Source organism: Argopecten irradians, chromosome 14 (genome assembly GCF_041381155.1).
Source record: "Argopecten irradians isolate NY chromosome 14, Ai_NY, whole genome shotgun sequence".
NCBI classification, from domain to species: Eukaryota; Metazoa; Mollusca; class Bivalvia; order Pectinida; family Pectinidae; genus Argopecten; species Argopecten irradians.
This window is the reverse complement of record NC_091147.1, coordinates 21,414,454-21,547,929: the sequence shown is the minus strand read 5'-3', so window position 1 is coordinate 21,547,929 and position 133,476 is coordinate 21,414,454. Positions and strand designations below refer to the sequence as shown.

The 133,476-nt window shown below is 33.9% G+C and overlaps 5 protein-coding genes and 1 long non-coding RNA gene across 9 annotated transcripts; 3 read left to right on the top strand and 3 right to left on the bottom strand.

Moving 5' to 3' along the window:
• Positions 1-2,153: 2,153 nt before the first annotated feature.
• Positions 2,154-33,754, bottom strand: LOC138308169 (collagen alpha-4(VI) chain-like). Of its 3 annotated transcripts, none has more exons than XM_069249112.1 (10): positions 33,691-33,754; positions 22,919-23,121; positions 21,820-22,024; positions 13,026-13,043; positions 12,654-12,757; positions 12,309-12,382; positions 11,479-11,678; positions 10,765-11,094; positions 10,159-10,482; positions 9,681-9,916 (listed from the first exon to the last, which is right to left on the bottom strand). In XM_069249112.1, exons 1-10 carry the CDS (start codon positions 33,737-33,739, stop codon positions 9,831-9,833), a joined length of 1,593 nt encoding a protein of 530 aa, XP_069105213.1. In that variant the 5' UTR covers positions 33,740-33,754; the 3' UTR covers positions 9,681-9,830. The 3 variants fall into 3 exon arrangements, with proteins under 3 accessions (XP_069105215.1, XP_069105213.1, XP_069105214.1); XM_069249113.1 differs by lacking the exon at positions 33,691-33,754 and adding an exon at positions 25,417-25,563; XM_069249114.1 differs by lacking the exons at positions 10,765-11,094; positions 11,479-11,678; positions 12,309-12,382; ... (3 more) ...; positions 22,919-23,121; positions 33,691-33,754 and adding exons at positions 2,154-5,518; positions 6,783-6,800; positions 7,238-7,443; positions 7,826-7,893; positions 8,053-8,156 and having other exon boundaries at positions 9,598-9,916; positions 10,159-10,299.
• A 546-nt stretch (positions 33,755-34,300) lies between these two features.
• On the top strand, positions 34,301-61,233 carry LOC138307737 (probable methyltransferase-like protein 24). The gene is made up of 7 exons (XM_069248593.1): positions 34,301-35,097; positions 50,131-50,341; positions 51,946-52,109; positions 52,877-53,005; positions 54,881-54,955; positions 55,284-55,428; positions 55,983-61,233. The coding sequence occupies exons 2-7, from the start codon at positions 50,138-50,140 to the stop codon at positions 56,274-56,276; spliced, it is 1,011 nt and encodes a 336-aa protein (XP_069104694.1). The 5' UTR covers positions 34,301-35,097; positions 50,131-50,137; the 3' UTR covers positions 56,277-61,233.
• LOC138308155 (uncharacterized) lies at positions 42,824-44,594 on the bottom strand. Its single transcript, XR_011206083.1, has 3 exons — positions 44,067-44,594; positions 43,347-43,431; positions 42,824-43,028 (listed from the first exon to the last, which is right to left on the bottom strand). It is a non-coding gene; the product is annotated as an uncharacterized lncRNA (long non-coding RNA).
• Positions 61,234-65,133: 3,900 nt separating the features above from the next.
• On the top strand, positions 65,134-87,081 carry LOC138307508 (uncharacterized). Its single transcript, XM_069248295.1, has 17 exons — positions 65,134-65,268; positions 74,194-74,408; positions 75,784-75,991; positions 76,457-76,474; positions 77,236-77,339; positions 77,628-77,701; positions 78,239-78,606; positions 80,182-80,511; positions 80,733-81,071; positions 81,747-82,076; positions 82,288-82,626; positions 83,294-83,623; positions 83,833-84,171; positions 84,831-85,160; positions 85,369-85,707; positions 86,371-86,699; positions 86,907-87,081. Exons 1-17 carry the CDS (start codon positions 65,244-65,246, stop codon positions 86,928-86,930), a joined length of 4,041 nt encoding a protein of 1,346 aa, XP_069104396.1. The 5' UTR covers positions 65,134-65,243; the 3' UTR covers positions 86,931-87,081.
• Positions 87,041-128,623, top strand: LOC138307096 (uncharacterized). Its single transcript, XM_069247726.1, is given in 28 exon segments — positions 87,041-87,245; positions 87,916-88,245; positions 88,650-88,790; positions 89,456-89,785; positions 90,008-90,346; positions 91,001-91,330; positions 91,552-91,890; positions 92,542-92,768; positions 92,770-92,872; positions 93,095-93,433; positions 94,099-94,428; positions 94,639-94,977; positions 95,632-95,789; positions 95,791-95,962; positions 96,175-96,513; positions 97,165-97,322; positions 97,324-97,495; positions 97,718-98,056; positions 98,708-99,037; positions 99,292-99,618; positions 100,004-100,330; positions 100,688-101,020; positions 101,629-101,706; positions 116,946-116,971; positions 117,073-117,140; positions 122,491-122,690; positions 123,475-123,492; positions 125,173-128,623. Coding segments are annotated over 28 exon segments (6,975 nt in total). The 3' UTR covers positions 125,751-128,623.
• LOC138307481 (uncharacterized) lies at positions 110,403-116,860 on the bottom strand. 2 transcript variants are annotated; one of them, XM_069248254.1, is made up of 6 exons: positions 116,358-116,855; positions 115,017-115,319; positions 114,448-114,512; positions 114,152-114,226; positions 113,848-113,922; positions 110,403-110,849 (listed from the first exon to the last, which is right to left on the bottom strand). In XM_069248254.1, the coding sequence occupies exons 1-6, from the start codon at positions 116,528-116,530 to the stop codon at positions 110,770-110,772; spliced, it is 771 nt and encodes a 256-aa protein (XP_069104355.1). In that variant the 5' UTR covers positions 116,531-116,855; the 3' UTR covers positions 110,403-110,769. The 2 variants fall into 2 exon arrangements, with proteins under 2 accessions (XP_069104355.1, XP_069104356.1); XM_069248255.1 differs by lacking the exon at positions 114,152-114,226 and having other exon boundaries at positions 116,358-116,860.
• Positions 128,624-133,476: the final 4,853 nt, after the last annotated feature.

The following is a 133,476-nucleotide window of genomic DNA, read 5'->3' as shown; positions in this document are numbered from 1 at the left end:
AGGCAGTAATTGTCTATATTTCTGTTTTACATCCTTTTAATGTTCTGAAACCTACCAGGCAGCAAGAAGAAAAAAACACAAACTTTTCCGAATGGTTTAAGTTTTTCAGACGTTCAAATTGGTACCTGTAATATATATTTCTTAATATATACACTAAAATCTGCTTTAGCAACCACCCTTGTGTAAAGATAACACAACTTTTTAGGTCACCTAGCTGTGAGATGACTATTCTAATTGCCTTTTGTCCGTCATCCTCTATTGTATATCATGTGTCCGTAAACAATTTACATTTTCGACCTCTCCTAAACTGCTGAAGCATACACAATGAAATTTTGCACAAACATTCTAAGGCCAATGAAAATTGTGAATTATATTGGCCTCCACCCCTCAGAGGGGTGTGGGAGGGGCCAAAAGGGGTAATTAAAAGTTTCAAATTGAAATGTCAAAAATCATCTCGGCTCACAAATTTGGCAGGATAAAATACTCATTAAAGATAGAAGGGCCTTAATACACTTTACAAACAATGTCAATTTCATGACCCTGGTGTCTCAGAGTTTCCCTCGTGAAAAATTGCAATAGTTTATGTAGGGAAAACTATTTTTGAGCATTATTCGTTCAATTTACATAGGAAATGAATCAAACTTATAGAATTATAAGCCTGGGATTGTATGTTAACATCATAATTATCCAAATTGGTCCTGGCTGACCTCCCAGGGGTATGAGAGGGGCAGGGCGAAAAGGGTTCAAAGAGACTAAAATTTTAAAAACCGTCTTCTAAATGTTCTAGATGTTATGGAATCAAATACTCTTCATAGATTAATGTGGTCATATTGATAAAATCACTGTCTTACTCTGACTTAAAAATTCTTATTAGTGTAACAGGCCAATACATACCACTAGTGTTTATATATCTATGTCTGATCAGGTGACCGTTAAGGCCCATGGGCCTCTATCTTGTTTAGGCATATTGGAATTGGGAACCGATCGGTCAACAAGATGGCCGACAGGCCGCCATCTTGAATTTTGATAGTTAAAATTTGTTACGGATACAATTGTATTTCGCAGAAAGTACTGAATGCATCTGTACAAAGTTCACTATTTCCACCATATTGATGATGCCATAACCGGAAGATAATCACACTTCATGCAATGTTACAGTACCTATTTATTTCGTAATAAGTTGTTCAGAAATGTAAGGTTTCATTGAAATAAAATCCAAGCAAACAAACATTAGATTATTTTAAGATGGAATTAGTGTCACATAGTCTCCTTATGGCTCCTGGACATCCACATTATGAAATAAACAACAAACAGACTCATGAATGTGTAAACATTTATTTTATTTGTTAATTAAACATGTATATTAATATTTATACTTGTAAATCCTGCCGTACTGTCCGTGGTTGTACCACATTTTTAACCCCCATCTCTTGACCATCATAATGGACCATAAATTTGATCCTTATACGCCATTTCTTTTGAATAAAAAGGAACTTCCATAATCTAGGCCAATAGATCATAAAACCAATTTTAAAACAATATTGTTCCTTTGATAGATTATAGAATATACATGTAATTATTGTTTCCATTACAAAACATATTTTTTAAAGAACGTAAGTATCACGATAAATCACCGAAGTAACAGTTCTGAAAGATTATCTCCCAAATTCTATATCCTGTTTTCTACGTGAAATACTACATGTAACTTCTAAATGTGTACATACAGGACCAGTCAGCTTAACACAGCTTAACAAAAATATAGTAAACAACGTATACATATACGTCATCAGAATGTAATTATAATTATTATAAGGAGTGTCGCGGTGTTTGAATTCACTGTGTACATAAAATATATTATATTAGGTCTTAAAACTACATGCACTGTGTATTGTCTGAATTTACATGTCCCTGTGTCATATAATGTCCTGTACATGTAAATATGTTTGTATGTAAGTTGTTGTGATGACGTATGAGAGGTGAGTGAATGGATTGGTCGAGTGTGTCACATTGACCCTCCATGACCCTGTCCTTGCACGTGCACGCCCACCCTGGGGGAAGCGTGTCCACACATTACATGGAAAATAGGCACCGGACAGATACCACCTATAGCTGGAAGCCTGTGTGCTTTTTTACAATAAAGTAATTAAACTTATTCTTCATTATGCAATATAATTAATACACTCAATAGTTTTCTGTTATAACTTCTTTAGATAAATTGTCCATAAAACTTTATAATATGTGTATGTATAACAAAGGATCGCACGTGGTCCGTCAGGTTCAGGTAGTGTATAGGGTAAAGTGATTGTAAACTAAATGTAATAACCATGAAATTATAATAGAATTTACTATAGATATATAATAAATAAATACATGTATATTATATTTATTACTTTACAGTATAAATATACCAAGTATATCATATTATAGCCGATACATTTATGTGTCCCTATGTATTATCAGGTATTGTTCTTTTTATTTCAGGTTATCTGTCTCCGTTTTGCGTATAATAAAACTATCAGCTATTTACAGTTGTCGGAGTAGTTTATTTACGAAGAGAACATATCCACATAATATCACTTTCGTGATAGGAGTAAAGAAAACAGTATGGTGACCTGTTTTTTATGCTGGAAATCACTGGGGAAAAAGTGAGATGATCTAAAATTTGTATGCTGGAAAGACGTGAGTGATTCCAAATCTAACTATATTGCAATCATGCTTATAGCAATTGTGATACCATTGCACCAATACAAATCGGTATACTGTTTAATATATCAAGTAAGCTGAGTATTTGAAAACCATACAATATTAATATACATAGAGAGAGAGAATGCATGGCCATGTTTCTTTAAAACATAAGCTGTGTATTGGCGAGAGTTAAGATTTCCTTCGGAACCAAGTTAAACATGCAACTTATATTTAAAGACACTGGCGATGTATAGTTTTATCATAAATGTCCAACGAAAGGGGGAAAAAACAACTTATAACTGTTTTCCGTAAGTGCCGGAAAAAATGGTACAATGTACAATGTTAATGAATGTAGTCCGACAATGCGGCGTTGGAGGATAAAACGTTATACATCCAGAAGGTTTACCACTGTTGTCTTTCGTAACCCTCGCTAAAATGCAGCTTATATTTTATGTCACTGACATGCATTCTCAATATACATGTACATCAAAACTAAAAATTGTATCTCCGTGATAATTCAAGAAAGACGTCATATTCAATGTTATACATGTATAATAATAATTGTAAATTATATTATGCTTCACATTTTTATCAAGGTGCACTTTTTACTAAAAGAATGCAAATAGAACTATAATAATATATTTGACGAGTAAAGCACTTTACAATGTTCATAGAGCAGTTACATTAATTGTTAGATAAGAAAGGGTAGTTTATCAAGAGGCATCTATACAAGCCAAGATAGGGTTCCTTTTGATGCAGATTTCATCCAAATATTCAGCCAAATAGTAACCATCAAGATCAATAAAAAAAGTATTTTTATGTAATGTAGGTGAGCGTTCCCAAAAACACATCCAAATTATGGCGGATAGATAAATGGGTACGATTTACTTATTTAAAGAAAGAAAAAAAGAATCTTGATAAAATCTAGAACCATTTTCTTATGAAAAACGATTTCATTGAACAATGGAAATCTTAGTGTTAATATTTGTGATATCTTGGTACCACTGGAAAATTCCTCCATGATAAATTAACGTGATGTTTTTTTTTTGCTTACACGTATGAATATTTTAAATATTCTTTAGGATACATGTATGTATGTTCCGCTGTTACAACATCGTGTTTTAGGATCCACTATACGTTGATAGTACTTGTCGAAACACGTCTCGATGAATTTAGACAAATCACCCGAGTTTACACGGAGCTACATGGCAACACTAATACTATCTAATAATCTTAGATTAGAACATATAATCAAAGTAGTATTATCTAATCTTAACTGTTTTTCTGAGTAATAGTGTGACAAAAAGGGATTTAAAAATATATATTAAACTCTAGCGGCTATTAATGAACAAACTATGACCAATTTCTCAACAAATCTCTGGTTTTGTATAGTTGAAAAGTAAACACCATTTTTCTGTACCCAATCCCTGCAGCCTTTCATTTCCCCTACCAAACCACTTAATAATCAGCACTGGTAACTCTTAGAAATACTAAGTACTGTCCTATTGCTTATAAGTTATATACCGGTATATGGAGACGGATTATGTAAGTACATTGTACTTGTATCGGAATCCAACCTGTTATTACATGTATATTGTACTGTACCGTTACTGAATAAAATATTGTTTAAACCAAACTTCGCGTGGTATTACTATTGTAGTTATAAGAGGCATATTCAAGCTTAGGCCTGCAAAGTTAAATGTAAAAAAAAAATCTGATTATGTTAATCAAAGTGCTACCTGTAGTAACAGCTGGTCCAGCTAATCTTACACGCATCTGGTACTGAAACTGTATCCTACAGTATCGATAGGTTACAAAAGTCAAAAAGTTATTTAACAAAGTTATTAATTTAATCTTTAACAAAACATCTGTAATCTTTGATTCATAACCAGACTTTTTCAAATTAGTTTTGTATGTCGGTGGATTAGTATGTTGGTCAATTTGTCTTACCAAAAACAAGGGCCACACACCATCAAATCGAACACATTCAAGCAAAGACCAACCCTCACCAGAAAATTTTTTTCTATTATTATAAGGAGTAAAGTAACTTTTGTAATGATTTTCCATGGGATTTTTTGTTGTAATGGTTTTCTTTAAGAACGTTTATAATGATTTTGTAATGATAATCTATGAAAACTTTAGAACAATTATTTTTCATTAGAACTTTTGTAATAAATATCTATGGGAACTTTTGAAGTTTTTCTAGAAGAACTTTTGTAATGCTTTTCTATGGGGTCTTGTTTAATAGAAATGTTTTACGTCTCGTTACTTATCTCACATGATGACCCTTTCACAGTTGTCGCGATTCCCGCTAGAACATTAAAATCGGTTGCGTTGAATATGTACGTGTCATTGTACGCGATACTTTGTAATTGGTCATATTTAATGCCGTTCCCTATCGCCACACAAGCAATAAGGACTCCCTCTCTCTTCAGTACATCGGCGGCCGTTGCCGGATTATCATGAGCGATTCCATCAGTCATTAAAATTATCACTTTTGAGGCATCATCTCTGGCTCCATTCGTAGCGATCAGGGAATTATTCATCACAAAGTTTAACCCTCTTTCTATATACGTTCCCCCACCGGTGTATTGTATATCGTTGATTGCTTTACCAATACTTTGATTACCCGTTACACCATGGTACTCGTTAAGCCAGAATTCATTATTGGGATAATTCGAATACTTCGCAACGCTAACTTGAATGGTGTCCGGACCTAACCACAGCCCAGCTGTGTAATTTTGAATAAAATATTTCATAAGTATGAAGTTCTCAAATCCAATACTCCCGGAAGCATCCAGTAGAAAGACAACATCAGTCTTTGTGACGCAGTCTGGAAAAAGATAAATAAAATAAAATCATGCAGCCTGAAAGTAAAAAAAATAAATAAATAAAAGAAAATCAATGTTTCAATATATTGATTTAAAGTTCTAAATCACAAGTTATGATTTCATCAAAAGACTATTTTGATCATATATTTTCACTGTGCGTTAAAGTTTTATGATCTTGTAAGCACATTTTATGTAAAATCGAGTAACGAAGTCTTTCGAACTAGGATATATTGGAACATGTAATGAAATATTTCCATATGAATATAAACTCAACAAAAGCTACTTTACATTATGGTGTTCTTTTAAATGCTGTAGTATACATTCTCACTATATGATATTGGCTTGATCAGTTTAGTAGGCTAACACAGTAAAGTTATAACTTGTCCTAATTATGTGGTTGTGGTACATGTACATAATACACGGTTGTAAAATATGTAAAAACTCATAGAAGTTCACTTTATAATACAAATTCCAAATTGGTACTTTTAATAATTTGATCGTTATATTTACGGAAATCGTTTGGTGTTCTTGTTATACAACGTATTCTTCTTACACAAAGTATTTTTGAATCCTTATTTAGATATTATATCTAGACAACTCTCTAAAACATGTGTTACGACAGTGATTGTATAAATTATACTGGGAACATAACCGCATTGATTTCCTATCGGATGAAAACGGTTATTAACAGGTGAAAAAACATTTATGAAAGAATACATGTATATAACGTCTCACATTTTAAAAAATCTGCGTTTAACGCGCTCCAACCATGTCACAGTCGGGTATGTATACAATGTTATTTATAAATTCTCCGACAACAACAGGTAAATTAATTTAACTTATTGGAAATTTTGTTTATAACTCAGCGCAAAGATTCTTCATTTTCGATAGATTGTATGAAACGAATTTTACATTTACATTACTTTGGATGATATACGTGTATACAAAACACTCTTACGTTAGGTGATACAAACTAGGAATATTTTCTAACTCGTATATGCCTTTGTTGTCATTGCTCGTTTTTGGTAATAAATCATTATACAGACTTTAATCATAATCAACAATAAACCATTTACTTGCGAATAATCTATGGAGTAATTGAAATCCAGAGATCATATCAGTAACCTTGCACTTCTAGATTGCCATCCACCGTCTGGTGGGAGAGGGGGGGCTGCAGTAATTCAACGGGCCATTTAATAAAATGATGTTTTGTTCACACAATTTCTTTCCTTTGATAACTATCGTCATACAGAGATACATACTTACCATAAACGGTTTCTGGACCTGGAATAGATAATAAAAATAGTGAAAAATTGTGAATTTGTTATAAATCATCCAGCATGTTATTAAGGGTCAAATTATCCAACAGTCGGAACTCATAGTTTTGCTTGATGAAATGTCATAAAGTGATTGTCAAAATGCAATATGTGTAAATAATTTTGCCTATTGCTTTATCATCTCAAATGAAATATATCTATACCCGTTAAATATTTGTCGATTATTGTGCAGAATTCACAGGGGTTAAGTCATATAAAACATTGAAGTTTATTCCGAAAGAATCATGCGGTGTGTTTGTATATGTAAATTAAAAACAAATACATTTAGCTGTGAATAAATTTATAACAACCAGGTAACAACCAGGTAATTATATGATGTCAAACGTATTTAAAAAAAACCCAAAAAAACCTAAAACCAAAATGAGATTGGAATACATATCTTACCGGGGATGATTGTTATAGTGGCAGAATTCAGTGAAGAAAGTGGACTATTATCAGTGAGATTCCCGGCCACTTTGGGGAGGGTGTCTGTGAATGCCGTCAGGATGTCAGTGGGGGTCAATATCGTAGTGATCTGGTTGTCTAAGCCGTCATTGATCGTTAGTTCTACATCTATAAACATGGCGATGATGACGATGACACTTCCTGGCCTGGAGAATTAATAAATCAGAATTGTTTCAGTTAGAGGTAGTATTAATATTAATTTATATAGTAATTGTTATCTCTAATCTTCAGAAAAATAAAAGATCCAAAAACATCTCAAAGTATTAGTATATAATATAGTTATTGCCAATATGTTTTGTCGTTATTTATTTATTTATTTTTGGAATTCACATTAATATTTTCCTCAGGTGAATTTCACGTAGAATACATACTTATATTATGTATGTATATGGAGTTTATTTTCGGAGTGTTACATTTTTGGCTATATGCACTTTATCAATATTTTTTTTAATCTTGTGACCTATTTTTCTGAATTAAAATAGTGTATTGCAAAACTACCGGTTATATATGTGTTGCATGGATACTCACTCGAGTCCTGTAACTTTGCTCTTCTTGTAATTGTCCTTTAAAATACTTTGACTATACACGAAGTCTGTCTGAAATGATACGAGGATTTCAATTACAACATTAGCATACCGGTACATTTTTGTTCAAACGACGGACGTAAAGTATTAAAGATAAATAAATTAATTAATAAATAGAAATACATTGTATCTAAAATACTAATACACATGTACATGTACGTATAAACTTACTTCATCTTGGATTTTGTCAGTGAAACTCTTGAATTCAGGACTCGTTTTGTCTGCGAATGCAGGATTCCAAGTGGTGTTTTGTAAGTGAAAATTTGTGTTAAATTCTGAAACAACATAAACAAGTATTGTGCAAGTGCGATGACGTAAATTTTCTTTTCGATAGAATAATATACATGTATATTGGCATTGAACAAAAATATTAACCGGAAACACATCAATTAAGTTATCCTGTCAAAGTAAAATTGCTGATTGAATTTGCGACCCGTATTTTGGTTCTATACTTACTGCAAATTTTGTTAAATAATTTTCCATCATGCATAATGAGAAGATATTCAGTAAAATGTGCAGTAGAAATAGAACCAAAATGCGGATCGCAAATTTACAACATGTGTTCCCGCAAGCCTCTTCCCTATTTTGCATTAGATAAATCTAATATTGTCTTTAGGTTTTTTCTTATTAGTTTGCAAGTTGTTTCATCAAATCATTTCTTCATGAAATTTAATGGTGTTCACTGTCTACATGTATCATATCGAGGTTTATTTTAAGAGACTGAAAGGGTGTTATTTTCTTCTTGTTTATTTTCGTTGTTGTCTCCAAGAGTTTCAATAAAGAGGCAAACCATTTAAAAGATAGAGGATCTGTCATGAGCTCCCCCCATATCAGATATATGATACGAGTTTAGAATTGTTCATTTTTTGCGAGCTGATGGCGAGCTAAAAATAAAAAAGTACGAGTATCTTAATATATTCCCAAAGAAACCTAATGACAGATTATATTATCATATGACTAATATTTGTCTTGCATTCTTCTGCTGCCAGATGAACAATCGGTTGGTCAATTGAGATAAGAACCGTATCACTACATCCGTAAAGTCGGTCAAGTATTAATCTAGTTTTATTTTGTACTTCATTATCAAACCTTTTCATGTAATTGATTTATAATTGAAGCGACGAATTATTCAGCGCAAGAAAAATGTTGAAATCTATCAATTTTATAGAGCGTAATTAAAGCGACTACAAAAGCGACATTTTATATTGTGACGTTTTCGTGACGTCATAGATTGACGTTTGGCGCGAAAACACATTGCCCAACATTCATTCACTATCAGACGCCGTATTTACACCGCTTTGAACTTCAACTGATTGATTAAGGTGATTTGAAAGATGTTTTCAGTGATTATTATATTGAAATCGATACGAGAAGGTGATAATTGATACTAATTTTACGCACCGTGATGTCGTCGTTCAATTCATTGTTTCGTAGTTAAATGTCGTAGTAAATAAGAAGGTCGTCCCCCACGCGTAGAATTACGTACCACTAATCGGAATCAACCAATCACAATGGATAAATTATATTAAATCAAATTAATGAAATAGCTATATGATGAAATAAAATATGAAATAAGATATATATCTTTTTCTCAATTTGAACGTTTGAATTTGAATTTGGTTTGAATTATAAACTTTAAGAAACTAAAAATGTGTCTGTAAAGAGGTACCGGCTGTTAAAAATCCATATATGTATATGCTATATATGTACACGTACGTGCGAAGTCCACCACCATATCAATGGATCTGCTGCTCTGGTTAGACGTCAGCTTGTCATTAGTGGCCACACATTGGAATTCTGTTCCATTTAGGTCCGAATCGGCAAGAAAATCGTAAGTCTGAGTGATATATCTATAACAGGAATCGTCAATGTCACCAACTAATGTTGTCGGAACCTCAACAGACCTGACGAAATCGGACGAATTTTTCGTTCTTGCATACAGGTGGAGATTACCTCCCTCCCTCGCCAGTCTTCCAGAAACGTTCACCTTCCTCAACTGTATTGTTTCCGTCAAGGATAAGCCCACTGGCATGATCTACAGTGAAGAGATTGAGCTTGTTAACATTATTTTGTTCTGATTCAAATAATTTCACAAATAATAAACATCAATATGGTAAATTAAGTTTTTCTATAGACATATAAATGCACAGGAAGAGATGGACAGACTTAATCATTAACCAAATATTATTTTATTTGCTTAAGAAAAATTAAATAAAAAAAAAAAATTAAAAAAATCACAACATTATTCCCCAAAAACAAATGCATATGGAAATCTACCTGAAATTATGACAGAAGATGATTGTTCGATGACACTTCCCGTAAACGAAAACATGCACAAATAGCTCCCTCTTGCGGTACAGTGTGTTGTGGTGTTTGGAAAGATGACACTGAGTGTCATGTTCTCACTGTTCTGTTGTAATTCTACCGTATAGGAACTGTTGCCCCCGACGACCGTTCCGTTTGGATAAGCTCTACCATGTATTACTGTACTATTTACGGAAACAATATTGAACTGTTCCCATATTGATGGAGGGTACCGGACGTTACAGCTGATGGTGATTGCCTCCCCTGGTGCTGTGATTGAATCATTTATCGCCATATCTGTAAAAAAAACATCCATAGTAGTTTTGTGATTCATCAAGTTAGATGGTTACTGCTAAAGTACATATCACGTTCACGTTACATCCGAAATATTTTGATTCTTGATTATTTTGAATTTCAAAATATTTTAAATGTTGGTATGACAATTATATGAACCTGGCAACAGGAGGGAATTATGAAAATAACAATAAAAATAATAAATGAATAATAGAGATAATCTCATGTCGCAAAGAAATATTCGAATTTAAGAAATACAATGTTTTACAAAATAACGTCAATTACCTGGTATTGTAACATATTCTGTTGCCTCTGCAACGATATTCCCAGTTCGTAACATTTGGCATGTGTAGTTGCTTCTGATGGAACTATAATTGGTCGTGTTGGGGAATACGAGGCCTATCGATACGTTACTATCGACAGCTACCAAAGATAATTCATACGTGCTGTTGTCTGAATGTATTGTTCCATTTTCATATCCTGTGGCTACAACTCCGACATTTGCATCGGTTGACATCATTCTGATCTCATTCCAGTCACTAGGCGAATTCTCAACATTACAGTCAATACGTAGGTGACCACTTGGTGACAAGAGGAAACTGATGTGTGATGTTGCTGAAATGTTTTGAAATTGTATTTAACTTTTGTTTCTTTTCACTCAGAAGTGGAAAATTCCTTATGCCGAAAGAAAAAGAGTCTTCTTTACGTCATTGTTTCTTTCACTTTCCACATTCTTTTGTTACCGCATAAATATGAGAAACCTTGAATTTTACAAGTAAATTTAAAGTAAAGAGTGCATATCACCCATATCACACAATTATGGAGATTTAAAACATTATTTACTATATTCAATTTTTAGCACGCACAATAAGATCAAACAAAATATGAAAGAAAGCAGCTTCAGTGCCACTGTACGCAACAATTTAGTATAACTGTATTAGATAAATTCAATTTTATAGCTTGCATGTGAGTACTCCTACGACCTAATTAGTTACTTACTGGGCGTGGTCGTTGATGTTACACGAGTCTCCACCCCGTCCCTTGTGTAGATTGCCGATAAAACTACTACGGACCCAGGTATCACTGTAAACGACCCAAGTGTACTATGCGATTCAATGGCCTGGACGTAATGCTCATTGTCTGGTATGGCGTAGGAACCAGTTACGTTTACCTGGAGAGTAGCTATGATACTGCCACTTCTGAAACAGAACACAAACACGTGACAATAATAAGAAGTCATAGTCGGTGCATGACACTTTAATATGCAGTTTCAATGTACAGATGTAATCGTAATAATATAAGACTCTTTCATACATGTATGTTGATACATGTATACATGATTGGGATATTCTACCCAGGGTTAAAAAAATGTAGTAAAAACTCGATATTTGTCCGAATTTTTACAACATTTTACTTTCTTAATATCTTTATCCTTCATATCTGCATATTTTTTTTTTTTTTTTTCGATACGATTTTTTTTCTCTCTTAACTCGACGTTTATTACAAATTACAACGCAATTATAACGCATTTTGAGATATATTTGTTCGAAGAAAACCACTTCTGCAATTCACCACACAAAAGTGCATGAGAGAAAAAACTGTCATTTTATTTCAAGTTTTCCACCTGGATAAAATTTATCATTTTGCATTGTTGATATCTTCATTTTACGCCTATGATTCAACTATTAAAAACAAAGGTTTTATAATTGATGAAAATAGTAGTTCATGCTGTAAATGTACTTATGTTGCTTTCGTTTTAGAAAGGCGACTGTAAAAATGCAATAGGGTTAATTGATAGGAATTATATTTAAATTATAGGAATATTTTACCTGAGCGAGTCTACCTTGCAATCAATGGTGGTGTGATAAGGAAAGGTGCTGCCTGATCGCATTGCCTCTTCTGCCTTTTGCATATCAAGAATAGAATACTGTTAACCGATTTTCTTTCGCGTACATTCACAGCAAATTTGCAAATGTTTATATATCCGAGAATGCATATGAAGCTCGCTATATTGATATTTATTTGCATTTAATTGTCAAATTCGCGAATTTTAGTAACCGCGAATGAAAGTTTGTTTAAGAGTACTAAGATGTCGGATTATCAATTTTACATGTCTCATTTTTTCAACAAGCAAACAAACAGTGAATCACAAATAAATGAAATGGAAAATATACCCCTGAGCACAGTTGATTCTCTGTCGATTTGAAAATAGATGTCGTAGAATCCACCATGCCATTATAGAACTGTCCTGCAAGTCTTAACTCCAAATTCAAGGTTCCTGTGATAACCATATTAAATGAAGTTAACATCAACATCAAACACTCTTTGCAAGAAGCATTAATTGACACTTAAATACATTCCAATAATGTTTTAGATTATATAATCAGTGTATAATGAAATAAGTGTAGCCGTTCGAAAATACAATTTTGGAAGAAAACAAAACGTTAAAATGATAACTGTTTTGTATGTCTGTATAAAGAGTGTGAATTAATTATGTTTATTCCTAATGTCATTATAACATTTTGTGATACTTCATGTGTACTCACCTTTTGTTGTCGCATTGCCTAGAAGATAACAACAACAACACAACGTATACATTATGATATATATATGATCTTACATAAGTGTTCATTTCTACGATGACCCATATCAGCCGACATGGCAACTGCTTTACTAAACTGTAGTTGTACACACATTTGTGGTGGTTGTCATGGCAACTGCTTTAATAAAAAGCACTTGTCAACTTGTCGTTTTACTCGTTTGGCAACTACTTTACTAGAGTAACTGTTTTGTCATCCTTTTGAGACAACTCATATTCCACACTGTCAACTTGTCTGGCTTTTGAGACAACTCATATTCCACACCGATATCAAGCCGAGGTTGACACCGTACAGATGACCTTTGAAACCAAAATGATATTTTACGACACTTTACCAAGACAAAGGCGATTAAAGTTATATACAAATAGCATAGCCATAGGTGGTAACAAGTGATTGTATGGTAAGTAACGGTAAACTAATTTTGAGAGCCTGATGGGGAGAGATTATAGCCATAGGAGGGGGGACAACCAGATGATAGCTATCACTGGTAGCCCTGTTCTGTTAATTTTCGTTCTTAAACTGTTATTTTAACCATATTCGTGATTTTCTAACTATTTATCCGTGTTTTTATTTCAAACTTCTGCCATAACGATGCAAACACGGCACAGTTTTTAGTAAAAATAAAATGTGGTCGGTTATCAGTTATGTGATATTGGAGTAACAGTTACCGAACTTATACTGAAAATTATATGTATATCTATATTGTTGCCTTTGAAACTTTATCCATAACGTTTACTAAAAAGCAGAAATACATCAATGGTATTTCTGATATATGTTCCTAAATTACAGTTTAAATGTAGATTTTATAAATTTATTATTTCAAAATTATACTAAATCCTTAAAATAGTATATTCATTGTCGACCGTTTTGTATATCATACCGAGATTTAATAGTATGATATATGAACATTTATCGTATCATCCAAAAAGTAACCACATAAAGTGTTCAAATGAAAATTGAAATTACCTGTATACAGGGATTATAAATAGATATAATATCTTGTACCTTTTTAAAAATATACTAAGTGATATTTAGATAAGTATATTTAGTGTGATAATGTTGTAACCCTTCTTGTATGACTATGCATGTACATTTAGATTCGAAACTGTGAAAATACATTCTTAGAATTTTTACTAATACCTTAGAAATTACGGAAGATTGCTATATGCGACGATTCCGTAATTACAGTACTAGACTGGAATAATTTAAGGTTAAACCTTTAGTTGAAATAGTTCTTAGATCCATTTTTGTTTCTGAATAAGTGACTTTCCAATACATGTATTATTTTACCTGTGTATGACATATATATATGTGTATGTAATATATGTTCCTAGGCATGATCCGGTATATTTTATTTCCATTTGCTTTTACATCTTCATTTTAAAAATGGAGGTGACAATAAAAAACCTAGAGCATAGATGTACGGGGTTTCCATAATTCAAATCACAATCCAATTAACGGATGTCCTAACCTGATTGACAGTAAGACAATAGCAAATACCCGATATAGTCCACCGAATAGCAAATTGCCCGCGGCCAGGTAATTGCAGGTGAGTTCGATGAATGGCGGCGTGTACAGGTAAACAACATCCTGGTCAAGGTATTACATAACCATCAAACCAAAGGCATGGCTAATTATATATCTATAATATCGGTGTATCTACTCGTATATCGATTAAAAATTGAAAGCGACCGCACGGTCTGAAAAAAATAGTTTGTTTTGCTTAATATCTCAATTATATGATCTTTTATAATATCAAAAGTAAATTCTTTCTACCACATGTTGAAACGTTTTACGGTATTGCAATAAATGTATCTCGATTTATTCGGTTAGCAACACACAACACAATGTTTGTAATGATCAAACATCGGTGTGTACGTATGTCAAGCATCATATCCTTGATGCTCTAATCAAGGATTTCTTAAATCGTAACGTAAAATTTCATTTTACAGTCACAAACTTTGCAATTCACCTTGTATCAAATATTAAAGCTAATTCGTTGCTGAACTCCTCGACAAAAAATCTGAAACTTTTATTTCTGTGTGGATTTTCTTTCATAATTACACGAAGATACCTGCTATTAGAGCATAAAATAGAGTATTTGAAACATCGAATTTCACTCTTTTAGTTATTTATATTAGAGCCAACGTTATTGTACGATTAACTTCACTCAAAAGTAATCATAAAAAAATCTTTGATCGGCTGATATTTAAATCTCTGATGTAAGTGAAAGCACATCAGTTATAGTACAGCTATAAGCCACGGACTATCATGACGTCACACGGTTTAGAGCTAGAAAATATGCATGATCGGGTGGTCAGAAAATTTGACCTCGATATCGGCGGTTTACAGGTTATTCCGGTCGCGCGCGGCACGGATAGATTTCTACACGGTCTGATCAAGGACGTATATGAGACTCACTTATAAATCCTTGGTCTGATAAAGCCATTTCCAGCATAAACTTAAATTATTATTTTTGACTGCACAAATCCTTTAAGTCTCTGGTTTAAATACTTGTAGATGACTTGTGTGCACATTCTGAAGATTACTATACATAACGTAACCACCCGCCCAGCTAATCCCGTACTTCGCTAAGATTTCAACCGATTTGCAACTCTTAAAGAGAATATTTTTACGTCTACTAGCAACTTTCAATTTTAATGTTCCCTTTCAATATCTTTGTCTATAAAGTGTATACAATTATTGTCGGCCATTTTCTCGCTTCGTGCTCCTACTAGTGCCGCCTAAATACAATGAAATGTAAGCGCCCCGTAAGTCGAGCCTCGTAAGTCAGGGCGCATCACGATTCCGTTCACCTTCTCCACCGTGTATAGGTCTAGTGTGAATTCCTGTCTAAACAGGATAATCACACTAGCAGACATGGCGAGAACCTGTAAGTGCTGTGACCTGTCACTCAGAGAGGGAGGGAGAGAAAGAAAGAGAAAGGGAGAATTAAATATGTAGAAAAATGTTAATCGCTAAGATGAATACAAGTATGTGTAACTTTTTACTACAGTCTTTAGAAAGAATGCATAAATCATTGAAAAAAGTAAGAAATCTACACGAAAGTTTTACCCTCATTAAATATACATAATTATCCACCAGCCTCCGCATCCAGGTGAAATTGTACAGGGTTACGTTGTTCATCGCGGTTCTCACAATTACGCTTTCGTCCCGCATTGCTTAACATTTTATAAGAAAACGAAAGTTAATGACAATGCTATTTAATAATTAAAAAAGCAGAGAAACGTAGCAACAATCCCCAATCCCTGAAAATACGTTTTTGAATATCACAGGTAGGTGTGTCGAGCGCCGTATGCAAGCATTGATAGTAATGAGCTGCGCTGCCTCGCATAGGGTCGATTACGTCACGCACCAAATAAGTCTCGTTACCACAATACATGTCCTGACACCGAAATGCGGATATCTAGGTGTCCGGCAACTAATGACTCCGAGTGTCTTGAAAGGAGAACACACCTCATTTTATCGTGACACAAATTCTTTGATAGTAGAGTATAGTTTTCCTTTAGCTAGATGACTCTATGTCATGGTACCATTTTTCAATAATCTTTGTTGAAGTTAAAGGTTAATGGCTTAAGTTAACAAGCCGATTCCAAACAGTACATACAAATTAATGGTAACGGCCTTCTAGCGTAGATAATAATACTTGACGAAAATAAAAGATCCACGACTGCTTGACCCGCGGGCAATTTTCACGGGTCGCTGCGCATGTTACATGTCCCTGCGCGGTAGCAAGTCGGATACAATGGAGTTTGTTTTGACAGTGATTTTAGCATGAACTTGAATATATATTTCACTTTTCATAACGTAGACAAAACGTACAATACAGTGTATTTAATTAAATAAATGCATGTCAGTTTGCATCATGCGTATTGTAACTGTATTCAAGGGACGTGCATTTGATATTTATTTGTGTCTTCCCTGTACGATACGACATATCATATAGAATTACCGTCGGTATAGTAGATTTTGTAATGTTCATTTTGAATATATAGCACTTGTTCCAAAATATGCCTCAAATAATGTTGTGATATATATAAATCAGCCATTCAAGAAATGTACACAATTTCGTTAATCAAAACAGATTACGTACGTTATCAGAAACATATCTATATATTATATTTATAACGTAATAATCAATAAACTTGAAATACACAATATGTTAAAAAACATCAAATCTTTGTACAGTGTAGTTAAACTATGACCGATTCCAAGGATTTAAACGTCCTTGCCGATTCCATCACAACCCTAATATGTAAGGAATTTTCAATAAAGTTATACAGTGAATGCAAACTTTGGAGAAAAAGAACTGTAAATATAGTAACTGAAAACTATATATATTCCATGCTCAGTTGCACAGCACATGCGATACGGTAGCGATACAGTGACAGCGATACCGCCAGTCGACTATATCTTGGGAGCCGTGCTCTCGTTATGGGTGAGTGGTCAACACATTAGCGAAGCTCGCCCGCCGGCTCACTGCGCTGTCGCCGTAGGGGGTCAATGAGAACAATAGGCAGTGGTATTTCCACGACAAAAATAACGCTTTCAAAAAAAATAACGTTTCCAACGATACTCGTAACGTGGTCACGTAAATAATCACATGTTCTGTTGATGATGTAGAACGAATAATCATACCCTGCCTCCACTCCGGTTCCCGGCAGGGTATGAATTCCACCCCGTTGCCGCTAGTGTTGCAAGCCCCGATGTGATCCACATCGGGCACTTTGAGACTGATAAAAATATATTTTTCGGGTATTATCCTTATGTAACTGTATTGTTCTGACAACTATGATCAATATTCAATTCACAAACCTTTCGATTATAATCTGTCTTCAACTATTAGTGGTAAAATCCAAGGCAAACACAACACATGTTTTCTGTTCAAATACGCCGCCATGTTTGATTTACCGGAAACCGTGACGAAATGAAACACTCAACAGGTAAAATATGTTTAAAAGTTTTGAAAAGCCAACAAACTAAGAATAAATATAGTGAAACTGAACAAATGTAAGTATTATTAAGAATTAAGCAAAAAAGATTTTTTAAAGTTCATGTTAAAAACTTTGTAACATTTATTTCTTCCGTAGTGAAAATTTGTAGGTCATTCCATATATGGTACTAGGTGCCATATTTGGAGCGCGAGACTTTCTAACGAGAAGCATCATGGCGGCCAAGTGAGCCGTGTCGGAGATGTGAGCAATTCAAAAGTGTTTCAAAACATAATTTAGACATGGAGGTGGGTAAATAAATAATCATTTTATGTTAAAAATGTTTGATATTGTTGAATTTAATTAAACAATTACATGACACACATGAAATGCAACATTTTCACCGCTGGATGTTTTGCAACACTACGGGCAATGGGACGGAATCGTAGCTCTGACGACGACCATCTGTCAGAAATCTTCCGTCCGTCGTTCAGAGCTACGTCATCGCAGCTAGTTCTGTTGATGCTAACAAAGTTTCACATAAAAATCACGTAACATTCTGGCAATAACATGGGAAACAAAATCATTAACAATCATTGCTGACACTAACACGTGAAATGAAATGAATAACAATGCAAAATAAATAATAACATCAGCCACTAAATCTAACATCATTTAGAAAAGACAAACGCATGCAAAGATAGAGATAACACAGCAGCAAAAGTATAACGTGTGCTAGAAAATAATAACATGCTTTTAGTTTAAGATAACTAAAATTTTGATAATAACAGTAAAACAGATATAACCAACATAAATAGTTAGAAAATCACGAATATGGTTAAAATAACAGTTTAAGAACGAAAATTAACAGAACAGGGCTACCAGTGTATATTATCTCCTCTTAGTTTGAAACTTAATCAGACATGTAGAAGGGACAAAAAAAATCGAACCACATTTCAGTGATTTTTTTTCAATATATACAAGGGACTGGTAGCCAGTCTAGGAGGGAGGTAACTTAATGCGGGCATTCAACTCACCGAAATATCTAAAAACGTAAATTTTCACATAATACCTGATATTATTAAAGATGAATAACATGAGTATTAAATTTTATTTAACGTATACTGAGTTACTTCACTGAAAGTCTATTTTCATTCAACGTCAACATTAGCCACAAATTGCGTCACCTTTTTCAAAGGTCATTTAATCAGTACACGTGTACAGCGGCAAACTCAGATAAATATGAGCGTGGAATGTTAATTGTCTCAAAAGCCAAACATTCGCCAATACGGCTGATATAGACCACGTGTAAGAATGAAAAATAGTTACTTTAGTAAAGCAGTTGCCAAACGAGTAAAATGACAAAACATGTTGGCAAGTGCTTTTAACTAAAGCAGTTGCCATGACAATCAGCACAAATGTGTGTATAACTACAGTTTAGTGAAGCAGTTGCCATGTCGGCTGATATGGGACATCGTACATTTATATGAGAATTTATGAAACGAGACTAAGAAGTTTTTATTTTTTCAGCCAATGAAAATCGCTCCAGGTCTTATTATACTAGTGACATATGCAAAAATATTACATGTATAATACCATATGTTTAGAATGTTGATCCCAAGAGTATTAATCATCAACTTGAATATATTTTTTATGTTATGGAGATATAACACAAAAATCTGAGTGTACTCTAAATAAACCGCGAAGCGGTTTATGATGAGAGTACACTCAGATTTTTGTGTTATATCTAAATAACATAAAAAATCTATTCAAATTAATCCTTATAATTCAATTTACTAAAGATAATCTCTTCAACATTTAAAATTCATTTTGGGACTCTTTTGTCTATGAAATTATTACGCCGTCATCTCAGCCAATCAGAAGCGACGTTACAAACGGCAACGCCATTTTTTCCTTTATGGGCTGATAAAGTAAATTTTTAAGCCAATGGAAATGCTCGTAACAAGCAACATTTTAGAATGTTGATCCCAAGAGTATTAATCATCAATATCAAATGCAAGATGTCATTGTTTATGCAAATGTCTATGTACACGAATTTAATACAGCTTCTCTCATATAGATTATTTGAATATGAAATGAAAACACAATACATTTGTATATGGAATCCCTTGAAAGACATTATTATTTTCTACAACTTTACAGCCCCTCTTATATGGGTTTATCATTGAAGTCGAAAGTCCAGATGTTACTATCATTGTGGTATGGAATACCCTAAAAACCCACCTTGAAAAGAAGCCTTATTCGAAAATCAGCCTGTTTAAAGTAACGGACGAAAATGGTATATCTATATGTAGTCGAATTCCATTAATGATGTCATCGGTTTGTTGACAATGTATATATTTGTTCTTCAATCTTTTAGATAAATTTACAAAATGAAACTTATAATACTTGTAATTAATAGTTAAACATGTAAGTGAATGCACTCGACAACGTATAGTAATTATAACGCATATTATTATTTAGTGTAATTTGATATATGTTCAAGAAAGAGTACATGCACCCTTATAATTAATTGATATACATAGACATTAGCAGAGACACAAATTGCATATATTTATGTACACAGTATATTGGTATATAAGTTTACGTACAATACATGGTCAGTTAAGATACATCTTGTACATTTGTTTTAAATATTACGTATTACAATTGCAAGGGTCAAGGAAGTAATATCAACAGGATTTTCCAGATAACACTGAATCCAATCAAACGTAAGTTGGATACGAATTACTTCAAATGGTAAATATGGGACAAGGAAGTAATCTCAACGGTTGGGATTACTTCCTTGTCCCGTATTACAATTGCAGCTACAGTATATAATTTCTACATCTGCTTGAAAATTGCAAACAATCAAAAGTTAAGATGTTGTTATAGAGTGAATATTAACCCTCTAAACAATAGAACACTGCCTATTGCAATTGTTTGATTTGATCATGAATATCACATTCACGCCTCACCGCGCGCACCTACAGATAAACGGAGCGATAGGCTTGGTTACATGTACCTCACCTGTAAACTGACTAACTGGGATGGAATATTACGTTTTAATTCAAATTTATACATAACTGTATATAAAAATATAATTGAAAATAATTTACTATGAAGTAAAGAATATGTTAAATTGTTTGCATAATCTTTGCCATAAGTGTTATAAAAATAATGACATTTTACTGTAACAAAAAGGAAAAGTAAGGGAGTTAACTCAAATAAATAACTAAAAACCTCGTAAATATGTCCAATCTAATTAAAATTAGACTTGTAATTCCGCTCCACTACGATACTCTACGTTACGCTCCAAAAGAGTATCGTAGTGGAGCAGAATTACAAGTCTAATTTTAATTAGATTGTAAATATGTCATACCATATTTGACTACCGCTAAACTACTCTCGAAAGTTAGCCCATTCGAAAAAAAGCCTGTAATATCTTTCATTAAAGAAATTAAGCCGCATCATATTTTCAGGTTTTTAGAGTATGTCATAGCTTAAAACTGAAGGCCGTTTAGGAGACAACAACTGACCTATCACAGGCCTGCATATACTTCCTCTGAAGATCTATGAAGACCAACGCTCAGCTTCAAATCTATACAATGTAACGTTATAAGTTTCTTTCGACATACATCAAAGGATTAAATTATGAGTTCATCTGTTGTCGCTCACAGAATCCTCAATGTTAGAACGACATAATCCAGAAATGGCTATAAAGACAGAAAGTCACTTGAGTATCGAGGTTGAGTGATATGATAAACATCTATAATATTATAGATTACCTTGTCTGGAGAGGAAAATGACGAGGAGGACCACAGTTAGCGTTAGTGCCAGTATAATAGCAGTAATAGGATACAGTAGAATTTTTGATTGTTTGCTCCGTTTCCTGGGTAACTGGTGGGGACGACTGCGCTTGGAGGGAGGGTGTCTAGGTATATATTCATCAAGGGGTACATCGCGGGGTAAATCGATAGATCTCGAATGACTCTGGAACAAATCGTTATCGCTTAGTACATGTACAATATATATGTAATTGTAATTTATAATAATCGTTTAGCAGAGATGATAAATACATAAAATCAAAAGTGACTTCGATTGGCATTTGACCCGTATAACCTTTTATTTCGTGGGTCAAAACAGAAAAAAGATTTCTTTGTAAATTTGAATTACCCATCCATTAACCCTCACACACATATTACCGGCTATTCTAAATGCTATATTAAGGCGGTGTATATTATGTCAAATGTTTGAATACTAATTAATTATTTACTTCTTCCTACAAGTTGTGGTCATCAAAACAATAAACGATAATTGCGATAGTTTGACTAGATTGGTCTTCAAATTACGACCGCGAGGTCATCCTCTATACCAAAGGGGTTTGTATTACTGACGTTACATCTACCATTGGAGTATCTAATAGTAAAACTAAAGGCAATTCAAGAGAACAAATCTGACCAGTCACAGGCCTGCAAAGACTTCCTTTGAATACTACAGAGACAGTGACGCCCAACTTCAAAGTCACACAGTCAACTACTGTGACCGTTATACGATTCTTCTGATGAACATCAAAAGATTGAAGTACCTGTTCTGTTCTTTTGCCTTAAGTTTAACTATAGTCCAGGAGTGGATATAACGACAGCAATGATAACCCCTGGAGTTTCGAAGATACCTAGAGGTAGGGAGTGGAAGTAAAATATTAGCTTCATCATCCAGACATACAGTCAAGGCTTCTGATTACGTTGCGCTCCGTGAATTGTGGTGTTTAACGTAATCGGAAGCTTTAGGTAACGAAGATGATAAAAAGTTTGCAATAAAACACCTTTGTTTGTTCTTAATGGTAGTTATAACGTAATTAACTGCGATAATGTGTATAAATTATACCCCTGGTCGGTTTGACTCGGTCCATTTTGGTATGCCCGATATCATGTTCCTGTCATGCACATGAGTGTAGCTTGTATCATCATGGAAAGTTTGATTGTCGTAAGATAATCTCGCCCAGACCTCCTCATCCGTATAATACTTGTGGTAACCGGGTGTAGGTTGCCCTCTTTTCTTTGTCCGTCCAAGATAATCTACGTTAGGATCTGAATGCAAAATATTTAAGTGACCTCTTAATGTTAAGTATATCCAAATAAAAGGTAGTCTGTCATAACATTGATCATTGATTGCTATGTTAGAATTTTATTTAAATTCATATTATATATAGGTGTTGTCTCCATTTACGGTAAGATAATAATTATCTATATTTTCCGAAGACGTTGTTAAATATTTCTAGTGTCATAGTGACTGCGATGTACTAAATAATACCAAGTCTGCTGCATGTGATAGCTGTCATTCCGTAAATGAAACTAAAAATATTTTAAAGGCGCAGGAAAACATCACTTCACTAATCAAATCTTATATTCGATTCTTTAAAAAAACTTTAATCATTTACCGCAATCTTGCCTTAAATGATGCATGAAAATGATAAAAATGCAGCCACCTGATCCATTTGGGTATCCGATATGACATATAGTTTGTATAACACATGTGAAAGTTGAAGTGAGTATTTACTAAAACTCTTAATTTATTGTATATACTTCGTCAAATTTGTTGTACCTTTGAATTGGACATAATTTAGAAAAAATGCATAAATATAGACTGTGCAAAGATATGCTGTAACAAGATCAGACGAAAACCATTTGTAATTGTAGTTGTGAAAATTCATGCCGGTAGTCTTATGATATGGCTTTTGACATTATTACGTTTTTCTTCACTCGATACGGCTGCATTGTCCGATTCAGATTAACGCTTAGTGCGAAACCCCTCCACCGGATTACACCGGGACTGGGACAGGTTAAACCGCTGTATAGTTACTACTATACATATGTATGATCAATTTCACATGCTACTGTGAATAAATACGATATTTTTTGTCAAATTACTAAGGTAAAGTGACTGTAATGCAAACATTGCAACATAACACAGAGAACTGGTGACGGCAGAAAGTTATCAGTTACACAGCGGAGAGTCACTGAGGTAATTCATATAGTGAAATCCGAATCACGCGAATTTCCTTCCTTGTACATTTTCGTCATCTGCATATTTTAAATACACACGCATCTGTATTAACAGATAATGTTAAGGCTTATAAAACGTGTAGATATGGCATTATTATTATCCAGTGACAAGTGAACAAGACGAAAAGCGGATGAAAGACGACCTGGTGTATTCTTCAAAGTGGTATTAGTTACATTACTCTGTTTCAGTGACGCAGAATTATTATTAAAATTCAGAATCAGTAATCTTCTACTGTACTGGTATATTTTACGGTGTGGTCTTTTTATCAACTACAAAGTTGTTGGTCAATGAAAAAGATATCCCTTTTTTGCTTCGAAATCCCGTCAACCGCAGTTGTATATGTATATAAAGTTGGTAGCTTTGAGGATGTGCTTTTGTTTCACATATATTACGACTAGCCTATGGATAAGATAAGTTTGGAAATGGAGCATACACCATGCACGATTTTGTATAAATGGATATACTTAATCGTATGTATTCGTTAAATCACACACATTTCAATTGATTATACTAACAATTTGAAGTATGGTTTTCGTGTAATGTCTGCAATTAAAACTACACCAAAATGGATTCATTCTTGATTTTCTTAGTTGTTTATTTTTTAAAGATTAGAAAATGACGAACCATGTTCTATTTGTTGATGAAATCAAATCGGCGATTTTACAATGCAAACAACCGTTGTCATAATACACGAATTTACTCAATATTTATTTTTTTTAACATTGTGACATTTCACGATTGTATATTCGACAAATCTAATATCGTGAGAAATATCTTAAATGTGCTTTTGATGTAATTTACCTTGCAAATTTCATAAACGCATGAACGATCAATTTAATCAATAGTAATCTGCATATAATAAAATATTTGAATAAAAATGAACACATGTACATTGATTCACATCGAATATCACTAAACAGTAATTAAATAAATCATATTTAGTTCTGAATCCAGATTCATTCCATTTTTAATGTTTGACTTTCAAAATATATACTTAACAGTAAGCAAATATCCCTGCCCTTCTGTTAATCAAGTTACAAGCAGATTAAAGTATCTGCTTATCATATTCTTGGATAGTCCAAATTCTCTAACGAATCACTAATAAATATACCTGGCGAATTCGCCCCATTCTCTAAATGAGCAATTTAAGCAATCTATTTCAAAGTGTTTGGGCAATAATTTACCCCATTATATTCAAACTAGAATCGAAGCAATATATATTGAACAATAAGATGATAAACTTTAAGCTTTTCTTCCATCGGCAATGGGGTGATAAAGAATAAAGATACATATTTAAGCAGAGCGTGAGGTAAACGTACCTGTATAGTCCATGTCCATGCTACCTTTGTTCCTGATTGTCTAACCAGGAAGTAGTGCACGGGTTACAATACTGTTGTATAATACGATATAAAATTGTCTAGGTGTCTCTCCTCACAATGGATAGCTAAGATACAGACGACGGGTCTAATGATTATAAAGAATGAGAATGGATATTAAAAAGTTGAACAAGTACACATCGTTTTATTTTGTTTTCAGAACCCCTTATACGGTATAATATCGCCTTCATCTGCATTACGCCAATGGTTTACGTACTAGTCGCTTAAAAGTATGCAGTTTGTGACGATGTCGTACAAAGGACGGTTACTCCTTCAAGGTGGTCTTATACACTTGTTAATTAATGAAATCCCTTTGTGAAAAACAAATTTGTATCAAATTATTATTATATAATGTGTTCATAAGGCTTGCTTCAATGGTTTAAAACATGTCGCAACCTTTACTTCAGATTCTAAGAAATGAATTCGCGAACAAGCTTTACGTGTAAATGTAACTCATTCGTGTCTAACTTTATGGATCTCTATATTCACTTCCACGCCCTTCCAAATCCCACAACATAATCGGTGTCCCATCTACTCCACAGTTTAGAGAATGTCAGTTCTAATCCTATGCTGCCAGTAAATTAAGCATTTAATAATTACTACTTCGATGTACGGGGTGCCTAAATTTGTAATCAAAACTCAATTTTGTGTACACAGATATAATTTGTTACAAAAACTGAATTTGGTATTAATTTTTACATTTCTCTTAAAAAAACTCAAAAGAATATCCGTTGGCTTCAGGAAAAAAATGTATTCTACACCGCTGACAAATGGTATTTGTTTCCCTATCAAAACCAGGAGCAGACGAATTTGTATTTTTCTCTAGTTACAAACATTACTTATTTTACACTATTTCCAGCATTGAAAAGTTTGAGCCTCACACGTTACTTCTATGCATAAATATTAAAAAAATAATTAATTGCGTCCCAAAAAAACTCCAGGGCACTATGCCCTATATTGAATAAAGTACTGATTGCGCATAAACTAAAAACATAATGAATTAATTTATATGTGAATTAATTCATATGTAATTGTATGTTAATTTGACACAGATGTATATACACGATAAAAATCAATCAGTTATAGTTCAAATGATGAATATCATTGATGCTCTATCGGTGGTAGAGCATCTTAATGAAATTTGTGTTCGAAAATAAATGTTATCATGACAAAACTGACGTTTCCCTACTTAATTTTTTTTTTGTCCACTGAAAGTTAATTCTATAAATCAAGACAGAATCGGTCGTAACAGAATTAAGAAAAAAAAACTTTTGTAAACACAAAGTTGATTTCAATTACAAAAGAGTTGTATCAATTTGAGCCCCGTACATCGGATTTTATGTTGAAAAGGAATTCAAGTGGCGATTTTGCGTATATAGTATAGTTGTAGTCAGCTAATAATATGTTGTTGAATGTATTAAACTTGTGATTTGAAACACGATTCCTTCTTAGGCTTGCTTTGTAAGTGATATATTAAAACATTTCTACAAGTCATCTTCTCCTTTATCTTTCCATAGTAATGCACATTGTACTTTTGCACCGAATCAACATTTGGAGACAGGTGATATGTCATGTTTATTGTATTAGAATATTTTTATTTGATTCATATTCACCTAATTTCAGACACATTTACAAGCTACTTGCGTCAATATATACTTATTTTTCATTCACAAATGTTATCTCTTAAAGTAATGCATTGATGCAGATAACCATTAAACATGCTCCAGCGCCGACAGGGAATACATGATATTGATCACTTAAACAGTAATTGGTATTTAATCGTGTATATATATGTATAATTAGCACAAAAAATGTAATAAAATAATTTATTTTACCTTTGGTACATAAGCAATCAGTATTTCATTCCATATAGGATATAGTGACATGGTTTTTTTTCGGGATGCAATTAATTTTTTTTTATATTTTTAACTTGAAGTAAAATTAGAAGCTCAAACTTTTCAATGGTGGTAATGGTGTAAAGTAAGTAACTTTTTTAACTGAAGAAAAATATTAAATCGCCTGCTCATGTTTTTGATAGTGGAAAAATAACGTTTGTCAGCGGTGGAGCATCTTTGACTATGTAAACAATATAAAGAAGATACAAGTAGTGTAATCATGTTTTAGTGCAACGTTTATGGCTCGATAAGCGCTATAAAAGTATACGTTTACAGAACTATATAACTCGTTATGCTATAAAATGAAGCATATTTAGAGACTGCAATTTCATTACTTTAAAAATAATATCTTACCGGATTGAAAAGGATATAAAATCTAACAACGATTCGGATTATTGTATAACCTTTTTTTTCGATGTTACTTTTTATGGAATGCAATTACCCAGTTTCGATTTCAAGCGTTGCAACATAAAAAAGATCTGAATAAAGAAATTTTAAACGAGCTCGAATATTTAAAAGATCACTTGCATTTTTGCTTGACTTTTTTCATATATTGATAATTTAAAAGGAATGCATTGGATTTCTCGGACAGAATGAGAGCGGAAAGTCACACTGAGCTAATCTGACTTGTGAATAATATGTTACTCGAAAAACATAACACGTTTTCAATGCTAAAGTAACATACCGGTCTATACCGCATCTGATATACTATGCGGATGACTTCAATGTATTGTTTTAATTTTTATACAGCGTAACATGTCCTTTCAAAGACTGCGACTGATCAATATTAAAAATATCATTACAGTGGGTTACACACATCTAATTATGTCTTTATTGTCGTCTGCCAATGGAAAGTAAATTTAACCATATCTACACTTTAATCACACGAACATCACTGTGATTTGGTTGACAATAGGGAAGGCAGAGTTGTTCCCCTTGAATTATCATTCAACTCATCTTTCTAATTATATAAGTAGTCAGTGTTCGTGTATTGTATGACAAAAACGAATGGGGCATTACTAGTATTAGAATTGATGATAGCAAATCTCAAATATATCTATACATGTATATTGATCCAGCAGGTATTGCGTGACTATGGCATGATGAAACGGGCGATTAAATATGTGAAATGTCGATGTCGTTTTTGTTTTCCAGTTATCATTCACCAGTCCGTTAGTGTCAACTGAAAGGAGTTATATTAATGTTTCTTATGCTTATGACTCAAATTATTTTAGATCATTAATGCATATGGATGTGAAATAACTTTTCAACAAGCTAATACTGTTTTACTAGAGTGTGATCAAGGGACACAACTGTGTTGTCATTATCGCAAAGAAGGAATACGTTTCCAAGGTAACGTGGCAGATTAGGTAAATTTTGCCTTTGCCTTGTTTGAATTTGCATATTACACCTCAATGATGTTCGCTCTTAATTTATAGTAATGATATGATTGGCGAAGGACTAATCGGTGGCCTGAACAGTTGTGGCCTCATTATCAATTTTTAATAGGTAGTTCTGAGTTTGAAGTGACTTGAATGATTTTAAACTGTCAATGGTACTATTTAACGCTATTGGATGATAGGTTTGGGTTTTATTAGTTTAACGTCATATTAACAGCAAGGATCATGTAAGGACGTGCCACGTTTGTTGGTGCAGGAAAGTCTGAGTATCCGGATAAAAACCACCGACCAGTGGTCATTACCTGACAACTACCCCACATGGGATTCGAACTCGCAACCAAGAATTGGAGAGCCTGTAGTATATGTCATATGTCGAGACAATATACCACAGGCCCTCCACCTCTTGGTGGCGATGATAAAATAAAATAATTTAAACATATGCAAAAAGTTTATATAAGCAAACAGGATTATCAGAAAATCAATCTCAGGTGTGGTTTTAGTGGAGTCGAAGTCTCTTTCAATGTTGATCAGGATTTTTTTTTTTGTGATTGTCCAAACAAATGGTAGTAGTAAGTGACTAATATAAAAACTAAGGTGCCAAACTATGACCTCTGATGATGGAATACAAATTTGGAGGCCATTTTGAATTTAAGTGTTTCCCACTTGTAATCGAGAGTAGATATGTCGCATTTTTACCACAAATTAGTCACTCAAATAACCAGTACGACGCCAGTTTAGCTTTATCAATTTTATTTCTATTATGAATCTTTTTGTGTTACAGATTTCTTTTTCTTTTAAGAATATAATTGTTTGACAATTTTGCAAACAGCTATGCTTATCATCAAAAACAGTTTGGAAGATAGTGTAAACATTTTATCAAATGGCTATCTTTGATTCACATTAACAGAAGGACACCACTTTATGATTTTTCTTTCATTTACAGTATTTGTATGAACTCTTCATTGCAAAATTCTATAGTAATACAAGTTTAATATAGGAAAAATTGACCGAAAAAGATACTTAATGCACAAAATAATGACATCGTTTTAATAGCGTTTATAGACAAGATTGACGTCCAATCTGGAATGATAATACCATTATAGTTAATAAAGTCATTAGCCTCATCCTAACTATCCTGATACCTTTTCTTGAGTCCTTTTTTGCGATGCAGTAAAGATTGATGTAATTGTCCTCTTAAACACACTATATTTTTGATTCACATGAACTAGAATGTTTGAAGTAATATTTTGATTGTATTCATCCACCAACAATATTAATATTGATTTCCCGTAAATTCATATAATAATGATTTAATACAAAGCAATACGATTCACAAAGTTATGAAACCCGATACTCCTTTTTGTGACCTATACACAATAGTCCAGTAAAAATACGAAAAATAGAGGCCTAACCTCCAAATTATTGCAACAGAATTTGTTTTCTGCTTTTTGGGTTGGAGGATCTTAGTATTTTACCATGAAAAAGTCGCCAAAAATCATATGCTCGGAAAGTCGTTTTTTCAACACCCGAAAAATAAGAAAATATAAAGAAATCACACTTTTGACCACTTTAAAAGTATAATATCTGCTAATTTTGCAATATTTGAAATATGAAATCGGGTATATAGTAAGACAAACTCTAGGTAAGTACAAATAAGTTGAAATGATACAATAATTTCAGTCAATCTAAGAAATAAAGAACGATGAAAACGGCTTAAAACCTTTTGAATTTAGCTAGCATTACCATTTTTGTTCTTTTTAGATGCAAACATTTATAAAATGATACCCTGAACAATATTAGTTTATGTTTTATGTCTTAGAGGATTACTTTTTCTTTGATATTAATGCATGATCGATAAAACATTAGCTAGAAAAAAACTAAATATTAACCTGTCAAGTTGACTGATCGTGCCAATTTGAAGTGTTTTTATACTTAGATTTTTGGCAAAACACCTATTTGGGTAGCTAATATTTCGGAAAATAAAAAAGCAAATGCTTCTAAATATGTTATATCCTTTTTTGTATATTTTGTACTTGTTATTTTGATAATTTGTTGTAAAAACGGTATAGATATGGACATCTTATGTAGTTCTAAAAACTTCCTATCACGTTAATTTGGCTGAATACCAAAATATGTCTAAGTCCATAAATCTGCAATACAAAAATCTTAATTTTTCGAATATGCTTTATTCGTTTGTCAATAAATTTTGCCAGTAAATAAATCGGAACTGTGATGATTTTCAGCTATAAAATTGAAACTGAGCTCTTATTTTATTCCTTTATCTCATTGAAAATTGTGTAACCCCTATCCGGTTCCATTATGGATATTTGTTCAATAGAAACTTCAATCTCACTTTATGAAGAACGCTCCATTATGGTGGTAATTTCTGCCAAAGGATTTTGCAGTCTGATAACTCACAAAAGAGATATTCACATTTTTGATATTTCAACTTAAGGACTTAACCAATTTCAGAAGTTTACTCAAATTGACACTAAATGAGGATTTGATCGGCCTCACGTCTTTTATATTTGTGGATATCTTGATATAGTTGTCTCTTTTAGGTGAGAATAGCCTACATAAAATCTGAATTAATAACTATCTAAACACTTGAGACGGTACTTACTGAATAATTCTTGAATAAAAAAGACATATTATTCAATTTGGACTTAAATACATCATTGGAAAAGGCCAAATACCAACTTTGGGCATCCATGTTATCTCAGGTAGTGAAAGTAAAACGTTTTACTTTTAAATCCTTTAATCAACAAGTTTTATTTTAAAAGATTCCACGAAAATGAGTATCAATGGTATTGTTGATAATAACAATTTTTTATCCTAACAATCCAACAAAAGCATGTTTGGCTGTTACAAGGACATAATTGTGCAATTTTCTTGTTGTCATACTTTTTCCCTGTGTTGATTTCAACTTATGTTTTTGGCATTCTGTGCTATCCTAATATCGTTCTTGCCATACAGTAGATTTTTTAGTATCTCATGATATCCATGTAAGTTTATATTTGGCTTCAAAGTTCGCAAATTATGCAAATAACCCTATTTTTCTGATTTTTTTTGGGGTCAAGAAAAACACTTTCCCAAACTTTGTGGCGACTTTTTTCTTGTATAAAACAAAGTCAGATATGTATAAAAAAATTTTGGGTAACACCCTATCTTTACTGGACTACAAGTCACATCTACAGTACAGTGCACATTGGTTGTCTGTGTTCAGTCAGCTCCGGTTTAGTATTGTCTTTTCAGCGTGGGACCAGTACAATGCAATGACGTCACGCAAAGCTATATTCAGGTGCTCAAACAATTAAAGATACATATTCCGCATGTCTGCACGTAGTGGGGAATTCAGTCACTTGGTTGTTTAAGTCTTAAATATGACTAATTCACATCAATCAGAGATCTGTCACGTTATTCTGATTTCAAAAAGAAATATATGTAACGATACAATATATATACGATCATCTATTTTGTTTATACTTCACATAAGCCATTGTATTTACAACAAAACAACCTTTCTGTTATTTTTCTTAAATTGTGCTAAGTGAAAATGATCGTATCTGCATGGGCCTGCAATAACACAATAACAGAAAAACGCTACCTTGACTGAGCGATTAAATACATTAAAGGGTATATTATTAATCAATTTACGCTACTTAATTATGATGACTATGCACAAATGTACAGAATCGTATCATTTTCTTTAACAAAACATACGGTTTTACTTATGATTTTGTATAAAGATGTGTGTCTTTATGAAAGCATTTACATATCCACTAAATGAACCACTGCTTAGTACATTTGATGTAGAGAACTATGTATGATTTGTGCACTTTTTAGCCTTCAAGTCCGTCCTGAATTTTTAACCAGCTACTTAGTGATTGATTTGGTAAATTTCAAATATTGTGTATATTCCTGATATATTTACAGTTAAACTTCACTATTACAAATCCCATGGGACCAGGAAAAATAACTCGTTATAACAGGATTCGCTTTAGAGTTTCTGAAACTATAAGTAATTAATGCCAAAGGATGATTGCATCCCGAATTGATATAGTTACTAAGATCAATTTACCAATTCCAATGTCGACAAAAATATCTTCTTTGGCAGATTTTCCATTATCTAAAATTAGTTGTATATTTGTTTAATCTTGTTTGATTTTCTAACAATCATTTCATTTTTTGACCCCAGTTTTCACTTTTAAGCAATGCTACATCCAACACTTCCAGAACAAAATTCCGGATAAAATGTTAAACAGCAAATATTTGCTTGACCGGACCACGAAATCACTTCGTATCAAAAGATAATTCATTCCTCCAAGTAATGTAAATAAAGAGGCGCCAAAACTGGGGATTTTGATTTACTTCGTAATTGGAGATATTGGGATTTACTAGTAATATATCTGTGCAATGTAAATGGGACAAAGAAATAATGTCCAGTAGTTGTATTAACACTAAATTCTTATAAACTAATGTCTGCAGGATACTGATTGCTTGAAGTAGTAACTATGGGACAATTAAGTGACCTCAACTATGTGGACAAAACATTGTCATATTTTCAAGGCGATATGCCCCTTAATCAAGACACAGAAAGAAACAAATTTACAATTGATACCTTCCTCCAAGGGAGGTAACCCTTCAATTGTAATCAGTAGAGATTAATTCATATGTTGATAATGGACATTATGTATGAATGGATATAACAAAGTCAGTGTTATCACATCAATCCACACAATCTGCATTGTGTAATGTGTCTACCTTATTAGTTATGCCTCCATTGCTACGATATTTGTCTAGCGGAAAATACATTGTTAAATGACCAAACACCTGTGAGATGGACGCCATACAGCATACTTTGGGCATAGATTGGGTTTCTGAATGGAAGTTGTAAAACTTTTACTTTTACCAATACTTACGGCGAGGATGGTGTTCTGTGACCAAACCTTGTGGTAAGTGTTTGATCATTTCTCCGTCTATGGTCACAAGTCTTACAATGATATCCACTAATGAATATGGTAGAAGGATAATCTAAAAACAGACAATGAGAAAGTATGCAAGTTTTAGATGATTGTTTTTTTGTATTTGACTCATAGATATACACATTTTGCATTGGTCGAGGGACTGAGTGGTTAACATGTTTCGACATATAATTACAAGCCCTCTACTTCCGAGTCGCGAGTTCGAATCCTATATGAGGCAGATGCCAGGTACTGATTACTGGTCCGTGTTTTCTCTGGGTACTCCAGCATTCCTCCAACAACAAACTTGACACACCCTTACATGACTCTGGCTATAAATAGGTCGTTAAAATAAAAAAAACTAAACCCGCATTAGGCGAGAAGCAGAATTTGCTGATTTGATTTACCTTAATTAAAATGAATAACATTTATTTATGTCGGTTAACGGTTTTAAAGTCATCCTTGCGTTGGCAAAGATTGATCTTAAACATTTTGTACGCCGACTGCTCCTTTTATTTACCAAACATTGAAATACGAAAGTAGTCCACATAATTTTATGGAAATGGGAATGGCTCGAAAGAAGTTAATAGCTTTCGTGGATGTAAGGACACGTCGTGGTAGCATACTTGTATTTTTAAGTACTGTCAAAGAAAACGGTATTATGATGATGATATAAAAGTCTAGTCAATAAGATGCATTGACGGAGGGGAATGAAGCGAAGTAAATCTGATAGATCAGAATAGGAAAGCAGCGTGTACTATAATGTTCATGACTCCATATGTGGACGATAAATAACACCAAATTGATTTTTTAAAAGGCAAACATACAGTGAGATCCTGTCAGTTATTCCTTCATCACTGTATAAGATTTTGCACGGAACAGATTCACAACTTCGAAGTAACATTAAAATTAAGGCTATACAGTAGCTGCATGATGTTTATCGATTCCAGTGTGCATTAAATGACTCGTCTATCTCGTAGGATAATCTATTTTGGAAAATAAGAGTGATATGTAGTAGTATTCATTGTACGTCTGACAACTATCAATACCAAATTTTCATAATCTAAACAGTTTTGATAATTATTTGATAAACCTGGGACAGAAATACGCATGTCATAGTTTTTTATTTAGACATCAACTGACTCACAGCGAATCACTCTGCGTGACGGCTACACACACTCAACAAAAGACTATTCACATTAAAATCAGAGCTCGTCCAGCCTTGTTCGTTGAATGCCTATCGTCCGTGAGGTCCGCGGAATAGAGAAACTTAAATGGTTGTCATGTTCAAGTAGTTAGTAATAATCTCGTGGATTAACAAGGATAAAAGTCAAAGATAGGAGGAATATATAAGACACTAGACAGGTAAGGAATGTTTATTGACATTCTAGTCCAACAGAACTCACATATTTAACAGAAACTGTACGCATATTCGTTTTAATATATGGAAAACAAAATGGGAATTTGTTTCATTCGCTGTTTGAATTGACTGATTGACTCGTATTATTTAGATAATTTTATATTAAAGACGATGTGACTACTTTCAATTTTATTAATAATATTGCATATATAAGACATGCATATTACAGGAAAATTCTGTTGATACCCCTTAAGATGAAAAATGCTCGAAGGCACATTTGCCAGTTGAAACTTGTTGTAGGTATTCGACCAATGCTAAACGTTCATGTATAAAAAATGTATGCGAAAAAACAATGGTTTAATATTCTCACAAACCCAACATTCCTATGCAACGAAATCATATTTATTTTTCATGATGAAAGGACTTAAAGACATGCTTAGCATGATGCTCATATCATTTAGTATAAATTCAAGACTGTCAGAGAAATGATGCACAATACCATAGCGGCTATCACGGTGTTAACTGTATCTGGCAATTCAGTATTATGTAGACTGGGTTTTACCTGTGTTCTCCCACATTACCTGGCCCCCGATCTCTCGAAACAAACTTAAGTCAAAAATGACTTAAGCCATAGATTGTCATATAAGTTACATAGGGAGTCTGCATTTTTGTTTCGAGAAATCGAGGCCAGTGGCCTCAGGATCATAAAACAATCTTAAGTCCAAAACTGTCTTAAGTTTGGACTTAGCCAATCAAAGATGACGTTAAAAAAAGTGCACCATTAATGATTGGCTAAGTCGAAATTTAAGTCTAAGATTCTTTCATGATCCTGGTGCCTGGACTTTACCTGTGCTTTCCAACGTTGCCCGGATGTCACCTGTCTTCAATGTAAATGATGTATGAATTAAATCTAATATATATTTCCAGCGGTTTCCATGCAGATTTTGATGAATATGAATAGTCCTCCTTTATTTGTAAATTTCCATCAAAAGAGTTTTAGATGTATTTGACATTATCAAAATAATCAATAAAGTAAGAATTATTACTTCTCGTTTGTACATTCACTTATGTTAAATCTTAATCAACATTTTCTCATCAATGTCCATAGGACTAATCTTTGTATGTTGTAGGACTATGCATATTTTTGAATGTAAGCAGTATTTTCATGTATGTTTGTTTAATTTAGATCATATTTTTAGATATCTAATAAACATTTCTATCTTGAATGAGATAATTAAACACAATTTTGCACTTGTATTCAGATAGGGGAATGAAGAGCAGATGCATTTGTAGATGTAGATATGAAGATGTGTTTGACGAATATCGACCCTCCTCTGATAGTGACGAGATTAACAGCTGGAAAGCAACCGAAATGTTTTTTAATTCCCCCTATTAAGTATGGGAGAAAAATTTTCCACTGTCAGGTGGACAGAATATCTGAATCCAAGTGAAAAGTTCGGCTGTTAACCCAATACTGATATTACTAGTTTCTTAAAAAATGGTTTTGTCAATAAAACGAATATCCATACTTTACTTATTACACAGCCAATTTAAAAAAAAATTGCATGAGTTTGGCGTGTATATGGTCAAAACAATGCAATTCCAGTAAAATCACAATTTGCGTCAAACTCCAATCAATGAACCAAAAAAGCTCAAAATCAAACACACTACCGCCATATTATCTCATTCTATTTTTCAAATTTGATATGAACTCCTCTTTTCAAAAATCTTTATTAGAAAAAAGGCTAATCATAGAAATGTTTTGACTTTACGCTAGAAAAGATTCTTTGTGATGTTGTGTGAAGATATGAACTGCCGCCTGTGGCTTATTTAGCTAGCTGCAGAACCGGCCTAGCGTGACTAAGGTTGTTTTATATGTTCGACGGTGCATGCCTTAACCACAATAACGACTTGCTTTTTAAGGAACGTATCTAGTGGTTACTACATTTAAAACTGGTTGAAGTATCTATTTTCAACAGAGAACATAGGGGTTTTTTTATCTAAAAAAAATCAATTTATAGCGGTTTGTCATACAAAAAGTGTCAAAGTATTAGAATTCTATAGATTCTTTTTTATAAGAATTATAAAATGACCCATGTGGCGACATTTTGAAAAATGTGTGGGTTTGTCAGTCATCGGCCGTTGTACTGAATAGGTCCGTAAACAATTATTTTCGAATTTTTCTTATATTATTCTGAAGGAAAGTCACCGAAATTTTGCACAAACCTTCTTAAGGCTAAAGAACAATTGTGACTTATATGTCCCCAAGAAGCTGTTGAAGGGGCCAAAATCGTTAGAATTGATTAAATTTTTATTTTTTAATAAGTCTACCTTTCCTGCCAGTTTGGAATGGCAGATAAGGTAGAATCATAGATAGAAGGGTCCTAAGGACACATCTCTGAGGTTTAAGTATTTTCAAATAAAAAATTTCAATATCTGTAGCAAGTTGTCAGTTGGAAATTCTGTCAAAAAGTAACATTTTTATTCTTATTTTATTTTTTTTGATAAGAATTGAAAAGGAAATGAACCATTTGGTGGCCATTTTGAAAATATGCCTCTTCTTGCTTGAATAGAGCCAAAGTTTTACCTTTTTCACTTCTACAAAACGACAAAATTCCCAAAAATTCCAATATTTTTTCAATAAGGTATCTTTGAGTAACAACTGATCAAAAAAGAACACACACACACATATGTTTCTTCCATTTTATTTTATGGTTATGCTTTATGAGAAAAAAACGTTTGATAAAAGAAAATTTTGGCTTCTAAGAGGTGAACATTTTTACGGCACAACACAATCAGGGAATTTCATGGCTCTGGAGTCTCAGAATTATTCCTTGAAGGGGGCCAAATACTACATGCTCTAGAGGGGAGTGTTCTTTTACCAAAGTTTGTATAGAGAAAACGCATTTATAAGCAGTATTTGCTAAATGTTTATAGGAAAGGTATCAAAATAAAAACTACCAGTCGGAGATAGCATTTTAAAACCATATCCATTTTTTGTGGCTGATCCCTAAAGATCAGTTGCGCAAGGTCAAAGGGGTCAAAATGACTAGAATTTCCAAAATCTTGCTGGAACCAAATACACTATATAAATTAAAGGTTTCATTAAAAATTGGCGTCGCCGTTTGTAGTGTCGCTTCTTAATGGGTGAGACACCAGCGGAATAATTTCACAAAAAAGAGTCCCAAAATCAATTCGTAATTTTGCACAGTTTATTTTCAGTAGATTGAATTATGGGGATTTATTTGAATATATCTTTTATGTTAAGGAGTAATAACCTACACACCTGAGTGTAGTCTCAACATAAAGCGCTTCGTGGGTTATTTAGAGTACACCAAAAGTTTTGTGTTATATCTCCATCATATCAAACATCTAGTTAAGTTAATTATTAAATAGTGCAATTAAGTATTTTAACTCATTAACCACTGATGTGACCTAGTTATTTGTTGTTCGACCATACAACAGATGCATCAATACACAATGGATATTGTAAGTTCGGGGACAAGTCTTGGCGTAATTTGGTATAAATTCATCGTCGGCCTTTATAACGACTATTGAACCAATATGGTAAATACTATCCCGTAACCTCACATCACACATAATATTGCCTTGCATTTTAACGCAATGTTATTGAGTTTAATTACATTTAATTATATCAACATCATTTAATGCCATATTTGTTGATTGACGATATTTTTTTTATTTTCTTATCACATATTACATACTAACTCCTTTTTCATTCCTTGAATACGGTATGGATATGGGTTGCGTTAATTGAAATATTGATTAATAACACATATCTTTTGAGTGTGTGTCAAGGGGGCCCCTTATATCCACCTTTGAACCATTTTTTTTAATTTTTTTAATAATTTTTGCTAATAAAAGAGGCTCAATTCTTTATTTTGTACCATATATAATGGTATTTACGAATACGTTTGACTGTAAATTTATTTTTCTAGTAAAAATAAACAGGATAAAAACAAAGGTTTTGGATTTGCTCCGAATATCTGACATGTTATCGATTTAGTCCACAATTTTAATTAATCATTTTAAAATCATGCCATACCTATATCTTTAAGCAATTACTTTAAGAAAAAGCAATCCGGAAAACAGCTCAAATGTAGCCAGTGAGATGTTTCCTAAAAGTCAACATTTGCTATAGGTGATTAAAATTGATCATAGATACCATAAAAACATTCTTGCATTCTTCCTAACAGTACACAAAACTTAACAATTAGATAATATATTATCCTCTTAGGTGAAATATTATTTTTCAAATCTTTTGTAAAGCTATTTAAAAATCAATTAAAGAACGAAATGAGATTACTTTTGTCTTTCAAATAAAACATTTTATTACCATAAAACGAAGGCTGTAATCTTAATTTTGATCACTCAGGGGCATTGTTTTTGTTACTATGACAGCAAAGCATTTCAAAAATATTATTATTTGCATACCTCATAAAATTTGTACCAATTTTCACTTACTTAAAAATCATTTATTTCAACTATTCGGAATCGCACGTTTCGTTACCATGGAAACTAAGCATTATAGGGTGTGCTTGTGTTATCAAGTTACAAATTTTTACTTAAATCTGACAATATCCAAATTTCAACCAATGAGCTGCCTCCATTTTATTACCATAGTAACCAATCTTTTTGAATGTGAAACATGATATTCACCATACATCATAACCTATATACACCAATTTTCACGTCAATCTGACCTTATCCAAATTTTAGCAAATTAGAGGCCTCCATTTTGTTTCTATGATAACCAATATTTTCCATAGTGTAATTATCACTTAAATCGGACTTGCACTTGCTATTTCAATATCATCCCTAAACTGTTTTCTCGGATTTTAACAAGGTGAAAATGAGACGACAAAGAGCAATATTTGGTTTTGCTTTTTTTCCAAAAGTGTTTATATGTTTATATTTTATTAAAAAATGTTATTTCTAAAGAGTTTTCTGTTAAAAATCTAAATCAAAAGGCTGAGATATATGATCTATGCAAATGATTAATGAATAGATATATAAATATGTAACATCTTTACGTATTTTATGTTGTTCATTAACTAAACTTCAAAATGTTTATCTTTATTTTGTACTTGACGGACATTACAATGTGTACTATATGAATAACATATTCGTTTTATATATATATATATATATGAGACAAGGAAGTAATTCCAACCGTGTGGACATAACTAGTAAATGCTCCGTATGGACATTTTATAATTCCACGTGTAGTAATTTGAGTTATAGTCCATACATCCCAATGTATACCTCTCTCATACATGTAGACAGAAAATTCTTTACATAGTTAATGAACCAGCAGTTTAAATTTCAGGTCACAAAAGGCAGTAACAATCACCCAATCTATACCGACCTATAACATTGGCCAGGCCTTTGCCCCAGCTAATTATAGGGAACAAATTAAGTGACCTAAAAAAGCCTATTTACAACCACATGTGAGTTCCTAATACAAAATAAGTTTATTGTATGTTTATCAGTGAAGCTTGTAAGATAATCAGAAATAGTTATTCGACAGACGCAATTTACTCCCGAGACAACAACTTTCGAGTTTTCATGGATTTACGAAAACAAATCTCCTTCTTCCGTTGATAATCATTTCAAAATTAAGGTTTTAAATTCAATTTAAATTTTACAGAAATTCAACGACATGAAAACCAATCCATCGACAGAGTACATAATCGACAAAGAAAGATAAAAAACGGTACTAAAACGGCATTTCGACTCACCGAGTTTTGACTATAGTTATAGTATACATAATTAGTTTGCATGTTTTAAAGATAATCAAATGCATTTTTTAAAATTTGTTCCCACGACAAGATCTTTCTAGATGCCTGCATATTATATAGGGTGTTTCATGTGGGCTTGTCCAAAGTCGACATTTTTGTCAATCAGAAATACGTACGTTGAATTAGTAACTTTACAATTATATAGTTCTATCTTTATTTTTACCGTTGGTTCCAGTTAAATGAAAGCTTACCTTTACAATCTAGTGCACTTGAAGTGCACAGTGCACTTGAAGTGCACTACATTTAAACCAGTAGTGCACAACATTTAAATTACAATTAAACTATTAGTGTAAAACGTCCATTCCGGTGTGATCACTAAAACCCCAATACGGGTAATGCGCATTGCCATTGGACACTGTTGTAGTATTTACCTACTGATAAACCATGTCTCACCGTATAGTAACAGTTTTTATTTAGTCTCACATCAAATTTGTCTGATATTATTTTCATTCGTTTAGTTAAGATTTATAAGTGTAATATTGATATCTAGAAGTGGTAGTTCAGTTATAACTTGATATACAAATGTATAATAATTAGTATAATTACTCTAATCAAGGTGTATAAGTCACTTATAAATCATTGCTCTAATGAAATTGAATGATTTAAACTCATTAAACATAAATAGCATTTAACAGCATACTATAAAAAAGTAAGTTACAATCTTTATGAATAAATGTTGACGACCATTTTAGTGATATTCAAACCAGAGACTTAATCGATATTTTAACATTCATCACATCAATTTCATCGCCGATTTCTGTTTAATTCACCCTTGTGTGAATAACATAATAAAGTTTACAAACTGTGACTTTACATATAACAAGTCCAAGAAATTCTTAACACAAAATTATTTCGGGTTTTCCAAAATGTTAAAGTTGTATGGTCTATAACTTTCGCTCTTTTTGTCATAGCGAAAACTGTTTAAGTGCTATACATACTTTTCTCCGTCTGTCTGAGTTTTAAACTTTCTAATTTCAACACATTTTATAAAGCACTGGAAGTATTTTTAATTATAAAAGTAAAAAATCTTTTTAAAGTGTACACGTGAAAATAGGCTCGAAAGATGCCGAATCATTCCGAACTCTTCCGAACATCGTCGCGACAATCTCGAAGTAAAACGAGAGTTGTGAAACCAAGAGAAAACATCAACAATTTTTCATAAACAAAACATGTGGTCGACCTCATCAGACTCTATCTACAAAGAAAATAATGCTCGCACATTACTATATTTGATACACACAATATTTTACGGTAATGTGTAAATTGGATGTTTCAAATACTCTATCTGTGGACATATACCAGCATGATTTGCTCATATAAGCCAGAAGGAAAACGTAAACAAACACATGTGCGCTTACGCTAGTTATCTGGCTCACCACGTGCAGGTCGTGTCAGTCACGTGATACGATTCGGAATCCGAAGTCACTGAACATGGCGGTGATTGAAGGCGCTTTATTCAAAACCAGGAATATATGATTACTAGATTTCGGCTCTCTTATAGAGAGCAACCAACTAAATGATTTTACATAGACCACAGTGTTAAACTTTGTTAAAGTTTTGTACTGTATTATTAAAACAAAGAAATATTAGTTAGGTATTGTGTTCTATAATTAAAGTCTAGGTTCTCATATAACACTAGATAGAAAAAAAAGTTTGGGTCCTTCTGCTCAAACTCCAACCAGGGTAGCTTTATTGAAATCAGGCGCATTTTGCACTAAAAAATCCGGAAATTCTAATGTTTTTACCTATTCATTATCAAAATTGATATTTTGAACCTAAATCTCAATATGAATTTCCAAATTGATATTATGGTTATCAAGGAATAATTACCTGTCAGAAAACATTTTTACTTTTGAAATTCATAATTAGCCAGCCAATCAGCGGCCGGGGGTTAAAATTCTATCCTGGGCTCAATCTTGTATACACAGGGGCCATTTCGAAGGTCTTTTTTTATTTAGTTGGTTGATCCCTATAGCAGAAATTAAAAATCTAATACTCACCTATGATGTAAAGTGTATTTCGGCTGTATGTCAAATCTGTAATATTAACTTAATCGGTCAAGTGGTTTGTCCAGGACAGGGCTTCACCTTCGGACAGTCACCCGCGGAGTAATTCTGAAAACATGAAATGTTGAACTTACACACTGTGTTGATTAATTGCAAATTATGTATTAAATATTGAAATAGTATTAATGTTGTTTAAGTTAATTATTAGTTACATCATTAAACTTTCTGAATATAATGAAAAAATAGGAAAAGTCCCCAGCCAAGGGGAGATAATCCATTACATAATCAGGTACCCCTATAATATAGAAAATGTCAAGATTTTGGAAGAAAACCAGATATACCAAACCTTTTACATATTCAAATTTACCAGGAACATGGTTCCAGAGCCTTTCTGTTTAAAATAAACAAATTAAACAAAGATCAAACCTGTAATGAGCACAAAAGATGCATGTCTTTGTCCATGACTGGAATCTGTGCAACCAACACATATTTCCGGAAATCTTGAATGACCCTGAAACACCATTAATATGTTTCATTAAAGGAAAAAATATTCACAAAATGGTATTTTTCATCATTATAACATAAAATGCATACTTTTAATAAACTAATTAGCCCTAATATTACAATTAATCAGTACAATTAGTTAAATTAGCTTACCTGAGATGACTCCCCCCCCACCCCCCACCCCACACCCCCCCCCCCCCCTCCCACCAATGATACCTGGCAGGTCTAAATACCACACCCCAAACTAGACATTATGTAATACAATGTAATTGTCTCCCCTTAATGTTACCAATTTCAAATGTATAAGCTGTAACTTATGTTTTATACCTTTATGGCTCCCGGCACTCCAATATGGCAGAGATGACTGACCCCCCAATTTATTGATTTGACTGCTCATTCCTGGTTCACCTAAACTGGAACATGCATACAGTTCTGTGAACTAAATTCTGACAACTGCGGAGACCATGCACCGCGCACCCATGTGATCGTACCCATCTGATGTTAAACGCACATGTCACACGTTTACAGCCGTGCTAATTACCTGAATCTACGTTATATGTACCATTAACTTACTGGCCAATTCTAAATAAACTGCATGCATAGTCACAGTGACACATATTATTCTAAAACTTGGCGACTTACCTTTGTATCCATGGACTCACTCGGCTCCAGTGACTGACTCTTATACTTCCGGTTGCGTTCGCTATAGAGAGCAACCAACTAAATGATTTTACATAGACCACAGTGTTAAACTTTGTTAAAGTTTTGTACTGTATTATTAAAACAAAGAAATATTAGTTAGGTATTGTGTTCTATAATTAAAGTCTAGGTTCTCATATAACACTAGATAGAAAAAAAAGTTTGGGTCCTTCTGCTCAAACTCCAACCAGGGTAGCTTTATTGAAATCAGGCGCATTTTGCACTAAAATATCCGGAAATTCTAATGTTTTTACCTATTCATTATCAAAATTGATATTTTGAACCTAAATCTCAATATGAATTTCCAAATTGATATTATGGTTATCTAGGAATAATTACCTGTCAGAAAACATTTTTACTTTTGAAATTCATAATTAGCCAGCCAATCAGCGGCCGGGTTAAAATTCTATCCTGGGCTCAATCTTGTATACACAGGGGCCATTTCGAAGGTCTTTTTTTTATTTAGTTGGTTGATCCCTATAGGCCGACATATGCTTTTGGGGAGCTAAATCATCAAGTTACATTTCAATGTTTAAATATCAAATGTTTAAGTTACATATCGTTACAGTGAAATTAGCAGCAATACAACTTTAAAAAGAAGGGCCACAAGCTTAAGACGGCCTTGGATAACGGTGGTATTTTGCAGGTTCCCAGTAAGTTTCCACAACAAACGTGATATTCCAGGATTCCGGTCATCTTCATTCATTATAGCAAATCTGAACGATTTGACCGGCAAATGAACCATTCAAAAATGAGTTCACAAATTCTTACGACTATTTCAGTTCATTTTATATTATAATTACTTCAATTCATATAATGTTGTGTAGATTATGCGATGATTCACAGATATTTGTGAGGGATTGCAGTATATCATTCTACAAATTTGGTTTAAAATAGAGTTTCTACAGAAAACATAACAACCAAAAGCTAGCGCTTGGATTTTGTCTCATAATTGATCCAGTAATCGTAATTTCCAGAAGCAATATATTATACTATTAAAATTTACATTTCCAAGGTATTTGCCATCTTGATTAATAAGTTCTATTAATTTTTCATTATTATATGACTGAGTTTTGTCGTTTTCTGTTTGGTCTAGACCGCCCACACAGGTCTTGACAAAATGCAATGTCACCCTGAGACCGATGGATACCTGTTCAGAAGTTGACATTGTAAATTCAGAAAGTTTAAAAAGTCACAGGGAATTCCCTGTCTTTTATTCATTTTTGCCCAATCACAATAGAGCATTGTCGATCATCGGGCAATGCCCGTAATATAAGCAAACATGGCTGACAACGTTGCCAGGTAGGATAAGGGAAACTATTTCACACATGTTAAATGTAGCCATATGTTCGAAGATTACGTATATTGTGAAGATGCCTCTCAGAATTAGTAAAAATACCTACTTATGACACGTGGATGAAGACTTTTCGTGAGTGTTTGTTCAATGTATGGTCATTTTGTTTGAAAGTCCTTCGGCATCGAGGAATATTAACTATATCTCAGGTTTAACAATTCCCCATGTTAATCTACAAAAAGTCAATATTTGTATAATGTCTCGATTCTGCTATGATATGATGCATGTATACATTAAATGGTTGAAAACTGACAACTGACTTAGGACGGGTGAGCTTTGAATTAAATATGTATTTTTACATGTTCACATCAAGTTTTTATTGGATAAAGGGGTGTAATTTGCTTACTTACTTATTCATTTGCATATGTTAAGTATATTTTCAAGTATAATGCTAAATACTGTTTTATAATTACCAAACCGATAATGCTAAATACTGTTTTATAATTACCAAACCGATATTCTATATTATTGTCATATTCTTAATTATATTAGGAAAGCAGTTTCTTTATGTCAAAAGGGAAGTAGCGGAGACATTTACACAATTATTATAAATGACATTTTATAGATCATTATTTAGATATAAGAAAAGTTTTATCTTTTGCAGAGCTACACTGTATGTAGGATTTCAACCATATTTTGTAATGTAATTGAGTATTTACATTCTGGTGATGTCACCTCATGATCAAATTTATCAGACACTATTTGAAATTTGTTGGTGTGGTTTCGTGTTAGGGAATCTAGTGTTCTGTTTGCATTTGAGGTGATGTTGTTAATGTGTTTGTCCCATTGAAGATTGTTTTATGAGGCCTAGGTATTTACTGTATTTAACGTGTTGAAGTGAGTGGTTATGGATGATATAGTTTTGTTGTAGTGGAGATAATGTCGCACTTGTCAGGATGGAATTGCACGCGCCAGTCATGTCCCCCTCGTCCTGCGTTGTCAAAGTCATTGTCATTGTGTGAAATATGAAACAGAATACTGGTCTGGATACTAGTCAGTTGTTAACAGTTAGAATCAACTGAAAATTATTTGCAGCAATAACACATTTAGCAAGCAGCAGATAACCACACCTCGTGGTATGCAACCCCATTGCACCTGTCAATGCTTATAAGGAGTCCATCAACACTGCCGGCGTAGTGAAGGTAAAAAAAATCAATTGTACATTGTATAAATATGGTTTAAATAAAAATCCTTGTGATTCAGATCAAGTTCTAGAAATAGTCTCTTATACATGTTATTAATATTTAAATCATTATATTAATTAATTATAATATTAATTATATTAATATGATGCTATAACTGATGATGATATTGATGATTGATGCAAATGTATGTCAGAATGTTTTAATGGAACAATTGAAACTGTGAAAAAAACATAAATCAAAACCATGTATGTCATTTCACGTGGTAACTTGATTGGAAAAATGTGAAAATAAAACCCTAAAATACACTGTAAAAGTATAATTTGTGTGCCTCTTGAAATCCTTTGTTTGGTCATTTAATTAGTCACAAGATGGTATTGCAATTTAATAGAACAACAATTAACATAACTTACGCTTTTTGATGTATCAGCTAGGTATAATGAAGTAATCTTTCCCTACGTAAAAAAAAAAAAAAAAAAAAATGTCTGTTGCATTATACATACAAGTTGGCCTATACAAAACATAAAAACCCATGTCTGTTAAATTATTCATACATGTAGGCCTATACAAAACATAAAAACACATGTCTGTTGCATTATACATACATGTAGGCCTATACAAAACATATAAAACCCCTGGCTGTTGCATTATACATACAAGTAGGCCTATTAGGCCTATACAAAACATGAAAACACATGTCTGTTGCATTATACATGTATAAACAGATAGGCCTATACAAAGCATAAAACCCCATGTCTGTTGCATTATACACACATGTAGGCCTATCCAAGTTTATCAAGTTTAGGTTTTTTTTGCAAATTTCTGCCCCAAAATATTAACATGTGGTATTTATACAGGCCTTAGAATTCGCTTTTACATGTACCTGTATCATCTGCACTTCAACTGAATATTACCTGAAATTTAACTATCATATGTACAGGGTGTCCCATAAATCAGGTTACACTTTCAAGATTTTATTACTTTTGACATACATGAGCAACAAAAATCATATTTTGGTATATGAAAACATGAATCAAACATTTTATTGTGTGCATCATATAAATGCATGCATGGTTCATGTATTGTGAATTTGAGATTATACTACAGTTACAGCAACATAGATCTTACATTAGTATTTTCTTTTCCAGTATTGGAAGAAGACAAATGAACAGCATTCTGATGGCACTGAATGTACGACCTATAATTGAGCTGTCAGAAATAAATTTGACCTGCAAATGATCTGGTAGCAACAAATAAAAAGCTGATGATAGTGGCACAGCCTACTTATTTGTTGCGAAGACATTTAAGAAAAAGAATTCTGACTGTTGTTGTCTGGTCAGGAAAAAATCACAGCACATCTGTATAAAAAGGAAATAGTAATAAAATGGAAGTAACACTCGAACGATAAAGTAGGCTTTATTCAGATGAGGAGGGGGTAGAGGGGCTTGGGTTACTTAAAATTGAAATATTAATTATTATTTTTTGTATGTTTTTGTCTAGGTTTAGCATGTTTAAAAACAAAATATTAATTCTTTTCCGATAGCCTCCGGCTGATCTCCAAGAATCCTCCTCATCCGTCACTAAAGCTAGGATGAGGGGGGGATTTTCCATAAGCAGTGAATGAAAGGATAAATAATGACAAATTATTTTTATGAAAACGTATATATCCCATTAATAAACTAGAAATTGGTAAAAGATGACGAGAATAAATGAAAATTTTAACACCTATGGTAGTTTGTTTTAATTTTATTGCCATTTCATTAAAACATGCGTTTTGCATTGGATACAGTTTTGAAAAGGGGGATGCACTACATGTCATTTTCAATGAACTTTAGTGAGAAAAACAAGTTCAGCCACATACCGTTTTCTTTCCAGCATTAAATCTAGCAGTATCTCTTATTTTGAAATAATCATATTTGAACAAAAGTTAAAATCGACCTCCCCTGACCTTTATACTTCCTTAAGTTAGCAATAAGACAATGCACACTAGGTACATTTTCATAGAAGTTGCCAGTTTCAAATATTTTTCAAAATAGTGATCTCGAAAAACTTTATTCAAGTAAATAAATTTTAAAATTTCTGGAACGCTATGTATACCCATCATTTGAGTTATTTAAACCTTTCACAGATTGGGGAATTGCATGAAAATATTTATAAATCAATTCTCTATTTGATCTCAAAAGTAGGGAAACCCTTTATCCCAGCAAATACTACAAGGCGCCTCGGTTATTTTAGTTAATTCGACTCTCGTTAGTGTGAATTATGGTCAAGGTATTCCTATGAGAAATGCACACACTTTTTTAGGCCTTCAGACATGAATACATCAGGTCAGGCCAAACACCTGGTTTCTAGGCCTTTTAATTATTGAGAAGGAGTGGTTTGGATGAAAAGTGAAAACGCCCTTTTAAATATGTTTAATTTCTTCGATGATCGATATCAGCCGTCACATTTCTTTAAATGATGGTACGTCAACACCATGAACAAGGGTTTTGCTTCAACATATTTGCCGGAGAATAGGATGTTAATACATATAGATCTTATAGTTTAAATATGTATATGCAGAAATCGGGCAAATTAAAAAAATATATGTTTATGTATATAAATATTAAAAATGTACATTTATTTACAAGTCGCCCAATTATTATAAACTATTATGACGGTCGCTGCCGGCCATTATAAATTTCAAGTAAACTTTGCAATCAAAATGCAGTACAGAAAATTAGAACGTTTAAAGAAATTGAACATTATGGATTATTACAATAAGTGGTATACGTACCTGTAAACACATCCAATGCGTGTACGGAAACGTATTGGAAGGGAAACGACTAATATCTATAAAATATTTAATACATTTTGAATTTGCTTGAAAGTAGTATTTGAAGCGAACAAACACTATCATGATGTGTCTGATTGAACAAAGGATAAAAACTTTAGATATCTGCATGACTGTACATGTTGTGTACTAGTGTAAACTTGTATACTGAAGTAAAATATTGTCATTGTACGGGAATGTTATACGTAGCGTAGTTCAGTATACTGCGAACGGTTAATTGAATAGTCAAGTAGGACAATGTGTAATTTAACATACATATAAAACACACGAGTTAGACTTTGTATTTCCTTAACTTTCAGAGCTTATGGTCACGTTTCATAACTATATACAATAAAACGATGGATATTAATTTCTGTAGCTCTCATCAATAATGATTTACTCTATTCGACTCATGAAAGAGTAATATCTGTGGTGGAGTCTCAAGTTTCGAGTCAACGTTTTCGAGTTTCGAGTCAACGTTTTCGAGTTTCGAGTTATCATTTGCGTAGCATGTACCAGTCGCGCAGAGCATTATTAAAACCGAGATTAATAATATATAATTATATACATTCTTATTATATTCCCTAACTATAAATATTCAAGACTAATAGCATTTTGTCTGTTTTCAATTGAAAATCCAACTGAAAAAATGTTGTGTATGTAATACTCAATTGTGTCTATTTTTTTCTATTTCAACAGTTTCAGTATGAATTACCTAAGACGTATCCTAATGCGCAATCGTCCTCTGTATCGACCACGAGTCTGGCTGTTATTGTTGGCTGTGTTAATATCAGCGATGTTTTTGCTTAGGCGAACTGGCAGTGAACACACGGTCAATATAGTTATCCCACTACTAAACCCACTGGCGACTCCATTCAACCGCACATGGTGGGACGCCAAGTCCTACCCGGTAAGTGTATGGACAAGCAACGGCCTATGACTCTTTTATGTGTTTCCATGATCAGTAACAAAACGTATGGTTGGCTGTCATGGCGTGTCGTATGGGATTTAATGTATTAATTGATTTTTAGCATTTTTCCAACAGGATAATGTTGTGCAAAATATTAATATCTTAATCACATGACTAATTAATGAATCACTTGCTGCAAAAGATGCTACACAATCCTTTGTAAATGGGCAAAAGAGAGTGTAGTCCTTCACAATACATATTTTTTAGGTTGAACGTAATTTTACAAATAATATTTTTGATTTAAAAACGGTACACATTATGATTAAACTAACAATCCTTAAAAAGTTATATGTGCTGTAACTGGGCAAAACATTTGACATGTTATTTTGTCTTCAGTAAGATATTTTAAAGCCATATGGTTTAATGAAATAAACTGTGAAAATCATTCAAATGCTCATACAAACATGTATAATGCCTTATAAACTTTAGTTACAGCACAGCCATTATGCACTGTAAAATTATTGTTTTAATGTCTTTTATATGTTTAGATTGAAACGTAATACAACCTCACAATTACTAACAACACTGTAAAAATGTGAAATGTAAATATTGACGACAATTGGGCTCTGACGGTATGTACTCATTTCACTGCACAGTAAATATTATGTTTTGGGGCAGTACTGCCAAAAATTATTTTGAGCTCGTATTTGTACTTGCAAAATTAAAACCTATGTATTGAAAGTACTGTAATTCTAAAAATATTGGCAACTTTTGGTGGTTTGTAACATATCTAAAGCTGTTCTTGATTCATGATTATGACAATTATGTTAAACAACCGGGCATGGACTCATCTGTTCAAAACATAATACTGTTAATAACGGGTTAACAAAGATTTTAAAATGAATGTCCTGAAATACTTGCTAGATGGAATTAAATAGAAGCGATGCCGAAGTTTTATGTTCTTCATTATTTTTTTATGCAATCGTTATCAATAACAAAAACAATTTTATTTTCCATTGATTTAATCCAATGACTTTTTGAACAACTGAGTCTATGTGTTGTTCATATTTATTGTTTTAAAATGACGTAATGTTAGTTTGTCGATATCACGGAAACCTTTCCTTTCTTGTTCTTAGAGATAACTGGTTTGGTGGCATATTAAAGGAAATCTTAACTATTTAAAGAAAACAAACATTTAAATTAGTTTTGGATAGATAATCAACATTCATCAGTTTAATTCGAGTCTGAATCTAAAGTTTTGAAAAAATTGGATCAAAATAGAAATGTAAAGTGTCATCTTTACATTGTTTTACTTGTCGGGATCTTGTTTTCGTTTCTTCCATGAATTTTTTGCAGAAATGTGTGACGAACGAGAACGTTACAAGTACTGGTATATTTCAATCAAAATCAAGTTTTAAGACATCCATACAGTCGAAAGGAATTGTTTTAAAAATAAGTTTTGTGAAACCAAAAATATTTCTAGACTTGAAGAGAAAACTCTTGACTGTAGCGTGTTTATGTCACATATTACGTCATTCCAGATAATAATCGTTACATTTAATTTTGTTTTTCGAAACTCTTGGATGTTGCTCTTACATTTGCAGGATGGAATTCATTTACCTAGGTGCCATGGTCAAGTTCCGCAGAAACATAACGTTAGTCTCATTGCGAGTCTTAAGAAATCGTTGGGCGTTCCGGACGGACCTCCACCAGATAAGGATGAGCTTTGTAGTATGTCGTTCGGGGAAGTGGAGATGTATTATCACACGTACGTTACATCTTGCTTCGTAAATGCTACACAATTATAGTACCTGTAATGTTATGAATTACAAAGCAAATTCAGAAATTGTTTCACTTGAAAGTGAGAAATCCTTGTCATCTATATAATTTTTCTTGAAATCATTATTAAGATAAAAAAAACTAAAAAAAAAAGAAAAAAAAAAAAAAAACTGTGACCTTGTTTTCACTTTTTGCGAGGGAATCCGATCCTCGATACCTAGATGGTCATACTCTTTTTGATAATGTCAATGCTATAAAGAAATTATGTTATTCTTATTGCATATATCAAATTTTATTGTAAATTTCATCCGTCACACATCTTTTACAGAAAATTTACATCTTCAAATTTAATTGTTTTTATGATTAGGATATATAGTTCGGACTTTTGAATCAACAAAGTTGACATTAATTTAAGTCTATTGGTGAAGTTAATACTGGTCAGTAGAAAGAAGGCATCGTTTAAATGCTATAACGGTCCACATTAATAGCTTGGGTCATATAAGTACGCGCCACGTTTTTTTGGAAGAAAAAAAAACCCAATCAGTGTCTGAACTGTCTCACCTGGGATTCAAGCTCTCGACCCATAGATGGAGAGTATGAGGTATTATACCTTGATATCTTAACAAGTTAAAAGGAAGATCATAACGTTCTGGCTTTGATAGCTAATGCATTTACTGTTAAAGGGAAGACACTATCCAACACACAGCATACTAGTCGGGTAATAGATTGACATTTTATGTTATGTTCTTGAGGCAGGTACCTGAGCGCAATTCAAAACGTATGTAGGAGGTCTATACGGATGGGGAACACTAAAGACGGAGGATGGGATGTGTGCTCAACAGAGATTAAACAACCTGATGATAGCTGTCTTGTTTATTCTTTTGGGTGAGGTATTTACAGTATTCTATTTCTCTGATCAGTTGGTAGGGATATTTTTACTACGGAGTAAATCCTGGGGTTATATTATGTTTTGGAATTCATTAGTAAAGTAATACAGATATATTACTAATAAAAAAATAATGAAGTACATGTACGTCAGATTAGTTAAATGGTTTCAAATTACCGCATATGACTATTTGCATAATATATACTATTAATTATACATATATATTTTATACGATCCACGCTAAACACTCAAATTTGGCATTTTTTAAAATTAAATTAATAGTTATTAAGGGATTATCAGATTTCATTTATTGGAGATATAAATGCGATCTGGGTGGCATATAAATATTCAACGCGTCCGCGTTTTCAATTACTTTTCAATTTCCTTTCAATAATATGAATATCTTTTTATAGTGTTATGACCGAGAATAACAGAAATGAGAAACAAGCACCTAAATTCAAAACACAATTTAATCATATATACAATATTATACAGAGATGGTTTACAATATCTAAAGTAATTGGTGATGGCACAAGAGTAATACGATGATTTAAAGTGTTACTTCTCTGTATGCGAATGTCCTGGTATAATCCTTGATCCTTCCAGGTTTCAAATTAACAATAATCACAAATCCACGAGGAAAATGAATGTCCACAGATGATTTGTAAAGTTCCAGGCAATATGAATAAATCCACACAAAGTGTTGTAATAATCCACAGATAAAGTCACAATAGCTCTCCCGATAGAATCGTATATTGCGCTGTGCAATTCTTGATATGTCTAATTACAGGTCTCATTACAGTTCTAATTAGCCTTGGTCAGCTGGAGTATATATAGCTAAACCCTAATTCAAGAATATTGTAGAACCTTCTACTTCTAGAAAAACAGTAAACAAATAAACACACAGAACTTTCTGGAAATAGATTATTCTGATCTCTACTTATAATCAACATGTTTACAAACATATTTGTTTATACATGGTGATATTCTAGAAAGTTCTATAACCTAAATTAATGATATGACCTTTATAGGATGTATTGATAATAAAGCTATAGGAGTTATCTCCCTTATCTAATAAAAACATGTATTTATTGTCATACATAACAATAGTTTCATAAGTAATCTGGTTCGTTCAACTACAATGTCAATTGTACCCGCGCGGGCTAACTTTATGCCAGTAACGAGGACCCCATTCATGTATATAGAAATTACTACATCAAGTCTAGACTGCATTTATGCACTCATAACGCAGATAATGATTATCACTAGTCTAAGAGTAATGAGAGTCTCAGTGGCAAAATGTATTCAGTCTTAAGTCGACGACAAATGAAATAGCATACAATAGCAGGGAAGCCCTACTAACTGTTGCTTTTGTTTGTTTGTTGGTTGTTTATAGTACCACCTACTCCAGTCTATGCCCCTCTCACTTCTAAACATGGACTTACGACTACGGCGAAGATACTGTTGCTTAAAGCCGAAGGCCGCTTTCAACAGGTTCTTCTGGCTACCCTTCTACCGATGGCCAATTATCAATTTATTACAGGACTCTCTCTTTGAATAATGTTGGAAAGAAATGCAAGAACATCAAATTATGAATGCAGGCAAAACAAATGTTTATTAATACATTCAGAGATTAAACTGAGGCCTCAGTGAAGAAGATCACTGCGTAGGTTCCTGGTGTATGCAGGAATACATTATACTATGCAACCATGTCAACCGTGTAATTTGCATGAAAACAGATCAAACATGCGTTATTATTAAAGAATGAGTCGGGTACTAAAAAAGAACTTACTTGTACAATTTGCTGTTGTAATAGAATTATTCTGGGCAATTTTGCCAAAACCAAAACTTTTTAATCTCACTTTTACTTTCAGAATACAGTTTGACTTTTCTTTTGATGATGCGATTTCGACTGTGTTTGGATGCGAAGTTCACTCGTTTGATCCGAGGTAGGTAAATGCAATGGTACTAATTATAACGTTTCAAGTGTCTGAAACTAAGGATTTTATGATGATAAACGCACTAGTTGTAAATCACAATTTAATTGGTGTCCTTGTGTAATTTATTTTACTTGAGGGTTTCATCCCCAGAGGCCCCAATGAAAAGAAAATAAAATGATGGTATCCTTGTGTGGGTAATTGGTTTTGTTTTTTTTGTTTTTTTTTTGTTTAGTTTTTTTTGTTTTTTTTGTTTTTTTTTTTTTTGGGGGGGGGTGTCAATATCTATAGATTTAGTCATTATCTTTACTATTTAATTACATTGCATTTGAAATTACAGCATGCACCAGAAAGACCATTTACACAAGGCAAATGTTCATTTCCACGCCACTGGTCTATCGGACTATAACGGCGTGAGCAATGATATGGCCAGCTGGAAAATGAGAACTCTGGTAGAGATTCGTAAGGAGCTGAATCACGTCGATGTAAGTCTGTGTTTGTGTCGTCAGCTTAATCAGTGTTATATGTTATATCACAGTCCAAACTTTTACAATATAAAGCCGGATAGTGTTGTTGTGTAGATATCAACATGCAAACTTAGTGTGCAGACCCTCGGATACTATAGGTAATCTAGCCTAATAGTGCAAAGGTCACTAATAGGTAATTCGCAATTGTTAATAGAACAAATAATTCCGTTAAAGAATATATATGATGTGAAAATGATACAAATATTCATTTCTATGCCACTGGTCTATCGGACTATATTGCCGTGAGCAATGATATGGACAGCTTTCATATTAGTTGAACTAAAGAATTACAGTCAACCCCGCCGAAGTAAACCACCTCAGGGTAAAGAGCACCTGTTTACTAAAACCACATTCTTATGGCCTCAAATAGCAATATACAATTCGACCTGTGCATAAAGACCAGCTGTCTATAATGATCAGTTATAATGAGTGGTTTTATAGACTGATGTAACTGCAGTTATTTTATGTAACATAACCACGAAAATAACTCCATGCATATAATTATTTTCCAGAGAAACATTGATGTCATAAAGATGGACATTGAAAGCTGGGAGTGGAATGTCATACCCGATATATTGAAAACGTCACAACTTGCAGGTGTGAAGCAGTTTCTTGTGGAGTTCCATGCCAATACAGACGTATTATGGAAGGAATATTGGATCCACAAACTTTTAATTTTACGTGATTTGTATCTAGAAGGATATCGTGTGTTTTGGATTGGACGAAATAACATGTGCACCTACAAATCTCCAGTATTCAACCGTGTATTATATGCGTGTTATGAGGTTTCTTTTGTAAAGATATAATCCATGGTACGTACACATAGAAATATAAATTGTACTGATTCCGGACACATAGGGCAGCATAAGAAGACACGATTGTATATTTCAGATGATTTACTAACTACGAACTAATGGTCCTATAATCCTCAGAGGATTGTATTCAAATAGAGATTGAACAGTGTTTTGATTGTGTTAAAAGTAGTATATGTATCAACGCCATAGAATACAACCATATTCAAAGTAGCGGGTAAGGATATCATATGGCTGTATGTAGAAATGAAATATTTAATTGCGTTAAAGACATATGTTGAATATGTCTGTATTTTATTGCGTTTAAATCATTTTAACGCAATTAAAACACTGTTCAATCGATATATTTACATAAATAAGTCTCAGTTTACAAGTTTGGCGTCAAATTTAAAACGGTGTTTTAAGCTAGGTTAGGTAACTACGGTAGTCATTACGGTATGGCCGAAGATATAGTGTCGATTGTTGAACGTTATAGCTCCAGTTTGTTTTGAAATATAACAATGACACCTTTCAATTATTTCAAAAATATATTTTTTAATTTAAAATTTGACCATATACGAATAGTGTCCATTTCGAAAAGAAATGGAAATGACTGAGGCAGAACGACTATATATATATCGTTGTCCGAGTAGTGATGAGGTCCGAAGTGCAGCGAGCCGCCATACTTGAATTTCAACCAAGGAAAGTAACTGTGATGTTTCACTGCTGATTGTATGTCATCGATATATCGGTCTACAAAAATGATACAGATCCGAACTACCGAAAACTAAATTCTTCATGTATAATCATAACTTTCATTTTCCTGTACAGAGAATAGATAAGTGTTTTCGCTGTGTGTAGGCCTAGGTATATTTCGAATGCGAAAACGCAGGATAAAATAATGGTTTTTTTTTCTGGAAACCTGTGCCTGCTCTGGTAACCAATTGTTCGGACAGAAGCTTCCAGAGTTGTTCTCCAATCAGATGTGCTTTTTATTTAGGTGAGAGCACCGGAGTGACCGTACACGCATAGGCCTGAAAGGTAAAATGTAAACTAAGTAATAAAAATTTATTTAGATTATGATATGACGCAATCCCTTATCTTTCTAGTGTGAACTAGAAGTATTATGATCCTGCACTGGGTTTGCATCCATACGTCATTGCGATTACGCTAATTTGAACGTAACGCTCCTCCCATTGACTATAAACGGGCATATGGCATAAGACCATTGAATAATGCACGTTATGACTAATTTGTATGAAATCCTCGGAGGATTATAGGACCATAAATCCCGTTAAAAGTCAGTGAAATGCTTATATTTCCGTTTCTGTTATATCTAATCCAACTAGTAATTACAGTTTTACCGTTATTGCCCAAAATCGAAATCACCGCCGTCCCTTGTCAGTGGAGCCTCTTCTTGTAACGCCATAATAAGTAACCATGACGATATTCGCAGCAAGAGAGATAAGCCCATGAAAATACACATGAAATCATAAGTAAACTTTCAAAGTTTTATCAAAATGCACTATATCAATTTTGCACTAAACTACGCATACAAAAGTGCAATGTTGAATAGCGCACTTATGCCGTGATTTGGTAATGCTATTGAAATTGAAATTGCAGCCGGAAAATATTCCGTGTGTGAAGAATCCGGGAGTAACTGTGTTTGAAGAGTGGGGATTTACTTATGTGGATGTTTTATTGCATTTAACGGAATCGCTGCTTCATCTAACGATGCTAGCAAAGTGTTCTCATGCAATATTCGTCATTTCCTAGCAGACGCCAGACGGCAATTTTCCTATGAAGTTATTACGTCATTATATTATAATGATGGTATGATGGTAAGAACGACGTCACGTAACATGTTCTACATATCATAACGCCATCTCATGAATTCCATTTTGATTGTAAGGTTACATGAATATGTAGAGTCAGTCCTGAGAAAATGGAACTATTTTCTGTTCTTCCTTTAACTGAAATGCAAGTGCATTGATTGATGAAGTGTGATATTGCCTAGCTGGTTTGTTACCATTACGTAGTTGTGGTGTTAACAAGTTTAATCTATCTTTTTATATTTTGTCTCGATTGTGGTCTGATGTTTTTTTTTTATATATTATATATACATAGTGGGGAAGATAGTTTCAATGTCTTTTTGGCGGTTTTTACTTTGTAAACCCCACATTGGCTTTTTGGTGTATTAATTCTTGAAGCAAATATTGTTTTATATATCTTTCACATAAGTTTTGTCATGACTTATATTGGTTTATCATTTGCTGTTGATTTGATACCGTGTCACCCTCTGTGAGAGGGTGGCCTTATTCATTCAATATGGCTGTTCTATCAGACTATCTATGTTATTACACTAGTATGGATTTTCCGGCCGAGCTGTATTTTGCCAAACTCGGCCAATATTGAAACAAAATTGACGCAACTCGTCTAATATGATATTGGCCGACTTTTTCTCGTATTGTCCGACTTTGAACTCGGCTAATATTGAAAAACACGCCAAATCGAACGCGCCTCGTCATTCGGAAGTTCTCGGTGTTATTAAGTTATTTGACTTAGCATCTAGAGGGTTTACGAGATTAGTCAACAAACAACATGGAGATTGACGAGTCGTCTGTCAAAAGGGCCAGGGACAAATATGCAAAAAACGGCGAAGATATGCTTGGTGTTTTGATGGATGACATCACTAGGTATGAAATTTTATCTAGGACTCGGGATGCGCACGTAGATTTATCACTGACTGTGCAGTTAGTAATATACTTAGACTAAGTTATAAATCAGATATCTAGACCTACAAATTACAATGTTAAATGTATGCAGACATAGATAGTTAATTAATAAAAGTGTCATAAATCAGCTGTTATGATATTGGCCCAGTTATAAGGCCTTGGTCTGTCACATTGGCCCTCGGTCTTCGGCCTCGGTCCAATATCACAGACCTCGGCCCAATAGCTTGGCCAATATCATAACAGCTGATTAATAACACTATAATATTATAATGATGGTAAGAACGACGTCACGTAATGTGTTCTACATATCATAACGCCATATCATGAATTCCATTTTTGGTTGTAAGGTAACATGACTATGTAGAGACTGTCCTGAGAAAATGGAACTATTTTCTGTTCTTCCTTTAACTGAAATGCAAGTGCATTGATTGATGAAGTGTGATATTGCCTAGCTGGTTTGTTACCATTACGTAGTTGTGGTGTTAACAAGTTTAATCTATCTTTTTATATTTTGTCTCGATTGTGGTCTGATGTTTTTTTTATATATATTATATATACATAGTGGGGAAGATAGTTTCAATGTCTTTTTGGCGGTTTTTACTTTGTAAACCCCACATTGGCTTTTTGGTGTATTAATTCTTGAAGCAAATATTGTTTTATATATCTTTCACATAAGTTTTGTCATGACTTATATTGGTTTATCATTTGCTGTTGATTTGATACCGTGTCACCCTCTGTGAGAGGGTGGCCTTATTCATTCAATATGGCTGTTCTATCAGACTATCTATGTTATTACACTAGTATGGATTTTCCGGCCGAGCTGTATTTTGCCAAACTCGGCCAATATTGAAACAAAATTGACGCGACTCGTCTAATATGATATTGGCCGACTTTTTCTCGTATTGTCCGACTTTGAACTCGGCTAATATTGAAAAACGCGCCAAATCGAACGCGCCTCTTCATTCGGAAGATCACGGTGTTATTAAGTTATTTGACCTAGCATCTAGAGAGTTTACGAGATTAGTCAACAAACAACATGGAGATTGACGAGTCGTCTGTCAAAAGGGCCAGGGACAAATATGCAAAAAACGGCGAAGATATCCTTGGTGTTTTGATGGATGACATCACTAGTTATGAAATTTTATCTAGGACTCGGGATGCGCACGTAGATTTATCACTGACTGTGCAGTTAGTAATATACTTAGACTAAGTTATAAATCAGATATCTAGACCTACAAATTACAATCATGTTTAATGTATGCAGACATAGATAGTTAATTGATAAAAGTGTCATAAATCAGCTGTTATGATATTGGCCCAGTTATAAGGCCTTGGTCTGTCACATTGGCTCTCGGCCTTCGGCCTCGGTCCAATATCACAGACCTCTGCCTAATAACTTGGCCAATATCATAACAGCTGATTAATAACACTATAATATTATAATGATGGTAAGAACGACGTCACGTAATATGTTCTACATATCATAACGCCATCTCATGAATTCCATCGTTGGTTGTAAGGTTACATTGATATGTAGAGTCAGTCCTGAGAAAATGGAACTATATTCTGTCCTTCCTTTAACTGAAATGCAAGTGCATTTATTGATGAAGTGTGATATTGCCTAGCTGGTTTGTTACCATTACGTAGTTGTGGTGTTAACAAGTTTAATCTATCTTTTTTATATTTTGTCTCGATTGTGGTCTGATGGGTTTTTTATATATTATATATACATAGTGGGGAAAATATTTTCAATGTCTTTTTGGCGGTTTTTACTTTGTAAACCCCACATTGGCTTTTTGGTTTATTGATTCTTGAAGCAAATATTGTTTTATATATATTTCACATAATGTTTGTCATGAATTATATTGGTTTATCATTTGCTTTTGATTTAACACCTCAGTGAGAGGGTGGCCTTATTCATTCAATATGGTTGTTGCGTTGTTACTTGTAAGTTTGTAGATGCATAAATATCACTTTGCATTGATGACATGTAAGCTCATACTCCACTATATTTTGGATGAATGACGATTGCTGAGTGCTCACGACGATGAACTAATGTGTGTTACAAAAAATCTGTCGTATTTCGTAATTGCACTTCATTATTTAGCTTGAATGCATGAAATGCATATACTAATTTTCATCACATATCAGCAAATTGATACCGGTTTAACACTGATTAGCACAAAGATGTAAATATTACATCAATTATTTACTAAGTTATTGCATTTTATGTTGGAATATGATATTGTAGATCTGCGTTCCTTTTCTAATAAAACAATCGAATTGAGTTCGACTTTTGTCATTTTTGAACTGCTGTATACCAAGGAATGAATGATAAGACGTTAGTTTATTATATTGCTATATTATTTAGAAAGACGTCTGCAATGAATCTCCTCCAATCAAAGATCTACCAGATGTTCACTATGCAAAAAACACTAAGATACACCTTTTATAATACCTGGAAAGGAGTTTAGCAGTACTACCGAAAATCATTACATTTACATATATAGTGAAGTGAAATAATTACATACGGTCAGATCATGAAGTCAAATTGTGGTCTACAATTTCATTTCGCATTTTTGCAGTGCTATTAGTAATTTTAAAGTGATTTCTACTGGAATGTTTCCGCCAAAATACATACTAGGCATAAAAAAACCATCAAGTTTAAAGTAAATATTTCTGCGTTTTGTAACTAAAATTTATAAAACATTTGAGGCCATTTCAATAATTTCACGGCTTAATTCATTAAACCTGATGGTTTTCAATAGATTTATGCATAAAACATAAGTTTAAATGTTCGTCCAGTCGCGGCAAATATAACTTTCATGAAATGTGTTACATTTAGTAATCTATGAACCTGACAATATAGGTTTTTGATGGTAGTAATTCTTTAACACCTGCATACGATTTGAAAAATCCGAACCACAAATAAAAGTAATCACGAATAAGTCGTGTTACAGAGAATACCGTTTATGCATACATAATTACGGATGCTTATGTAAAACATATTCCGAATCCAAAATAGGACATTTGGACATCTTCTCGATCAAATACAAAATACATACACATGTATATAGAATACAACTGGTGGTAAAACTAAGTACTATTACATGCTCTAACTCTTACCTTTTATAGAATTATTGTTTCGATGTAAGACACATCGGTGTCCGTCATTGCTCGCACTTTACAGTCATTTGAAACTGATATATCAACTGATATATGCATATGTAAGAAAGATGTAATGTTGTCTCCTTCACACCTCAGCGCATTTCAGTGTCATAGTTGACTGGTTACACATAAAACGTCTCTTTAGTACACCAGTTAACGATAGGGTACCCAACCCTAACTATCTTATTCGCCAAAGTATTAATATTCCTCATGACTGACAAATTATATATAAACAGTCTGCTCAGGTTTGAAATATCAGTGAGGGTACATTTCGTTCTACAAAAAGTTATCTTCCTGATAGCTGACACGTTACATTAAGCATACCACTCAGGTTTGAGATAATTGGTAAAGATAGGATACAACAGTGTTAGTATATTCAAGGATAAACGTTTTATTCACTTGACAAGTATGTGTATGATCGCATATCATGCGAGAAATAAAGTGGCAAGCTTTCTAAAAAAAATTCTAGGATTATTGTGCAATCATTGTATAGAAAGAGGTAAACGACTGGTTATTTTATACGTTCAATCTGTATTTACTTTTCGAACATAAAGTATGATGATCTATGTAACAATAACGTTTTTGAAGAATCGATGGAAAACATCTGAAAAACAACAACATAGCTGTAGACAGATAGAAAAAAATGGGGAAACCCTGTTTACGGAGTAATTTTTTTTATCTCGTATTAATGGCATATTTAATTATCCACGGCTGCACATACGTTTTATATAAACGCCGCATACATTTGACACATCAAACCTGTTGTATACATAAATAATTGCAGCAATATTGGTAGAGTGTATATGTTTTGTATAGAAATTAACTTTGATGGATGCTCTTGTGGTACTAATGTCGCACACTACTAACTTATTTCTAAATAAGTACCAAGGTAATACATGTAATAAAAAAATAAAAATACATGTCATTTTCGCTTGTTGTTACAGGTATGGATATGCTATTCTTTTGATTAGTCATGAGTAACATTGTCAGCGTCAAAGTTACTGCTGAACTACATGATTTTCCGAGAAATACCAACTACATTGTGTGTGGCATTTATAGACTATGAACCAATAAAATCACACATTAAAAACTTCAATTCAACAAACTTTATCATATTCAATGACATTCTCTATTATATCCAATTGTACTGTAACTTAAATCAATCATAAATCCATCGGAGTTCCCATTAATATTGCCCTTCATACACAACGTCTTCAATAAATATTTGAATTGGATATCAACATGGATCATGTATAAAGTTACTGGTGGGACTTCGAGAAATTCAAAAGATACATTACACGGATCATATAAGTACAAAATTGATAATCAACTACTCAATATTGTGATCAAGCTTTTCGAATACTGATCTTCTCTCTACAGAGTATGCATTATAGACAGAACTTTACCCACCGGAACGTGGAAAATGAAAGTTAAAAAGAATGCTGTAAACATGGACGTTTCCATGGGGTTCAATTTACAATTCTCTGTGGTAAAATATACGCGTTGGGGGTTCGCGATTTGTTTACCTCCGCGTCAATTACGAAAGTACTTCGGAGTTTTCTCCCTTGATTGCTGCTTAATCGATATTTTTACGATCGATGTCAGGTTATACAATTCTAATTGTTGGGATTGCAGTGCAGGCATGCATTTATACAAACGTGCCGTGCTTCTTCCAGTGAACAACTGGGCTCGGGACCGCGGTTGGTATTTTGTTTCCTTTCATCAAATTAAAAGATTTCAGCTTAGCTGGGAAAGTGTAATTATCAGTCAATTTTTCCAATCAATGTATTACCAATTTAAATTGGTTGTTTGTTTGTCAGTGTAAGTTTTCAACAAACTGTCATTATTGCATTCTTGTTCGTATGCCAGATTGAAATAACCCTTTATCGGCCAATATAAATTCTTGATTACAAAACATATGTTTTGACACATTTGTACACAAAATGGTCAGTTGGCTCGTTCAACTTCCTACGTACCTGTTAATTTGTTGTTAGATAAGTGCTTGTTTGAGGAACGTAGACGTCTTATAGTTTATTTTTCGTGAAGTTTACGCACGTTACAAACCATGACGCTTGATGGGTAGAAGATAACCATACCTCTTTCCACGTGTACAACATATGTGGGATCGAAAAAAAATTATATTGAGGATCATGTCCAAGTAGTCATATCTAAGACACACCCCCTGGGAATGTACAGTTTTCAGATACTTTGTTTTTCCGATATATTAATTTTGTGTTTTGCAACCTGCAGAATGTTTAATCTTACAACAACAGAACGTTTAGAAACATTATCGATTCGAGTAACCGCATTCATATATATGCATTATAGTACATATATATACCAACCGCTGTCGTAATTGACATGAATCGATGACAATCTACATGAGAAGATAGATTTCTGAAAATGTAACTGTTATGTTATGAAGTTTTATATTGATTATCTTTACTATAACATTTTGTTTATTGATTGTGTTTTCGTTGTACTTGAGTACTGTCACATTAATTTGATATAAAGGTATGTTTTTGTCCTTTGTATCTGAAGGAAAATATTGTTAACTAGACGTAGTTCTAAATATGTGACTCCGTATCTATAAAATAATAATTAGTTAATATTCATATTATATTTGTTAAAGATGCTCCACCGCTGACTAATGGTATTTTCACAATAAAAACAGGATCAGACGAATTAGTATTTTACCTCATCTACAAATTTACTTACTATACACGATTACCACCATTGGAGCGCTTTTGTTGCCTCCAAAATGAAAATATTGACAATAATTAATTGCGCAGCGAAAAAAAATGAAGTACGGATTGTGTCTATAACAGAAGCTAAATGAATCATTTTATGTTAAGTTATCTAGCGTAGCGTTTTAATGAAAGCATTTTGTAAGACACAAGTTTTGCTTTCTTTGTATCATGTATAACTTCCGCATTCATTCCACTGAACTATCTTTTCAACGGTGTTTCATGTGGCTTTTTAAAGATTGCGTGAAAAGGCTTAGAATATGCATACAGGTCACTCACTGGAAACTGCACTTCCTGGTTATGCTTAGTGTCTCTAATCGTCACCAGCTGAAATGGACGGGCAGGACTTTTATAAAGGTAAGTCAACGCCATAACTAACATTTCAAAGGTGATCGTGTCAAAACATGCAGTCCATAATCACAGGTATTTATACTCATACCCGAATATTATATATACAATGCACAGTCAAACATGATTTAAAAGACACCCTATAGAAATAGAACCTTTCAATAAAGACCCATCAACCATTCCCTTTACTATTTACCAATATATCAAGGAAACCTGTCAGAAAACATATTTGCTATGCTCCTTAATGTAGTATATTTTCTTTATGATTATCGTGGCTTTAAATTACTATAACTTAAACATAATTGCTTTGAAGGATTTTAATGTTAAATTTGCCTTAATTCATAATCCATATCCAGATTTTTCAAAAAGACCGATTCGACATCAGATTTTCATTTGCGACTACGAATGGGAAATATTTCTGAAAAAAAAAGAAAAGAAAAATCCCTTTCAGTGATTTATTGAATAAAAGAAAACGTAACTTTTCGTAGTTAATAATAAAAGTCTTTGATCGTTAAAAAAAGTAATACACCTTTCCACAGAGTATAGCTCCATTGTAAACAAAACGAAGTTACTATAAATAAAGCCAACTGCGCAGTTTGATTCCTACTCATACAAGACAATGATGCAATTCAGAACATAATTACACTGCTCGAAAGGCCTAATTAACTCAAGGTTTTGTTACTGATATGAATATGGTTAATTAATTTAAACTTTGTTTTATTCTTGATAATAAAAGGGAAAATAGTCTTAAAGAACAAAATGCCTGTTGATATAAATAGATCGCTTCTCTACCTTTGGATAATTGATTGTCGTGTTTACGATGAATCGGTCCATGTTTGTGTTAAACGACACCCATTGCCAAGACGAATACGACACTCAATGTATATAACAAGGTAATGATGATAAAATTACTATTATTACCACATTATCATTATATAACTTATGATTTGTATTTAAAAGTGGACATCATGGGTGGTGTTGTATTTTTTAACTAATTTTATATCCAGTCATTGTGTCTAAATCGTTTTTTTACGAGAATGAAAGTAAGAACACTGATTATGAAGTAAGCCTAGATCGGTATTTTATCTCTGCATATTATTGCCGCCAGCCTTCGTGAACAAATTTTTGACACATTTTCCAGGGCAATAATTTGTTGAATTGTATGGGTCTAATGATGCCTATGTAACAAGACAACCAACCACTTAAGTAATCGCAATAATCCGTATCTTTCAGGGTCCGTAAATCAACAAAAGAAAATTAGGGTACATATATTATAAAAAGTTATCAGCTTTCCCCTAATTACACACCCAAAAAGTCCCGAGTTCAAAAGAAATTAATGATTAAAAACTTGATATCCAGAGTGTTTGAATATGCATTTTCAATGCGTAGACGATCACGTGACTTTCCAGACCAAACGAAATGGCGTGCCCAGTCAAAAGTGTGTCGTTCATGTTAGCAGGAACTTCTACGGAAGAACTTGTTACTTATCATGAACAAGTGAATGTTTTGTTATGTGATGAAGTTAAAGAGTTCCCCAGAACAATATATATACATTATCGTCGTGTACACAATACTTCCATTCGGTCATTTTGAGTGTTTACAATACGGCGATCGGTTGACTATGCTTTGACTAATTTCCGGGGGCCACCGGAGGAATTTTTGTGGGAACGGTATATTAAATACATGTTGCGATACAATACATCGTACTAGACTAGATAATAAATTGTACAAAAATGTACCAAATATATAAATAATGGTATTGATAAATAATGAAATAGACAAGACATATCGTACTATATAGAGACGAAAATGGTTATCTTCATGTACAATGTAAATCTCTGGTGATACTTTTTAAAATAAATATCTCAAACGATATTTGACTTGCCTTGGATAACCATTTGTTTTATAAAGGTCCAAATGAAATATAATAATAAATCAAGTATAATAAGCTCGGAGAGCAAACTTGACATAATGTGCATTTTTGTTCAATGTCATGTGTATACATGTATACATATCTATTAGTTAAAAATCGCCATGTACCGCCATAAACGAGTATAAAACTTAACACATGTATATATATTTCTGATATTTATGTTGGAAAAGCTCCATGTTCGTTAAAAACATGATGATAAATTTCTGGTGAAACTATAAACATTTGGTTATATGATTTCAAGGATTACAGAAAATTAAAAAAAAAAAAAACAGATAAAAGAAAGAATGGAGTTGAGGTTGAAATAAGGCGGTTTAATGTGTGTTAAAAGTTCTGAATGTCTAACATGCAATTATGTATATATTTTCTGTGTAGATAACGAAGGCAGCTCCCTTGGTTAAATTTGTGATGTACATGTACATTATAGCTTGCCAATGAACCATATAGCTACCATATAATATGATGTCCAGCCGTGAATTTGCCTCTGAATCAAATGAATCAGAAACATGTATAATGAAAGACCTAGGTGTTTCTTCTACAATCATAGTCATGCACAAATAGCACATTCATTAACATTGTATAGTGTACATGTACACATATTATGCATTGAATTTTAAGTCAATAAAATGACTTGAGTTCAAAATAGCATCCAGTAGTAAATAAGCTGACCATATAATGTAGTTCTCATGTCATCAGAGTAATTGCAGTAAAAAATCATTTTTAGTATGTATATAGTCTACCCTGGTGGAAAATCTAACTTAATAGATGTATTTTGTTAGTTTATTTTTATATATTCAAGCAATCCTAATTCCTTTAGTGTGGTCTTGCTCCAAACACTAAGTGAAGTTGCTATAAGAGCTTGTACATGTAGACCTTGATTGACCTGGACTAATTAGAAGCTATTGTCAGTCTGTTCATTTCTAAATCAATCAAAACTTTACAACTTAAAATAGTCAATAATGAATAATGCAATTCAACAACATGCATCACAGGCTATTGTCTCTACAGATATATGGAGATTCTTATATATATGCAATTTGTGTATTACACAACAACAAGATTTTTTTTTATTACACATGGGGATATCTGTATATCTATAGAGCCAAAATCTTGAGATTTGACACTGACTCTTGACCCAAATAACCTTTGATCTAGCTCCAGTCTTGTTTGCTATTTTTTTTCTGTAGTTGAACATTTCTAAAATGAACACTACATAATTAAACAACTCAGACAAATGACATATGTTATTTTATTTGGTTTATTGTTCATAAATTTTTCAAAAGTTATACATACTAGGTATGTAAACATGCAATAGTCATTATTATTCCTTTTTTTTCATTCGTGTGAAGAAGAAATAAATGATTTCAAAATATCCTGGTGATAATAGTAAAGAATTATGCTAGGTTTGTACTTCAAGTCTGAAACTGTCCTTCTTTCTTGAAAATCATTTCTTTCTGCAGGTTCATAATGGGTACATTACAAACAGACATTTTTTTACTGTCAGTTTTGATCTAAAGAGATACATGTAGTTGTTTTTTCCCTTTTATTTTTGGGCGAGCTGCCATCACATCTTGCACTTGTGTCATCTGGTTGAAGGTCCCATACATTCTATAAAGAAAATATGGAGTAAATGTCAGTTATGTACAGAGATAAATACTGTATACATGCATGTACATAATCTTTCAGTGAAAGCCTACCTGTAAAACTAACCACATGTAGTTCCAATTGTTTTCTGTCAAACACAAGTTTATAACAATTACACATCTTTTGAACACAAGTTTATCAAAATCAAACCTCACTAGATAGTAAGTTAGTCATTTCTTGAATTACAGGGGTCTAGGCATTTTCATGTGAGGAATAATGGTACTAATTAATGCCAGAATTTATGTAGCCTAAATGTATTGGACATAATATATAATACATATTGTAAAAAGTCATTCACTATTCTTTACTTACACCACTTTGACTTATGATGTATTGGTGTGAATTTTATATAATTAAGACCAGCAGATATGATAACGAGTACGTGGCTAAGTAACTATAAGTCTAAAAAAAACAATCTTACACGGGCACTGATGAAGTAAGTTTGAAAGCGGCTTCTTTAATACAGTAATATCCATAGCATACAGTAAAAGGATATAAGTAAGTTTGAAAGCGGCTTCTTTAATACAGTAATATCCATAGCATACAGTAAAAGGATATATTTCACTGCATATGCATAAAATTATAAATACACAAATAGATATCGGAATAGATATCACACTCCTGACGTTGTAATAGTAGCTACGTATACATGTATATCGTACATGTATAACACTGCAGAATGCGATCATCTTTTAAGGAAACGCGTATAATACGACTCTATGTATGCTTCTGTTGTAATCCAAGATTAAATCTGTTATATGTTCCCCTATTTATCAACACTTTTCCTGATTTCTAATCTCTATTTTACTATGTTATCAATTCCAAAAAGTGACCAAACACTTATATAATATAACTGTTACCCCTTCGGGGCCCCACTCACCTTATAGAGACGAAGATAAGTCAGTTTATGTAGTTTTGGGTAGATCATTCACAAATCATAGTTGTTGTCATAGCTCGAATTCGTTTCCATATAATATTCTCAGCAATTCACACCACCATTTTTAAGTTTAAATAATCTCCGTATTCACTTCGAATCCGCAGTTGATTCTAAGCCGGTAAGCTTTCACTGCAAAGCTCGCTCCATTGCGGTAAACAACTTTTATTTCCGGACATGCGCAAAGTAGCATTTCTAAGCTTTGGGGGCGTTAACTTTTGACTTTCTGTCGGACCGCGCATAAGTCTAAAATAAAATTTTGTACATTTATAACTTTGGACCTCTTAACTTTCTAGACTTGTAATTAGGGGAAAGTTCATAACTTTTTAGGGCTATTACACCATATCTTGTCATTGTTTTGTTTTACGGACCCTGAAAGATACGGATTATGCGGCTTTAAGTAATCGCAACGACGTATGAATACAAACCCAGTACAGCAAAGGACTACTTCTAGTTCACGCTTCGGTAACGCGCTGCGTTGAATATGTCTGTATCCAACTGAGGTCATGCCACCTTTGACGCAATCAACTGTACAATCTCTTTATGACAGCTTTTATTTGAGTTACAATTAATGTTTCACTCTGATCAGCAAACATAGACAAAAATATTATCATAGGGTTTAAGTGTATTGTCTATCAACTCACGTTTTTATCCAAAACCAATAGAAACATTGGTTTTTTTACACACGAAAGGTTATCAAATAAATCGATCAAGTTATAGAATGATTTTAGATACATTATCAATAAATATAGCAAATTATACAAAAAGGATTAAGATAATTTAACTAAGCATTTCCATCAATTATACCATATTTAAAAAAGGCAATAAAAACAACACAAAAAACAACAAAAAACAACGATATTGCAAATTTAAGTTACAAGACAATGTTTTTGTGATAATATGTGTTAACTACATGTATAAGCCAGGACACTATACAACGTCATACATAAATGTACATGTATGTCTTAATTTTACTTCCGGGTTGATAAACATTGGTCGTGGGTACATATCATATGGATTTGAGTAGGAAAACAAATGTTTAAAAAGGTGCTAGGTCGCATAATCGCTGAAATTGTTTATTTGTTTTGGAAGCAGCAGAATATGGAAAATGCTAAGTCGCTATCCTTTGTTATTAAATGACAAATAATTACGAAGAAATATACATCATCGTGACTTGTTAATCAATACTAATTCAGCGGTAAAATTGCGCTCCTATATCAGTAAATTGTCATTTGCACATTAAAACAGAGTTCATGTCTAGGCACCGCGCAAGTAGAATTCTGCTGATTCATTGAGAAAATTCATCTTCGAACCAAGAATTGGGAATGTTTGTTATGAATATGATATTCAGAAAAAAACTGTACTGTTAGACATAGTTAATCAAGTAAACATCTGGTGTTTATATTAACCATCCTTGTCACGTTCCAGCCTAGATAGTTCTATTCATCAGATGATGTACGTTTTGCGTTATTTTACATTGATTTGGTCGAAATTATGTCTAAAAAAATAAAAGATGCGTCGCCTGTTTATCTCATCAAATATTTCGGCTTTATTCAAGCGTGGTATCATCTATCTTCCCATGGGTATTTTTCAATTACATATATTATATGACATTTACGGCCAAATGTTGTTGGTGAATCTAAACCCGGAAGATGCATGTCATTAACAAAACAACTAGAATCGAGTATCGTGTTGTATGTGTCAGGCAGAAAACATCACACTACATTAGCAAATATGATAACATAAGATAACGATGAAATCCGATCATTTTAACCAGCATTGCTTTATATCATATATCAGCCCAAGCGATACGCTTTAAAACATTTACCAGCAGCGTTACATACTGATTTGCATTCATAACAAAAGGTTTGGTTTATCAGACAATAGCCTACACTGGGAGACAGGTTTAGAATGCGACCGAAAGTTTATTACGCGGTAGTTCATCAGCAGTGAACATTAAACCATCATATTTTAATTACTGATAAACACTAACAGATTACATGTAAAACGAAAGTGCACTGTTATACACATTATTTGGATTGCTATACATGTATATCACTTGTTTGAAACAGCTTCTTATTTCTTGTAAAGGGTTTCTAATTTGTAAAATGTTACACGACTTTTTATCTTAACATTCTTTTATCAAATAGCAACGGCATCATATGTTGAAAATAATTCAACCTATTGGTTTAAGTTTATAGATAAAAATATCTGTAAACAGTTTGGATAAAGTGATTATTTTTTGTCTGGAAATTATATCATTTTTCATTTTACTTTCGGTTACGCAATATCCATTTATATCCTTTAAATATTCTTAATTACTCCCTCTTCACAGTGTCCAGTTTTAAGATACATGTACTTTTATATTGATTTTAGACAATAGCTTAAGTTTTCTTTGTATAAATAAAGAAAACGAATTTGTATTATCATCATCGATATAGCGGATTACACTCCAAGAGATAGTACAAAATAAAGATGACTAAATTATGGTTTATACCTATATCTAAACACAGGCGCCTACATATTATGATAAAAAGTCACCGTAAAAAGTGTAACGGAATAGGTCTACAGGTTAACTAATTATATAGCCAGCCGTATGAACTCTCAACCCCGTATGCAAATTGGTTTTTGGACACCAACTCGCAGTAATTTAGGAAATCAACTGAACTTGACGGTGTTTTCTCGGATTACTCCGTGTGGGTGAAAGCGTTAGGAATGAGTGATGCATGACACACATGGGATGTACTTTCGACGAATTGATGATATCGAAAAATATATTCATTTTATTTTAATCAAATCGTTACTATAAGTTTTAATGGTGCGCTGACATACATCGGTTTACCTATATATCAAATGAAATACTAAAACAAAGTGGTCTACTTAATATATTATCAATGGTGCACTGACACGCAATTGTCTATATGTATGCTTATTTTCTAAACTAAAATACAGTGAGTTACTTGACATGTATATTTTATGGTGCTTCGACTCCCATTTGGGCTACCTATATATTTAATGGCGCTCCGATACACATTTTGGGCTACCAGTATATTTAATGGTGCGCTGCCGCACATACGGCTACCTGAATATTCAATGTTAAATGTGTAGGTACATGTAGAACAATGCAGTTTACTCCCCAGTACATGTTAAAAATGTCAAACAATGCTTTAGGGATGAACAATAAAATGTATTTAGATAACAAAATTATGATATATCCGTACACTATTTTACGTCAGTCAGATAACATCGATCAGCTGGGAATAGAGAAATGTTACTTTAAAAGTTATGCCTGGCTAAATGTATTGAATGATAACATAAACTGTATGTATTCTTAATGTTACTTTAGAAATCAATGACGTGCACGTTTATGACCACTGCTTGCAGTATATTTCAATTCTTACTGAAGTAAGACTCAATGAAACTACTTAAAACATCCTGTTCCATTTGCTCATGAACTTTGGTATCTTTTAACACCGTCTTCGCACAAGACAATATTCTTACTTTTGCTTCAGAAGGCGTAGCTTCCTAACTAGTCTAGGCCTACTAGGCAATGTATCTGTAGGCCTATATCTAAATAGTGTTGTTTCAAAAAAGTGAAAAGATTGCAGATTTCTACCATTTAAATTTTTAAGAAAATTTTTATGGACTCTCATTTTGTAGTTTTCACATTAGTTGTTCACGTTGTCAGCAAAGAAGGAGTCCTGTGAGACATCCTTATGCTTACATTTTTTGTGGAACGGGGGTTGGTTGTATGCCTAATTAATCAGGCATAATTTACACATTTTAAGGTTTAGTTATGATATGATTAGGTTTATTGGATCAATTTCTGGCATTTTATCGTTTAATGGGCCATATCTATTATTTGATAATAGATAACATTGCGTTATCGAAGACGAATAACATGTCCCATGTCCCTGTGTGACGTGTGTAAAAACTAAGAGCGTCTATGTACCAAGCAAGTGATGAAGGCGAAACGACGATAAGAAAAGTTATATGGAATTCAATGAATATTGATTTACCTTTAATCAGTTGTTTAACTTGTACCAAGGCTAAAGGGTACATAAACAGCTTATGCCGGTCCCATCACGTTACGGTGACTCTCCTCTTTGAATCGAAGCGGGATACAACCGTATCACACAGTCTAGACGCTCTCCTTCCGCTACTTTGGTGAACGATCTTTAAAAAATGTTCTAAATCTATTTTAAATTATTGTTTTTGTTTTTCATCTTGATTACACGGATAAGTTAATTATTTCTAAATATATGTATGACAAATTGCAATATTTGTACTTTTTATATTAATCAGTTGTATTCAAATCATGAACTACTTTCTTATGTTTCACGTTGTAGACTTGCACGAGGCTAGAGACTCGCAAAACTTTTATCTCGGTTTATATCAATATATATTTTGCATCTCTTGTAAACAGATCCCGAGGTGGATTACCTTGGACGGACGTCAAGAAAAAAGAACAGGGGATCACATATACCTGTCCTTAACAAACGAAACATGGAGAGAGATTCCTGGTCTGGAGGTCCCTATGATAACTATGCCCTCAATGACGATTATTCAGTGGGAACTGCAGACTGGAACTTGATGGCAAACAGTTCCAAACGACATTGGTCTAAAGCTCACTGGACTGAGGTATATACCTAATAGGAGTTACAGTGGAGTAGGAAGATGAAACGTAATGAGGGGGGGGGGGGGGCAAAGGTCCTCAATATTTCCCTCGCGCGCTCCGCACACACTGGAGATACTTTATATACTTTTTCATATATCATTACATATAATCCTTGCAAACATCTATAAACAGTGGCATCGCTAACAGGAAATTAATGAATACGCAAATGAGCGTGCGAGTTTGGGGGGTCCGGGGTATCCCCTGGGAAAATATTACGATTTACAATGAAAAGATGAGTTTTACGATGTATTTTGATGATTGTCGAAGGCGCGTGATTTTGGTGTATGGGGGATCCAGGTTTCTCCTCCGGGAACAAAATGTACGATTTAGAATGACAGAGATGAGTTTACGATGCATTTTGTTGAATTTGCGAGCGACGAAGGCGCGAGATTTTGGTGTTTATGGGGTTCGGGGGTATCCCCCAGGTATCCCCCAGGGAAAAATCACGATTTAAAATGGCTAAGATGAGTTTTACGATGTATTTTGACGAATTTGCCAGCGTCGATGGCGCAACCACATTGCTCAATATTAGAGGTAGCTCATATCCTACTGACATACGTCTGTAAGGTTCTGTAACATGGACCAAAACGTTGATAATGGACTTGTAGAGATGTTGAGTTGTTGCTATAAGAGGAAGATGCTTTTGTTTTAACAATAACTTGGTTTGACTAGTTTAACATCATATTACACGTAACAGCCGGAGGTAATTAAGGACGAGTCAGTCTAAGATGTTGAAAGAAAGGCAGAATACCAGGAATGGAACTACTTTTTTATTAGTGGTCGGTACCCGGCAACTTTCCATATAGGATCCGAACTAGCAACCCATATGTTGATGGCTTGTAGTAACATATCGGAACATATAATATATTAAACACTCAGCACATAATATTTCTAATAAACAAAAATAATTTATTATTTATAACACAATCCGCCTGATCTCCAGTGATTTCGCCCGTGTAATATTTTTACATATGTCAGTGGTGAAATATGACCTGGAGCGATTTTCATCGACTGAAAATTCATTGTGACGTCAGACAGAAACAATACAATGACTTCATAAAAATGACGTGACGTCAGGATTACGAGGACGACAGGACAAATTGGAGGTCTCTGCTGGATTTTCGAAATACATTTTGACGTTAGGTTCTTTGTTATATAGAAATTTGTAGATTTGTGATCAAAAGTATCTTAAATTGAGATTTTATGAAACTCGTCTCGATGTTTTAATTTTTGCTCGCCAAGGCTCGCAAAAATAAAAACGTCTTAGACTCGTTTCAAAAAATCTCACATGAAACGAACACTCATGTAAGATCCTATATTTACATAAACATGTTCCAGGACTATCGGCGACCTAGCAATGTGTCGGACGATGACAGTTATGCTAGACAGAAACATGGAAGATACCACAACCCAAGGCGTTCACGCGGCGACTATCCATCGGACAGGCGGAAAAGAAACCCCAATATCCTGCTGTTTGTTATGACTGTATTCATATTGGCGGCAACAATAACCATACCTTTGGTGATAATTTTCCTATTTAGACAAGGTAACGTGATATTTAACATTTTTGCTTTTGTCTTGCAAATCCTTTCACAAGCGAAGGATCTATAATAAAATCAAATCTTACAAATAGTTTATTTATATACGTTAACTGTATTATCAGCCTACAGGGTTTTGTTTAAAGGCACAAAAGGCATGTTACTTTACATTTGTTCTATATATAACATGTTTACCATAACTATCAAAACAGTCATTATTATAGAATATGTCGAAAACAGAAACTAGTCTAAGAATTTAATCGCTATGTAAAGTGACAATAATAAATAAATATCGTTTGCTATTTTTATTTTTTTTGTATATATATGGATTTGACTTAATAATTAATGAGGAAGTGTATAATAATTAAAACGGGCATGTAACTAGCAACAGTTTATTTAACAGTACTCTGAGATTATTGATCCAGTTGGTCCTTTGGATATATAGATAATAACAAAAGAATATATTTTTTCAGGCAGCAAAACAACACAAGGTAAGCTACGCTATCAACTATAACACTTATAAGTCTAGCACGGGTATAAACTATATGAAATTACCACATGTTAACGATAACTTGATCATTCGAACTAAAGATAAGATCCATGGTAAGGGAGAAAACTCTCAAACTGAAACTCATCCCGCGGTCTTCAAAATCAACTTAAGTGATAACTGATTGTATTTCTCTGAAGAGGGTAAATCTTTTTTACAATTTTGAATAATTTAATATTTTTTAACTAGATATTATAACTACAGAACATATATAACCATTGTGCCATATGATATCAAATATATATTAATAAATAATTGTTATTTATTTTGAGATTTAAGATTGTGATATCCTGGAGTTTTATAATAAGAGGAAAACATGAATCTATAAAATAATGGGAGACAACTTCACAATTATTGCATCCTGATTGATTTCAAATTAAAGATTATAATGATGTTCAGAATGTTCTATCTTGATAAATGTTTTTTATTTTCTTAGTTATTTATTACATGTGCTAAACAATATAATTATATCAATCATATATTGTGTTCAAAGTTTTTATTCATAGAATGGATTTACCTCCGACGAATGTTGGGTTTCCATGTACAGAAAAAGTTTTAATGGAAAAAATAGAATATAAATCGAGAAAAAAATATAAAACAAAATAAAATTGCAATCTCTTCAAAAACTTTGACAGAAAATGTATCAATATAACAATACTGAGCTGATATTATTTTGTAACATTGTGGTATGGATATAATCAACAGGTACAGTAAATATGGAGATGAGACTGGCCGAACCATTTCAGCCTGGCATGGAAGATTCTTCATCACCCGTTTTTAAGTCGACCGCAGATGAACTATGCTCTCGGGTATCTTTTTTATTTAATTTTTATCTAGATTTTGTATCTGATTGTAAAACACTAATATCTACAAATCATGCTGGTCACTGTAAGCCATTAAATGCCGATTGGGATTACAGTCGAGGCTACTCAGTTTCGCAAATAAACTTCATGGATTTAAAAACTGAATGGAATTTTCTATCAATATACTAAATAAATAAAATAGATATTAATTAGCGGAGGTAAACTTTCTCCAACCACCTTGGATCGCGATATCCGTGAGACTACGTTGGATCACAGTACTGTTCATTGTTTTAGGTGACACAAGCAATGCGTTCAGGTGGCAGTTTCTCTGTGGATACGGACATTACGTGCAATGTAGATTCCCTCAGGTAAGTGTTTGATGTAATCATATATGAGGAGGGGGTATATAATATTGCTTTACGGAAACGATTATTATTTCGAAATATTGATTAAATTAGTTTTCTTTCATACATAAATGCATTCCACACGGGTTAGTCTCTTGTTATCCAGATCATTCAGTACACGGAACGGCTTGAGCGAATCGACTTTTTACAACTTTACATGCGGAACTCCTTCAAATAATTCGGTCATGTTAATAGCCTCAGTTGTAGCATTCATTTCAACATAATGGATTAAACCAGCTAGATTTAACACTCGGCCTCCGATCGCCGAATAAAATATTGCGTTCAGCTTTTTTTATGATATTTGATTCCTTCGTCTTCTTGTATTTTCTCTAGTAAATCGGTCTCATTTGACCGTGTTTGTTGGTATGTGTCTTCATACAGGACTGTTTAAAAAACTAACAATCTACACGGTTAGTGTAAATTCCTTGAAACATATGTTATAACGCTGTGATAGACTTATTAACTATGGATTTAACTTTGTAATTTATTTATGTTTTGTAGAAACGGCAGCATCATTGTTGTATTTGTGTTTACCGTATCTGGCACATTCGCCATACCGGACAATGAGCAATATGTACAGGCTATATTGTCGTATATAGGCGCCGACATGGCTCTAGGGTCATTTACAGTGATTGACGGATCTGTAGTTGTTATATCGGCTTCCTATACAAGTCAGGGAGCTGAAACTCTTGTTACATCACCAACTACCGAACAACCAACGACAGCTGAACAAACAACAACTACTGAACAACCAACGACAACTGAGCAAACAACGACAACAACAACCACCACCACAGAACAAACAACTACCGAACAACCAACGACAACTACCGAACAACCAACGACAACGACCATACCGCCTCATCCTGGTAAATACATAGAGGATCTTACATAAAGTGACTTTGTGATATGAAATTTATCAAACGAGTTCAATAATTTGATATGCCACGAGCCTTTAGACGAGTGACATATCAAATTATTTAACGAGTCATTAGTGTAAGATTCAATTTATCACATAACTTTTAATAATAGAAACATAAGTAAAACTTTAAATAAGCAGTAGAAATCCGGCTCGGACGTGATGTTTCCGTCTACTGAGACAATCATGCGACGTCATATATAGATTATGACGTCAAAACTACAGGTGACGTCACAATAGTGTTATTACACATGTGTTTTAACATATTTAAGACATGGCCGTATGACATGGCTGGATGGGCTAGTTATGTGATATATTTGTTTCTATAAGGTTACAACAGCTTAGTCAATGAATGTGGAGGTCGATAGTCACTTCAAGTAGAGCGAAACATAATTGTAAACATGGGATAGAAAACAAAATATGTATTGAAAGAAAGAATATTGTTTTGATCATGACTGTTAACGTCACTGTACACAAATTAATACTGTACGTTTAGGTTTTTCTTACATTTATATGTTTATTCTTGCCAGGTATTTATTTGAATCCACCCCATGTTACAACAGTTGAAGCTTCGGAACATGCTTTCAATCTTTCAGTAAATATACGCACCGTTAAGATAAAACCAAAGCATCAAAATATAGCATGTATGCACTTTTTTTCAAAACATGGAAGGAAAAAAAACTGAAAAAGAGAAATACACGTGGATTGCTATCAAATTGGGTTCAATGAATGTAACACAAATAAAACTATAATAAATATGAAATTTTACAACATTATCAATAATTGATAACAATAACAAGTAATTTCTTTAATATCGCAAAAGTTCGAAAATGATCCCCTACAAAGTATCGTTTCAAAAAGGAAAAAAATGCATATTAAAAGTGATCAGGTAATCTGGTTATCATTATTAAAAATATTAAAGATGCTCCACAGCTTGCGAATGGTGTTTTTCTCTTTATTAAAAACGGGAGCAGACGAATTTTACTGTAATGTAAAATTATAAAAATAATCAATTGTTAGAAAAAAATCCATAGCACTATGGCCTATATAGAATGAGGTACTGTCCCAAAAGCAAAACAAATTATTTCATATTAATTTTTGTGTTAGTTAGCCACACATACATACACGATTAAACAGTACAAATCATGGATATCATGTCTGCTCTGTCGGCGGTGGAGAATCTATGGCACATCTATAAACAGTGATTTTTATATTGTTTGGCACATTTTTGCCAAACAATAAGCAGTGCGACATTATACTGAAGTTTAAGTAGAAGAAAGTACAGAAGACATGACATATCCAAATGATAGCCACTGATCCATTGATGTAATATATAGATGTAGCCCGAATAAGTACATTCAAACCTAGTTATATCCAAAACTTCGGTAATCAATCGAGTTAAATATAAACCACATTGGTCAAAACCCACAATACATATTTCGTACACTAATTTCAAATATACAAAATGAAGAATATATAATAATAAAACAATTATCGACGACAACATGCGCTTTTACTTTTACAGGAATACAACTTGTAAGCTCGCTCTCATCTCTAAATGGTGAACTTGTAATAGATTGCTCCATGCAAAATGTGCCAAACAACTGGGATGAGATCAAAGTTGCCTCCGTCAATGCCAGTATCGGAGTTGTAGCTATGGGCTATGAAAATGGAACAACACAAACTGACGGAAATGCCTATCAAACAACGTTTGAAACTGGTGATAGTAACATATCGATAAGTCTTGTCTTCCCCAACACAACAAAACATTGTTTCGTCAGAAGTAACTACACGTGCGAACTCTATACACAAGGACATATTTTTGTGGAAACAATGGCATATATTTCAATTCCAGGTATGTTGAATCAGTATTTATCCATTTTTGATATTCATTAAGAATACAAGTTTATAATTGAAACACATGAATTGTTAAATGCATTTTACATCCGAGAGTCATGTGCAGTATTCTTTCTTTTCTAATAAGCGATTATATATCTTTGTAATTCGAGTTTCATTTTTTGTTGTAACTGTGTTAATTAACAAAGTCAACCAATCCATCGTTTCATACTGATCTAGTTGAAGATGCAGCAGAAAATCTTAGAGTTGATGGAGTGACGGTAGTGAACGAGGGCGACACCTACACACTGAACTGTTCCGGGGATCTGGCACCGACATCTACTTCTCTCGACCTGTACACGCGACCACCAAACATGACGTCATTTGTAGCGTCATCCGTCGATTTCGTAGTCGTCACTGGCAATCCAACTGACTCCTGCTACATCCCAACTACGAAGAGTTACAGTTTGGTTGCTAACAGGACGGATAATGGTACAGAAGTGAAGTGTGAGGCATTTACCATCTCCTCTGGGTCTCGGACGATTTCTGATTCACGATTGATTCTTGTCGACGTAGCTGGTGAGTACCAAATATTACATTAAATTGAAAGAACTTAATCAGTAAATAGTTGTTTGAAAGTCAAATTGATCCACAAGAGTGAGTTAACTCTTCAAGTTTGCAAATGATATGAGCTTCAGCTTCCTTTTGTCACTTTCAAATATACCTCAAAATCGTATGCTACCGGGAGGGGCGCGTGACGGATTGTGTTACCGTGATAAATCCAACATCCACGGCCGTTTGTGCTTGAAGCACACTCGGATACGATATCTTTTGCACATTAACAAAGTTTAAAAACTGATACTTAGCAAACAAAACAAAAAAAAAAAAAAAAAAAAAAAAACGTTAGTGTCATTGATTGACATTTCGACCATTCAAAAGTCCGGATACTCTACGAGAAAAAAATTAAAATGTTCCAACAACCAATCTTCAACCTTAGCCTCTGGAAGGAAAGGGACATAACTCCATACCGTTGCGTAGGACAATATACATGGTTCTAAGTATAAGAAGGTATTGTCATCGTTTGGATTGGTGTAAACTTGGCATTATAGCAATTTCAATTCCCTTAAATTATTTGTGGGAAGAAAAAGTCAACATTTTGATAGAAAGAAACATGAATTAAACGATAAGAAAGAGAAAATGTTATAAATAAGATCTATTGCATTTTTGTAATCATGTAATTTACATTATTTTCAGAAATAAACCTCGTCAGCTCACTTTTACCTATCAGTGGTGAACTCAATATTGAATGCAATATTAGGAGAGCACCTAGAGCTTGGGATGAGATCAAAGTGATGTCAACTGACTCCAATATCGGAGTTGTAGCTATGGGCTATGGAAATGGAACCACAAAAACTGACGGGAACGCCTATCAAACGACATTTGAAACTGGTGTTAGTAACATATCGATAAGTCTTGTCTTCCCCAACACAACAAAACATTGTTTCGTCAGAAGTAACTACACGTGCGAACTCTATACACAAGGAAAGATTGTTGTGGAAACAATGGCATATATTTCAATACCAGGTATGTTGAATCAGTATTAATCCATTTTTTGTTATTCATGAAGAATACAAGTTTAAAATTGAAACACTTGAATTGTTAAATGCATTTTACATCCGAGTGTCATGTGCAGAATTCTATCTTTTCTAATAATATATGTTCGAGTTTCATTTTTGTTGTTTGTAACTGTGTTAATTAACAAAGTAGGCTAATTCATCGTTTCATACTGATCTAGTTGAAGATGCAGCAGAAAATCTAAGAGTTGATGGAGTGACGGTAGTGAACGAAGGCGACACCTACACACTGAACTGTTCCGGGGACCTGGCACCGACATCTACTTCTCTCGACCTGTACACGCGACCACCAAACATGACGTCATTTGTAGCGTCATCCGTCGATTTCGTAGTCGTCACTGGAAATCCAACTGACTCATGCTACCTCCCAACTACGAAGAGTTACAGTTTGGTTGCTAACAGGACGGATAATGGTACTGAAGTGAAGTGTGAGGCATTTACCATCTCCTCTGGGTCTCGGACGATTTCTGATTCACGATTGATTCTTGTCGACGTAGCTGGTGAGTACCAAAAATTACATTAAATTGAAAGAACTTAATCAGTAAATAGTTGTTTGAAAGTCAAATTGATCCACAAAAGTGAGTTAACTCTTCAAGTTTGCAAATGATATGAGCTTCAGCTTCCTTTTGTCACTTTCAAATATACCTCAAAATCGTATGCTACCGGGAGGGTCGAGTGACGGATTGTGTTACCGTGATAAATCCAACATCCACGGCCGTTTGTGCTTGAAGCACACTCGGATACGATATCTTTTGCACATTAACAAAGTTTAAAAACTGATACTTAGCAAACAAAAAAAAAACCAAAAAAAAAACGTTAGTGTCATTGATTGACATTTCGACCATTCAAAAGTCCGGATACTCTACGAGAAAAAATTTAAAATGTTCCAACAACCAATCTTCAACCTTAGCCTCTGGAGGGAAAGGGACATAACTCCATACCGTTGCGTAGGACAATATACATGGTTCTAAGTATAAGAAGGTATTGTCATCGTTTGGTTTGGTGCAAATTTGGCATTATAGCAATTTCAATTCCCTTAAATTATTTGTGGGAAGAAAAAGTCAACATTTTGATAGAAAGAAACATGAATTAAACGATAAGAAAGAGAAAATGTTATAAATAAGATCTATTGCATTTTTGTAATCATGTAATTTACATTATTTTCAGAAATAAACCTCGTCAGCTCACTTTTACCTATCAGTGGTGAACTCAATATTGAATGCAATATTAGGAGAGCACCTAGAGCTTGGGATGAGATCAAAGTGATGTCAACTGACTCCAATATCGGAGTTGTAGCTATGGGCTATGGAAATGGAACCACAAAAACTGACGGGAACGCCTATCAAACGACATTTGAAACTGGTGTTAGTAACATATCGATAAGTCTTGTCTTCCCCAACACAACAAAACATTGTTTCGTCAGAAGTAACTACACGTGCGAACTCTATACACAAGGAAAGATTGTTGTGGAAACAATGGCATATATTTCAATACCAGGTATGTTGAATCAGTATTAATCCATTTTTTTTGTTATTCATGAAGAATACAAGTTTAAAATTGAAACACTTGAATTGTTAAATGCATTTTACATCCGAGTGTCATGTGCAGAATTCTATCTTTTCTAATAATATATGTTCGAGTTTCATTTTTGTTGTAACTGTGTTAATTAACAAAGTAGGCTAATTCATCGTTTCATACTGATCTAGTTGAAGATGCAGCAGAAAATCTAAGAGTTGATGGAGTGACGGTAGTGAACGAAGGCGACACCTACACACTGAACTGTTCCGGGGACCTGGCACCGACATCTACTTCTCTCGACCTGTACACGCGACCACCAAACATGACGTCATTTGTAGCGTCATCCGTCGATTTCGTAGTCGTCACTGGCAATCCAACTGACTCCTGCTACATCCCAACTACGAAGAGTTACAGTTTGGTTGCTAACAGGACGGATAATGGTACAGAAGTGAAGTGTGAGGCATTTACCATCTCCTCTGGGTCTCGGACGATTTCTGATTCACGATTGATTCTTGTCGACGTAGCTGGTGAGTACCAAAAATTACATTAAATTGAAAGAACTTAATCAGTAAATAGTTGTTTGAAAGTCAAATTGATCCACAAAAGTGAGTTAACTCTTCAAGTTTGCAAATGATATGAGCTTCAGCTTCCTTTTGTCACTTTCAAATATACCTCAAAATCGTATGCTACCGGGAGGGTCGCGTGACGGATTGTGTTACCGTGATAAATCCAACATCCACGGCCGTTTGTGCTTGAAGCACACTCGGATACGATATCTTTTGCACATTAACAAAGTTTAAAAACTGATACTTAGCAAACAAAAACAAAAAAAACGTTAGTGTCATTGATTGACATTTCGACCATTCAAAAGTCCGGATACTCTACGAGAAAAAATTTAAAATGTTCCAACAACCAATCTTCAACCTTAGCCTCTGGAGGGAAAGGGACATAACTCCATACCGTTGCGTAGGACAATATACATGGTTCTAAGTATAAGAAGGTATTGTCATCGTTTGGTTTGGTGTAAATTTGGCATTATAGCAATTTCAATTCCCTTAAATTATTTGTGGGAAGAAAAAGTCAACATTTTGATAAAAAGAAACATGAATTAAACGATAAGAAAGAGAAAATGTTATAAATAAGATCTATTGCATTTTTGTAATCATGTCATTTACATTATTTTCAGAAATAAACCTCGTCAGCTCACTTTTACCTATCAGTGGTGAACTCAATATTGAATGCAATATTAGGAGAGCACCTAGAGCTTGGGATGAGATCAAAGTGATGTCAACTGACTCCAATATCGGAGTTGTAGCTATGGGCTATGGAAATGGAACCACAAAAACTGACGGGAACGCCTATCAAACGACATTTGAAACTGGTGTTAGTAACATATCGATAAGTCTTGTCTTCCCCAACACAACAAAACATTGTTTCGTCAGAAGTAACTACACGTGCGAACTCTATACACAAGGAAAGATTGTTGTGGAAACAATGGCATATATTTCAATACCAGGTATGTTGAATCAGTATTAATCCATTTTTTTGTTATTCATGAAGAATACAAGTTTAAAATTGAAACACTTGAATTGTTAAATGCATTTTACATCCGAGTGTCATGTGCAGAATTCTATCTTTTCTAATAATATATGTTCGAGTTTCATTTTTGTTGTAACTGTGTTAATTAACAAAGTAGGCTAATTCATCGTTTCATACTGATCTAGTTGAAGATGCAGCAGAAAATCTAAGAGTTGATGGAGTGACGGTAGTGAACGAAGGCGACACCTACACACTGAACTGTTCCGGGGACCTGGCACCGACATCTACTTCTCTCGACCTGTACACGCGACCACCAAACATGACGTCATTTGTAGCGTCATCCGTCGATTTCGTAGTCGTCACTGGAAATCCAACTGACTCATGCTACCTCCCAACTACGAAGAGTTACAGTTTGGTTGCTAACAGGACGGATAATGGTACAGAAGTGAAGTGTGAGGCATTTACCATCTCCTCTGGGTCTCGGACGATTTCTGATTCACGATTGATTCTTGTCGACGTAGCTGGTGAGTACCAAAAATTACATTAAATTGAAAGAACTTAATCAGTAAATAGTTGTTTGAAAGTCAAATTGATCCACAAAAGTGAGTTAACTCTTCAAGTTTGCAAATGATATGAGCTTCAGCTTCCTTTTGTCACTTTCAAATATACCTCAAAATCGTATGCTACCGGGAGGGTCGAGTGACGGATTGTGTTACCGTGATAAATCCAACATCCACGGCCGTTTGTGCTTGAAGCACACTCGGATACGATATCTTTTGCACATTAACAAAGTTTAAAAACTGATACTTAGCAAACAAAAAAAAAAAAAAAAACGTTAGTGTCATTGATTGACATTTCGACCATTCAAAAGTCCGGATACTCTACGAGAAAAAAATTTAAAATGTTCCAACAACCAATCTTCAACCTTAGCCTCTGGAGGAAAGGGACATAACTCCATACCGTTGCGTAGGACAATATACATGGTTCTAAGTATAAGAAGGTATTGTCATCGTTTGGTTTGGTGCAAATTTGGCATTATAGCAATTTCAATTCCCTTAAATTATTTGTGGGAAGAAAAAGTCAACATTTTGATAGAAAAAAAACATGAATTAAACGATAAGAAAGAGAAAATGTTATAAATAAGATCTATTGCATTTTTGTAATCATGTAATTTACATTATTTTCAGAAATAAACCTCGTCAGCTCACTTTTACCTATCAGTGGTGAACTCAATATTGAATGCAATATTAGAAAAGCACCTAGAGCTTGGGATGAGATCATAGTGATGTCAACTGACTCCAATATCGGAGTTGTAGCTATGGGCTATGGAATTGGAATAACACACACCGACGGAAACGCCTATCAAACGACATTTGAAACTGGTGATAGTAACATATCGATAAGTCTTGTCTTCCCCAACAAACAAAACATTGTTTCGTCAGAAGTAACTACACGTGCGAACTCTATACACAAGGAAAGATTGTTGTGGAAACAATGGCATATATTTCAATACCAGGTATGTTGAATCAGTATTAATCCATTTTTTGTTATTCATGAAGAATACAAGTTTAAAATTGAAACACTTGAATTGTTAAATGCATTTTACATCCGAGTGTCATGTGCAGAATTCTATCTTTTCTAATAATATATGTTCGAGTTTCATTTTTGTTGTAACTGTGTTAATTAACAAAGTAGGCTAATTCATCGTTTCATACTGATCTAGTTGAAGATGCAGCAGAAAATCTAAGAGTTGATGGAGTGACGGTAGTGAACGAAGGCGACACCTACACACTGAACTGTTCCGGGGACCTGGCACCGACATCTACTTCTCTCGACCTGTACACGCGACCACCAAACATGACGTCATTTGTAGCGTCATCCGTCGATTTCGTAGTCGTCACTGGAAATCCAACTGACTCATGCTACCTCCCAACTACGAAGAGTTACAGTTTGGTTGCTAACAGGACGGATAATGGTACAGAAGTGAAGTGTGAGGCATTTACCATCTCCTCTGGGTCTCGGACGATTTCTGATTCACGATTGATTCTTGTCGACGTAGCTGGTGAGTACCAAAAATTACATTAAATTGAAAGAACTTAATCAGTAAATAGTTGTTTGAAAGTCAAATTGATCCACAAAAGTGAGTTAACTCTTCAAGTTTGCAAATGATATGAGCTTCAGCTTCCTTTTGTCACTTTCAAATATACCTCAAAATCGTATGCTACCGGGAGGGTCGCGTGACGGATTGTGTTACCGTGATAAATCCAACATCCACGGCCGTTTGTGCTTGAAGCACACTCGGATACGATATCTTTTGCACATTAACAAAGTTTAAAAACTGATACTTAGCAAACAAAAAAAAAAAAAAAAAAAAAAAAACGTTAGTGTCATTGATTGACATTTCGACCATTCAAAAGTCCGGATACTCTACGAGAAAAAATTTAAAATGTTCCAACAACCAATCTTCAACCTTAGCCTCTGGAGGGAAAGGGACATAACTCCATACCGTTGCGTAGGACAATATACATGGTTCTAAGTATAAGAAGGTATTGTCATCGTTTGGTTTGGTGCAAATTTGGCATTATAGCAATTTCAATTCCCTTAAATTATTTGTGGGAAGAAAAAGTCAACATTTTGATAGAAAGAAACATGAATTAAACGATAAGAAAGAGAAAATGTTATAAATAAGATCTATTGCATTTTTGTAATCATGTAATTTACATTATTTTCAGAAATAAACCTCGTCAGCTCACTGTTACCTATCACTAGTGAACTCAATATTGAATGCAATATTAGAAGAGCACCTAGAGCTTGGGATGAGATCAAAGTGATGTCCACTGACTCCAAAATCGGAGTTGTAGCTGTGGGCTATGGAAATGGAACAACACAAACCGACGGAAACGCCTATCAAACGAAGTTTGAAGCTGGTGATAGTAACATATCGATAAGTCTAGTCTTCCCTAACACAACAAAACATTGCTTCGTCAGAAGTAACTACACGTGCCAACTCTATAAACAAGGAGATATTTTTGTGGAAACATTGGCATATGTTTCAATCCCAGGTATGTTGAATCAGTATTAATCCATTTTTTGTTATTCATGAAGAATACAAGTTTAAAATTGAAACACTTGAATTGTTAAATGCATTTTACATCCGAGTGTCATGTGCAGAATTCTATCTTTTCTAATAATATATGTTCGAGTTTCATTTTTGTTGTAACTGTGTTAATTAACAAAGTAGGCTAATTCATCGTTTCATACTGATCTAGTTGAAGATGCAGCAGAAAATCTAAGAGTTGATGGAGTGACGGTAGTGAACGAAGGCGACACCTACACACTGAACTGTTCCGGGGACCTGGCACCGACATCTACTTCTCTCGACCTGTACACGCGACCACCAAACATGACGTCATTTGTAGCGTCATCCGTCGATTTCGTAGTCGTCACTGGAAATCCAACTGACTCTGCTACCTCCCAACTACGAAGAGTTACAGTTTGGTTGCTAACAGGACGGATAATGGTACAGAAGTGAAGTGTGAGGCATTTACCATCTCCTCTGGGTCTCGGACGATTTCTGATTCACGATTGATTCTTGTCGACGTAGCTGGTGAGTACCAAAAATTACATTAAATTGAAAGAACTTAATCAGTAAATAGTTGTTTGAAAGTCAAATTGATCCACAAAAGTGAGTTAACTCTTCAAGTTTGCAAATGATATGAGCTTCAGCTTCCTTTTGTCACTTTCAAATATACCTCAAAATCGTATGCTACCGGGAGGGTCGAGTGACGGATTGTGTTACCGTGATAAATCCAACATCCACGGCCGTTTGTGCTTGAAGCACACTCGGATACGATATCTTTTGCACATTAACAAAGTTTAAAAAACTGATACTTAGCAAACAAAAAAAAAAAAAAAAAAACGTTAGTGTCATTGATTGACATTTCGACCATTCAAAAGTCCGGATACTCTACGAGAAAAAATTTAAATGTTCCAACAACCAATCTTCAACCTTAGCCTCTGGAAGGAAAGGGACATAACTCCATACCGTTGCGTAGGACAATATACATGGTTCTAAGTATAAGAAGGTATTGTCATCGTTTGGTTTGGTGCAAATTTGGCATTATAGCAATTTCAATTCCCTTAAATTATTTGTGGGAAGAAAAAGTCAACATTTTGATAGAAAGAAAACATGAATTAAACGATAAGAAAGAGAAAATGTTATAAATAAGATCTATTGCATTTTTGTAATCATGTAATTTACATTATTTTCAGAAATAAACCTCGTCAGCTCACTGTTACCTATCACTAGTGAACTAAATATTGAATGCAATATTAGAAGAGCACCTAGAGCTTGGGATGAGATCAAAGTGATGTCCACTAACTCCAAAATCGGAGTTGTAGCTGTGGGCTATGGAAATGGAACAACACAAACCGACGGAAACGCCTATCAAACGACGTTTGAAGCTGGTGATAGTAACATATCGATAAGTCTAGTCTTCCCCAACACAACAAAACATTGCTTCGTCAGAAGTAACTACACGTGCCAACTCTATAAACAAGGAGATATTTTTGTGGAAACATTGGCATATGTTTCAATCCCAGGTATGTTGAATCAGTATTAATCCATTGTTTGGTAATCATTAAGAATAAAATTTTATGATTTCAACAATTGAATTCTTAAATGCATTTTATATCCTAATGTCATGTGCAGTCTTCTTTCTTTTTTGATAAGCTATTATATGGCTTTGCCATTCGAGTTTTATTTTTGGTTGTAACTGTACAAAGCAACCGATTCGACCAATCTATCGTTTCATATTGATGTAGTTGAAGATGCAGCAGAAAATCTTAGAGTTGATGGAGTGACGGTAGTGAACGAGGGCGACACCTACACACTGAACTGTTCCGGGGACCTGGCACCGACATCTACTTCACTCGACCTGTTCACGCGACCACCAAACATGACGTCATTTGTAGCGTCATCCAACGATTTCTTTGTCGTCACTGGCAATCCCACTGCCTCCTGCTACCTCCCAACTACAAAGAGTTACAGTATGGTTGCTAATAGGACGGATAATGGTACAGAAGTGAGGTGTGAAGCATTTACCATCTCCTCTGGGTCTTGGACGACCTCTGATTCACGATTGATTCTTGTCGACATAGCTGGTGAGTACCAAAAATCACATTTAATTGAAAGAACTCAATCAGTGAATGGTTGTTGGAAATTCAAATTGTTTCACATAAGAGAGTTAACTCTTCAAAATTACACACATAATAGAGCTTCAGCTTCCTTTTGTCAACTTTCAAATATACCTCAAAATCGTATGATCCGGGAGGGGAGTGGACGGATTGTTTCACCGTGATAAATCCAACATCACGGCCGTTTGTGCTTGAAGCACACTCGGATACAATATCTTTTGCACATTAACAAAGTTTAAAAAATTGATACGTAGCAAACAAAAACCGAAAAATTTAGTGTCATTGATTGACGTTTCGACCATTCAAAAGTCCGGATACTCTACGAGAGAAAAATTTAAAATGTTCCAACAACCAATCTTCAACCTTAGCCTCTGGAGGGAAAGGGGCATAACTCCATACCGTTTGTCAGGACAATATAGCCGTAGTTCGCAGTATAAGAAGGCATTTGTCATCGTTTGGTTTGGTCAATTTGGTATACCGATATCAATTCCGTTATAAAAATTGTGGAAAGAAAAAGGCAGCATTTTGATGGAAAGAAAAACAGAATAAAACGACAAGAAAGAGGAATGCTATAAAAAAATTATTGTTTTTTTGTAATCATGTAATTTACATTATTTTCAGAAATAAACCTCGTCAGCTCACTTTTACCTATCACTAGTGAACTCAATATTGAATGCAATATTAGAAAATCATCTAGAGCTTGGGATGAGATCAAAGTGATGTCCACTGACTCCAATATCGGAGTTGTAGCTGTGGGCTATGGAAATGGAACAACACAAACCGACGGAAACGCCTATCAAACGAAGTTTGAAGCTGGTGATAGTAACATATCGATAAGTCTAGTCTTCCCTAACACAACAAAACATTGCTTCGTCAGAAGTAACTACACGTGCCAACTCTATAAACAAGGAGATATTTTTGTGGAAACATTGGCATATGTTTCAATCCCAGGTATGTTGAATCAGTATTAATCCATTGTTTGGTATTCATGAAGAATACAAGTTTTTGATTTAAACACTTGGATTCTTAAAATGCATTTTACATCCGAGTGTCATGTGCAGAATTCTTTCTTTTCTGATAGCTATTATATGTCTTTGCCTTTGAGTTTTATTTTTGTTGTAACTGTGTTAAATTAACAAAGTAGGCCAATTTATCGTTTCATACTGATATAGTTGAAGATGCAGCAGAAAATCTTAGAGTTGATGGAGTGACGGTAGTGAACGAGGGCGACACCTACACACTGAACTGTTCCGGGGACCTGGCACCGACATCTACTTCACTCGACCTGTTCACGCGACCACCAAACATGACGTCATTTGTAGTGTCATCAAACGATTTCGTTGTCGTCACTGGTAATCCTACTGTCTCCTGCTACCTCCCAACTACGAAGAGTTACAGTATGGTTGCTAACAGGACGGATAATGGTACAGAAGTGAGATGTGAAGCATATACCATCTCCTCTGGGTCTCGGACGATCTCTGATTCACGATTGATTCTTGTCGACGTAGCTGGTGAGTACCAACAATTACATTAAATTGAAAGAACTCAATCAGCGAATGGTTGTTGTAAATTCAAATTGTTTCACATAAGAGATTTAACTCTTCAAATTTACACACATAATATAAGCTTAAGCTTCCTTTTCTACTTTCAAATATACCTCAAAATCGTATGATGCCGGGAGGGAGTGGTGGATTGTTTTTCCCGTGACAAATCCAACATCTACGGCCGTTTGTTTTTGAAGCACACTCGGATACCAATATCTTTTGCACATTAACAAAGTATAAAAATTGCAACGTAGCCAACAAAAACCGAAAATTAGTGTCATTGTTTGACGTTTCGACCATTCAAAAGTCCTGATACTCTACGAGAGAAATTTTAAAATGTTCCAACAACCAATCCTCTACATTAGCCTCTGGAAGGAAGGGGCATAACTCAATACCGTTGTCGTAGGACAATATAGCGTAGTTCGCAGTATAAGAAGGTATTGTCATCGTTTGATTGGTGCAAATTTGGTATTATACAATTTCAATTCCCTTAAATTATTTGTGGGAAGAAAAAGTAACATTTTGATGGAAAGAAAAAAGAATTAAACGACGAAAGAGAAAATGCTATAAAAAAGATTTATTGTTTTTTTGTGATCATGTAATTTACATTATTTTCAGAAATAAACCTCGTCAGCTCACTTTTACCTATCACTGGTGAACTCAATATTGAATGTAATATTAGAAGAGCACCTAGAGCTTGGGATGAGATCAAAGTGATGTCCACTGACTCCAAAATCGGAGTTGTAGCTGTGGGCTATGGAAATGGAACAACACAAACTGACCGAAACGCCTATCAAACGACGTTTGAAACTGGTGATAGTAACATATCGATAAGTCTTGTCTTCCCCAAACACAACAAAACATTGCTTCGTCAGAAGTAACTACACGTGCCAACTCTATAAACAAGGAGATATTTTTGTGGAAACATTGGCATATGTTTCAATCCCAGGTATGTTGAATCAGTATTAATCCATTGTTTGGTAATCATTAAGAATAAAATTTTATGATTTCAACAATTGAATTCTTAAATGCATTTTATATCCTTATGTTATGTGCAGTCTTCCTTCTTTTCTAATAAGCTATTATATGGCTTTGCCATTCGAGTTTTATTTTTGGTTGTAACTGTACAAAGCAACCGATTCGACCAATCCATCGTTTCATATTGATGTAGTTGAAGATGCAGCAGAAAATCTTAGAGTTGATGGAGTGACGGTAGTGAACGAGGGCGACACCTACACACTGAACTGTTCCGGGGACCTGGCACCGACATCTACTTCACTCGACCTGTTCACGCGACCACCACAAATGACGTCATTCGTAGCGTCATTTAACGATTTCTTTGTCGTCACTGGCAATCCCACTGCCTCCTGCTACCTCCCAACTACAAAGAGTTACAGTATGGTTGCTAATAGGACGGATAATGGTACAGAAGTGAGGTGTGAAGCATTTACCATCTCCTCTGGGTCACGGACGACCTCTGATTCACGATTGATTCTTGTCGACATAGCTGGTGAGTACCAAAAATCACATTTAATTCGAAGAACTCAATCAGTGAATGTTTGTTGGAAATTCAAATTGTTTCACATAAGAGAGTTAACTCTTCAAAAGTACACACATAATAGAAGCTTAAGCTTCCTTTTGTAACTTTCAAATATGCCTCAAAATCGTGTGCTGCCGGGAGGGGCACTGGCGGATTGTTTAACCGTGACAAATCCAACATCTACGGCCGTTTGTTTTTGAAGCACACTCGGATACGATATCTTTTGCACATTAACAAAGTTAAAAATGATACTGACGCAGCAACAAAAAAAAAAAAAAAAAAAAAAAAAGTTAGTGTCATTGATTGCCGTTTCGACCATTCAAAAGTTCGGATACTCTAGGAGAAAAAATTTAAAATGTTCAAACGTCCAATCCTCTACATTAGCCTCTGTGGGAAAAGGGGCTTAACTCAATACCTTTGTGTCCGACAATAGCCTTAGTTCGAAGTATAAGAAGGCATTATCACACCTTTGATGCAAACTTGGTATTATACCGATATCAATTCCGTTATAAAAATTGTGGAAAGAAAAAGGCAGCATTTTGATGGAAAGAAAAACAGAATAAAACGACAAGAAAGAGGAATGCTATAAAAAAATTATTGTTTTTTTGTAATCATGTAATTTACATTATTTTCAGAAATAAACCTCGTCAGCTCACTTTTACCTATCACTAGTGAACTCAATATTGAATGCAATATTAGAAAATCATCTAGAGCTTGGGATGAGATCAAAGTGATGTCCATTGACTCCAATATCGGAGTTGTAGCTGTGGGCTATAGAAATGGAACAACACAAACTGACCGAAACGCCTATCAAACGACGTTTGAAACTGGTGATAGTAACATATCGATAAGTCTTGTCTTCCCCAACACAACAAAACATTGTTTCGTCAGAAGTAACTACACGTGCCAACTCTATACACAAGGATACATTTTTGTGGAAACAATGGCAAATGTTTCAATCCCAGGTATGTTGAATCAGTATTTATCCATTGTTTGGTAATTATTAAGAATACAAGTTTATGATTTAAACACTTGGATTCTTAAATGCATTTTACATTCGAGTGCCATGTGCAGAATTCTATCTTTTCTAATAATTATTATATTTCAAGTTTCATTTTTGTTGTAACTGTGTTAATTAACAAAGTAGGCTAATTCATCGTTTCATACTGATGTAGTTGAAGATGCAGCAGAAAAACTTAGAGTTGATGGAGTGACGGTAGTGAACGAGGGCGACACCTACACACTGAACTGTTCCGGGGACCTGGCACCGACATCTACTTCACTTGACTTGTACACGCGACCACCAAACATGACGTGATTTGTAGCGTCATCCGTCGATTTCGTTGTCGTCACTGGCAATCCCACTGCCTCCTGCTACCTCCCAACTACGAAGAGTTACAGTATGGTTGCTAACAGGACGGATAATGGTACAGAAGTGAGATGTGAAGCATATACCATCTCCTCTGGGTCTTGGACGACCTCTGATTCACGATTGATTCTTGTCGACATAGCTGGTGAGTACCAAAAATCACATTTAATTGAAAGAACTCAATCAGTGAATGGTTGTTGGAAATTCAAATTGTTTCACATAAGAAAGTTAACTCTTCAAAAGTACACACATAATAGAAGCTTAAGCTTCCTTTTGTAACTTTCAAATATGCCTCAAAATCGTGTGCTGCCGGGAGGGGCACTGGCGGATTGTTTCACCGTGACAATCCAACATCTACGGCCGTTTGTTCATGAAGCCGCTTGGATACGACATCTTTTGTAAGTTACCAAAGTATAAAATTTGTGACGTAGTCAACAAAAAAAAACGAAAAAGTTTTAGTGTCATTGATTGCCGTTTCGACCATTCAAAAGTCCAGATACTCTACGAGAGAAATTTTAAAATATTCAAACATCTAATCCTCTACATTAGCCTCTGGGGGAAAGGGCACAACTCGATACCATTGTGTCAGACAATAGCCGTAGTTCGAAGTATAAGAAGGTATTATCACACGTTTGATGCAAACTTGGTACTATACCATTATCAATTCCGTTAAAAAAATTATGGAAAGAAAAAGGCAGCATTTTGATGGAAAAAAAACAGAATTAAACGACAAGAAAGAGAAATGCTATAAAACAATTTATTGTTTTTTTTGTAATCATGTAATTTACATTATTTTCAGAAATAAACCTCGTCAGTTCACTTTTACCTATCACTAGTGAATTCAACATTGAATGCAATATTAGAAGAGCACCTAGAGCTTGGGATGAGATCAAAGTGATGTCCACTGACTCCAAAATCGGAGTTGTAGCTGTGGGCTATAGAAATGGAACAACACAAAACTGACCGAAACGCCTATCAAACGACGTTTGAAACTGGTGATAGTAACATATCGATAAGTCTTGTCTTCCCCAACACAACAAAACATTGTTTCGTCAGAAGTAACTACACGTGCCAACTCTATACACAAGGATACATTTTTATGGAAACAATGGCAAATGTTTCAATCCCAGGTACGTTGAATCAGTATTTATCCATTGTTTGGTAATTATTAAGAATACAAGTTTATGATTTAAACACTTGGATTCTTAAATGCATTTTACATTCGAGTGCCATGTGCAGAATTCTATCTTTTCTAATAATTCATTAGATGTTCAAGTTTCATTTTTGTTGTAATTGTGTTAATTAACAAAGTAGGCTAATTCATCGTTTCATACTAATGTAGTTGAAGATGCAGCAGAAAAACTGAGAGTTGATGGAGTGACGGTAGTGAACGAGGGCGACACCTACACACTGAACTGTTCCGGGGACCTGGCACTGACATCTACTTCACTTGACTTGTACACGCGACCACCAAACACGACGTCATTTGTAGCGTCATCCAACGATTTCGTTGTCATCACTGGTAATCTCACTGACTCCTGCTACCTCCCAACTACGAAGAGTTACAGTATGGTTGCTAACAGGATGGATAATGGTACAGAAGTGAGGTGTGAAACATTTACCATCTCCTCTGGGTCACGAACGACCTCTGATTCACGATTGATTCTTGTCGACATAGCTGGTGAGTACCAAAAATCACATTCAATTGGAAGAACTCGATCAGCGAATGGTTTTTGGAAATTCAAATTGTTTCACATACGAGATTTAACTCTTCAAAATTACACACATAATAGAAGCTTAAGCTTCCTTTGTTACTTTCAAATATAACTCAAATCGTGTGATGCCGGGAGGGGCAGGTGGCGGATTGTTTACACCGTGACAATCCAACATCTACGGCCGTTTGTTCATGAAGCCGCTTGGATATTATATCTTTTGTAAATTACCAAAGTATAAAAATTGCAACGTAGTCAACAAAAAAAAAAAGTCTTAGTGTCATTGATTGCCGTTTCGATCATTCAAAGTCCGGATACTCTAGGAGAGAAATTTTAAAATGTTCAAACGTCCAATCCGCTACATTAGCCTCTGTGGGAAAAGGGGCTTAACTCAATACCTTTGTGTCCGACAATAGCCTTAGTTCGAAGTATAAGAAGGCATTATCACACCTTTGATGCAAACTTGGTATTATACCGATATCAATTCCGTTATAAAAATTGTGGAAAGAAAAAGGCAGCATTTTGATGGAAAGAAAAACAGAATTAAACGACAAGAAAGAGAAAATGCTATAAAACAATTTATTGTTTTTTTGTATTCATGTAATTTACATTATTTTCAGAAATAAACCTCGTCAGTTCACTTTTACCTATCACTAGTGAATTCAACATTGAATGTAATATTAGAAGAGCACCTAGAGCTTGGGATGAGATCAAAGTGATGTCCATTGACTCCAATATCGGAGTTGTAGCTGTGGGCTATGGAAATGGAACAACACAAAACCGACGGAAACGCCTATCAAACGACGTTTGAAGCTGGTGATAGTAACATATCGATAAGTCTTGTCTTCCCTAACACAACAAAACATTGTTTCGTCAGAAGTAACTACACGTGCCAACTTTATGCACAAGGAGACATTTTTGTGGAAACATTGGCATATGTTTCAATCCCAGGTATGTTGAATCAGTATTAATCCATTGTTTGGTAATCATTAAGAATAAAATTTTATGATTTCAACGATTGAATTCTTAAATGCATTTTATATCCTAATGTCATGTGCAGTCTTCTTTCTTTTTTGATAAGCTATCATATGTCTTTGCCATTCGAGTTTTATTTTTGGTTGTAACTGTATAAATCAACCAATTCGACCAATTTATCGTTTCATACTGATGTAGTTGAAGATGCAGCAGAAAATCTTAGAGTTGATGGAGTGACGGTAGTGAACGAGGGCGACACCTACACAATGAACTGTTCCGGGGACCTGGCACCGACATCTACTTCACTCGACCTGTTCACGCGACCACCACAAATGACGTCATTCGTAGCGTCATTTAACGATTTCTTTGTCGTCACTGGCAATCCCACTGCCTCCTGCTACCTCCCAACTACAAAGAGTTACAGTATGGTTGCTAATAGGACGGATAATGGTACAGAAGTGAGGTGTGAAGCATTTACCATCTCCTCTGGTTTGCAGACGACCTCTGATTCACGATTGATTCTTGTCGACATAGCTGGTGAGTACCAAAAATCACATTTAATTCGAAGAACTCAATCAGTGAATGTTTGTTGGAAATTCAAATTGTTTCACATAAGAGAGTTAACTCTTCAAAAGTACACACATAATAGAAGCTTGAGCTTCCTTTTGTAACTTTCAAATATGCTTCAAAATCGTATGTTGCTGGGATGGGAATGTTGCGGATTGTTTAACCATGACAAATCCAACATCTACGGCCGTTTGTTTTTGAATCACACTCGGATACAATATCTTTTGCACATTAACAAAGTATAAAAAATTGCTACGTAGCCAAACAAAAAAAAAATGTTTTAGTTCATTGTTTGACGTTTGACCATTCAAAAGTCCGATACTCTACGAGAGAAATTTTAAAATGTTCCAATATCCAATCCTCTACATTAGCCTCTCGAAGGAAAGGGGCATAACTCAACACCGTTTTGTCAGACAATAGCCGTAGTTCGCAGTATAAGAAGGCATTATCACACGTTTGATATCAATTTGGTATTGTACCAATATCAATTCCATTAGCATTTTTATGGAAAGAAAAAGGCAGCATTTTGATGGAAAGAAAAAAAAGAATTAAACGACAACAAAGTGAAATGCTATAAAAAAATGTTATTTTTTGTGATCATGTAATTTACATTATTTTCAGAAATAAACCTCGTCAGCTCACTGTTACCTATCACTAGTGAACTCAATATTGAATGCAATATTAGAAGAGCACCTAGAGCTTGGGATGAGATCAAAGTGATGTCCACTGACTCCAATATCGGAGTTGTAGCTGTGGGCTATGGAAATGGAACAACACAAACTGACGGAAACGCCTATCAAACGACGTTTGAAGCTGGTGATAGTAACATATCGATAAGTCTTGTCTTCCCCAACACAACAAAACATTGCTTCGTCAGAAGTAACTACACGTGCCAACTCTATAAACAAGGAAAGATTTTTGTGGAAACATTGGAATACATTTCCATCCCAGGTAGTTTACAACATGAATGTTTAATGTGAAATGCAATTCTTGCATAGGTAATTCATTTATGTTCTTCAATTTTTTAATAATAGAATCAATCGAATAGAAGGAGTCACGAATTAAACTAACGGAGTAACATTGATGTGATATACAATTAAAGCAATGTCAATCGGCTTTATAGGTAAAGTGTTTTTTCCGCTTGTTGAATATGGACCAAAAAGGTTCGATTAAGCTGATGATTTGATGGTGATATAAAATTTCAGTTTTAGATGCTGTTGAAAACATTGGAATCGTTAACAATGCAACATGGAATGAAGGAGATAGATACGAAATAAATTGTACCGGGGACCTTGCTCCGCCAAGTAGTAGTTTAGACTTATACATAAGACATGTAAACGATACATCTTTTATGAAGTCTACGGTGGAACCAGAAATTGTAGTAAGCGGTCAGACGAACAACTGCTTCCTACAGACGACAAAGGTCTATTCATTTGTCGCCGACAGAACTGATAACGGGACTATATTTAGATGTGAAGGTATTAATGGGACAGCGGTCTCTGAAGACAGACCACTTGTAGTGCGAGTTGCCGGTAATTATTGTTTAGCGTCTTTTCCTGCTGCAGTTTGTTCATTGACTCTATATTTATAGATTTTCCAATTATGATATTTACAAACATTCCGATTATCATCATGTAATGTTGTTTCGATACTTCATATAAGCATTGATACAATGCTGTTGATTTTTTTCATAATGCCGGCGGTAATTAGAATTCACGGATGTTGAAAGATTACACAAAGATGACAAGATAATCAAATCATGTGTCGTACAGACAATGCATTATGTTTCATCAAACTTTTAATTTAATTTATACATTCAGTAATACTATTTTCATTATGAAATTGCCAAGAGACAATGATAAAATTTTATTTGAACAACACTGTACACGAGTAAATGTACAAAATGATATTTTCCAGAAATGGAAATGAACGATTCGGTCACTACCCCCGGAGAGGCGATCACCATCAGCTGTAACGTCCGCTATCCACCATCAGACTGGGAAGATATCAGTATAGTTTCAGTAGATAATGCTGATATACACGGTCGGGTGTATCCAAACGGAACGGTTGTCAGGGGTAACAGTTCCTATACGGTAGAACTACAACAGAACAGTGAGGACATGACACTTAGTATATTTTTCCCGAACATCACAACACACTGCACTGCAAGAGGGAACTACCTGTGTACATTGACATTTATGGGAAGTGACTTCATCAAAGCTACCTCAATTGTCATAGTTTCCGGTAGGTACTGACATTAATTTTACTAATGACAAATTTGACATTAAGTTCTAATAACCGTAACGCCAATAGCTTTGGAAACATTTATTGTATTTAATTTTACGATTACTTTATAAAAAATAAAATGGTTTATTATGTGATATTCTATTTTCTTATCAAGGGATTATTTTTTCTAATTAAATTATAATAATGTGACGTCACGATAACGTCTGACTTTCTCGAGTTTTTCATAAAGATCCGAAAAAATAATTGGCAAATTAGAGATTCAGATGAAAACATGGAAGCAAAGAGAAAATAATTATTTATAATTAGACTACTTGTTTATCTCATAATTATTTAAAGTGATTCTTTCCACAATAGATGTTGCCAGTGGACTTACTCTGGAAGGAAACAGTTCAGTTGAGGAAGGAGAACGTTATAGTATAAACTGCTCTAGTAGACTAGCGACAGAGGGAGGAAGCCTCGACCTCTATGTAAAATCTGCAAATTCCTCCGATTTCGTCAGATCATCTGTAATCCCAACAACAACTGTTGGTGACGTTGCCGATTCGTGTTACCAGTCTGTCACACACACTTATGATTTCATCGCCGATGCGGACTTGAATGGGACAGAATTCCGTTGTGTGGCCACCAATGATAAGCTGTCTAGTTACCAGGGTAGTAGTTCTATTGATATGGTGGTGGACTTTGCAGGTAAGGAACTTTGCCACATCACCATCAACTTTATGTATGAGATAAAAGATAAACAATGATTGTAACAAGCGTCGGTCTTGTCTACTATGCTATTTTGTAATTGTTAGCGACTTTACAGTTTTCAAATGTTTTATATAATGCACAGAGAAAAAATGGAATTATGAATTATTTTTGATAAGGGGGAATAACATTATGAATGAGGGGTTTATTTCTGGATAAACTAGTGCAAAATGTGTCACATATAATGCGAGTTAAGTGTGTTTCAAGTTCATTTTTTTTAAATATAAATTTGTTAGAACGTGATATACACAAACCATATCAAGAAATTGTTACATGGTTGCTGAACATACGGGAACCATTGTGTACCCGATTTGAGTCATATTCTATATTTAGTAACTGTGATGGGAGCGTAGGATGTTTGAAAACAATCCCGAAATTTCATACGTAGTCCCCACAATTCACCAACACGTATTATCGACAAATGCATAGAATCATGGTAGATTAAAGCAATCGAGTGAACAAACTTAGCATTTGATGTTGTTTTATAATAAAGGATTTTTTTGTGAATTGTATTTTACGGTTAGGATGCTTATTCCTTTTTGCATCAGATTTCAGCACGAATTTCCACTTCCAAAACAGCACATGGATACCGGCGTATGGGGATAAAAACAGTCCTGAATTTAAAACTTTTGCACAACAAATCGAAAGTGAGGTAATTCACACCTTGTAGCACATCAATATGTAAGCTGTTGTTTGTTTTAGACCTCCGATAATCTGATACAAAACTGATTGTTCGTAGAACGGCATTTAAATAGCAGCTTCTAGCTACAAAACGTGGAAAAGTTGTTAATTGTTAAGCAATTATCCTAAGTTATATTGTATCCACAATTATAAATTATATAGCTTGCGGTACATGTATATGCAGTATATGAGTAGACTTGATAACTTGCTTAATTCGAATACTCGGATAACTCGAAGTTTTGTCTCGGTCCCTTCGAGTTCGTATTAACCGAGTTCCACTGTATTTTTGTTCAGCATATAAAGTTTTTATAATTATGTGTCGCTTTGTTTACTTTTCAGACTAATTATGTCTACAGTCGGAGTTTTATTAGTGACAATTACAAGAAGAGCAAAGTTATAGAACTCAAGTAAGTACAGCAGTGCTATCTTTATAATGTTTAAATATATCTATAGTTTAGTTATGCCATCCATTGTTGTTTCTGCGCTTTAACTCCCGGATTATGGGGCCATTACTTGTAGCTGTCCTATATGTTATCTTTTACTGTGTTACACGTGACTCTTATATAAAACAGTCACTTATAAGACGGTATATCAGAAATATTTCGTTATTCTTTCGATTAAAAAACATGAAGTCCCAAACAACGAATATGAACAATTTTTAATCATCTATTGACTCAAAATTAAACACATCTACAGAATTTCAATATTTATCCGATGAGTTTTCTTATTTTTATTACTTCGCCATTTTACACATATCTATACAGCATTTACTAAAATGTCTGCTTTCCGAAAAACTATCCTATTATTTGCAAACTATTTTGACTTTAAATTTCCAAATTATCTTGTTGCTTTACATTTGTTTTATTTTCATATTACTATATAGTATTTCTTAGTTGATTTCCAGATGGTCTGCCTAAATCCCTTGGGCCTATTGTTGAATGTTAATGTAACAGCTGATAGTATTGATATATGTATTCTAGTTCCCTGATAAATTAAACAAGATTGTCACTATAGTCGAGAGGACGAAATTTTAAATTCCCCTACTACATTGAAAGTCCTGGGGCAACGTTTGTTTTGAACTCACCTGACAACATTGCTATATACGATCACTTTAGAAGGACCCTTTATAACAAATATCTGGGTGGGTCTAATTTCATATGTCATTATTTACCAAATCAAAAATATTGTGATGATTGTCGTTTTCAGTGTTAATTCATTTGCGATACACACTAATGTGTTTATCCAGTCCTTTTAGTGACAAGCCACACTGAAACCACCTTACTCTATCGCTTGAATTGAGAATCATTCTATTTATATTTTTCATAAAAGGTAGACTGTCCTTTCTAGTTTCCTCTAAAGGATTTCGTTTTTATATCTTCATTTTAGGTTTACCCTTGCCACAAAAAGCACATCAAAACATATGTCTTCATGTTATTCTTTCTTCCAATGTTGCTTAAAGATATGTACTAATGACTTAATTTTATGGTTTTTAAGGATTTTTAAATAAATGATATTTCCTCCCTGTGACATCCCTTAACGTATAAAGAATATTCCCATATCATGTACATACCTTCAGTAGGTGATAGAGAATTCATAACTATATCAAATAAAATATGTTTTCCGCAATAAACGAAATATCGCTATTTGGGAAATACATCTGGACCCAATTTTAGAGAAAAAAAATCTTTTTTTTTCTGAAAAAATTTCTGAAGAAAAGTTTGTTTATTAGAATTTCAATGAAGAGTAACATATTTGCAATAAGAAAAACCAATAAAAAGTATACTTCACTCATGTTATTTTCAAAATATGACTGATTTGCTTTCTTATACCAATAAATTTTGGTTTTAGAACGTTTTAAAATCCGTAGCATCTTTCAAAGTGTTATGTTATTCGTTTACCGCTGTAAGTTTTCTATATTTATTATATTATGAGAGCATGCAGGATAACACAGTTATTGCATAGTTTGATGATTTTATTTATATGTTATATAAATTATAACAAACCAGTTACCAAGCTAGACCTGACCTAAACTTTCAAAAAGAGTCTAATTCAGCAGCGAATAAATCACCTTTGTCAGAATAAGCAAATTTTTGCTCTGTGTGATACTGTATTGAAGTCGACTATTTTCGTTTTCTTTCAAATTATAAGTAACGATTTTGATTAAAAATTCAATGGAAATATTTTCGAGCAACTTTATTTTCGTATTTTGTTTGCCCGTTCCCGGACGAAAAATAGTATATCGTTATCTTTTGATGAGTTACTATCGCATCTCGGATCTCGATTTTTTTTCCATTCGAAACATCACGAACTTCCTTCGGCATCGATATACTGTGTAAATTTATTTCTATACCACAAAAATATCGTATACAATTCTTATGATAACGTTTATTCAGTTGTTACTGACGCGAAGTTTTTCATTCTGGGTCCCTGTAAATCCATGTGTATCCTATCTTATAGGTTAGCGACTATAAGATTCCTGGATTTTACTTCATGAATGAATCTTCAAAATTATACTATATTTACCTATAACCAAACACGTCAAGTAAACACCCGGAAAGCTTCTAGACGAAATATTTGCTCGAATACCTATGTCAGAAGCGAGTTATAATCGATGGATACGGAGAAATATACATTTATCGGGATCCGGAATGCGATGATACAAACGTATGACGTCACAAAAAGGGACGGTCTTCGTCAAGTTTAGTTTCTCGAGTCTACCACATTTACAACTCAGTTAATAAAACTATATTTGTTTTGTAACCGTATATTTGATTTATATGACATTTATCATCTGCTTTATTAGGCCAGGAAGTGTCCAAGCCACACTTGCCATGCATATAAATCCGGACATTACACTCAATGATGGTTCAGGCAATCAGATAAATACCAAATTGACCCCCACTGATATCATAACAGCATTTACAGAAACCCTTCCGTGGATTGAAACAGATTTAACTACTGCTGTAGCAGACCTGACGAGCAACGATGTAATCACCATTCCCGGTAAGTAATATTGTTCTTTTATTAATCGCAGTTTGATAAAATGGACATTTTATTAGATTAAATTGATTGCCTCATTAAACAAATACTAATAGCTCTCTATAGACGCTACTTTGAGATTATAAACATTCAATGAAAATCATACCCTATAATTATAGACAGATAAAATATGGACACGACTTAAAGGTAAAATATGAACGAATGAAGGATGAATATCGAATTTTCTTTCGCCGGATCAAAAGATTGAAATCTGAAAACGATAGTGTTCGCCATCTGTATCGAATGATTTCTTTATTCATTTCGATAAATAGATATCTACGACATTGTTTCTGGGCTGGTATTTCTTCAGTCATTGTTAATTTTTCCTGCCCTGGTTTTATCTAAGCTTTTTGATAAAACACATAAAACAATAGTCAAATTCCAACTCGCCTTCTTTGAATTATTTTTAATTTCTTTCGATGTAATGCCACAAGCGAAACACCACTACATGTGTATGCTTTGTTATTTTGGAAAAAAATAAAATGTATTATAATTTAACAACTGTGCACAATAATAATAATTTACAATATTTGTGAGTTGTATTTCATTTGATTTTTTTTATAATGAAACACTACGCAAAATGATTTTGGATTTATTTATGGCCAATGCACCTATTTTAATAGTTTATTTAATATATGATTTATAACAAATACCCAATTTTTCAGCAATTATGATAATTTATTTCAGGTCCGGACACCGATTATGGTAAGTCCGTATGACGTTCGTTATCAAAGAAAATCTTTGTGATAAAAAGCACCGGCTTTTTCATTGAATTGTCAGTTACAGCGGTTTTCCATACGCCAATATGAAATATATTCTTTTATACACAAGTTTTATAGGCCTACTAAAGTAAATGGATCGTAAAGGTGTTGTTGAACCCTTCTCGGACCCCTCAAAATACATCACTTGTTCAACTTTTACGAATACATGTAGTTAGTTCAAGGATGTGCCCTATGATTTCGAAATGAAAGGTCACTTCACTGTATTTAGATGTACTTCATTGATGCTTGGGTGGTTATTTCAGAAAAAAAATGTACTCGATATTCGCAATTCAATATGTTAATCACCAAATTATATGTCTGAAAGTTCGACTGACTTAAGGACCAAAAAGATGCCAAAATACACGTACATGTATTCTTGTTTATAATCAATCACTCCAACCAAATAAGCGCTGGTAAAACATGAATAGTATGTGGAGGACGAAGTTTATTGAAATACATTCAGACAATACCAGCTCAGTAGCGACACGACATGGTTGAATTATACTTTATATTTGGGGCTAAACTCATGAGGCTGTCCGTGACTTGAATCTAAACTGACTTTCTAGAAGTACAGAGTCACTGATATTATATATGGAGGCCTTAATCCCATCATAAAAACTAACAGAAGAAATATCATCAGAAACCCTTTTATTGAAGTTTGAACTTATAATTTAGAAAAGAAAAGTAATATTAAATAATTTATTGGTTATATTTTTTTGCTTCATTTATATCATGTTTTTTTCAGACTGTGTTACAAAGACAGATGTTGTATTTCTCCTAGATGCCTCTGGAAGTATTGGATCTACGAACTTCATACTTATGAAATATTTCATCCAAAATTACACTGCTGGAGTAATGTTAGGTCCGGACGCCATTCAGATAAGCGTTGCAAAGTATTCCAATTATCCCAACAACGAATTCTGGCTTAACGAGTACCATGGAGTAGCGGGTAATCAAAGTATTGCTAAAGCAATCAACTATATACAATACACCGGTGGGGGAACGTATATAGAAAGTGGGTTAAACTTTGTAATGAATAATTCCCTTAAAGCTACGAATGGAGCCAGAGATGATGCCTCAAAAGTAATAATTTTAATGACTGATGGAATCGCTCATGATAATCCGGCAACGGCCGCTGATATGCTGAAGAGAGAGGGAGTCCTTATTGCTTGTGTGGCCATAGGAAACGGCATTAGATATGACCAATTACAAAACATCGCGTACAACGACACCTACATATTCAATGCGTCCGACTTTAATGTTCTTGCTGGAATCGCGGCAACTGTGAAAGGGTCGTCATGTGAAATAAGTAACGAGACGTGAAACAGTTGAAAATATATACGACCCGTTAGAAATCATTAGAAAGGTTTCCATTGAATATTATTACAAATGTACAGTTCCCATTTAAAATCATTACAATTATTTTCATAGAAAATCATTACAAACGTACAACGACACGTACATATTCAACGCGTCCGCCTGCGAAGTTTTAACAGGGATCGTATCGACTGTCAATTGATCGTCACGTGGTGGGCAGCAAGACATAGGAACAGTTTGAGGCAGACATTATTTTTGAAGTTTCAGAATGAAAAGTTTGATATAATCAAGAGGACACACGCCTTTTAAAGTTATCAGAATGTATCCGTTTAATACTCAGTCGACAATGTATGTCGTACATTCATAATGTATTTCTCTACTATATTCATGAACTATTAAAACAGTAGTTATGTTTGTCATGCAATGTCCAATATAAAAGGGTAGATAAAAAAAAAACAAAAACAATGTAAGGTATTGATTGTATGTACAATTATTATGGTTAAAATATATTCAACCAGGCAAAGTCCTCATGATTATTGTTCAGGTGACTGACAATGCACTAGTATATTAATTTGTGGTACTAAACTCCTCCAGTGTTTTTACAGTGTCAATGCATATACTGTGTCGATATATTAACCTTTTTCACATTACGTATTGTGTAATGAATGCCATAATTCATCTCTAACATCGATCAAACGCCAATAATTGTTAGGAAGTATATTCTATGGTAAATCGCGAATGTTGAAGTTTTCTTGTTGATTTTATCCAAGTTTAAATTTATCTTTATTTTCGTAGTATATGGCGATGTGGAAATAAAACTACGTTACCATGTGGTCAGTATTTGCAAGTTTAAAAGTTAAATCAACATTACCAAATATATATATATAAATCAACATGCAGACACATGACATACATGTACCGACATCAATTAATACACGTACGTCCATATTGTATATTTCGAGTAATAATTACATCATTCTTGTAATAAACCTACATGGGATGAATTAACAAATAAAATATATGTTTACACAGCACTGTATCGGTGTGTTTTTTATTTCATCATCCGGCCATTCCCATTGCAAGATCTGGTACTTCTGTGAATTTTACAGTATACCTTGAAGTCATATATTCCTAGCTGCCTTAGTCCATTATCAGCTTTAATATTTTCCAATGCTGCATTTAACCTGTATGTTGTATGACTAATTACCTACATTAAATTATTTGTGTTATGTATAAAAGTATCCCATGGACATTCCAACTAGCATATATTTCATCATAACTTGTGTTACAATCACAACATAGAGTCGGTACCCAGTGGTGTTACAGGTGGGACAATGAATAACAATTTTCAGTATTAATATGTTTCAAAACTTATTAATGAATTCGGTTTGAGGTGATAGATGAGCAATATAGTTACTGGAACGATCCCTACTGGCACATCTCCAACCCCTCACCCAGGACCAATAGACATAATTCATATCAATATAATTACAAATGGTCAATTCACATTAAATCAAAAGATTAAAAACCTATAGATGATTACAAAATATACGCTATAAGATTAAATAAAACATACCTGTTGTTTAATTATACAGGTATAACATATAATATAACGTCCCTTAAGGATAGAAAACAGGTTTTGGCACATAACCTATCTAGGGATATATTGCTTAAAGTCACAACAAGTGTTTTCTTCAATGCTTAATTCTTAAAACTATAACATTATTTATTATGTTTTCTTCAAGTAGAAGATCGGATCTAACATCATCATATAAAATACAATTTAATAAAACATGAATTTCTGTTTCCACAACATTTGTGCAGTGTAAACATCTTCCATTCTCTAGTGGAATTCTTTCGTAGCGACGGGTTTCGATACCTATAGGAGCCACTCCACATTTAAATTTAGCCAACGCACTACGGTGACATTTAGGCATAACTAACTTCACATAATGCTACGAGCACGACATTTAATAGCCGTGATGCAGCTTGAATATAGGGTATCCCAAATGGTAGCCCCATAACTAAATTCCGGCCAAACTGTACTGTCATATAATTTAGTAAACGTTTTATAAAGTAACTCGCCAGTCGCTTTTGATTTTGCTATTAATAAATCAAGTGCTGATTGCCTGCTGATTTGGCCACCAGTTTTATATATTAAATAAAGTGTCCGTCAAGGTAAGACTATGGTATGTGTATTGGTAAAGGATATCTATAAGTTTCCACATGACAAACAATCTGACTGTAAAACTGCTGGAAGGAAGTGAATAATGACTGACTTATCAGCATGTTAATTTGTAATAATTTGGAAGATAGAATTGTCAGAAATTCCAGCCCTTCACATTCCAGAAACCACGACTGTGTAACACTGCCGACTGTCAAATGTTAAAAATATTCATATTTACACATTTTGATAGTGGTTACTTTTTCGTATAGCAAACTTCGCTTCAAGTATCATTTTTGTGCCATCCACAGATCGGCACGCAGCGATAATTTCACTGATTTGTTGCAAATTTTACATTGTTTACACTCGGCAGATTTCACTGTAATGTAATGTGCTTCGAGACCCGCATTGATTAGGACGTTGTCCTTCATTACAACGTTTTGTTTGGCGTTCTCAGAAAGATTGCCTATGACCAAGTTGTGTTATCCGTCGCGTGTAATCGACGCATTATTGACCCTATCTTGCATAGATTTACATGCTTTGGACATCCGTTTACCATGAAGTCATCGACAATACTCCGTATGTCGTCCAAATCCGCGGAAAAATATGCGTCTTCAATCGCACATGATGATTACACGATACACTAGATATCTACTTTATTATGAAATCTATCTTTGTTTGAACACTTTTCGACTGGAAGCAAACACTATACAGTATGTCAATACCATAAAATGCTATGGAATACACATGAAAATGCAATGACATTTCTTTAATCACAAACCTGCCTATTTCTTACTCCAATGATATATAATAAAATCGTGAAGTTAACCGATAATATTTTAGTGAGATCAACGCTTTTTGGTGGCAGGAAGCAAACTTGGAGATTTAAGCATATATGTCATGTATAATGTATAAACTCCACACAAGCTGCCATTTTGAAAGTAGCGCCTTCTGTAGTTATCTACAGTTGACCTATGACCGCCGATTCCTTGATCTCGAAAAATGATTCATGGCGCTGAGATCTTGTAAAAAATCTCCTATTCACTTGAGTTTCCATGTCTCTGGTGTTTTCTAAGACGGACTTTATTTCTACCCTATATAAGGTTTTGCTATTTAGTGCATTTTATTTCATGCACACTATCCGTAATTTTGTTATTTTTGTTGTCTATTTATTCCGTTTTTGTGTGGGTTTTTTTGTGCTATTATATTTAAATTTAGTTTATGTTTCGACAAAGCGTTGTATCCGACTCTTTATTCTGATCTTCAAAATCTTCAGGATGGGGTAACAAATTCAAACAATCAAATCATCAGGTCTGTCGTATGTATCGTAACAACAAAGAAATTCAAGTCAAATACCACATTGTGTTTAAAGTATGGTTTTTATACATATAGCTCATAATCAAGAACATCGCGTATTTTCCAAAACATATACAAATGTACCAGAAAAACCATTAATGGGAAAGATTTGACTTCGAATAGTCGAAATTCCAATCTACAATTTTTTCAGGTTGATATAATGTCAAGAACTATAAAATAACGTATACATGTTCTTAAAATAAAACATTAAGAATATATTTGCACATAGTATAGTATATATACCATTTTATGACTGCATATTTTTCGTATTCAATTATGTTAACACATTTTGTACATGTATACATATTTATAAATCATGCAGGTGATGTAGATGTTGATACGTATGAATTACACCTGGTAGTCCGATATGTTTAGTTGATCATCTTCGCGATTAGCAGTGTCACGGGAATGCCTATGGCTAGTCCTCCAGCAATGCAGGTGACCAGGATGCCTAGTAAATAAATGAGGAAGTTCAATGTGAATAGCAGATGACCAGGACTCCTAGTAAATAAATGAAGGAGTTCAATGTATATAACATGTGTCCAGTATACCTGGTAAATACATAAGGGAGTTCAATGGCAATAGCAAGGAATCAGGATACCTGGCAAATAAATGAGGGAGTTCAATGTCAATAGCAGGTGACCAGGATACCTGTTAAATAAATGAGGGAGTTCGATGTCAAAAGCAAGTGACCATGGTGTCTAGTAAATTAAGGACTGAGTTCAATGTGAATAACAAGTGACCAGGATATCTAGTAAATAAATGATTGAGTTCAATGTCAATAGCAGGTGACCAGAATACCTATTAAATAAATGAGGGAGTTCAATGTGATACAGGTGTCCAGGATACCTGTTGAATAAATGAGGGAGTTTAATGTGAATACCAGGTGTCCAGGATACCTATTAAATAAATGAGGAAGCTCAATGTGAATAGCAGATGACCAGGACTCCTAGTAAATAAATGAGGGAGTTCAATGTGTATAACATGTCCAATATACCTGGTAAATACATAAGGGAGTTCAATGGCAATGCAAGGGATCAGGATACCTGGCAAATAAATGAGGGAGTTCAAGGTCAATAGCAGGTGACCAGGATACCTGTTAAATAAATGAGGGAGTTCGATGTCAAAAGCAAGTGACCATGGTGTCTATAAATTAAGGATTGAGTTCAATGTGAATAACAAGTGACCAGGATATTAGTAAATAAATGATTGAGTTCAATGTCAATAGCAGGTGACCAGAATACCTATTAAATAAATGAGGGAGTTCAATGTGAATAGCAGGTGTCCAGGATACCTGTTGAATAAATGAGGGAGTTTAATGTGAATACCAGGTGTCCAGGATACCTGTTAAATAAATCAGGGAGTTCGATGTCAATAGCAGGTGACCAGGATATCTAGTAAATACATAAGGGAGTTCAAATGCAATAGCAGATTTACAGAATAGCTAGTAAATAACTGAAGAATTCATGTCAATAATAGGTGACCAGTATAATTGGTAAATAAACGAGGGAGTTCAACGTCAATAAAAGGTGACCAGGATACCTGGTAAATAAATCGGGATGTCCAATGTAAATAGCAGGTGACCAGAATACCAGGTAAATAAAAAATGGAGTTCAATATGAATAGCAGGTGACCAGGATACCTGGTCAAAAACTGACTTAAGTCATAAATTTTCATATAAGTTACATAAGAAGAAAAACTTAAGTTTTGACTTAAGTCTGCACTTTTGTTTCGAGAAATCGGGGCCAGGACACCTAGTAAATAAATGAGGGAGTTCAACATGAATAGCAGGTGACCAGGATACCTGGTTAATAAATGAGAGAGTTCGATGTCAATAGCAAGTGACCAGGATACCTGGTTAATAAATGAGAGAGTTCGATGTCAATAGCAAGTGACCAGGATACCTGGTTAATAAATGAGAGAGTTCGATGTCAATAGCAAGTGACCAGGATACCTGGTTAATAAATGAGAGAGTTCGATGTCAATAGCAAGTGACCAGGATACCTGGTTAATAAATGAGAGAGTTCGATGTCAATAGCAAGTGACCAGGATACCTGGTTAATAAATGAGAGAGTTCGATGTCAATAGCAAGTGACCAGGATACCTGGTTAATAAATAGATAGTTCGATGTCAATAGCAAGTGACCAGGATACCTGGTTAATAAATGAGAGAGTTCGATGTCAATAGCAAGTGACCAGGATACCTGGTTAATAAATGAGAGAGTTCGATGTCAATAGCAAGTGACCAGGATACCTGGTTAATAAATGAGAGAGTTCGATGTCAATAGCAAGTGACCAGGATACCTGGTTAATAAATGAGAGAGTTCGATGTCAATAGCAAGTGACCAGGATACCTGGTTAATAAATGAGAGAGTTCGATGTCAATAGCAGGTGACCAGGATACCTGGTAAATAAATGAGAGAGTTCGATGTCAATAGCAAGTGACCAGGATACCTGGTTAATAAATGAGAGAGTTCGATGTCAATAGCAAGTGACCAGGATACCTGGTTAATAAATGAGAGAGTTCGATGTCAATAGCAAGTGACCAGGATACCTGGTAAATAAATGAGAGAGTTCGATGTCAATAGCAAGTGACCAGGATACCTGGTAAATAAATGAGAGAGTTCGATGTCAATAGCAAGTGACCAGGATACCTGGTAAATAAATGAAAGAGTTCGATGTCAATAGCAGGTGATCAGGATATCTAATAAATAAATGAGGGAGATGTCAATAGTTGATTGAAAAAAAAATATATTTCTTACGACACTGTTCTGTAAAATGTTATCATTTAATAATATCGGTGTCATGTCATTGAATCTAATGAATTATGTATTTACAGCAGTACGCGTCTGATCTACAAAATGTAATTAAATAACTTCAAAAACTTTGTAATAATGGTATTCATTATAAGAATAATGAACACTATGTTTCCATGTGCATTTTAAAAGTCTAACAACAATGGAATAAGCACCAGATTACTCAGACAATATTTCACGTGAAAAAAATTTACACAAATTTCACGTGAATTTCACATGAATATACATTGCATATACATTTTTGTATGTACTTTCAAGGTCGCCTTAAAACCAATCCAAATTTCCAAAATCATATCGCATTCGCCGCTTTATAAGTTTAGAACGCATATGGATAATAAAATGATTTAGAAGAGCTATTGAAAAGAAAGAGTTAAAGCTGACAATGCAAGTTAAAAATATACATTTGAGATAAAAAAAAAATACAGCGTTGTTTTCAAACTTCGTTTCTGAGACAACCCCTGCCTTTCCAAGGACTTGCAGTCGCCATTTTGTTTAAACTCTGCTTGGATAGAACACGACTAGCTACCGACCCCTTTATAAAGCGTATATATCGACACACGTGAGCTCAGTCATGTACATATACACCAAGCAGTCCACTGTGTATCACCTACTGATACGTAAAAAAACCACTTACCTGTTGGATTGGTTCTGAAATGGACGTCCTTATTCCTATGCTGTTTAAATGGTGCTTTGGTAGTCTTATAAGGATCTACAATGGAACAGTTATAGTACTCTAATGATTACAATGCACATATATTAAATAAAAAGTAAAACATATTAAGACCAAAATCACGAGTGTTTTCGGCGATGAATCCCTGACACAAGCACTGCTCCTTCCTTATATGTAAAATCCAAGATGAATTGGAACAAAGTATTTATGTCAAATAGCTACGAAGATAAAGTATGATATCATAAAAATGAAAGGGTGAAAAATATACTTGTTGAATCAGTAGGATTGTATGATTTATTACCCTGGTCTTGCGTCAATGATTCCCCCTTGTTTGTGGCAGGTCCTATAGAACAAAAATAATGTAATATTAGCTCGTTAACATGAGTTCGTATTCTACGTCTTTATTTCGTTACAGATTTAAAATGACATTTTCAGCAGCAGTGTCAGTTAAACGTATTACATATAGATTTGTTTATTGAATTCAATGAGTTACAATTTCAAGCAGTTGTATATTATACTTACAAGAACGTTTAATTTGCATAAGCAGATTTGACATGAACTCACCGTTGGTTGTACTGACCAGTTGATTGACGATACTATCTGAATGACGTGTAATATTCAAAGCAACCCTGTCAGGAATTATAGCTTAATTAAAAATAAGACGTAATTTCCAATGTGATCTTACTGTATGTTTATATAGAGAATACATGGTTATAATTGTACTATTTTGTAATACAAGACTTATTTTGGTGCAAAACTTGATGATTGAAGATGATGCGGCATCTTGAAACAGTTTATAAGACTGATCCCCACAGTGAAGGGAAGGTATTTTAAATGTTGCTTGATGAGCCATGAAATAAATGTTATTTAACTGAACCGAAATCATATACATGTACTTCGTGGAAAGAATATTTGGGCCAGGCGCTCCGGTGTTTATGACGATAAAAAAATTATTATAATAATTAAACACATTCAAAAGTTCTTCGCCAGTAAACAGTCAAACTATTGACCGGCCAATAGTTTCTGAAGATTTTATAATTGTAAAAAGAAATCAAGCAATCTCATATGAAAACAGTCGAAATTACTTTATTTATTTTTATATAGGGAGTCAGGTAACAAATCATTATACTTACTCGGCGTATCCATATTGATTCGGCGTGGATTTCATCTGATGGTATGCGTCATCGGAAACATCGACGTTCAGACATTGACTAAATATTGGATGCCTCTCCGATGACATTCCGTAACAGTCACAAATCATGATCAGGAACATGTTATGATTCATCAAATTCATATCAAATGACATGTGACCGGAAATACCGTGGTTAAAGTCTAGGTCCATGGTATGTTTGGGAGGAATGTCTGTACACTTAGCGCCTTCACCACATTGGGTACATGTAGAATCGCTACATGAGACATAATGGCAGTCATTTTCACTGCATACAGAAAAAACAAGCTTACAGTAAGTGTTGCAAGCAACACACGTCCCCTGCAGTCAATGACATTTTTTCTAAACTATGGCCAGTCAATGATGTTAAGTTATGCTATCATTGTATAAAGTTTGAAAAAAAATTGTCTCAAGTTATCGTCCGGAAACGAACATTTGTGAAACAAACTATTTTTAGTAACAGTGACCTTTGGACCCCAAATTAATTCCCAAGCTATAGTTTTCCTATGTTACCGTTGCATGAAGTTTGAACGAATTCCGTTGATGTTTTTCTTAGTCATCATTCGGAAACTTAAATTTGTTACACATTTTTTTAGTAACAGTGACCTTTGTAGTTATCCTTTAGACACCCATTTAACCACAATTTTTTTTTTTTTTTTTTTTCATTTTCTACGATTACGCGAACTTTGATCAAAAATGTTAATGTTTTCTCAAGTTATCGTCTGGAAACGATTTTTTTCAAACAATCTGTTTTTGGTAAAAGTGACCATTGTAGTCGACCTTTTGACCCCAAATTCAATCCCAAGTTTGTATTTTCCCATATGCTACCATTGTGTGAAATTTGAAAAAAAAATCATTTTTTTCTCAAGTTATCGTCTGGAAACGAAATCCGGACAGAAAGATAGACAGACAGCAGACAGACAGACAGACAGGAACAAACACTATACTCCTCTCCAGTTTCATCGACAGGGGACTAATACGCAATCGTAGCGCTTTAATTCCAAAATGATCATTAATATCTGAACTAGTCTTTTTAAACATATGAAAAGTGTTAATAAATCCTAACATTTATCTTATATGAACCGATTATCTGAAAACCCGATAATTTCATAAATACAACATTATATTCTTCAACAATTATATTGAAAAATGTATACATTGATAAAGTTAAAAATTACACTTCCTTATGTGGTTTAAGTACTTTTTTTAATTAAATTACATGAAAGAAAACAAATTATATACAAACACATCTCGCAGTGTTGCCCTTTTCATTATTACATTGAAACAAAAAAAGATATTTACGTACCCAGGAAAGTGTGTCACCTCTATCCGTGGACAGCAGTTAAAACCGCTCTGGGGACTGTTAGGTGTACAGTCATGGGTAGGGTCACAGCGATCGTAGTGATCATGTGGGTGGTATCGATACTTTAGGAAATCAATATCTATCATTTCTGCCATTGTCCTGAAAAGCATGCACATCTGCAAAATACATGTTTAAAATAAATTTAATAAAAAAAAAAAAAAAAAAGTAATAAAAAAAAGAAAAAAAAAAAAAAAACATTGTGTGAATTTGCAACCCTAATTCTGGTCCTATTCTTGCTGCAAATTTTGCTGAATACGTTTTCATTATGCTAATATTTAGCACAATTCGCAGTAAGAAAAGGACCAAAATAAGACCAAGGGCCAAATAGGACCAATTCTACATTGACATGATAGTTTACTACTGAAAAATAATGCGTTCAAAATAGATAATATAGAATGTGATTTTATAACATATATCTTATTATAAAAAAAAATCCATCTCAGTTCGGTGCTTCCGTATTTCGTTTCATGCATTGTGATAATAGGGTTGACTTAAATAAATGTTACTAACTCAGATGTAATCATTTTAAAAACTTTGCGAAACAAATCGAAAATGAGGTAAGAGCAAACATCGTAGAGAATTGAAAAAAAGTTCATCAATAAATTGTAAGCTGAAAGTCAAAGTTTCTTTTTATAATGAGTCGCTCTGTGAATTTCAGACTGATTATATCTACAGTCAAAGCGTTATCAGGGATAATTACAAGAAGAGCAAAGTTACAGACCTCAAGTAAGTATATTATATACATCATATTTAAAACGTGCAAATACAATATTCTTACTATGATTCTTATTGTATATATATGATATCATATATGGGACAAAGAAGTAATTCCAACCGTGTGGACAAAAAATTGTCAAATTTTAATGGCGATCTGCCCATTTATCAAGACACACAAAACGAACACGATTACATAATATGACACGAACAGTAAAACGGGACAATGAAAGAAGACAAATATTTAACAACACAATTGAGCGCAATTAACCCTTCGGCAAGTTGCAGCCAAAGGCCGAATCTACCAAAAAGTAGCCATGCTGTTCGGCAGAACGCTACAATAAGAGCGATGGCGGAAGAGCGTGCCACGTGTGACGTCAAATGTGTGGCGAAGGAGGAGTGTCAATTTGGGCCGTCTGGTGGCCATGACCGATAAGCATTATTTTTAGTTTACAGGTACCCTGGGTTTAGGACATCATGATATTACATATGATTAAGGTCAGGTCGGAGTCCCTTGTTAGTTATGGGGGATGGGTTAAACAGGAGGGACAATTTTCTGTTTTGTCCAGTTTTATTGGAACCAAATGATATTTTTGAATGATGAATGTTTTTTTTCATTATTAATAATGCATTTGTAAGTTGAAAATAAAACATTTTGGAAAATATGACTTAGTTTCCAAATATAGGTCACAGTGACCTAGTTTTGTAAATTGTCAATTATATACGAATAAAGTTCGTGGTGCCATAATATGCCAGAAACAAAATGTTATATATCATATTTATATTCCATTGAGCAATATATTTCCATATTGTATATATACTCAGGCAAATGATATTGTGGTTGCATGGGATTGGGGAGGGGGAGCAGGTGGGGAGAGGAGGATTTTTTTTATTATTTTAAACTTTAAAATACCTATTAATGAAATGTTATGTTCAGAATCAAGACAAACTTGCTCAAATATTACTATTTTTCTCTAATGAATGGCATTTGAGAGATTGTAATTAAATATAATACAATGCACATTTAAAATATTTAAAAAATCATTATTGTATTTCAAAATTGTATAGCAAAGTATTTGAGCAAGTATATGACCCCCTGTACATAAGAAAAAACATATAGTGTTGTTTAAAAGTTTAGACAATAAAAGTCCCTCTCCACCCTCCCCTCTGCTCCCCCTCCCCAATCCTATCTCATTCAAAATATTCTTGCCTAAGTTTATAATATGCAAATATATTGCTCAATGCAATGTAATATAATGTATATAACATTTGTTTGTTTGATTAATTAACGTCCAGTTAACAGCTATGGTCATGTAGTATTTTCTGGTATATTATGGCACCAGATGGACTTTATTCTTGAATAATTGGCATTTAACAAAAATAGGTCACTGTGACCTATTCTTTATCATTAAGTTGTATTTTCTAAAATCTTTTGCTTTCAACATATAAATGCATCATAATTCATGAAAAATCATTTAAAAGTATCATTTAGTTTACACGAAGCGGTATAAAATTAAAAACAAATATCCATCCCGTTTAACTCCCACTACTCACAGGAGACTCCGATCTGACCTTAATCATATGTCATATCATGATGTCCTAAACCAAGGGTATCTGTAAAACAAAAAATAATGCTTATCGGTCATGGCCACCATAGGGCCCAAATTGACACTCCTCTTTTTTATAAATGTGTAGTGCTCTTTGGTATTAAACGCAAATTTAGTCGCCTATCTTCTCGGTGCGTATGTATTGGTGTGTGTGTGTGTGTGTGTGTGCGCGCGCGCAAAGGAGTAAAGTCCTAAATTTAGTCGCCTTTAGCCGGGCAGCACATACAAAGGACAAAAAAGCGTAGAAAAGAACAGGAAAATGGTGGGATAGCGGGACTGTAGATAGGTAATCCAGAATCTTTCGATCGATCGATGCTTGGTTTGTGTCCAGTAGGAACAGTGCTCGATTGCAATCACCTGCATGTCTTTCCAACTATGGCTGGGTAAGTTTAAATGTCTGGCAACCTGTATAGCCAGATCTGTTCTGCTTGATAGACCAACGGTGATTGTTGATTCTGACGTTGAGTGGACTACCGATTCCCCAACGTATTGCATTGTGCATTTCCTACCCGAGAGGAGGTAGATGACATTGCTGGATTTGCACGTCAGGTTCTGTCGGATGTTGTATGCTTTGTTGTTTATAGCACATTCAAATGTGTCTATGGATGCTGTGTATGGACACATCATGCACCGTTTATTGCTCCATGTCTTAAATGAACCCGTGCAGCAGGAGTAAGAGGAGGAAGTTTGCTGCTCGCTACAAGGTCTTTTACATTTCTTTGGTCTGCGGTAGGCTAGTAACAGTGGCTCTGGGAAAATACACCTAAGATTGATGACTCGATGATTTTCCAGTGGTTCCTCAGGATAGAAGGGAGATGTGGTAAGTTTGGAAGGAATATTACCACACAGGGAACACGTTGAATGACAGTTCTGGTTTGGTATATGAGAAGGTTGGCTCTATCTAGGGCATGGACCTTGTCGATTTCTTGGTCGATCAGATGTGATTCGTATCGTCTAGATAGAAGGTGGTATTTCATCTCTTCGCACCGGAGTTCGAAGGTGGTATTGTCGACACTATTCGACGGAGTCGTAAAGCTTGTGAATAGAGAATGCTTTTGGGTGTATGCGAGGGATGACAATTGGTGGGACGGAGGTATAGATGAGATACAGTAAGTTTGGAATTTAAGTCAGTACTAATAGTCCCTTCAACTAAGGTGGATCTAGTGTCTAGAAATATATTGGTATCTGTTGATATGTCGGCAGCGAATTTTATTGTACTGTTGAATGTGTTGGCATGTTCAATAAATTCTTCGAGAGACTGTCGGTTGGAGGTCCATTTGATTTCAATATCGTCAATGAATCTTTGCCAGCTGAAAGGTTTGATTGGGGCTGATGTTAAGATTGCAGATTCAAGGTGTCCAATGAATACATTGGGATACGAAGGAGCCATCTTGATCCCCATAGCACTGATTTGAAGTTGTTACAGGTGAGGACAAGTTTAATGAGATCTACTAAACTCTGGGTCGACGGATGGTTAGACACACGTCTGTCCCATGGCGCACGACAGGCAGCAATCTATTGTTTTTTCTGTACTTGAACTCCAAGAATATGGGAACATTACCTGTAACTGTCCTACACGTATATGGCACATTTTACTGTGTTATACAGGTATATTTACACTTGCTAGGCTTGGTCACTATACGCTAATACTAGCCGATTTTGTTTACCATAACTGCATGGTAACATTGAACTTTGAACTTGCGTAAGGAAATGTTCTGTGCAACGTAAAAGGACTACTTTTTTTAAAAGAAACACATGGCTTTGTTTACATTTTGACGAAACATTACGTGTATATTGTTGTTTTTCATAGAATTTTGGAAAAATGTAAACAATAAATACATGTTTTATATTTATATATGATTCAAACAATTTTTAAATTAACAATTGTATAAAGAAACGGAAAAATACCCCGACCGGGGCGACTTGCTTTCATTTTTGTTAAATATGATGGGTGTCAAATGTAAACATTACCTCTGTGCCTATGTTCGTCCTACGATCGAGCCTTTGGGGTGGACGGGTGTGAGACCCTCTGATAGAAGTCAGTTATAAACATATCCTCTTGTCTTTGTTCTTTGAGTATTTAATCATGTGTATTATAAAACATGCACCGCTAATAATCCACTTGTTGACAGTTCCGCGTCACCACAAATACATTGTATCCATCGAACACAAGTGAATTTGTTTCATCTATCGATGGCGATATGGATCTAAGCGTAGATTATATAATCACATGGCTCCCAAGGATGTAATATCGTCAAGTCAGACGACATCTCAAACACATTGAGCTACTTGAAAATCGGTGTTTTCACAACTTCGGCAAACTAAAGTGTGTAAGCGTGCGTCAGCTTCGCTGCACAATAACGGTCACCGAGTTCACACATGTGGCCGTGTACAAATTCTTTATGTTATTACGCTATATATTAACTTTTAGCAAAATTGAATATATATTTAAAGTTCTGATCTGATTAAATAAAATTATCTCTGAAATTTACTTTGTTTGTCATGTTTATTTTACACTAAAATATTGAACTTTTTTGTCGTCGCGGATGAATAATTCTACCTTACGTGAAGCGTCATCATTCGCTGTTCAATTGAGTAAGCTCCTCCCACTTTTGACCGACTTTAATTGAATAATTACGTCACTTTCAAATGACGATTTTATTGCATAAAATATAAATAAAAAGTCGTGTGAGTGTAAATATAGGGATTGGATTTCGTTTTTATGTTAACCATGCTTGTATGGAGCAATTCCTCTAAGAATATGTTCAATATGGGGCGCTAACGCGCCCCATAGAATATATTCTTAGAGGAATTGCTCCATACAAGCATGGTTAACATAAAAACGAAATCCAATCCCTATATGTGACTCTAATATAAGACAGTCACTAATAAGACAGTTTATCACATAACTGGTCCGTTCAGCTATGTCATACGGCCATGTCATAAATATCGTAAGACACATGTGTAATAACACCGTTTTGACGTCAAATATAGATTTGACGTCTTTATGACGTCGCATGATTGTTTCAGTAGACGAAAGCGTCACATCCGAGCCAGATTTCTGCTGTTCTGAGTTAAATATACCTTATAGGAGAGTTACCAGTTCCACGTACATATAAGTAGATCTTCGGGCATAATCCCATACTTGTTTTAACGCACAACATACAATCAGAAATATTTCGTTATTTTTAGAATAAAGTCCCACACAAGGAATGTGAACAAACATTAATCCTCTATTGACTCAAATACATCCAAAAAAATTCTATATAAATTATATTCCTGGGGCTTTCTTAGGTTTTGAAAACTTCACCATTTGACACACACACACACACACACACACACACATATATACATATATAGCATTAACTCTAATTTATGTTATGTTATGGATATATGCCGAAAACTGTACAATTTGTGGGGCCTCGAATCAGTTATCTCCACCTCACATTATACAATTGTCTACTCATCTCCATACCATATATACCTTATATATAATAGAAAAGAAAAATAATTGTGCTTTGGCCGTGTCATGACGGATCTTAATGGCAAAATCGCTAAAAGAGTGCATCATTATTTCTTTTCTTTAATTATTTCATATACTACTTTTCGTCTGTAAGTACATGTATCATTCTATGTATCATTATATATTTTTTAAGTTTATTTTCACGAATCTACCACATATACGACTAATAAAACTATACATTTTTTGCAAGTGTATATTTGATTTGTATAACATTTAACGTCTGTTTTATTAGGCCAGGAAGTGTCGAGGTCGTAATTGCCATGTATATAACTGTGGACATTATACTCAGTGATGGTGCAGGCAATCAGATACATTCCAAATTGACCCCAACGGACATCATAACAGCCTTAACAGACACCATTCCGTTGATTGTCGCAGATTTAACTACTGTTATAGCAGACCTGACAGGCAATAATATAATTGTAAATCCCGGTAAGTCATATTGCTCCTTTTATTATTCAAAGTTTGATAAAATGGATATATAATAATATTTTTCTCATAGATTTCTTTAGATGAGATTGCCTCATTACTCCGATAGTAATCGCGCTTTGTAGACGATATTTTGAGAAAATAAACATTCATGGAAAATTATACCCTTATATGTATAGGTATATATAGACTAGATGAAAAAGTAATGAAAATCTGCAAACATGTCTAAATATGGACACGACTTACAAGGGAAACATTAACAAATGGCTGGTAAATATCGGGTTTTCTTTCGAGGGATCAAAATATGTAAATCTGAAAAGGATACTCTTCCCATCTAGATCGAATCATTTCTTGTTTCATTTTGATTAATGTATATATACGAAATTATTTTTTGGGTTGGTATTGATATAGACATTATTAATTTTGCAGCCCTGGTTTCATCTAACTTTATTGATAATACGAATAAGGCAATAGTCAAATTACACCTGGCATTCTTTTAATAATTTTCTTTCCTTCCTGTAGGCGAAATGCCACAAGCAAGATACGCATTATTGTTTGGGAATAATTCGAAATTATTATAATCTAACAATTGTGCACAATAATAATAATTCCCAATGTTTCTGAGTTGTAACTCATTTGAATTTTATAGAATAAAACAATATGCAAAATAAACAAGGATTTCTTTTATACGGATAATTACGCCAATGCATCAATTTCAATAGTTTTGATAATATATGATTCATAACAATTTCTGAATTTTTTCAGTAATTATCATAATTTATTTCAGGTCCGGAAACCGGTTATGGTAAGTCCGTATGAAGTTCGTTATCAAAAAAGAAACGTTGTAATAAAAATAACATAGGCTATCTCCATTAAATTGTCCGTTACTACAGTTTTCCATACGGTCATATGAAATATATTCTTCTATACACAAGTTTTATAGGTCTACCAAATTAAAGAATCGTAAAGGTGTGGTTGGACCATTCTCGAACCCCTCAAAATACATAAATGTTTCAACTTATGTTACGAAATTAAGCGTTTGTGTTTGAATTATTTAGTACATCCATGGTTCATCTATGGTGGTAGATTTATATCATTTCATCTCCTACTCCGTACAAACAAACCATAGTAAGCATAAATTCATCGAATGTGGAAATTTTGTCATGTTTTTTGTTTTAAATAACGAAAATAGAGCACGATCTTATGAATTAAGATACAAACTACACTTCACACACATCTGTAGGAAAAATATATATGAAGTTAGATCAAGGATGTGTTTTATGTGATAAAGATGAAAAAAACTGCTAAAATAGGTAATGACCAAATGTTCAAATATACTTCATTAATGCGAAGTTTGGATGGTCAGCTTCACCTGCCATGATACACACCTATAACATCAATTGCTTCAGAGATGTAATCGATAGGTGAAATTCAACACATTCATTACCAAATTATAAGTTTGAAAATTCGACTGATTTAGGGACCAAAAAGACGCCATCTATAATGTAGTCTTGTATATTACCAATCATGGGAAAAGCATGGAAAGTACGTGGAGGACAAAGTTTATTGAAATACATTCAGCTCAGCAGCAATACGATATGATATTTTAAATTGGGGGCTGGTGTAACCAGGTAGCTAATATTTAATCAATGTCCAACGACCTATTTGCATCAAAAGTGACACAATTGTCGGAAACATATATTTTATATTTACATTCCATGTTGCTTTCGCCTATATATCATTAGTACATCAAAATGTGGTATATCAGAATATGTCTGAAATTTACAGTGATGAGGTATCTGCGTAGGAATACAAACAATGTAAACAAACATGGCCGCCAGTAAACAATTAACGAAACAAGTAGCCTATCATTACATAGGGTTTAAACTTTAAATTAAAAATGTTGGCATAAATGAAAATAAAATGAAAATCAAGAGGAAAACATTTAAAATTGCAGTTATTAATATCTGGACGCTTTCCGAATACCAATTTAATTAAAATTAACGGGCGACATTCAATTTATTTGTCACCCAAATTGCATTCATATTGACTATATACAATACTTTGGTGACTGTTCATTGCTTAAATGTTTCTTACGACCGTGTAACTGAACAATTGTGTAGCGATTAAATTTATGACTCGTGTTAAAAATTGGTTAATTGTACAATTTTTACAGGCTAATGTTATTAAAAAGGTATGGCTTTTCTTTTCGGAGGTGTAAATTTGGTTTTGCTTGCACAAATTAACAACATTTATATTAAATAAAACTAGTTTTTAACTCTATGTGTTAAGAGCATGCATTTCTTAGTCGGCGGTGTTGATTTGTTATACCTGTTGTAATTTTCGTGCCGAATATTTATGAAATTTTGAAATCTTTGACGTATAAAGACGAGTGTTTGAAATTGAAATCGCATTTCATCGATATAATATATGTACATTGGCTATATTTTGTGCTACATTTTTATATCATGTTTTATTTTTTCAGACTGCGTTACAAAGACAGATGTTGTATTTCTCCTGGATGCGTCTGGAAGTATTGAATCTACGAACTTCATACTTATGAAATATTTCATCCAGAATTACACTGCTGGAGTCTTGTTAGGTCCGGACAGCATTCAAGTTAGCGTTGCGAAGTATTCCACTTATGCTAATAATGAATTCTGGCTTAACGAGTACCATGGCGTAGTTGGGGACGACGCTATTTTTAACGCTATAGACGATATAGTGTATACAGGTGGACAAACGTATATAGAAAGAGGGTTAAACTTCGTGATGAAAAATTCTTTGACCGCTTCGAACGGAGCCAGAGCTGATGCTTCTAAGGTGATAATCTTAATGACTGATGGAATCGCTCATGATAATCCGGCGACGGCCGCCGATATACTGAAGCGAGAAGGAGTCCTTATTGCTTGTGTGGCTATAGGGAACGGAATTGATTATGCCCAATTACAAAGCATCGCGTACAACGACACGTACATATTCAACGCGGCCGACTTTAATGTTCTTGCTGGAATCGCGGCAACTGTGAAAGGGTCGTCATGTGAGATTGATAACGAGACGTAAACCAAGTGAATATATATATATATAGCCCGTTAGAAAGTTAGAAAAGTTCCCTTTGAAAATTATTGCAAATTTTAAGTTTCCATTTAAACTCATTACAATTATTTTCATAGAAAATCATTATAAACGTACAACGACACCTACATATTCAACGCCTGTAAGGTTTTAACAGGGATCCCATCGACTGTAAATTGATCGCCATGTGGTGGGCAGCAAGACATACGAACATTTTGAGGCAGAAGTTTGAAGTTTCAGAATGTAAAGTCTGATAATTATGCCATAACCTTCATGTTATCGTCATATCGATCAAAACCGCAACATGTGATGTATGATTAAAAGTCTTGCTATGATTTCAACCATCATATTAATTTGTTGATTATTTTGTGTGTTATATTATAACTATCTTTTGAGCATTGCTAATGTTGATTAAAGGTTAAATGCATTTCTAATAATATTTTCCATACATCTTGATTAACAGTAATTACAAAATTGACTTCCATTGATAGATATTGAAACCTGTCAAGGAGGAAATGACCAACTCCTTGTCCTTTAGATGTCAACATTATATGTAACTTTTCATTTTTATTTTCATCACGCAATTCCTAAATGAAAATGTTTTAATATTGTTTTATACATTTTGATTATGTGATCGTCAGTGTTGTTGTTATCTGTCCGAACACTCGCCTGCATTACATAAAAATAACCACCTAATTTATATTTCCTGATCTATATAACTATTTAGGTTTTAGATCCTGTTTAAACCAGTTATCTTTTATATGGCTATATAACACTTCTTAGGTGTATTCGATAACTTGAGAACGAATAGATGTATTTTTAATCAAACTTCACACAATGGTAGCATAGGGGAATGAATTCTGGGTCAAAAGGTCAATACAAAGGTCACTGTTATTAAAAAATATATTGTTCCAAAACATTTATTTTCCATACGATTACTTGAGAACACATTTACAGATTTTGATCAAACTTCACACAATGGTAGCATATGAGAAACGACAGCTTTGAATTTTAATTTGGGGTCAAAATATCAACTACAAAGGTCAATGTTCCTAAAAATAAATTATTACACAAATTTCAGTTTTCGGACGATAACTTGAGAACACATCAATAAAATTTATTCAAACTTTATACAATGATAGCATAACTAAGCAATAATAACCTGACATAGATTAGTAAATGTAATGGACGACAGGAACTTACCGTAAGCTTGTTTTTCCTTGTAGATTATTGTGTTGTTTTATGGCAGGGTTGTTTGTAACTTTTGACAAAATATGTAACAAATTGTACATTTCAGTTAAAGGGACAATTCACTAACGCCAATTCTTTTACATAACCAAGAAGCAAAATATGGCATAAATGTATTGTTCTTCATTTCTTATGAAACATATAACATAAGATATTGACGAATTCCACGTCATTTTTTAGTATTTTAATTGATACCGTTGTAATTACAAATCGTTGATCAATACGATTAAGCAGGTACAATATGTACGCTGTACCAATATCCGAGCCAAAGTCACGCACGTTAAACAAATGAACTACATAACCACTGTGGAGGTGATATAATGATTTTTTAGGCAAGACAATTCACCTTATAAGGTAAACACACTTCTGTCAGAGCGATTTGAGCTGTTCTAGACAAAAGTAGCATTACTCTACGAGCAAGGGACTGGGTTCGGCATACAACATATTCGACCACAATGTGTAATGGCGGACAGCGAGTGAGTTTGAACATATCACACGCATTTCACCACCATGGGATTTTCTGACATATCACAGTAAAACCGACTGATCTAATTTCCATTAGAACTGGGGGTTTTCCGATATATATACAAATTTTAATGTTCTCGTAGAATGAATTGTCCCTTTAAGTGAGTCCAAAGGATTCATTACATATTTTGTGACCAAATAACCATTATGATTACTAAATGTTTGTTGCATTTAAACATCTAAGATCTTTATCCAGAAGGATTTTGCCTGGTTAAATATAATCAACCATAAGAATTGTACATACAATAAATACCTTACATTGTTTTTGTTTTTTATCTACCCTTTCATATTGGACATTGCATGACAAACACAACTGCTGCTTTAATAGTTCGTGAATCTAGTAGAGAAATACATCATGAATTTAAGACATACATTGTCGACTGAGTATTAAACAGATACATTAAATAGTTTAGTATACCTACAAGAAGAATCTATTACACAATTTCATGAAAACAACCATTTATGCCTATTTTATAGTTATTCAAGACTAATGTAGTATGCATTCAACCTTAACTTCTTCCAACTTTATTTTCATTTTTTTAACCAATCACACATTCTGATGACTGTAAAAGGCGTGTCCTCTTGATTATTTTTCAGGTGACTAACAATGCACTAGTATATTAACTTGTGGTACTAAGCTCCTCCAGTGTTTTTACAGTGTCAATCCATATACTTGTGTCGTTATATTAACCTTTTTCACAATATTTATTGTGTAATGAATGCCATAATTCATCTCTAACATCGATCAAACGCCAATAAGTGTTAGGAAGCATATTCTATGGTAGATCGCGAATGTTGAAGTCTTCTTATTGCTTTTATCCAAGTTTAAATTTTATCTTTATTTTTTTTCGTAGTATATGGCGATGTGGAAATAAAACTACGTTACCATGTGGTCAGTATTTGCAAGTTTAAAAGTTAAATCAACATTACCAAATATATATAAAAAAAATCAACATGCAGACACATGACATATATGTACATGTAATTAATACACGTACGACCATATTGTATATTTCGAGTAATAATTACATCATTCTTGTAATAAACATACATGGGATAAATTAACAAATAAAATATATGTTTACACAGCACTGCATTGGTGTGTTTTTTATTTCATCATCCGGCCATTCCAATTGCAAGATCTGGTACTTTTGTGGATTTAACAGTATACCTTGAAGTCATCTATTCAGAGCTGCCTTAGTCCGTTTTATGAACAATTATCTTAATAATGATATTTTGCTGTCCGCAATGAACTGATGTGATTACGAGGATTACGATATAATTATTACTGTATGAAATACATTGTATATGGTTTTATGTAACATGTATTTTCACTAACTAAAAATGTTTTACTAAACTTAGAGGGCTTGCGGTAAATTAGTCTTTGGCTAAGCATGTTATCCTCATCAAATAAAGTTTTATTATATTTTTTACAAGCTAACCGATATTTACATAATATATAATTCAGTTTTCAATTATGTGGACATGACGTACATATTTACTATTTTACATAATGAATAACTTGCTTGCCCCTCTGTTTTGGCTACATAATATATATACCACGATCGAGTGTATCGTGGGAAGCGATAGGCCTAGGACGTCTCCTTGCAGGCGGTGTATGGGATTTGCAAATTAGTTTTACTCTAGATGAAATAAATGATTTATTTTAATTATTGGTTTATGTAAATCATGAATGTACTTGCCATATTTCCAACATTTCTATTTTGCTATAATCGATATCGATGCTGCTTTCGTTTGTCCGATGAGGTGAGATGAGGAGGTTTTGCTGAGTCATCTTGGTTTTCCGTGTCGACACCAAAATTAAACTTGTATTGTAAGATACTGACCTGGATTCCGTTTATCCTGCAACTATTTAATTATACATCCAGAAGATGGTATTCAAAACGAAATCAAATTGCCTGTTATTTACACGATTTCGCTCAAAACGAAACGTTTCTTTGATGATCAGGAAAAGATGCATTCACTAAACCGAATGAGTGTGTAATCTTTTTACTACCGTGGGAAATATGTAAGCGACGTCATTCCGGTGATTGTGACGTCACTGTTTGGCGGCACTGACAGACGTTTCATTCACTTCTACTAAAAATGACGTCACTGGAATGTTTGGGATCAAATCATCATCAAATTTAGAAATTGAATCAAACGACAGAAATTAAACATTTATCTACTGACAACGTAATATTTTCCTATCACAACTGTTACCGATAATTCTTAGTATCTGGTATCGAGTTCTGTGCCTGGCTTATGTCGATATTAGTGCTGAAAATGCATTGGTTCATGATACTGTTCCACTTCTTTTGCTGACTTTAAATCCGTAAAATGAACGTAATCCTCGAAGGCCGCCAGAAAGCTTGTTTTCAACGGGAATAAATACCGTAGAGATAAGACCTTCCAAGTGATTATTTTCCTTTGAGGAAACAGAGACACAAACAGTTGATTTTCTCCAAAAGTAAGTAAATTAAAGTGCATTAATTTTGCTGGAACACTAAATTATTTTTATGTTATACATCTACATCACTTTGACTAAAAGACACGACTGAAGCTAGGTTTTTGGGTATATTATATAAATTACAACAGGGAATGAACATGTCCAGTTAATGTCATTTTTATTAAATGACGAGTAATAACATGGCAGACATGGTAACAAAATGTCAGCCATGCTGCATAAACATATATACAACATAAGTAAAAATATTTTGATATAACCAAAAAGGTGAAGCATCAAAACATGCCATCAACATACAGTTACATACATACAACAATAATATATGAGTTCCTCAACATACAGTTACATACATAAAACCTAATAGAGTTCTTGTTACAATATTAATTGTAAAAATTATCATAGAAAAAGATCACTATCAGAAGTACGTGGAAAAGTATGATAGTTAGGAGAAAGAAACATGTTAAAATGGGTGGGATGGTGGGAAATCAGAACTCCGAGCAACGATCTTCCCAAGCTATTTTTTTCTTTGTTTTGTCACGTGACCGAATGACCAGTTCTGATTGGTTTATCACCCGAATCGGTATTGGGATAACTCGATTTACTTTATCTTTCAAGGTATATTGCAATATGTCTAAATCGGTTCAGGTGAACTTGATTTACATAAAATTTCGAAATATAATATAAATGTATTTATCGGTATAAATTGTATTTATGTTATACATCTACATCACTCTGACTAAAAGACACGACTGATGCTAAGTTTTTGGGTATATTATATAAATTACAGTTAATGTCATTTTTATTAAATGACGAGTAATAACATGGCAGATATGCTAAAAACAATGTCAGCCATGCTGCATAAACATATATACAGCATAAGTAAATATTTTGATATAACCAAAAAGGTGGAGCATCAAAACATGCCACCGGACTGCAATGACTTCAGTTATTTCAGTCCCGCTAATTTATTCTGATTTCAGAACTGTTGGAATTATGAAGATACCCCTAAAAGTAATTTTATTAATATTATTTCATATTACATTGATACATATTCCTTAGCAAAATGCCACGCGGTCAAATTTAAAGATCTTAACTGCATAATGTTGTATTGATAATAATCATGAATAGTATACATGTACTCGTAGCCGAACTACATGTGGGTATATTTACAGCAAAGTGTGATCATTACCTTAAATTAAATCATGTACCAAACGAAGTACTTTTCATAAGGGATGTTAATGTAGATAGTAGTAGAGTTCTGTGAAGACATAATAAGTCTTTAAAGATTGTATGAAAGATAAATATAATCATACGGATCACTCAAGTGGAAACTGCAAATCACTTCCTGGTAACACTAAGTGGCCTCAATCAGAACCAGCTGAAATGGACGCGCAGGACTTCTATCAAGGTAAGTCAACGATATAACTCACGTTTCAAAGGTCTGGACATGCACTACATACTCACAGGTGTTTGTACTCATACCCGAGTATTGTATATACAATCACAGGAAAACCTGATTTAAAAGACACTCCTTTATAACGAAGACCAATGAGCCATTTGGTGGGATTCACTTATCATTGACCAATATATAAAGGCAACTTGTCTATAAAGGGCATTTTGCTCTGTTTATTTATTGTGTCAATTTATAGACAGGTATACTCTATATATGGTTATCATGGCTTTAAGTTACTATAACCTAAACCTAGTTGCTTCAAAGGTTTCTTATCTTAAATTGGCCTTAATTCATTATCTATATCCGGATTTTTCAAAATGACCGATTCAATATTAGATTTCAATTTGCAACTACGAATGGCAAATATTTCCGAAATAAACATATATTTTGAGTGATGAATTTAATAAATTTCGTATATTTGAAATTATATGTTAGATTTTGAAAGGATTTACATTTTAAAAACTATAATCGTTAAAGAACTTGCCACAAAAACCATAGTTCGATTGTTAACTCATAAAGTTGCTATGAATAAAGACAACCGCGCAGTTTGATCCCTACTCAAGCAAGAACCTTGTTACATATAGAACTTCATTACACTGCTAAAACGGCTTATTTATATCAAGGTTTTGTAATTGACATGAATATAGTTTAATTCATTTAAAATATGTTATAATCATGGTAGTTAAATAGACAATTACTCTTAAAGAACAAACAATTGTTGATATAAATAGATCGCTTCTCTAATAAAAGATTGTCGTGTTTATGTTGAATCGGTCTATGTTTGTGCCAGACGATGACTATTGCCGAGACATACACGACACTCAATGTATTTGTTAAGGTAATGATGATCATTTGACCAAATTATTATTAAATTATCATTATGCAACTTATTATATGTAGGCCTACATTAAGAGCAGATATTATAGAAAGATATATATAATACATTTATACAATATTAATTTTTAATAAAGTAAATAAGTAAATATTGACCAAAAGTATTAAGTCCAGTATATGTAATTACATGTATGCGTTGAAGGTATCATAATCGTTTGTATTTTGTATTGCATATGCAGTCATTGTGTCTCGATCGTTTTTACGAGAATGGAAATAAGGACATTGAATATGAAATAACCGTAGGTCGGTAATTTGTCTCCGCATATTATTGCCATCAGCATTCGTTAACGCCTTTTTCACATACTTTCCTGAACAATAATTTTCTGGATTGTATAAGTCTACCGATCTAATAAGGCTTATTTCACAAGATTACCGATCGGTTAGGTGTGGATTGATACGTATTCTAGAATGTATTTCTCTCAAGCTGCGTTTCTCATCTGGCATCGTTTCAGACATTATATGTAAACTTTATTTGACAGGATGATTATATTCCCTCAGCATTAATTAATTATGTTGTAAAGTTGCGCTCCTATGTCATTTAAATGGCATCTTGGACATTAAAACAGAGTTCAAGACTTAGCACTGCACAAGTAGAATTCAGGTGAGTCTTTGACAAAATACGCACAGTTTGCAAATTCAGCCGATAAGTTGGGAATGTTGGCTATGAATATGATCTTCTGTACTGTTACAGATGGTTAAGTAGATATATATATATATATATCTGGTGTTTATATTAATCCATCCTAGTTTTGTTCCAGCCTAAAGAGCTCTATTCATGAGGTGATGTATGTTATGTGCTATTTTGCGTTGCTCTCGTCGAAATAAAAATAAAAGTTGCGTCGTTTGTTCATCTCAAAAGCTATTTCAGCTATATTCATTAGTGTTATCATCTTTCCATGGGTACTTTGAATAACATACTTATTATGTATGACATTTACGACAGAAGGTTGTTAATGAATCCAACCCGGAAGATGTAATTAACAGAACAAATATATCACAGTATTGTTTTGTACATTTGTGTATGAGCCAGACAAAGAATTTCACATTACATTAACAAATAGAATAACATAAATAACGATGGAATCCGATCATTTTAACCAGCATAGCTTTATATCATATATCAGCCC

What these genes read in the sequence shown, in the direction of transcription:
- LOC138308169 (XM_069249112.1), bottom strand. Translation starts at nt 33,739, where the DNA reads ATGATCAAACACTTACCACAAGGTTTGGTCACAGAACACCATCCTCGC. An exon ending in AGAATATGTTACAATACCAG is followed by an intron (nt 10,483 to 10,764) that starts GTAATTGACGTT and finishes TTTTTTTTACAG; the next exon opens with ATATGGCGATAAATGATTCA. An exon ending in ATCTTCTGTCATAATTTCAG is followed by an intron (nt 9,917 to 10,158) that starts GTAGATTTCCAT and finishes TCTTCACTGTAG; the next exon opens with ATCATGCCAGTGGGCTTATC.
- LOC138307508 (XM_069248295.1), top strand. Translation starts at nt 65,244, where the DNA reads ATGGACGGGCAGGACTTTTATAAAG. An exon ending in GACCATACCGCCTCATCCTG is followed by an intron (nt 78,607 to 80,181) that starts GTAAATACATAG and finishes TTACTTTTACAG; the next exon opens with GAATACAACTTGTAAGCTCG. An exon ending in GATTCTTGTCGACGTAGCTG is followed by an intron (nt 85,708 to 86,370) that starts GTGAGTACCAAA and finishes CATTATTTTCAG; the next exon opens with AAATAAACCTCGTCAGCTCA.
- LOC138307737 (XM_069248593.1), top strand. Translation starts at nt 50,138, where the DNA reads ATGAATTACCTAAGACGTATCCTAATGCGCAATCGTCCTCTGTATCGA. An exon ending in GGGACGCCAAGTCCTACCCG is followed by an intron (nt 50,342 to 51,945) that starts GTAAGTGTATGG and finishes TTACATTTGCAG; the next exon opens with GATGGAATTCATTTACCTAG. An exon ending in GTGGAGATGTATTATCACAC is followed by an intron (nt 52,110 to 52,876) that starts GTACGTTACATC and finishes TTCTTGAGGCAG; the next exon opens with GTACCTGAGCGCAATTCAAA.
- LOC138307481 (XM_069248254.1), bottom strand. Translation starts at nt 116,530, where the DNA reads ATGTGCATGCTTTTCAGGACAATGGCAGAAATGATAGATATTGATTTC. An exon ending in ACTGGTCAGTACAACCAACG is followed by an intron (nt 114,227 to 114,447) that starts GTGAGTTCATGT and finishes TTTGTTCTATAG; the next exon opens with GACCTGCCACAAACAAGGGG. An exon ending in CAATCCTACTGATTCAACAA is followed by an intron (nt 113,923 to 114,151) that starts GTATATTTTTCA and finishes GTTCCATTGTAG; the next exon opens with ATCCTTATAAGACTACCAAA.